This window comes from Prionailurus bengalensis, chromosome C2 (genome assembly GCF_016509475.1).
Source record: "Prionailurus bengalensis isolate Pbe53 chromosome C2, Fcat_Pben_1.1_paternal_pri, whole genome shotgun sequence".
Lineage (NCBI taxonomy): Eukaryota > Metazoa > Chordata > Mammalia > Carnivora > Felidae > Prionailurus > Prionailurus bengalensis.
In genome coordinates, this window is record NC_057350.1 from 99,657,737 (window position 1) to 99,801,915 (window position 144,179).

The window sequence follows — 144,179 nt, forward strand, 5'->3', positions numbered from 1 at the left end:
ACAGCTCAGTGCTTCCCAAAATACTGAAGAAAAATAGGCTGATATATGGTATGTATACTGAGAGGAAGAAATGCTGAAACACACTGAACTTCTCAAAATACAAGAGATCCGTGTTGAATGTAGTTTTGAATATACTTTGAATTAGACTGTTTATATTGACTCCCTTTTTGTTGCACCTGTTATGTAACAGTATCGTGCCAGCTGATAGGAATAAAAACACAAAACAAGTTGAGGCAGATATGTAAGCGAATTGCAGTGCAGCATAAGACAGAAACATGGAATATGAAAAAGATTCAGAGTCAGCTTTATGAAGGCAGTGATTAACATTGGAAAAAGTAGAAACTCAAGTCCTTGCTTTTCCATATAAGGCTTTATTCAATTGGGACTTGAAAGATAGACAGGGCTTTAGCTGATGGGTTGACGGTGAGAGCTTGCCATAACATGAAAGAACATATCTAATGATACTAAGGACTCATGAAGCAGCATGCTGTGTTCAGGAACAACACATAACTAAGCACTGAATAAACTACCATGAATTTTTTTTAAATACACTGTTTCCAAAGGCCAGCATTATAAAAGATACATTGTGTTTATTTTCTTTCAGTTGGTTTAAGTTATAATGAATTTTATTTTACCAATAAATAGTGATATTCTTTTACAGTATTGTTTTTAAAAGATTTATATGTATTTATGAAGCTGACATAATATCAAAATTGCATCATTATCCAATCAAATATAAACTAAACAATGGATGGTACTTGATTTGAGATTATAATTTAGATCATGCAGGTGATTCAGAAAGTTAAACTTCCTTTTCAGAATAAGAAATAAACTATCTCTTAGGGATAATGTTTAAAAGAACTGAAGGGATACAGTGATTGTTTTTAAATGTGGTATATAAATGTTTACAAGAAACTAATTTTTTTTTCTCATCTTACAGGTTATATAGTTGTTTGCTCTTGTGTTCCTAATGAGTCTTTTATTATCTGTAGCTGTTCTTCTGAAACATAATGTAAGGTCTGTACTGAAGGCTGTCTGTGTCTATCAACACAACTAATATTAGGAAGGGTCTACACTCTACAAAATATTTCAAGCGAGGTAGAAGACTGCAACAAAACAAAACAAAAAACACAAAAGAAAACAACTTGCTTCAAGTCCTAGGTCAGATGCGACTTCTTCTTGGTAACAATTTCTGAGGAAAACTGGTATTAGATTTTCTTAGTCTATGATCCCATATAAAATTTATATATCTATATTAGCAATAATAACAAAATTATGATGATTTATTTACGCTGCTATTTTTTCATAGCCTGAAGGACCTTAGAGGCAGCAGAGAGTTTTAATTATTTCTGATATCCCAGCATCTATTGAAGTGTGCCACAGTATTCAGGGAAATGTTATCATATATCATATTTTCCGTATGGCTGATGGATTGAATTGAGTTGAAATGTATAGGAGAATATTTATTTCAAAATGCAAAATTTGCATGTGGCAACTTGAGGAATAACTTGCAAAGTATACTTTTGGAACTTCTTAAATGTTACATAATAGTATATATTTTAATAAATACTTGAATCAAAGGTCACTTTTTCGTTAGTCTTACAGAATATACACCATACTGCATGTTAGCTATAGCGTAACCCACCAGACTTTACAAAGATGAAATAGCAAATAGATGTGGCATAGGTCTGAAAAGACAGGGATGAAGAATTGAAGTTAATTGAAGTGAATAGAAAAGTATCACTCTGCCCGCCCCCCCCCAAGTGTCATTGTCCAACATTTAAGTTACTCTGAAAGAGTAACTTTTTAAAAAATGGAAGTATTAATGAGAAATTAAATTGAAAGGCAAAGAGCTTATGGAAGTGTTAGTTTCAAAGCAGAGTTCATAAAGAATAAATTCCTTATTAGTTGATGCAAAAAATGATAGCATTAATTCATTGTAATAGATTATTCCATAAAGAGATGAACCTATTAGGCATTACCAAAGAAGAGGACCCTATAGTGTAAGATATTTAAGATGACATAATGGGATAAAATTTGAAGGTCACAGATCAATTGCTTAGAAGCTCAGTAAGAATAATTCTACTCTTTGAGATAAGAGAATTTAGAAAACATTTAAATTGCTATATTAAACATGATAAATTGCTTTTCATGATAAATTCCTTTTGTCTTAGGAATTTGAATGTCTAACTCATGCATTTTCTCACAGTGTAATTTGATTAATAAAATACCATGCTTTTGTTGATAAGCAACTAAGGCAGTATTGTATGGGATAAATAGATAGGACCAAGTCAAATATTTTCTTCCTTTATGTTCCTATTAAAAAGACAAATAGGGATAGTGTGGATGGATGAAGAGGCAGACTACAGAGGATTTTTACGGCAGTGAAATAGTCTGTATGATACCATAATGATGGATTTATGTCATTATGTAAACTATAGACTAATTATGATGTGTCCATGTAGATTCATCAATTGTAACAAATGTACCACTGTGGTCGGGAATGTTGATAGTGCACATATGGGCACAAGGAATACAGGAGAAATCTCTGTATCTTCCCCTCAATTTTGCTGTGCACTTTAAACTGTTCTAAAAAATAATAAAAAGACAAAATAATCTATGAAAACAATATAGGGTTTCATAGATTAGTCTTTACATTGTGTAGTTTGCTTAAGGACAGCACATATTTTGAAGTGAACTAAATATTGTATTTTAAAAAAAACAAAAAAAATTAAAGCAAACTGGTAATTCTTTTTTATCCATAATATTCCCAATCTAGGCTTGGGGAAGCAATGATAGTGTAATTTGCGAGCTCGTGATTACCAATGTTGTTTTTCTGATCAGTTTGACATCTGCTGGGCAGGAGCACAGGCAATGCCAGAAAAGAAAACAAACAAACAAAACAAAACAAAATAGAACAAAAGGGTAGAAGAATTAAATATGTGTGAATTTGTCTAGCTGGTAATGTTGCCCTTCCATAGTCTTAATTATGCCCTGTGTGTTCCAAGGTTTTCTTTCCCTTAAATTGAGCCTCCCAGGTTAGTATAGAAATCAACATTTTTTAGAATTTGTTCCATAGAACATTAAATTCATGAAATATTACTTACAAAACAAAACAAAATCTAGGGTTAAAAAACTTCGAGAAACTTTGAGAAAGGCTGTGTTAAGTTAAGCAGAATTTTCTACCACAGGTTTGTTTAAAGGATTTATGATGCTAATGTGCATTGTACATCTCCAAAGGGGGATCTTGTGTATATGAGGTTTTCCAAATTTATTGATGACTACTAGATTTGTCTGAATACCTAAGCACTTTAAACCAGAGATTTGGCAAAGTGAGAACTCCAGAGATGTGAGAGTCAGCTTTCTGAACTCTCATCCAAGGACAGCTAAAATTGTGTTGATGTATGCTTAAAATATAAAGAATAATGACAAAAATATGGGAAATGGGTCCCTAGGTCCATTTGGTGTATCATTCAGAGCAGGGTAGGCAGTGGCTGCTGTAAGGGCAGTATTTGACCCTAAGGTTGCCTAAACCAAATTAGGTACAAACACCCCCTCGCCAATACGCCACCACCAAAATCTTACATTCATAAAGATAGGAAAAAGGCAGAGTAAGAAGAAAAGGTTACTAATATTTATAAATGAAAAAAACAGAATACTGAAGGATATATCCCTGCTATCAAGGGCAAATGGGGACATATCAAGGTGTTTAGTGCCCTGACTTCTGTCTGTGGGCTTTTGGGACCTTCAGTAGTGTAACCTTCTTCAGGCTCCTTAAAAGGGAGCAGCTGAAGCAAGAGGAATCCAGTATTATACCTTAATGTGCCATTGACATGATGATGCTGGGCACCTACATAAAATCTTTGCATATAGGATGGAGCTCAGACTCCAGAGGAAAACGAGAGGGACATTGCTTAACTTGGGAAGCTGGAACAGTTCTAAGATACAACTGAGACAAAACCAAGCTACTATCCTTTCCCATTAGGCTGGCTACTTAAGAAAAAGGGTATTTCTGGAAGCCATTACCTGAGGAACAAATCCCACAGTATCTATTCAAAAGCTCAGACTTGCAAATTGGATTTTGGAAAGATTCAGAGAGCAGGGAAAGCCCAGTGCTGCCACTGATGAGACTTAACCTGTACCTGCTTGCTCTTGCAAAATGTTAAGTGAAACAGAAGAAGGGGAGACGTAGTCTGAAAAAGTTGCAAAGTTAGAGTTGCCACAAATCAGTGGAAACATGTAAGTGTATGATGGAACCACCATTAGTATCTGCACCTATTATGGGAAAATTGCTGAACTCTAACACCATGGGCTCATTTATAAAGACAAAGGGAAAACAAGTAAATTGAAAATAGATAGTTGAAATATAAGCAGAGGACCTGATGTCTGCTTATGAAGCCACATGTGAGCTTAATAAGAAAGTGACCAGGAGACATGAGGAAGAATTCCAGAATAGCATTGTGTATCAGAAGAAGAAAAAGAAATGATGATGATAGCCATGGACCAAGGGTTAGCATACTTTTATCTTTTCCTGTACTAGTTAAATTTCAGGATTTTCATCAATCTCAACTCAAAAAGATTTATATTTAAGGGGATAGAGAATAATACGCTTGTGAGAAAACGTAGGCCAACCTCTCTTTCTAATGTTTTGAAAATGAAAGAAAGAATAAGAGAGTTAATCATTAAAAATGTATGAAATTAAAAAAAACTATTATTTATTCATTTAAACCTAATTTTTCTGGGGCATGTTCATATCTTGAAGACTTGATTGTTCATGCTGGCATGAAATAGAATGTCACTAAAATTCTATTATTATTTCTAATAGATTAGAAGTAAAATATTTAATCTCCAAAGTTCTAAAAAGGATTTTGTGAACTTTAGCTTCTATAAAATGTGCACACTGGAGGTAAAGCATTTTAGTGTGAAATATTGATCTTTTAAATGTAGGTAAAATTTCAAGCTATTATAAGCATCCATAGCCATAGCTTCCAAAAAGGTAGCTGCTATTTTCACATTTTAATCAGTGATATTTAAACACTGATATTGGATTTCTTCAGAGTTGAAACATACAAAATTAATTTTGTGTTCATATTGTAACAACTTTTGCCCAGTTTTGATAGATTTACCTTGTTAACATTAGGAAGGAATAGACTTGCTCCAAATTAAGGGCAATCATGTTGCAACATATGTCACGGTTGTTTACCAAATATTGTTTAAGTTGTTTGGCTCTCTAGGCAGATGTTCTTCTCCCTCACGGCACCATGTTGCTTCTCCTGAATTGTAAGAGATTTGTGTTTATTTCAACTAAATTTTATAATTAGGCCTCTGTTTTTCTAATTTCTTGTCCTTTCATTAGATGTTTTTGAATGTTTATGATGCAAGCATTTCATGGTTTATTGAGGGAAGACTTTAAGGTCTAGCAAAGGAAAGTCACAAATAAAGTACCATCTAAGTTGAAACAAAAAATGAGAATGAATGAAAACACCAATATGCCTATTGACTACTGGAAAATGCCAACTAATCATAATTGAGTATTTCATGAAGACTAAGAAACTCCCTGGATGACTTCTGGAGGGCAATTTATACTGTAATATAATGTAATAGCTGGAGAATTCAAGGGAAGAGCTAGCATTGCAAGCTAGCTCAGTGGTAAAAGCCTGAGAAAGGGAATAGAAGTTTAAAAGGGAAAATGTAGATGGATTGGTAGGGAATGGACATTATTTCTATGTAAGTGGGACATAGAATGCCTAGATGAAATTTTTCACACGATACTGGCAAAATCTTATAGAAAACATCTGATGTCTCACTAAAGAGTTTTGATTGGGAAACTCTAAAGCATTCTGAGCAGAGCAGTTCAATCTTTATCTGAAGAACAGTGTGAATAGACTAGAAGCAGGGAAACCACCTCAAAGCTAGGATATGACAAGGATTGTGAAAGGGAAATGTTGAAAACTAGAGAATATTTCTATTCAGGGAAATTAAAAGGATAATGAGACCTTTAAACATGAAACAGAAACCAAGGAGGAGATCACTTTTTGACAGCCAATTACATTTGATTTTGAAAATATTGAATATGTGCTATTGTCTGAACCGCATGATATGTGCTCAGCCCAGCCTGAAATAAAGGAAGGTTTGAACCTCACTAAGTCCGAGCTGGCATCCAGAAGTGATACATAATCATGCTTTCTGAAAATTGTGGGAGATTCATCCTAACAAGAGAGCTCAGAGAAAAAAATTGGAAAAGTCTTAGAGCATAATGTTAAGGAATAAGATCTTAAGGTTGACAAGGTAAAGGAGAGTTTGTGTGGGGATTGAGAAGATGCAGTTGGACCTGTAGAAGATCAAGAAAAACAAAAACAAAAACAGAATTAAGGAAGCCAAAAGCCGAGAGGCTTGGGAAGGGAAGGAGTGGTTTAAGAGCTAAAAATACCTAAGCAAGCATGGAAAACAGACCCCTAGCAAATTCTGCAAGATGATAGGATCAAGATACAGATTTTAAGAGTTAAAGAGTCAGAATATTGTAAGGCAATGGAGGTAGATAAGCCTTGTGAACATTTTAGTAATTAAAGATTTTTTTTTTAAGTAGGATAACTCATGGGGAGAGCAGAGACTAGAGAAAACATCTTCAGAAAGAAAAAGACAGGAACACGCTTAAGAATCAAAATTAAGAAGCTAGTTGGGAGAAAAAGATAATTAAAATAGTCTCAATGGTTTGAGACCCCTCTTTGCCAGATAATCTTAGACATTTACATATGCAAATCTATCCTCACTACAATCTGTGCTGTAAATAACATTATCCCTATGGTATAGGACAGAGAATGGAGGCTCAGAAAGTTTGTGTAGCTTGCTGAAGGTCCCATGTGATGAGAAGAACCAGTCTTTCTGAATCTAGAGCCAGTGTTTTTTTCCATTTCTCCATTTTGGTTCATCAAGACTGATGCTACACAGTCAGATGGAGAGAGACAAATATATCATCTCATTTATATGTGGAGTATAAAAACACAAAACAGACAAACAAAAACGGAACTCATAGATACAGAGAACAGATTGATGTTTCCCAGAGGTAGGAGATGGTGAGTGGGGAAAACAGTTATAAAAGTGGTCAAAAGGTGCAAACTTCCAGTGATGAGGGATGAATATCTCTATATTCTAGAGATATAATGTATAGTATGTTCATTAAAGTTAACAGTATATTTGAAAGTTGCTAATAGACTAGATTTTAAGAGTTCTCAACACAAGGAAGATGTAACTATGTGACAAATGGTAACATACTGTGATTATTTTATAATATATACTTATATATAATCACATTATACACTTAAAATGAATACAGTGTTATATGTCAATTATATCTCAGTAAAACTGGGGAGGGGGTCATGCTGATTCTATAAAGTAGTGGGGAAAGAATATTTGAAGGGCTAAGGCCCCCAGTTAAGGTAAACCTTGTTCTTTGCTTCAGTAATTAGTTGAAATTTTTTCTTGCCGTAATTCTTCCATAATTTCTTCAGCCCCCTTCTTTAGCTATTAAATCCCTGTACTTTTCTGTGTCAATCCGAATGTAATTATCAGACAATTTAGTCTGGATTGTATAATTAGGTGGTGAGGGGATTTCTGAAACTGTAGCTGATACTTCTTCTGAGGCAGCTCTTGTAGAGAAAACCTATCCTTTTGAAGTTCTACAGCCATAAAACTCACTCCTTGTTTTTCTCTCCCTGGCCACTTTGACACCATCTCCCAGCAAACCATCAGATAAAGTAAGATTTCCTAAAATACAATAAAATGCTCTGCTAACACAAACACATGACATAGCAATCTTATTACATTGTTGTCCTGACTGGTGTGGGTAGATTTTATTATATATCATTTATCACTGTATTGTATCAGTCACATCAAGAGATTCGTGGTAAAGAGGTAATAAGGAAATAATTTTCTTTTTAATGTGAAATGGATGAAAATATAAGTCAACTGCTAAATGTTAAAATGTATTTTTAAAATGACTCCTGCAAAGGGTCACCTGGGTGGCTCTGTTAAGTGGCCAACTCTTGCTTTCAACTCAGGTCATGATCTCCCAGTCGTGGGAGGTCATGGGATTGAGCCTTGCATTGTGCTCAGCTTTGACAGCTGAGCCTGCTTGGGATTCTCTGTCTCCCTCTCTCTCTGCCCCTCTCCAACTCGTGAACACAGTCTTTCCCTCCCTCCCTCCCTCTCTCTCTCTCTTTATTAAAATGGATAAATAAAAACTTTTTTAAAAATTTAAAAAATGACTCCTGCAAATAAATGGTAGGCGGTAAGTACCTATCCATTACCAAATTATCCTTCAAAGTAGAACAGGAAGATGATTAAAATTCTGTGGATAGGATATTTATTCATAGTCATTATTCAACAACTGACATTTTGTGACCTCATGAAAATTCTAACACCCATTTTCTCATTCATATGTAACCCCAGAAAAAATTAAACTGGCCCCAATCATAATTTATCTGGTCGTACAATACCCTACTTACACTTTAACATTATTTCATCAAAGTGTCCTCATATTTATCACTAAATGACATACTGAAATCCACAACAGTCCTATATTGAACTTTACTTTTTACTTTTTATAATACAATTATTTGATATATATGACCCACAAAAAATAATATAGACAAAAAGGTTTTCCCAAATAATGTAATATATTATTCACCAAGTATAGTGTTTGCTCATAAAATAAAATTTGAACCAAAGTTTTTTTCTATTTTTTTAACAAATCATGCAGACCTAATGTTCTGATTAGATGTCTTTTCTCTGCTGAGTACTTCAAGGTCCACTCTGTCTACCAAATAATTACATAATTCTAAATTTGATGTAGTAGACAGAATACTTCAATCTGGGCCTATCCATTCTGACAATTTCACTGTAATCCTTAGACCCTTCCAGTCACCAGTTGCCTTGGAAATGTCACCATCAATGCTTTTTGGATGCACATTCAGGCAGCTGATCTTGAGGCTAGGGCAGATGTAATACCAAATTCCCTACTGGTGTCCCTCTGGTATACGACTTTGTTCTTCCTGGGTCAAACTTGGGCAGATTGGTGGAAGTGGTTGGTGTCGGATGAACCCAGATGCATGATAACTGAGGAAAGTTTTGCCTTGGCCTCCTCTGCAGTTTTTTTTTTCTTTTAATATTTAGAAATACTTCCTTGATGTATATTGTCCATATTTTCAATTATTTGTGGAAATAAAGTAAATCTCTAGCCTGTTACTCCATCATGGCTGGAGCCAAAATTTGGTAGATTCTTATAAACTTAATCTGTTTCTGCCCTATGATTCAGCACATCTACTCCTAATTATTGACCCAAGAGAAATGGAAACATATTTCTATTAGAATACATGACAAGAATTCTCATAGAAGCTTCATTCAGAATAGCCAAAAACAATAGTCCAATTTCATAAGTAAGTAGATAAGCAAATTTTGTCATATTGTTACCACAAGAAAAATGAACTAACTGCAGATACATGGATGAGTATGGAGGAGAGGCAAGCACAAAAGATTTCATGTGATAATATTCTATCTTTATAAAATTAAAAGTCAAGCATAATCTATGGTGATAGAGATAATAATACATAATTGCCTTAGGAATGGTTGGTATTGACTTGAAAAAGGTGTAAACTTTTTATTTTCTTTTATATTAAGTGTTTATGTATTTATTTTGAGAGAGTGTGTGAGCAGGAGAGGGGCAGAGAGAGAGGGAGAGAGAATGGAGGTGGGGCTCGAGCTCATCTCTGTGAGATCATGATCTAAGCCAAAATCAGGAGTCAGATGCTTAACCACAGCCACCCAGGCACTCTGAGGTGTAAACTTTTTAGAATCACCAATATTTTCCATATTTACACTAGCATGACTTGTTTGTAGGCATAAATTTGTCTAAACTGTTCATACTTTGTGTTTAAGATGTGTAGATTTACTTTACATAAATTTGACCCCTAAAGTATGTATATGTATTAGTGTGTTTATGTTTAATAAATAATGGATTTTGATGTAACTCATCTTTGTTTATCCGTATTCTGGAATTTGGAAATTCTGTGAAACTAGTTGTAGGAGTAAGACCATGGTTTTAGAATGAAAGAGTCACGTAGATGGCATTATAAAAGAGTAGACAGGTACAATTTGGTGTTGAGAGGTTGCATTTTGTGATTTGGTGAACTGCCTTAACCCAGAACGAAGCATTCAGCTTAATGTGGATAGATGAACTATTTGTTTCTAAAATCCAATTATGTTGTTTTGTGTATTTTTGACCAAATAGTGTTCCTTTACTAGAACAAACAAACTTTTTCAGACTCGTGGGAGATCTATGAAGCTCATTTGTTACTTGATTCAAGAAGGTGGTAAGGACTCCTAGGGGTGCCTGGGTGGCTCAGTTGCTGAAGCCTCTGACTCTTGGTTTCGGCTCAGGTCATGATCTCATGGTTCGTGGATTTAAGTCCCACATCAGGCTCTGTACTGATGACAGAGAGCCGGCTTGGGATTCTCTCTCTCTCTCTCTCTCTCTCTCTCTCACACACACACACACACACACACACACACACACAGTAAATAAATAAACTTTAAATTCCAAAGTTGGTAAGGACTTTTGCAGCAAGAACTGTTTGGACTTTTCTAGCGTAAATTTCTAAATAATCACCTGAGTAACAGGATTAAATTGAATTGTAGCATTCATGGAATGTACTGAATGTTCTAAGCTACTTCAGCCCGGCTCGAGCTGACTTTTTGGTCACAATGAGTTTCCTGCTTTTTGTTAATTGAACTTAGTCTTATATAGACATACCATGATTTAATGACAATGTTCAATGACATTTTCATGATTGCTTGCACCTTATTGCCATCTGTCCTGAAAGTACGCTCTTCTTTTTTAGCTACATCTTAAATGAATTACTAGATTCTTAGAAGTTTCCAGGATATGCATTTTTATTGATTTATATCTAAAGGACTATAGCGTTATTAATGCAATTTGGAAAATCAAAGTGTAAAGCTTGTGTATACACAGAGTGGTGTGTTTCTTTGTTTTTTTTTTTTTGAAACAACCACTTAAAAACAATATAACAAATACCAATTGTGTGAAGTTGCCAGTCATACAAAAGCTGCTTTTCAAAGTCCAAAGAATAAATATGTCCAAATAAAGATATCTGAAGCATTTAAAAATAATTAACTTTATCTGTCATGATTTACTGAGTTCTCTTGGATCTACATAACTGACTTGCCACATTCTGCTGGTGGCACTTATTATATAATATTCTGGATCTTTTTAACTACACACAGTCTACACAGTACTCCTTGTGCTTATGTCTCACTTTTTCTACAATATTGTAAATTCTGAAGTCAAGGGCTATGTCAAATTTAGCTTTGTATTACCATTATCACCCCAAACAATGTTTTGAACACTGCAAGACATCAGTTAACATGTTTAATTAAAATATGGTCCAAAAGGCGTAGTGTAGCATATATTAGAAGACAACACATAAAATAGAATGCTTCCCAGCCTTCAAGTGTTTCTAAGGTTTGAACTTGATCTTCAGCAAAATTTTTGAGCAGGGGAGGAGTAAAGTGAAGATACGGTTACTATAATTGTCTCTCCTAAAGACTGTTAATATATAAATTTATTTTGCTTTAATTTTTATCTTTTTTTTCATTTTGCATTCTTTCAGATCTATTTGTGTTTTTGACTATAAGCTAACAATGCCACAGGTTTGATTTTTTTTTTCTTGGTCATCTACACCATACTGAAATTCTGTTCAATTCTTTGACCACCTGAGTAAAGGCTCACCCAATTCAAAGCAATTTATGAATGCAAACCACACAAAGAAACATATAAATTGACAATTAGGAAAATTATCTATAAACATTCCACAATATTTTTATAACAAATAAGCATCAGTAAATACTTATCTCATTGGTTTAAACAGCTAAGTATAATTTTAATACCATCTTCAATTACTTCAATACTCAATTATTTCTGATTATATGCATTTTTAATTTAAATGTAATTACCTATATAACCTACTTATTTATTTTATGTTTATTTTCACAGTGTTTGCATGTTACTGATTATTATAAATCTGTGACTAAACGATGCCCTCAAAATTAGTTCAGTTAAGCCTATGAAGTAAGGTGATTTAAAAAAATCATTTCAAGGGCACCTGGGTGGCTCAGTCCGTTAAGCATCCGACTTCGGCTCAGCTCATGATCTTGCAGTCTGTGAGTTTGAGCCTGGCTGACAGCTCAGAGCCTGGAGTCTGCTTCCGATTCTGTGTCTCCCTCTCTCTTTGCCCCTTCCCCAATCACAGTCTGTCTCTCTTTCTCAAAAATAAATAAATAAACATTTAAAAAAATCATTTCAGAATAGGTGTTTTACCTACACCTGGATTAATGGGTTTTTTAGCCCAATAAAGACAAAGCTTTGTGAAAAAAAAGCACAAAAATATTTAATGACACAAAATTGTGCTCTTTTATTTAAAAATTTTAAATGTTTATTTATTCTGAGAGAGGGAGAGAGCGCGCGCGCGCACACACACACACACACACACGTGAGGAAGTGGGGGAGGGGCAGAGAAAGAGGGAGAAAGAGAATCCCAAATAGGCTCCTTGTCCTCAGCGTGGAGCCAGAGCCAGGCTCGATCCCATGACTTTGAGATCCATGACCTGAGCTGATATCAAGAGTCAGATGCTTAACTGATTGAGCTACCGAGGCACCCCAAAATTATGCTTTTTTAATCAACTTAAAATATGGTTTCTTAGACTATCAAGAATTCTGGCACTGATAAACATGTTATCCTTTGTATTGAGACTACAGTGGACTTCAGTGTAACTTTAAGGATGAACTAAAAGTAAACAAGTCGTTATATGGACTTCAGTTAGCCTTAAATACATGTGGGTGGCCCTAAAAAATTCAAATTCAGCCCCAATTTTTTTTTCTTCTCTTCTCTTCTCTTTTCTTTTCTTTTCTTTTCTTTTTTTTTTGGAAAAAGAACTGTGGGCATCAGCAGGTGAGTGTCAGTAGCAGATAGGCATCAAGGAAGAGTGTCAATATTACATAATGAACCTAGACCTAAGTTTATTTATACAAATGTATATATGTATATACACACATATACATATACATATACATATACATATATATATATATAATGGGTTTGTGTGTGTGTGTATATATATATATATAAATGTTATATATTGTTTACATTGTATACATATATAGTATATATATATAATATATATATAATGGGTGTGTGTGTGTGTGTGTGTGTATATATATATATATATATATATATATAAAGACAGCAAACTATAAAGTAATCAGATAATCAGAAACATTAGGACAATACTATCATAAATGACAAGCAATAGAAACATTAGAAAATAGGAGAACATCAGGGTGCCTGGGTGACTTAGTCGGTTAAACATCCGACTTTGGCTCAGGTCACTATCTCATGGCTTGTGAGTTCGGGCCCAGCATCGGGCTCTGTGCTGACAGCTCAGAGCCTGGAGCCTGCTTCGGATTCTGTGTCTCCCTCTCTCTCTGCTCCTCCCCCACTCATGCTCTGTCTCTCTCTCTCTGTCAAAAATAAATAAACATTTAAAAAATTAAAAAAAATAAAAAGTTTTGAGAGAAGAGTCACTTTTCATAGCAGTCGAAATATGTAGTTTGATGAATATATAACTCTAGTTCTTTGAGTGGAGAGCTCAATTTTATAGAGAAATAGTCAAGAAGGACGATGTTCTCGGTTAAGACAATATTTTTCAAATCTTAAGCTGGTTTTTACTAGTTCTGTCACTTCTGAAAAACTATTAACAATGCCTTTAATAGTAACAAAGGGAACATCAGCCTTCTTTGTGATACAAGATTAATAATCTACCTTTATTGAGGTATTTCTAAGGATTGAATAGTGTAATGTCCATACAATGCTTATCTTATTGCCTAACCTTGAGTAAAGGACTGGAAATGTTTGTTTTGTTTTGTTTTGTTTTGTTTTGTTTTAATTTGAATACTGTGTTTGTATAGGACAATGGAAGAACAATACAATGGGACAGTGATGCCGAGCAACTGTCACACTCTGTCACACAGCATGTGTAAGCCTCTAAGTGAACAACTTCTCTTTATTTTTGCTGTAGGATTATATGGAATTTCACATCGTAATGGTATTATAACTCTTTACAACATTCATCTTGGAAACAAAACAATGTAGGGACACCTTCGTGGCTCAGTCAGTTAAGCATCCGACTCTTGCTTTCAGTTCAGGTCATGATCTCATGGTTTGTGCTTTCAAGCCCTTGCTGGGCTCTGTGCTGACAGCGTGAAGCCTGCTTGAAATTCTCTCTTTCCCTCTGTCTCTGCCCCTCCCCCAATCATGTGCACCCTCTTTCTATCTCTCTCTCAAAATAAACATAAAAAAAGCAACACAACAGTGTGCTATGGGTCTTGGTGTAGAAATTTTGTGTAAGTAATATTTGAAGCTGGCTGAAGCATAAGTTCTAGTTAACATACAATACTATATACATGAAAATGCTGGGGGATAAAATTGAAAATAAAAGCTGGGACATAACTGAGAATTTAGTGCATTGTATAGCCCTCGCTAAAGAGCACTGTGCAGAGAAAAATTAGATTTCAGCATATTCTTTCTAGTAGTTTAGTACTAGAAAAAAGGAAATGATGCAGGTATATATGAAAATTGTCAAAAGCCCATGTGTTTTAACCTCAAATCCAAATAGAAAAATTATTAGCAGTTGTTCCATTTAGGTGGAGAAATAGGTATGTATTTTTGATAAACTACAACTTTCTATAATTAGTATGTGTTGCTTCTATATAAAATATAGAATAAAATATGTTTAGTTGCCATTGAAGGAATCATTAGGCAATTTTTATAGTACCAAAATTTTTAAGATTAATTAAATAATTAATAATGGGAAAGTAAGATGAATTGAACAATTGAAATCATGGAAGTTTGCAATTTACACAACTGTTCACGTATATGAATATATATGTATTCTGTGTACAGGTTAGTATGAAAAAGAATATAATTGAATACTGAGTTCAACTTTAAAAGATGGAAACTTTAATTATAACATAAAGGATCAACACTGTATATTTAGAGGTGTCAAATAGTATAATAAAGAGAACTTTTGCATGTTTATCCAATTGCGTATAAAAATAGAAGCATAATATTATTTGTCAGTGAATAAATATACTAAAATGCTGTGACATAGAATATTATTTCCATTTATATATCCCTTATTGACTTTTTAAGGAAGACTGAATAGAATGTTTTAAAAAAATATGATTTCAATTTGTTGCAGTTGTTATAAATAGAAAACTTGTGTTCTTTCCCAGATTTTTGAGCATCTTTTCCACTGACAATACCTTTGTAATAATACAAATATAGAATGTAATGTCTTAACAGATGTTGAGTTTTTATCAATCATTGATCGGGATGATCACTTGAGGTAAAGAGTATACAGAAGACATAATCATTTCATATCTAGACCACCTGGTTTTAAACGTGGCCTATAACATAGATACATTATAAATACAATTTTTATTAAATGTTAATTAAGGTGTTTTATACTTCAGAAATCTAAATTTTTGTGAAATTGTTTCCTATTTTTCTATTGTTATTGTTTTTCTTCTATGGAAAGGGAAATTGATGTGTTTCAAGTTTCAAAGGACTCTGCTCTTACACAATGTCTTGCATCATAAAATAATTTATACATTTAAAAATGACTCTCAGTATTATTCTCAATGATAGTTTATTTCATCTCTGGTGATATGAAGTTCTCCGTGAAATATCATGAAAAGATAAATGTTGACACTGGTAGGAAGTTTGGATGTCCCTCATTGAAATGAAAAGTATGACACAGAGTTTTTTTCTTCCAATTTGCCTCTGAATAGTTTCATAGTTTATTATAATCAATAAAATAACTTTGCAGGGAAATCCATGTGCTGCCCGTAACTGTAAAGTATGTCAACACTTAACTTCAGAAGAGCTTTATTAAGAAATAAGTTATAGTTCATGTTTTAAATAATATTACATGTTTAAGTAGCAGCATTTAAAATAAATTCATCAAAAATCTAAAATATAATTTTTTTCAAAATAACATCTAAGGGGAGTTCAAACATTGAAATATTGATTAAATAAGCTTGGCTTTCTTATTGATATAATACAATAAACTAACACATTTTAATTTCATGCATTATGTTTATTGCTTTTAATCAGACATTTTTAAAAATTATTAGTCATTAAAACATTTGAGGTGTAATGTATATTTGTTTGACTAAAGGTATAAATTGACTATGTTGGTAGCACATTTTCTGTGCTTTCTTTTTCTGGTGGATATTCTTTCAATAAAACTCAAGGTTAAATGATCAGTTCATGGCATATTTAGTCACATTATTCTTATATTCCTCACCACTCCAAATTCAAATGTGCTTGTGATACACATAGTTTATATAAATTTTTCAATTTCTGTACATGTTGAAAAGTGGAGTTAGACTCAGAAATATGGCTGAATAAAAACTTTTACCTAATGTGAATAAAAAAATTAAAATAGAATAAGAACAAAAACTGAGTTAGATTTTTTAAACATAGAGAATCAGGTAAAAAGAAAAGAATAGGACATTTAAACATTCACTTAACCAGATGTATTCATTGGGTTGATCACTTGGCAGAAACAATGTATAGAGATACTTTTGGGATCTGACTAGAAATATATCTTTCTATTAATTCAGATTCTAATTCTAATCAATTGTATTGCATTTTATTACTTTCCTTAATTTATACTTATGATACATTTGGAGTCAGAACATCCATTTAACTTGTGGGAATTTAATTATATTAGATAATATATTCACTTTTCATTATTCTATTAGTGGTTCTAACAACACAGACTCAATGGAGCTTGCAAAGGAGACAGAAGGAAAATCTCTTGATAAAAACACTGTGTTCTAAAAAAAAAAGAAAGAAACCTTATTTATCTATCTATCTCCTGAGAGAGAGAAAGAAGAGCGAGTGCATGAGTGGTAGAGGGAGAGAGAGAGAAAATCTTAAGCAGGCTTCATCCCCAGTGTGGAGCCTGATGCAGGATTTGATCTCACAATCCTGAGATCATGATCTGTGCCAAAATCAAGAGTTGGATGGTCAACTGATGGAGGCACCCAGGCACCCCTAAAAAAACTTTATAAAAAAAGGAGAAGGGGTCCCTGTGTGGCTCACTCAGTAGAGCATGTGACTCTTGATCTGAGTTGTGAGTTTGGGCTCCATGTTGGGTATAGAAATTACTCAAAATTTTTAAAAAAATATATTTAAAAAACAACAAAACAACAAACCACCATGTTCTTCTGTTCTGTTCCTGTCCCTATTTCCTTTCTTCTTTCATTACAAATGTCAGTGATACAGTAATAATTTGATAATATTTGAAGTATCATGTATCACTTACCTATATTAAAAGATAATTTTGAAGATGAAAAACATGAGATGTCATTACAGATGAACATTAACTGATGAACTTTTGGAAAAGATTTTGAGGTAGGTAACACTAACTTTGAACTCTAATTAAGTAAAGCTTATCCCCCCAAAATACTCCCATTCTTCTCATTTTACTAGATTATTATTATTGTTATTATGTACTGAATTATGTTCCTTCCAAATTGATATGTCAAAACTCTAACACCCAATGTATTTGGAGATAGTCCTGAAAGGAGGTAAAGTTAATTATGGTCATAAGTGTGGGGTTCTAATCCAATAAGACTGATATCCCTAGAAGAAGAGGAGGGGGACACCAGGGATGTGTGAGTACAGAGGAAAGACCATGTGACACATGATACTTGACATGACATAGCAAGAATATAGTCATCTGCCAGGTCAAGAGCAGAGGTCTCACGAGAAACCAAACCTGCTAGCACCTTGATGGTTTACTTCTAGCCTCCAAAACTGTGAGAAAATTATGTTTTTGTCAGTTAAGCCACCCAATCTGTGGTATTTGTTAGAGAAGCTTGAAATGACTAATACAATTATGTTTTTGAATTTCAACAGTGAAATATTCATGAACATTTGTGTTTGTATTTATATATAAATATCTGCATACTAGGCTCAATTTTGCTTCTTAACTCTGCAAGCCTAAACCTTTTACTATGTGGTCATTAACGAAATAGGTTTACAAATTCCTTCCTTAAAGTAACACTTTCCTATAAACTTTTTATAAGGGGGTCTCTTCCCTTTAAAATGACATTTACTATAATTTACGTTCTACTCTTTGCTATTTCCATATTCATTTTATTTAACAAAAAATGCCTTCTTCCACTGTAGGCCTAAAGCTGTTTGTAGCAGATACTTAATAATTGATTGTGAATTGAGGCCTCCTGGAGCTAAGGGCAGTAACTAGCTGACAGCCAACTGGAACTTGATTCCATCAACAACCTAAGTGAGTGTGGGAGCCATTCTTCCCCAGAGCCTCCTGGGAAGAGCTTAGGATGGCTGACTCCTTGATTTTGGCCTTGTGAAATCTGAAGCAGAGAAATCAGTTAAGCCAACCTGGACTTTTCACCTGCAGAATCGTATGTTAAATTTATTTAAACTTAATAGCTTTAATTTAGTTAAATTTAAGTAAATTGTTGCTAAATGTCTGGTATTTCTTATGGCGTAAACAGAAAGCTAATACAAGTGGGTGCAGGTTTTGTCAGCCTGATTCATCTACATTAAAGTCTCACCTAAAGGTTTCAGCAACCGTTGATGATTGTTGCTTACATCTATTGTTGTCATTAGGGTTTACAAAATGGTGATTTTTTTCTATTTCTATCAAACCTTCTGGATTTATTACCTGTAATTGTTCCTTAAGGAAGAACTTTTATTTGCCAATGATTTAGCCTGAAATACATTTTTCACATGAAAAGCTTGCTAAATGCCTGATTTTTTCCCCTTTGTTAGTTTTCAGAATAGTGAGGTGGTGACTTTACTACTGTATAAGGAAAACAGCTAGGTTTTTTTGTATCATTCGTTATAAAGTCAGAGATTGTTACATATTTGTGTGTTTCAACCACTTTGCTGTCTGTTCATGGTGCTTAAATGGTCTCATGTGTGGCCAGTGGAAACCCCTTCAAGTTGTAACTTTTTGTCAAGACTTTATTAGTCTATGATAGATTACTTTCTGGCACTACAGATTATCCAAGGTTTATCTTGTATGTTTTTACCCCAGACATTGCATTTTCCATTCCCCCAAGACTCTGTTGTTTCTTTGGGGTTTTAGAGACCGCATCTGGGCACTTAGGAGTGCATTTAATTACTTCAAGGCCATCTCAGTAAACAAAACCAGTTCATGTTGTTTTTTAGAAATGAAAGATAATTTATGAATTTATACTACATTTCCAATTCAAATACATGGTTTATACTTAACTGTGTTGATTTTTATACCTGAATTGGGTTTTTTTTAATGTTGATATCTAAAAACACTACTATAATTTATTACTGGTTTTATTTAGCTGACAACATAAACATTATTCCTTTTAATAAGAGGCATCAATTTTTGTGGTAGATGTGTTATCGTACAAATATCTTGTTTGTAAGCTGGGGAAATAGACCATAAATCTCATGAAAACTGTGTCTGGTAGAGTGTTGGTATGTGGAGAATTAAATATGATTAAGAGATAAAAATTTTCTCTGACTAAAGCTTATAATTTCATCAAGGTAGCTTTGGCTTCTTGTAGTTGATTTTGTTTACTAATATTTTTTACTTCTGTATAAAAGTGAATATATCAGATCTATAAGTAAGATATAGAAAATTTACTAATACAGATCTGTGAAGGCAAAATGCTTAACCAAGTACTGTTTGCCTTTCACTGTAACATTCCCACTTTTCTGACTTTATTCAGGATTTATGCATTCGAAAAATTTAAGAGCTTAGTGATGTAATTTACTAACCTAAACGATGCTTAATTTTCAAGATGTAAGTATAAACTTAGTGGAAATATATTACGTATATTATGTACTAATTAGTAGAAATAATATATAAAGATGAATAGGCAATTTGAGGCATTGTTTGTATTTTTATAGAATTTAAAGTAAGTGTTAAGTATACTAAACATTAATGAAAACTCTGACATTGCTAAGTGTTGAGTGAGTTAAATAGGAACATCAGAAGAAAAATTGGGACCTGCTCGTATGTCAGGAACAGATTTTTACTTTAAGGGATTTAAAAGGAAAAGAAAGGGAAGAGCAAGAAGGATAGAGAGGAGGAAGGAAGGAAGGAATGGAAGGAATATTAATGGAAAGAGAACACAATTTGAATATGAATGATTAAATCTAAAAAAGAAAAGGAGATTGAGGATATTATATGGTCATATTGGGTAGGGTTAAAAATTAGGTGAGTTAAAGATTTAAAAAGTTGTAACTTAGTATTCCTGGGAGAATCTAGGCTTATTTTCATTGTCCCTTTATCCTGTCTGGTTAACACTACTTTTGTCTCAAAAAGTATGTGGCAGGAACAATAAATCACATTGTCACACAAGTCACACAATACTTAAAAGACAGTAAATTGTAAACCTATCACCTATTTAGAACAAGCACAAAATGTACTGTTTCATTCTTACTAATTCTTGTAAAGATTTCCAATACATCGTTCTAAGAATAAAATTTTGAGGCAAGAAAGTTCTTCTTTCAGTGAAGTTAGTGTTTATAATTTTTCTGTAATTATATCTAATTGAAACTCAAATAACCTAAATGCATCTTCAAATTTAAATGATTGCTCACAGTTATTTTAAAAGCCTTACAGGTGATAAAACCCATTAATATTTCCATATAACAACTCTACTTTTCTGTAACTGCAAGATAGAAGTTAAGCAAAGTGGGATTAAACAGAAGTGCTGTAAATGGAAAAGATTTTGCACCTTAGCTACTATAACTACTCTGACAACTTTGGATTACAGATATTTTGAACATGGGTGGTAAAATCAATGTGTTAATTTGAGAAAAGACTATAATGTGATTAAAACACTTTAATAGGCATAAGGATTATTATAGAATATGATGAATCACAGTGGACATGACAGAGCAGAGGAAGCTTTAGACGGGTGAATTAAGACAAAAGAGTATTAAAATTTTTAGGGTTTGTCTCCCTTAGGAGCTAAGTGGATATTTAGACCCTGTCCCTCTGTAAATCTTTGGAAATACAGAATAACGTGACACAGAAAGTGACATTTTAATTGTTTAAAAAAATTTAAACTCCAGTATAATTAACACACAGTGTTATTAGTATCAGGTGTACAATATAGTGATTCAACAATTCTGTACGTTACCCAGTGCTCATCATGGTAAGTGTACTTGTAATCCCCGTGGCCGATTTCGCCCACCTTTCCACCCACCTCCCCTCTGGTAACCACCAGTTTCTTCTTTATAGTTAATAGTCTGTGTAACTTTTTGTTTGGTTTGGTTTGGTTTGTATTATTTTTCTGTGTATAATTTCTTAAATTCCACACTTGAGTGAAATCATATGGTATATGACCTTCTCTGATTTATTTCTTTTCTTTTTTCGCTTCTTTATTTTAGAGAGAGAGAGAGAGAGCATAAGCAGGGGAGAGGGGCAGAAGGGGGGGGAGAGAGAGAGAGAGAGAGCGAGAGAGAGAGCGAACGAACGAACCTTATGGGGCTCCATTCCATAACCTTAGGATCATGACCAGAGCTGAAATCAAGAGTCGAATGCTCAACCGACTTAGCCAACCAAATGTCTCCTTATTTCTTCTCTGAATCTCTTATGGTTTAATGGCTTTCTTTAGTGATATACTTGGAGTACTTTCTCTTCATTTTTGCATATCTAGCATTGGTTTTTGATTTGTGGTTACCATTAGGTTTATATATAGTATCTTATGCATATAGCAGTCCATAGTAAGTTGAAGGTCATTTAAGTTTGAACCCATTCTAAAAGCACTAAATTTTTATTCCTCCCCCCATCATGTTTGAGATAGATGGTGTCATACTTTTCACCGCTTTATTTTGTGAATGTCTTGACACATTTTAATAGAGCTACTTAATTTTACTGTTTCCTACTTTTCTTACTCCTGCTTATGATCTCTCCTTTGCACTCAAAGAATTCTCTTTAATATTTCTTCTAAGGGTGCTTTATTGGTGATGATTATTTTAACCTTTTTTGTCTAGGAAACTCTCTCTATTCTGAATGATAACTTTTCTGGATAGAGTGTTCTTGGTTGTAGGTGTTTTTCTTTCATTACTTTGAATATATCATGCTAGTCCCTTCTGGCCTCCAAAATTTTTGCTAAAACATCAGTTGATGGCCTTATGGGGTTTCTCTTGAAAGAACTGTTTTATTTTTCTCTTGCTGCTTTTAAAATTATCTTTTTATCTGTCTTTTTGCCATTTTAGTTACTATGTGTTGGTGTGGACCTTCTTGGGTTGATTTGGGGCTCTCTGTACCTCCCGGATCTGGATTTCCTTTTCCTTCCCCCATGTGGGAAGTTTCCAGCTATTATTTCTTCAAATACATATTCTGTCCTCTTTTTCTCTTCTCTTTCTGAGATCTCTACAGGGCAAATGATATTATGCTTCATTGGGTCAATGAGTTCCCTAAGTCTATTCTCATTAATTACTCTTTTTTTTCTTTATTCTGTTCAGCTTGATTGCTTTCCATTACTCCATCCTTCAGTTCAGTGATCCATTCTTCTGCTTCCTTTAGTCTACTATTTATTCCCTCTAGTGTATTTCTAATTTAAATTAATGATTTCTTCATCTCTGATTAGTTCCTTTTTATATTTAGTATCTCTTTGCTGTGGGTCTCACTGAGGTCCTCTACTTTTCTCAAGTTCAGTGAGTATCTTTCTGGCTATTTATTTATCTATTTATTTGTTTATTTGTTTGTTTGTTTGTTTGTTTGTTTGTTTGTTTATATTTACAGAATTCTCATATTGCTCCTACCCACCCCAACCTCCCCACTGTCTTCTTTTTAATCATTTTATGGTATTTCCATCGTGATAAATGTACTTTTTAATCCACATTCTTATTTCACCCATGCCCTCACTCTTCTCCCCTCTGGTCATCATTAGTTCTCTGTAGTTAAGATCTGTTTCTTGGTTTGTCTCATTTTTTTCCTTTGCTTGTTTGTTTTCTTATATTCCACATATCTGTGAAATCATATGGTATTTATCTTTCTCTTACTTATTTCACTTAGCATTATATACTATAGTTCTATTCATGTTGTTGCAAATGCCAAGATTTCATTCTTTTTTATGGCTGAACAATATTCCATTGTATGCATACGTGTGTGTGTGTGTGTGTGTGTGTGTGTGTACACACACACACATACACACACACACACACACCACATCTTCTTTATCTGTTCATCTACTGATGGACATTTGGGCTGATTCCATAGTTTGGCTATTGTAAATAATGCTGCAATAAACATATGGGTGCTTGTATCCCTTTGAATTAGTGTTTTTGTGTTTTGGGGGTAAATACCTAGTAATGCAACTACTGTATTGTAGAATAGTTCCATTTTTAATTTTTTGAGAAACCTCCATACTATTTTCTACAGTGGTTGCAGCAGTTTGCATTTCCTCCAGCATTGCAAGAGAGTTCCTTTTTCTCTACATCCTCACCAACACTTATTATTTCTTGTGGTGCTGATTTTAGCCATTCTCACAGGTGTGAGGTGATATCTTATTGTGGTTTGATTTGTATCTCCCTGATGATGAGTGATGCTGAGCATTTTTTCATGTGTCGGTTGGCCATCTGTATGTCTTCTCTGGAGAAATTCTTTTCATGTTTTCTGCTCATTTTTTAAACATTATTTTTATTTACTTTGAGAGAGAAGGAGAAAGAGAGTCCCAAACAGGCTCTTTGCTGTCTGTGCAGAGTCTAACATGGGGCTCGATCCCACAAACCATGAGATCATGACCTGAGCTGAAATCAAGAGCCAGACACTTAGTGACTGAGCTATCCAGGTGCATGTCTTCTAATCATTTTTAATTGGATTATTTGTTTTGGGGATATTGAATTGTATTAGTTATGTATATTGGATACTAATTCCTTATTGGATATATCATTTGCAAATATCTTCTCCCATTCAGTAGGCTGTCTTTTCCTTTTTATATTGTTTCCTTCACTGTGCAGAAACTTTTTATTTTGATATAGTCCCAGTAGTTTATTTTTGCTTTTGCCTGAGGAAACATATCTACAAAAACGTTGCTATGGCCAATGTAGAAGAAATTACTGCCTATGTTCTTTTCTAGGCATTTCTGGTTTCAGGTCTCATGTTTAGGTCTTTAATCCGCTTTTGAGTTTATTTTTGTGTATGGTGAAAGAAAATGGTCTAGTTTCAGTTGTTTGCATGTGGCTGTCCAGTTTTCCCAGCACCATTTATTGAAAAGACTCTTCCCAATGTGTATTCATTCCTCCTTTGTTGAAGATTTACTGACCATATAATTGTGGGCTTATTTCTTGGCTTTCTGTTCTATTCCATTGATCTATAGGTCTATTTTTATGCCAGTACCATTCTGTTTTAATTAATACCACTTTGTAATGTAACTTGAAATCTGGTATTGTGATACCTCCAGTTTTGTTTTGTTTGTTTTTTCAAGATTGCTTTGGCTCTTCAAGGTTGTTTGTAGTTCTGCACAAGTTTTAGGATTGTTTGCACTGGTTGTGCACAAAGTGCTGTGGTGTTTTATTTAGTAGGGATTGCAATAAATCTGTTGATTGATTTTGATAATATAGACATTTCAACAATATTTATTCTTTTTTTTTTTTTTTTTAATTTTTTTTTTTCAACATTTATTTATTTTGGGGACAGAGAGAGACAGAGCATGAACAGGGGAGGGGCAGAGAGAGAGGGAGACACAGAATCGGAAACAGGCTCCAGGCTCTGAGCCATCAGCCCAGAGCCTGACGCGGGGCTCGAACTCACGGACCGCGAGATCGTGACCTGGCTGAAGTCAGACGCTTAACCGACTGCGCCACCCAGGCGCCCCTCAACAATATTTATTCTTCCAACACATGAGCATGGATTGTCTTTCAGGCTTTTGTGTTGTCTTGAATTTCTTTCAACAGTGTTTTATAGTTCCAGAGTACAGGTGTTTTCCCTCTTTGGTTAACTTTATTCATAGATATTTTATTGTTTTTGGTGCAGTTGTAAATGGGATTGTTTTCTTATTCACTTTTTCCTGCTGTATTATTAGTGTATAGGAATGCAACATATTCTGTACATTGATTTTGTACCCTGCTACTTCACTGAATTAATTTATCAGTTCTAGTAGTTTTCTGGTAAAGTCTTTAGGGTTTTCTATATATAGTACTATGTCATCCACAAATAGTGAGAGTTTTACTTCTTCCTTACCATTTTGAATACCTTCTATTTCTTTATATTGTCTAATTGCTTTGGCTAAGATTTCTATTACTATGCTGAATAAGTAGTGAGAGTAGACATCCTCGTTTTGTGTCTGATCTTAGGGAAAAAGCCCTTGGTTTTTCATCATTGAGTATAATGTTGGCTGTGGGTTTTTAATAGAAAGCCTTTATTACATTGAATTATAGTCCCTCTAGACCTACTTTGCAGGGGGTTTTTATCATAAACGGATGTTGTACATTGTCAAATGCTTTTTCTGCATCTATTAATATGATGATATGGTTTTTATGCTTTCTCTTATTGATGTGGCATACCCTGTTGATTGTTTTGTGAATATTGAACAACCTTTTCATCCTGGGAATAAATCCCACTTGACCATAGTGTATGATTTTTTAAATATATTATTGAATTCAGTTTTCTAGTATTTTATTGAGAATTTTTGCACCCATGTTTATCAGGAATATTGACCTGTAGGTCTCTTTTTTAGTGGAGTCTTCATCTGGTTTTGGTATCAAGGTAATGCTGGCCTCATAGGATACATTTGGAAGTTTTCCTTCTATTTCTATATTTTGGAATAGTTTGAGAGAAGAGGTATTAGCTCTTCTTTATATGTTTGGTAGAATTCACACGTAGAGGCATCTGGTCCTAGACTTTTGTTTGTTGGGAGTTTTTTGATTAATGATTCAATTTCATTACTGGTTATTGGTCTCTTCAAATTTTCTGTTTCTCCCTGCTTCAGATTTGGTAGGTTGTATGTTTTTAGGAATTTATCCATTCCTTGTAGGTTGTCCAATTTGTTGGCATATAGGTTTTCATAATATTTTGTTACAGTAGTTTGTATTTCTATCGTGTTGTTATTTCTCCTCTTTCATTAGTGATTTTGTTTAACTGGGTCCTCTTTCTTTCTTTTTTTTTATGAGCCTTACTAGAGATTTATCAATTTTGTTGATTTTTTCAAAGAACCAGCTCCTGATTTTATTGATCTGTTCTATTGTTTTTTGTTTGTTTGTTTTGTTTTTGTTTTTGTTATTGCTTTTTTAGCTTATGTATCATATATTTATTTCTACTCTAATCTTTCATATTTCCTTTTTTATGCCTGGTTTGGGTTTCATCTGCCTTTTTTTTAGCTCCTTTGGTTGCAAGATTAGGTTGTTTATTTGATATTTTTATTGCTTCTTGATGAAGACCTCTATTGCTGTAAACTTTCCTTTTAGAACTGGTTTTAATGAACCCCAAAGATTTTGGACTGTTGTGTTTTCCTTCTCATTTGTTTCCAGGTAATTTTTTATTTTTTGATTTCTTGGTTGACCCACTCACTGTTTAGTTTAATTTAACCTCCACCTACATGTTCTTTCCAGGTATTTTCTTGTGCCAACTTGTAGTTTCATAGAGTTATGATTCAAAAAGATGCATGGTATGACTTTAATTTTTCTGAGATTTGTTTTGTGGCCTAGTATGTGGTCTGTTCTGGAGAATGTTCCCTGTATGCACTTGAAAAGAAGGTATGTTCTGCAGTTTTAGGATGGAAAGTTCTGACTATGTCTGTTAAATCCATCTGGTCCAGTGTGTCATTCAAAGCCATTGGTTCCTTACTGATTTTGTTTGGATGATCTGTATATTGGTATGAGTGGTGTGTTAAAATCCTTTCCTATTATTGTATTTCTATAAATTAGTTCCCTTATGTTTGTTATTAACTGTTTTATGTATTTGGGTGCCCCCATGTTGGGTGTGTACATATTTACAATCACTATATCTTTTTGTTGAATTATCCCCTTTATTATTCTATAGCGTCCTTCCTTGTCTCTTGTTACAGCCTTTGTTTTAAAGTCTATTTTGTCTGGTATAAGTATTGCTACTCTGGCTTTCTTTTTACATTCATTTGCACAATAAATGTTTCTCCACCCCTCACTTTCAGTCTCTAGGTGTCTTTTGATCTGAAATGTGTCCCTTATAGACGGCATATACATAGGACTTTTTTTTTAAGTTTATTTATTTATTTTGAGAGAGAGAGAGTGAGCAAGCAAGCATGAGTGGGGAAAGGGCAGAGAGAGAGAATCCCAAGCAGGCTCTATACTGTCAGCGCAGAGTATGATGCAGGGCTCAAACTCATGAACCATGAGATCATAACCTGAGCTGAAATCAAGACTTGGACACTTAACCAACGGAGTCACTCAGGGGCCCCTAGAATGAGTCTTTTTATTCACTGTGTCACACATGTCTGTTGATTGGAACATTTAGTTTGTTTACAATCAAAGTCATTATTTGTAGATATTCATTTACTGTTGACCATTACTTTAAATTCTCTATCATATATATTGTTTATCTCTGTTTAGCTCTCTTGCTGTGATTTTGTCCTGATCTTTCATTTGGAACATGTTCCTCTGTCTCCTCATTTTGTCCAACTCTCTATGTGTTTTTATATGTGTTAGGAAAGTAAGCTACATCTCCTCTTGCAAGTAGTTGCCTTGCAACTTCTCTACTATGAAGAAGAGATCCTGTAGTGCCCTGCTGTGCAGTGTCCCCTGTTCATCAGAACCCGGTGCTTCATGGGTGTCTCTAATGTGTGTTGTGTGCACCCTACTGTTGTGGTTGAGCCACGTTTGCCTTTATTCTAGTTATCTACAATGGCTGTCTTTGTCTGTTGTGGGCAGGGTTTGGTCCCTGTGTTGTGAGTGGGCTGGTCTGGGGCTGCCTTGGGCTTGAGCTGGATCAACCAGGCTTTTGCCAGAGCTACAGTCATACTGCACTACGGGGTGCTCTCCCTGTGTTGGCCCCTGAGAGGTTTTTATTAGCTTGCGGAGCCTGCTGTCAGATCAGTTGTCTGCCCTCAGCCCACTGGTGGAGCAGCAGTGAAGCTGGTATGTGTGGCTGTCACCCCTTTCCCCAGAGGTGGAGTCACTTAGGAGTATTGTGGGCCCCTTATCCGTGTTACTTACATAATACCTTTTTTGTGACTCTTCTTTGAATTCTTTTTTTTGAGGTAGACAGAGCATGAGTTGGGGAGGGGCAGAGAGAGGAGACAGAATCCAAAGCAAGCTCCAGGATCTGAGCTGTCAGCATAAAGCCCATGGCAGGGCTCAAACTCATGAACCCAGGATATCATGCTCTGAACCAAAGTCAGTCACTCAACCAACTAAGCCACCCAGGGCCTTTGTGACTCTTCTTTGGACTCCTGCTGAATGTGGGTTGGAGGAGGAAGTCTGTAGGAGATTGCAGAGGTAGGATGAGTTGTTAGCAAGCTAGATAGAGTATTCATGTAAATTCCTGCAACTGTCCATGTATCTAGGCTGAAGGTCGGAAGTAGCACTGGCCAGTTCTTGTTTTTGAAGATGTCTCCTAAAGATCCTTGTCCCCTGGCACATGTTCTGAGATTAGGAAATAAATCTCCTGACTATATATACCATGCCAAGTTTCCCCATGTATACCTATTTTTCAAACTGCTGCTTCCATGCTATATCTCAGCAGGCTGTTTGTTATATTGTCTCTTTAAGGGAAGGAACTCAGTTTCCTATTTTCCTCCAGGTTCTCCTAGAGCTGAGACCTGCTTTTTAAAGTTCCAGTTGTTGGGCGCCTGGGTGGCGCAGTCGGTTGAGCGTCCAACTTCAGCCAGGTCACGATCTCGCGGTCCGTGAGTTCGAGCCCCACGTCGGGCTCTGGGCTGATGGCTCAGAGCCTGGAGCCTGTTTCCGATTCTGTGTCTCCCTCTCTCTCTGCCCCTCCCCCGTTCATGCTCTGTCTCTCTCTGTCCCAAAAATAAATAAACGTTGAAAAAAAATTAAAAAAAATAAAGTTCCAGTTGTTAAGCTCAGTAAGAACTCATGAAATTAAGCCCCTCTCATTTTCAAAGCCAAATGTTGTAAGTATTTGTCTTCCTAGTATGGGCCCCTGTGCCCTGGGTGCCTAGGGTAACTGGTGTGGTGTCTGATTCTCTTCCTTTTCCACACTTCTGTTGTCCCTCTATCCCAAGGAAAGTCTTGGGGTTGAGTTGGTTCCTGAATGCGTCTCTGCCCTTCCTACCTTTTTTGATGTTGTGTCTTCTCTAGGATTAGCTGTGGAGAGTCTGTTCTGTCACACTTTGTGTCATTTTCTGGCTTATATACACTGATATGGATGTTATCTCAGTATATCCATGGGACAAGGAAAGCCTAAGGTCCTCCTACTCCACTCTCTTCCCTGTAAGTGTCAGCATTTTAATTTGGGTGGTCTTTAACCTCTCTCATTTTTTCTGCTTGAAGGTTTATCTAAAATTCATGTTTTTCCAATTAATTTAAGAAATAAGAGCATAGAAATAAAACACCAAAATAAATTTGAAAACTATTTTACCAGTAGTCCTATCAGTAATATTTCAGGTAAATTTTTATATACTTTTTCATCAGTTCACAATCTAATTCTGGATATACAATTCTCAGCAATAGGTCCTAGCTGGGAATGGGAGGTATGGAGAAAAAGAAATTATATTCATAGGTTTGTAATAAACCAAAGGAAGCAAGTAAATTAATAAATTAATTTTTATTAAATAAATTAATGAATTATAGGGATATTTTTCACAGTAATGGTAATGAAAATTTAAGCTATTGCCATTATTAATTATTATGGGCAATAAAATAATATAGACAGATTATGGGATAAAATAGCAAATAACTCTGATAAATAACAGTTGCAAATTTTCACATTAATATGTGATTGTAGAACATAATTATTTTGACTAAAATATTTTGTACATTAATTGGTACAACAGTTCACATATTTGAAAATAGCATTTTAAAATAAATAAAATAAATAGCATAAATAAAAAACAGGAATAGAGAAAGACAACTGTATAATTTGTGGGAAGTAAAACATTGTATAAGCATAAACTATTCCTATTTTAGTAGTAAGGGTGTATGTGTGTGACGTGTGTGTACACATAAAACATGACCAACTTGAATATATTCTCATAAAAATTAAGGTAATTTTAGCTACTTTTTGTTTTCTCCATATTCCGGAGGGAAAAACTCCTGGAAAATGAATTGTAAAATAAACCCAGGAAAAAAAGATGGAAAAAATAAAAAGCAGAAATCAATGAAAGAGAACATAGAAGAAATTTAAAAAGTCAATAAAACTGACAAATGTCTTTTTTTAAAAAAGGTTTTTTTAATGTTTATTTTTGAGAGGCAGAGAGAGCATGAGTGGGGGAGGGGTAGAGACAGAGGGAGACAGAATCTGAAGCAGCTTCCAGGCTCTGAGTGTCAGCATAGAGCCTGATATGGGGCTCAAACCCACGAACACTGAGATTGTGACCTGAGCCAAAGTCAGTTACTTACTGAACCACCCAGGTGCCTCTAAAAGTGATCTTTTAAAAATTAACAATAAAATAAAATAATCTTTATTTACTGATAAATATTAAAGTTTAAAAATGATATAAATCATTGATATTAGAATTGAAAGAAGGGGTATCACTAGCATTCCTACATACCTTAGCATGAAAATAAAGAAGTGTTATAAAATAGCTTATGACAGTTACTTGACCAAATCAGAGAGAGTACACCAATTCCTTGAAAGATATAAATTATCAAAATTAAGAAAAAACAGAAATCTTGTATAGACCTGTTTTTTAAGGAAAGTTAATTCTGGATTTACCAGTAGTACCTTTATCTTATTTTTGAGTTCTTAATTTTTTACTTTATATCTCAGATATTGTTATATCCTCACTTTACACAAAAAGTGATATATCTTCTAAGCTATTCTGTATCTTACATTCTTTTACTGTGGACTGTCATTCTTGCACTGTATGACCTTCCCATGGCAAAAACTGTACAATTAAAAAACAGAGTAAACCCTACTTATTTGAGTTAAATTTTTTTTCATTGAAAATAAATAAAAACCCTGTTTTACTTAATTAATGTAATGCCACATGTTGATAGAATTCTGGATTTAAGAGGTTGTAGATGCATAATTATAAACACTTCATTGACTTCAAGATTGCTCCATGTTTTCTTCTGTCTCTTATTTTTCTCATTCTTAAATTCATCTCAGTTTTTTTTAATGATGTGGATTTCCTCTTGGTATAAATTCAGATGAAAATATGAAGGGTAAGTAACATGATGTAGCATTAGATAAGTTTTTAAGCTCTTTTTCATGAGCTATGAGAACAATCCTAAGTCACTTATTGGTAGGAATGTTGTTTCACTGAGTCCTGGTGAATTGTGTTTCTCAAGACCATGAGTTTATTTGTTGTTCTAAGCCATTACAAGATTTCACTGGATTGTATTTTTATCCAGTCCACCTTCTTAAAGCCTCTAAAATTCAAAAAGTTACAGACTTTGTAGGCTTTTCTTGAACTTGTTTGTGAACTTGTAAATCTTTTGTTGTTCTGTTCTTTTGGGGAGATTCATCTTTTAGATAAATTTAATTGACTCGTGAATCTTTTCAATGGGTAGAATTTCAAGATGGACTTCAAGTGTGATTCATTGATCATGACTGATTTATATATGTAATATGCCAATTCTTATTTAATTACAAATACATATAATTACATATACCCAGCCACAATTCAAAAAGGAAGGAAGGGAAAGAAGAGAAGGAGGGAAGAATGGAAGGAAAGGGATGAGTAAAGAAGAGAAGAGAAAGGGAAGGAAAGGGGAGAAGGAAAGGAAGTAAGAAAAGGAAAGGAAAGGGGAAAAGGAAAGAAAAAAGAAAAGAATAAAGGTATTTTACCAGTACCAGGCATGTGAACTGGATTCAAATATATGTATATCATTAACTGGAAATTTGATCATGGGCAAGTTGCTTATTCTGTAATCAGTAATTTTCCTTTATGGAAAAATGTTGAATTAAGTATATTCTATAAGACTTGCCAATATCAACATATTGTGAATCCATGTAAAGAAAAGTAGATCACAATAAAGTATTTTGGTAAGTATGGCACCCAAAAAGAAATAGACTCTGAGTGAGAATGTAACTTACAGGAAATCAAGGGGATTCAACTGTTGATCAGGGTTTTACTATCAAATTTCTTTACTGATCCCATTTTAGGAGTGCCAACTAGAGACAAGGTAAAACAAGGTTTTATTATATATATTATTATATATATAATATATATATTATAATTATATATTATTATAATAATATATTATATATATTATTTCAGTATATCTCAGTTCATAATCTCCTGTAGTTTATATCACCAGAAGAAAAATAACTCCTTTAAACCCTGGGTGTGCATGTTTTTGGTTTTTGGGTTTTTTTTTTTCTTTTGGTTTGTTTTGTGTTCACAAAAGGGCCATAAAATTTTAGCTTGAGTGATTTTTATCCTTAGAGACTATTGCTGAATTGGATCACACTAAAGAAAAAAAAATCTATTTCCACATGCTACAGATTTATGTCGTCTAACAATTAGTAGATGAACTCTATGAAAGCCAGGGGAGGAATCAAGAATAACTAAAATAATCTGTATAAAGAACAAGAATTTGGCAGAAGAAAAGAGTAGTAAGACAGTATGGGCTGATAGAGAAATAGATTGTGATGCAGGTGACAGAGGATAAATTTGGAAAGTAAAATGCCCGGTGTTAAATAACCTGAATGATTTCAAAACTATTAGGAAAATCTGGTCCTTCTGTTGAAAATTTTACTAAAGCTGCTAAAGTGAAATATTACATAAAATAATTTAGGTTTCACAATTATATTCTCATAATATTAAAAAATAGAGATAATAGGCAAATGTATCCTTTGATCTACTTCCTTCCCCAAGGTCCACTCTCTTCCCCAAATGGAAACTCAGTTAAATATTATTCATAATTTTAGTCTGTTTTCTATAAATATATGTGCAAATATAAATATATAGTTTGGTTTTGACTAAATGTCTATTTTAAATAGCAAACTACAAAATGATTTAAATAAATGTGGGACATTTGCAATGGACACACATTATATGTAAAAACACAGAAACTTTGAAAATAATAAGATGGATGATAAAACAATATGAAAACACTAGCCAAAATGGTAAAAATTATATTAATGGAAAATATACTTTAATGAAACAGTGTTATCAGAGATAAAGAGAAATACTTCACAATGAAAAAAGATTATTCAAAAGAATATAAGAATCCTAAATTTACATGAAATTAGTAGACACCCTTTAAAATATACAAAACTTAAGTTTAAAGAATCAAAAGAAGAAAAAAATTCAAAATTGTACTAGGATATTTTCAAATCCTTTTTTCCCCCAATAAATTATAGAGCAAGCAGACAGTCAATAAATATGTGAAAATTTTTAAAAAATCAACTTAACATAACTTCTATTTTTACAGACTACTACCAAACCATTTTAATTGGGTGAATCTGGTCTGCATTCCAAAAATATACCATATTATAGGACACAAAGTAAGTCTCAAACACTTAAAAAATAGCCTTGAATTAAAATTTTTAATGTTTTTTAATGTTTGAAAACTAATCAATATGGCTTAAAATAACCTTTGGAACAATGGAAGTCGGAATAAATATTAGAAATGGGGTGGCTGGGTTGCTCAGTTGGTTAAGCATCCAACTCTCGATTTTGGCTCAGGTCATGATCTCACAGTTCATGTGTTTGAGCCCTGCCTACATCAGGTTTTGCATTGACAGTGTGGGGCCTGCTTGGGATTCTCTCTCTCCTTCTCTCTCAACCCCACTCTCAAAATAAATAAATAAAAACTTAAAAAAAAGAATAAATATTAGAAGATATTGGACTGAAAAATAATGAAAATGTGACATCGCAAAAATTAGAAAAGGTGAAAATCTGTGAGCTAACATTTATTCTCAAAATGCTACCTGACAGCATAGAAAACCCAAAGATACTGGAAACTAATTAAATTAGAAAAAAAAGAAAAGGTGAGCAATTGAATCAATGAAATCAACAACACATACACACTAGAAGAGTAAGCAGAGAATAATCAAGAAATGATGACTGAAAATAAAACTTTTTACAAATATCCAAAATGGAAAATGGACATCATTAAACATTAAAAGGGTAGCAATAATATTTGAAAAAAATATGTCAGTAAACTTGAGAACTAGGATTAATGGAAACTCACTGATTTCCAAAATGCACATTAGAGAAAAAAAATTTTTTTAATACTTATATATCTGTTCAAAAATTGAATCTCTACCTAAATTTTTCCTACTGTAAAAACTCTGGAGTTAAATTTACCAATGCTTACTAATCTTACAAACTCTTCCAATATATTGAAAAGAGGGGAAAAAAACTTCTCAGGTCATTTTATGAGAAACTAAATCATTATTATTCAGAGTTGACATAACTGGGGATATGTGAAATTGAAAAGAATCTACCAAAATAAACAATGAGAATTAAAATATGAATTTTTTAAATTTTCTATATATGTTTAAATACAAAATTAAATGTATTTCTTAAGAGGAAAAAGTTTTTAAGATATTACCTATACACATTAAATACATAGGAATCTATGTAAAAAAGTGCAAGATCTTTACAATAAAAGTCACGACTGAGAGAAATCAGTTGCGCCCTAAATCAGTCAATTGATATAACTCAATCATCATGGATTTTCAGATGGATTGGAATATTTAATATTGTTAGCATTTTATTTTTTCCCAAGAAGATCTATAAACTAAAGAAGTCCTAAATAAAATTCCATCAGATCTGTGTCCAAATTGATGTGATTTGAAAATTTATATGGAGAATACTTATGTAAATTTTGTGTATGAGCAACAAAACCTGATGATTTATTATCTACCAAATAATGAGACTTGTTATATGAAATTGATGAGATTTATACAGACAATAAAATGAGAGTTAAGATACATACTTGTACATATATAGAAACCTGATTCATGAAAGACACCAATTCAATTTGGTAGGAAAATAACTGCCTTTTCAATAGATATTTCAAGGTCAATAATATATCTACATGTAATAGAGAGGAAGTTGATTACTATCTTGCATCATAAAAAATACACAAAATACATTGTAAACCTGAATGTGAAAGCTTAAATTATGAAACTTCTAAATGATAGAGTATCTTCCGGAACTACAGGAGGGCAAAAATAACTTCATAAATCACAAGTTCCCTATAACAGAACAAATTGATAAATTATACTTAAGTATATTAAGAAGATAGTCTCAAAAATCAACATTAAAATTGAATTATATTTTAATATAAATAAATTACAAATGTCTATAATAAAATAATGTTATTATAACAAAAAATAACTCACATCCATGATGCACAAAGAAGTTTAATAAACCTGTAAGACAAATACTGCAGTAGTAAAAATGACCAAAAATTTTAATCAACTTGAAATATAGATTAATAAACCATTATATATCTCTATATATAGAGATATATAAATGATAAAACCATACTGTGATACTTCTGCATCCCTTTGACACCTGGGCAGGGCACCTGGGTGGCTCAGTCCATTAAATGACCAACTCTTGGTTTTTGCTGCAGTCATAATCTCACTGTTGGTGAGATCAAGCCCTGGGTCAGGGTCCACACTGCCAGTGCAGAACCTGCTTGGGATTCTGTCTCTTCTCTTTCTCTCTGCTCCTCCCCCAGCTTTCATACACTCTTTCTCTCTCAAATTAAATACACATTTAAAAATAAATAAACATTTAAAAATAAATATAATTGAAAGATAAAAATAAATAAAATTAAAAGTAGTGACAATACAAATGTTTGAAAGGCTTTGGAGCAACTAGTAATCTCACAGTTTGTCTTGGGAATATAGATTCATACAACTTCGGAAAATTTTGGCAATATCTAATAAAGTTAAATATTTGCATATTTTATGGCCCAGCACCTTCACACCTGTATATAACCAAGAATGATTGTGTATTTCCATGAAAAGATATGTACAATAATGCTTAGAGAAGCTTTACTCACAATAGAGTTATAACTTAACCTAAGTTGTCCATGAGTAGTAAAATTTTAAAAAATCAGTGGTAGGATATTCTACAAAATACTACAAAATACTACAAAAATACTACAGTCTTAAAAAAGAACAAACGTTCCTTGAAGCCACAACATGGGTGAATGTCATAAACATAATCCTGAATTAAAACATCAAGCACAAAAGTATATATATTATATAGTTTCATTCAAATAATGCAGGCAAAATTAATCTATGGTAAAAAGAGTAGTGACTAGGTTGAGGGGAGTGTTAAGGAGGTTTCTGAGCTGAAATTTGCTCTGTATCTTGATCTGATAATAATAGGAGTATGTGTAAGTAAAAATTCTCCAAAATAGAACTTTAAGATTATTTTATATTTTATACAAAGAAGAGCAGACTTCATAGTAAATATGAGTAAACCAGCTGTATTTTTCCAAATTAACACATATGTTGATATCCTGAAGTAGAATGTTAATATTTCAATAAAATATTAAATATGTGCCTTTGCCTTAATATTGGCAGACAATTGTTAGAATGTAGGTTACACTTGTTTTACTATGGCACATTGTGAGTACAATCTTCACTGTCAACAACCAAGGAAGTACTGTGTGTGTTTTCTTAGCTTTAGAAATAGCTTTAGGGGCGCCTGGGTGGCTTAGTCGATTGGGCATTGGACTCTGGATTTTGGCTTAGTCGTGATCTCGTGGTTGTAGGACTGAGCCCTGTTTTGGGCTCCATACTGAAAATGAAGCCTGTTTAGGATTCTCTTTATCTCTCCCATTGCATCTCCCCTGCTCATGCTTTCTCTCTCTCAAAATAAATAAATGAACATTAAAAAAAAAGTTTTGAAGCATCACAATGAATTGCGTATTAGTTACTAGTGATTGCCATTCATAAGGTATTACCAAAAAAATGGTGTAAATTCAGCAAACAATTGATCATTTAGCAAAGGAAAGAGAATACAGGGAGACCCACAATTTGGGCATAAAATGTTTGGAAATTTTGACATTTCTAGAACTAAAATTGTAAGAGATAAGCTTGAAGAAGTTTTTGAGTGGTAGAAACTCACTAAAAATTTAATGCCCTATAGCAATAATTAGATTAGTTTGTTTTCTTTATTTAAGACTTAAATTTGCAGGAAATCCTATTACCAAGGAGAATGTAAGCCTTGTCTAAAATGTTCTGTGATTCCTCAATTCATCTTAAAACAATTGCTGAATAGCCTGTAGAGGCTGCCCAGCAAGCAATGAGGGAATACCCACCACCGTTCATTTCAGATATAACCAGAGAAGTTAATACATGAGTAGCAGCCTCCAAAAGACTAGAAACAAGAACATCAGGGAAAACAGAAACAGCAGTTCCTTTCAGAGAGTAGAATCAGTGTGTAAAATGACCATTGCACAATGATGGCAAGATTTAAGAATTGTCAGTGCCCTTAGCAGGGCACTCCTCTCATCTCCTAGTTTTACTCGTATATTCTGGTTATTTTTCTGTGACTGTCTCTCCCCGCTCCATTACTATAATTTGATTGTTTAGGGGTGGTGCATAGAAAACTTTCTAGGTCTTACATTGATTTCTTAAAAAGATCCATATTGTCATCTCAAGGATATTGGTATCCATGAATTTGAATTAGATGAAGGAATTGGATGAAATTGTGTGGTGTCTTCATTAACAAACATCCTAAGTAAAAGAGTGGCAGTAAAACATACATTTGGTAACCAAAATGTTAGATTTTTTTAAAGAGCACTCTGTGCTCATTAAATGTAGTATTTTCTCTTTCTTCTAGGAATACAGTTAGAATATGTTTCCTGTGCCCTTTTGGAGTGAGTTTGAGCCACAGTCCTAAGTTATAACCAATGGGACGTAGAAGAAAATGATATACAAATACTTTTGTGATGGGGCTATATGTACTTCTCTCACAACATTCTATATTTCCTTTCTTTATCCATTTGTATATCTTATAAAGAGGATACACAAAAAACTCCAGTGCCCTACGTAATAGTATTTAGTCACTGAATGGTTGCATGGAGATACGTGTCCTACAAATATACACACATAATCTCTGACCCTCATGGAATGTTTATTAGAGACACAAAAAAGCTTTGCAGTAATAAGCCATCGTGTTTAGGCTTTTTTTGTTTTTTAATTATAGCAACTAGTGTTATTTTTCTTGACTAATAACATCCATGGGAACAACCAATATAAGTTGTACTTTGGAACATCAGAGAATTAATTTAATTAATTATCTTAAGGTTTACTTGCTTTTGAAAAAAATTGAAACCTTTTTTTTTTTATCACTTACAAAATCCTATTGTTATAAGGTGTAGGTATTTGAGATATTTAATTCCTCTCATTTTTAAAAAAAATTTAAAATGCTTATTTTTGAGAGAGAGAGAGAGAGAGAGAGAGAGAGAGAGAGAAACAGTGCACAGCTGGGGAGGGGCAGAGAAAGAGGGAGACAGAATCTGAAGCAGGCTCCAGGCTCTGAGCTGTCAGCCCACGTGGGGCTCGAACTCGCAAACTTTGAAATCATGAGCTGAGCCAAAATCAGAAGCTCAACTGACTGAGCCACCCAGGTACCCCTCCTCTCTTATTTTATTCCAATGTCCTTGTCTTTTTTTTTTTTTTTTTTTTGCGGAGCATTATACATTTTGTACAATTGTGGAATTTGAGGTAAAGGTTTGCAATACATTTCTTTTTATTTCCTGTCCTGTATTTCTAAAAGAGATGATTTTCCATTCTCTCCTTCCAACTAGAATGAAGTGGACAAGATTGATTTTTCCACCATAAGTAGAAATGGAAGCTTGTTAACTAAGTTAACTTTATTATACACCTGGGAAGAAAGTTACATTTTCTGCATATTAGATATATTATAAATTTTAAACTTACATTATTTTTGACTACAGTTGCTTGCTTTTGAATAGGTTTTATCTGGTGCCTTTCTGTGAATTCTATTATTTTTCCTCTTTTTGTGATAGCTTTAAGTATGTATAATTTAAGTAGATATACATAAATATTTTAATTATTCATCATTTATGTGCTTTATATAGAAAGATAGGACTTTCTACTTTGAATCTTGTAATTTAACATATTCACATGTTTTGTGAGTTTTATGTCATTATATTTATTCTATTTTATGCTTGAAACTTACCATGCATTCTAATTTTTCTTTTCTAAATTGTATTGGATTAATTGAATTTTCTTTGTTATGTAATATTTAAAGTTAAAACTTATATCTCTGATTTACTGATTTGAATGTTGGAAGAAAATAATAACACAAGTTTTTGTATATTTTTTGGAATACAAAATTAATAACTGTTACACTGCAAATATTCAGAATTCATAAAATAAATTAATTATAAACTAATTTAAATAAAGCTAAATATTTAAATATTTCAAAAATTAGGAACATAAATACCAAATAAAGAATAATCTAAATATAAATGTTGAACACATGCAGTTATTCTAACATACTTATTAGCAGATGAAATCCATCCAAAATTATAGAAAAAAATACAAAATGAAAAAATAAAAAGTTTATAGAAAAATTAAAATGATATGATAGTATTACTTAGAAGGCAAGATTGCCAAACAATATTAAGAAAAGTTAGATACAAGTTCAGATCTATGTATAGTTTGATTCCAATTACACTGATAAATGCTGTCTCACACACACAGACTGTAAAGAACCACACCAAAATAGTAGTAGGGATTATACTGTGCTGTAGATTATGAGTAATGCCTCTTTTGCCTTTTTTATTTTTTTGCTTCAACATTTTCCATGTATTCTAATTATTTTCAACTAAAGCCTAGAACTGTAGGAAGAGGAAAAGCAATGACAAGACAAATATGGCATATGCATCCACTAATAATAGAAAGGGACTTCCGAGGACTTTATCCCATGCCCCAATCTGGGAAGCACAAAACACCATCTCTGCACACCCTGGAAGAGTTTCGGATGCCAGTGGACTCTCTCCCCAGCTAGCCTCACCTCTCAGCTTTCTGAAGGTGACCTGTGGAAAGATACTATTCCATAATCTGTTCGAAGTCTTCCTCAAAAAGCTTCTTTTGCTAGGTTTGCTGCATTCCAGGACCTTCTTGGTATGCTCTGCATCTAGTTCAGCTCTGAAGCTTTAAAGTTCCTTCCTTTTATTTTTCTTATACTTATGTATCGTTGTAATTCACACTGCCCACATAAATCCTCCAGATTCAGCAGGCAGTTCTCTATCTTCTCAAAACTAGCCTCTAAATAAAAGTCTGATTTGCTGTCATGGGTTCTAAGTCTGTTATGAACGCTGGAAGCTGCTGAAGTTACTCCTGTAATTCGATTAGGGCTCATCTTCTTTTTCTCCCAGTGTGTTGAAAGCGTAGCCACCTCACTATCCACCAACCCTCCAGCACGTGCACATTGCTTGGCTCTTCTGTGACATGTAGCTCATGTATCTTCATATCTGCTAAGTGGTTCTAGTCTAACAGAGTACTTTGGCAAATATGGACTACTCTGGGGTCAATTTTTCCCATTGCTGAAAAGCTTTGTGAATTTTATTAGCTAGGGGAATTATATAAAGACTCGTATAACCTAACTCTAAATATTTTTATCTGATTTCTTTAATCCTTGAATAGTATCTCTTTTCAGTAGTACATTTAAAATTGTTTTTTTAAAGCAATGAGACATTTTAATTCGTATGAGTTCTGCCTTTTGAGAAAATGAAACATTCTCAGTTCTTTGTCTTCTTTAGTTTCACCATGCTTACACTTCAGTGCAGTATTGCCTATATCACTTAGAACATTCTTATTTTCATACCCTTCCTATTCAAAGACCTTTGAATGAGTGAAAGTTATTCTAGCAATAAAGCTTTGCTTTGTAAATTATAATTGTCTTCCTTCTCTGGAGGAGTTTGTGATTTAGAATTCTTTCTAAACTATGGTATCTTTGTTCCATTCAAAATATTAATGTAGAGTTTCAAAGTACGTCAAGGATAATGAGAACTTTTAAATTTTGAATTTCTGCATATCCTTCAAGGGAAAAAATTACAGATCAGTAAAGTTAGATAATAAAATCATCCATAGTTAATACCAACAGCATAACTAGGACAAAGAGAATGCCATACATTTTAATTTACCTAATGGTAAATAACTACCTAAGACCACAGGTTGTGTTTAATGCCTGTACTTAAATGGAGCCAGTACCTGAATGGAGAGTCACAGGCAGTGACTCATCAGAGTCACTGATGAGGCATCGCATCCCTTGTGATGAACATAAGGGACTGCTGTTGGGTCCTATTGGGAATGACTACAGATAACACCTAATAATATTCATTTTCTATAGTAGAAAAGTAAAACCAAGACAGGGGGCCTGGGTGGCTTAGTTGGTTAAGCGTCCGACTTCATTCCGGGTCATGATCTCATGGTTAGTGGGCTCAAGTGCCCCATCGGGCTCTGTCTGTACTGACAGCACAGAGCCTGTGTCCACTTGGGATTCTCTGTCTCCCTCTCTCTCTGCGCCTCCGCTGATAATGCCCTGTCTCTCTCTCTCACATTAAATTAAAAAAAAAAGAATGAAAGAAAAAGTAGAACCAGGGTAAGAAAGCACAGAAAACATTAACAGAGAACATTAATTGCACTTCAAAATGTGTGCTACCGGGGCGGTTAAGCGTCCGACTTCAGCCAGGTCACGATCTCGCGGTCCGGGAGTTCGAGCCCCACGTCAGGCTCTGGGCTGATGGCTCAGAGCCTTGAGCCTGTTTCCGATTCTGTGTCTCCCTCTCTCTCTGCCCCTCCCCCGTTCATGCTCTCTCTCTGTCCCAAAAATAAATAAAAACGTTGAAAAAAAATTAAAAAAAAAATGTGTGCTACCGAAGATGGTGGTGTCATGCAGGCATCAAGTCTGCAGACAATGGAAAATCTTTATAAAGGGACTCCTTGGAGGCCTGATGGTGAAGAGATATAAAGAAGTGCCTGAAAATTAAAGCCTTGTTGGAATTAGAAAATAGCAAAAAATATAAAATGTTGGACCAGAAGAGATTCCGTTAATTTCCATTTGTTAGAGACATCACTGTAGCAACAGGATAGCTTGGTATTGAGCTAAGAAGTGAAGGAAGTCACCAAACCTCACCTTTATAGGCTCTTTGTGCTGTTAGTCCCAGAAAATTCAACACACTAATCAAAACAGCAAAATGTGAACCCTGAACGCATTAAAGTTACCGTAAGAATAAAAGAAAACATGAGCATTCTATTTCTTAACCAAAAAGTTCTCCAAATTAAAAAACAAAAACTGTAACACCATTCTGATATGAATTAAATGTAATTCAACAAGCATTTTCGGAATCAAAATAGCACTAAAACTCAGAAATACAAAGAGTCTGGCTACAAATGGACACATGAAAGCATATAAAATAAGAGCTGACTGAAGAAATTAAATAAAAGACAATAGTCTCTGAGATGAAGACTAAATTGCAAGGTCTCCAACAAAGAATAGATACAGTCAAAAGCATAAAGGGGATTTAGACAATAAAAGTGAAAAAAAAGGCAAGAACAATATTTAAAAAGGCAAAAGTGAAAAGAAATGTGTATGTGTGTATGTATAAAGATCTAAGGTATATAGCAAATTAGATGAAGTTTTATAGAAATGTTCTAGTTAATAAATGAAAAAAGTGATGGGTACAGATCTACTTAGGTATATAGTATATACTCTCTATAGATCATATACTATAGATATAGATAGATGTATTATATATCTGTATATCTACATATATAAAAGCTTCAGAGTTTACTTTTCTAGTGACCTAGAATACAATGGTGAAGAAAACAATGGCTCTACTCTCACTGTGGTGGAACAGGGCAAATGAAATTTTGGGTTTTATAGTCCAGTGAAAGTTCTAGTGCATGTTAGGTGTGAACTAAGATGAAACCCCTATCTTTTTGATCTTCAGCAATACCACATGAAGAGGAGGAACTCCTATTTGATGTAACAGAATTGTCTTGTTGATAAAATAATATTTGATAAAGGCCATTTTCACAACAAAAAGCAAGATTTCCGCTTGAACAAGTTATTTGAGTTTTCCAATAGTTTACCAAAGTTAAATCCCAGTAAAAAGAAATCTATACAAAAATCTGTATATAACTTTAATGAAATTCAAGAAGAGTTCACCTCAAATGCAAGCAGCAATAAACATTATAGTTTGTATATTCTATACAAATGTGCAAATGCATATGCACACATATACTTACATGTTTTGTTTATAATACCCTTAGTATTAAAATTAATTACAGTATTTGTTATTAATGGAGGCAGTATACTTTATAAACATGCATTAAAATGTTTTTTCCCTAAAATGTAATCACCATTATGCTATAATTTATACTTTGTATGATGATTCAGAAAGGATTATGAAGTGGGGTGTATACATCGTATTTTTTTTCAAAACTGAAGTTATTATATTGATGATAAAGCACACTGTTAGAAAGGGTAAAGAAAGAGACACCTTAAAAACTGCAGTTGGGTGTGAAAATTAGTTAAAATATCTAGAGGGCAATTATGGCACTCGTATTTGGGGAAAAATAGAAATATCAATTTCATTTTTAGGAATAATTACCTTTACGGAAAGGTATTACAAAATTAAGTAAAATGAAAATTAACTTAAAATTCATAAATTCTAATTTTATAACTTAAAATATATTTCTAGAGAGACATAAATGTTGATATTCAACATATAAAATTAATATAAATATTTTAGAAAATACTGAACAATTAGGGAAAAGAAAAAATCACTAAAATTGATTATTTTATCTCATGTGTTTTGGGATAATAGCCACATAGTTAGAATGCCTTTTTTTTTTTTTCAACGTTTATTTATTTTTGGGACAGAGAGAGACAGAGCATGAACGAGGGAGGGGCAGAGAGAGAGGGAGACACAGAATCGGAAACAGGCTCCAGGCTCTGAGCCGTCAGCCCAGAGCCTGACGTGGGGCTCGAACTCATGGACTGGGAGATCGTGACCTGGCTGAAGTCGGACGCTTAACCGACTGCGCCACCCAGGCGCCCCCTAGAATGCTTTTTAATGTTGTTTTGCTTCATGTTATTTTTCTAAAAAAACGTGTATTTCTCATAAAAATATGGAATGTTGCCAAGATCCAAATAAACAACAATTCCAATATTTATAATGCTATATTGTTGATGTTAATGCTACATTTATTACCGTATAAAAATACAAAGTGCATATCAAAAAATACTTATTTTTCCTCACAATTATTGTTGTAGTAAGACATACCTTTGAAGTTTTCATCAATGGTTAAGAGTAAATGAATGTATGTTTTAATAATTCAAAAGATCTTATTACCTTCTGCTGCAAGCTAGAACCATCATTGCAAGAATGACTAGGGATAGGGGTGCCCAGGTGGCTCAGTCAGTTAAGCCTCTGACCTCAGGTCATAATCTCACAGTTCATGAGTTAAAGTTCAGTTGGGCTCTGTGCTGACAGCTCAGAGCTTGGAGCTGGAGCCTGCTTTGGCTTCTGTGTCTCCCTTTCTCTCTGCTCCTTCCCTGCTTGTGCTCTTTCTCTCTCAAAAATAAATAAATAAACATTAAAAAAAAAAAGAATGACTAGGGAGAGATAAGCCTTAAGATCAGTTGAATATTTCTTTATAGTTGCCTAACTTATTAATATCTTTAAGAAAAATTAACTCATTTCACTTAGCATAATACCTTCCAGTTCCTTCCACATTGTTGCAAATGGCAATATTTCCACATTGTTGCAAATGGCATATTGATGGCTGAGTAATATTCCAGTGTATGAGAGACAAATCGGTAAACTCTTTTTTTTTTTTTTAAATTTTTTTAACGTTTATTTATTTTTGAGACAGAGAGAGACAGAGCATGAACGGGGGAGGGGCAGAGAGAGGGAGACACAGAATCTGAAACAGGCTCCAGGCTCTGAGCTGTCAGCACAGAGCCCGACGCGGGGCTTGAACTCACGGACCGCAAGATCGTGACCTGAGCCGAAGTCGGCCGCTTAACCGACTGAGCCACCCAGGCGCCCCGACAAATCGGTAAACTCTTAACCACAGAGAGCACATAAATGGTTACCACAGGGGAGGTGGGTGGTATGGGTGAAACAGGTGATGGGATTAGGGAACACACCTGTTGCGATGAGCACTGGGTGTTGTATGGAAGTGTCGAATCACGATATTATACACCTGAAACTAATATTACATTGTATACTAACTGGAATTTAAATAAAAAAATTTTTAAACAAAAAAGGAAAGAAAAAGAAAAATTAACTCTCCTTGTCCTAAAATACATAGGAAATTTATGTTATAGAATCTGGAAAAGCAGATTCCTCACAGTTATTAAATGATTTATATCTAGTGACTTGTTTATCAAATGGTAAAGTAGAATATCAAAAGCAGCAAATGTTCATTACACAATTAAGGCACTCAGGAAGCACATTATGATCCATTACAAATTATTTGTCAATTTTAACATTTTGTCAAGAAATCCTTACATTTTACTACAGTGGACATGGGAAACAAATTAACAACAACGAAAAAGGGATGATGATATATGTTATTTAACATATGTGTTTACTCCACATTGTGCCTGTCTGAAAAAATGTTTAAACAGTCAAGTGATTTCATCTGTTTAGTCAAGCAAGACTACAATAGGCATTTTTTCCCACAATACCATAATAACTGTGTTACAGAGCTTCTATAAATTATAATCTATAAAATAATTATAAAAAGCATGAGCCCTAGAGGTGAAAATTTCTGGATTCAAATCCTGGTTCCACTAGTAATCAGAAATGTGATTTGGAGAAAGTCGTATTCATTAGCTTCTTCATCTTTAAAATAAGGTTATTATGAAAATAAAAATGATTAGTATCAGACACGAAAAAGCACTATATAAAATTTAGTCATGACTATTATTATAATTGTTATCATCTTTGCTGACAATACTATACTACCAACTACTGCTAGTGTTAGTAATACTGAAGGTAGTTATCATTTGAATTTTATCTGCCATAAAAGCGCAATAACCTCTTCTGACAGCCTTTGGTAGAATATAAATTTCAACTTCCTGATAATGAAGCCATTCTTAATGTACAACTGAAATCTTAGTGTTTTTTTGGAAGACAAACAACACAGTAGCGGGAGAAGCATTCATTATCTGCAGATTATGATGTGCAAACTTTTAAGCATGTGATTGAATTTTTACAACAATCTTGAAATAATTATTTGTATTCACATTTTGCAGATGCTGAAACTAAGTTCTGGTCTATAAATATGTGGCAGAGCCACCACTGCTTTCTATGGACAAAGGAATAAGTCAGTCTTTGACCCACAGTATTACAATTAAGCCATTCTTTAGGTTCAACACAAAGTAGCCCCATGTGTTTATTTTTCTAATGTTGGAGTGATACTATTATCAGATTATCTACCTAGAGAAGATGTAGGACTATAGATAGAATGTTGCTCCAGAGATTGAGAGACTTAATGTTGCCTAAATCACAGGGTTCTTGAGAGGGTGCAAGGAAAGGTTTACAGAAATAAATTTGTGAACTGTGAGAATATATGTCACTGGAATACTACATAGCTTTGAGAGTGTTGTGATGGTTTTTTGATAAAAATTGAGTATTCTGTAAAGTTTTTTTAATGTTTATTTTTGAGAGAGAGAGAGAGAGTGGGGGGGAGAGAGCAAGCGGGCGAGGGGAGGAGCAGAGAGAGAGAGAGACAGAAGATCTGAAGCGGGCTTGCACTGACAGCCAAGAGCCCAATGGGGGGCTTTAACTCATGAACTTGTGAGATCATGACCTAAGCTGAAGTTGGACACTCAACTGACTGAGCCACCCAGGTGCCCCTAGTTTGTATAATTTTTAAGAACTCGGGAGTCTCACATATCCAAGCAGAAATGCAGTTAACTTTTTTCATTTTGCTTTTTTATAATATCATAATCCACACATGATTTCTCTCTTTTTGGAATACTGTTAGCTAAATGTTGTTTTACTTCTATTCCTTTCTTTTTTTAAATATATTATAAACATTCAGTAATGGTCCTTGAGGAGCGCCTGGGTGACTCTCTCAGTTAAGCGTCCGACTTCAGCTCAAGTCAGGATCTCCTGGCTGGTGGGTCCGAGCCCCACATTGGGCTCTGTGCTGACAGTTTAGGGCCTGGATCCTGCTTTGGATTCTGTCTCCCTCTCTCTCTCTCTGCCCCTCCCTCACTCATGCTCGCTCTCTCTGTCTCTCTCTCTCTCAAAAATAAAACTAGAAAAATAAAAAAAAAAATAATGGTCCTTGAGAATTTACTTGCCTCTTGGAATTTGTGGGTACAGATAATCCCAAAACTTTAATTTTGGAATTATGAAACCTGTTACTAACTTCTTCAAGAATAATTATTTTAAAAAGAAATATATGCTGGGGCTCCTGAGTGGCTCAGTCAGTTAGGCGGCCGACTACGGCTCAGGTCATCATCTCACGGTTCACGAGTTCGAGCCCATCGTTGGGCTCTGTGCTGACAGCTCGGGGGGCCTGGAGCCTGTTAGGATTGTGTCTCCTCTCTCTCTCTCTGTGTCCATCCCTCCCTCAAGCTCTGTCTCTCTCTGTCTCAAAAGTAAATAAACATTAAACAAATTTAAAAAAGGGGCGCCTGGGTGGCTTGGTCAGTTAAGCGTCCGACTTTGGCTCAGGTCATGATCTCACGGTCAGTGGGTTCGAGCCCTGCGTAGGGCTCTGTGCTGACCGCTCAGAGCCTGGAGCCTGTTTCAGATTCTGTGTCTCCCTCTCTCTCTGCCCCTCCCGTGTTCATGCTCTGTCTCTCTCTGTCTCAAAAATAAATAAACGTTAAAAAAAATTTTTAAAAAGAAATATATGCTAATTTTGATTGAACGCAATTTTAGATGGTACTTCCTTTTGCTATCCTATATTATAAATAATGTTTGCAATGAAACTAGAAAATTTCAAAGTAATGATATCTTCATAGAATTGGTAATCACAATAGCTAATAATTCTGAATACTTGTATATCTGTCTCTTTTATGCCATTTCATCTTCATAACACTCCTAACTAAGAGTTTTGTTATTTTCTATGTTTAAAGATAATCAAATTGAGGTCTCAAAAGGTTAGTTAATTTTCCCAAGATAGGGAAGTAAGAAATAAAAACTTAAGGTCTGAAGTATGATCCAGGATTCAAATGAAATTGTCTGACTTCAAGAAAAATGTACTACTATGAGACGTAGGGTCTTGATGAATCATGATTGCTATGTGAAATATGTAATTAGAACTATTAGTGTTCTCCTTATTCATGTATCTTCAGTTTACACCTACATTTTACCTATTGAAATTGTGAATCCTTAACCACTGTATCCTAGTTTCTTTCTATTCCCCCTCCTCCCCTTCCTCATTAAACATTTAAATAATGCTTACTATATCTAGGCACTGTTGCAAGTGCATCATATAACTTCCATATCCTCAAAATTCCATTCATTTTTATTTTGTGATTAAACTGCACTCTATTAGATCCAGTTTTGTTGAATTCAATTTTTAGGTCTAAAAATGCACCATATCAAGACATAGGTAGTTGCTTTGATTTGATTTGGATTTCTTTAAAAGTTACATTAAAATTGTAAATTAGGTGGCTGCATATTTTACATGTGAACTGAAACAATTTTGAGAATGAAATGGACAGTGAAAATAAATGTGTCAGAACAAGAGGAAAAATGTGGGACTCTCCTAGCATACCAGTCAACCCACTCATAATGAATAAATTAGAGTTCTCAATAGTAGGAAACAATTAGGCTAAGTGAACAACTTTTTTAATTTTTTTGTAGGATGATCTTTTGAAAATATATATGCTAATGGTCAGCACTTCAAATGTTGAATTATTAATTCACACCTACTGTTACTACATTTGGTCATATCCTTAAAGTCCCAAAGTTTGCACTTTCAGTTGTAGAATTACACATAAAAGAATCACTAAAGCATTAAATTTCAGCCTGTATAGACTCAAGAAACAGGTTATTCAGTGAGTTTGTTTACAGATGATATCTCAATATAATATTGCTTGAGGCAGATCCTGGACCTCCTCAGTACATCTCATTGCCTTCTAAGGATTTAGAGTGTGGAGATGGGGGGATTCTGTCACAAGAAAGCAACTAAAAGTGGCCCTATCTGCTTCCATTTTGATTTAGCCTGCAAGTCACTAAAGGAAGCTTAAGTTGATTTGTAGACTTTATAAATTAAATTTCAGAAATACCATGGGTTTCATTAACAGAATTTCAGCATTGCAATTTTGAGCTTTTATATCTCTCCAAGTTACTTACTGAAATAAATGATTGTGAGATCTTCAGCACTATCAGTGTCTGGCACATCATTATACATTGTATACATGTATACATGTATACATCAACATACATTCTCACTGTATGTTAGGCACAGTTCAAAGAGCGTTAGGTAGAGTATTTCCTCTTACCCATAAGATCAAACTAGTATTGTCGGACTTATTTTGCAGATAACTAAACTAAGGCACAAAGAGACTAAGTTACCTGCTAACCGTACATAGCTGGAAGGTGGCAAAATCAGAGTTGGTTCTTCAGTCTGCACTCTTTAACCATTATACCATGTTGCTCCTAATATATATTCTATTAATGATACATCTGTTATCTCATCTGAATTTTAGCATAAACCAGTGAAGTAGTCAAGATAGCTATTGTATTCTCAAATTATGGATAAAAATAATCAAGCTGGAAATTACAAATAAAAATAATTCAAGCGTCTTGCGCAAGCTTATGCAACAAGAGGTACAAATGGCATCTGGAAAGGGAAAATCTAAATATAATTCCAGTCCTCTTTCAACTACATCATCCTAAATTAAAAGGCTAGAATACATCTGAAGAAAAGTGGGGTATACTGAAAGAATGATTCTAAACTTAAATTCACTTTTTTTTCTAAGACTAAATATATATCAGAATATGTTTAATGTTAAATCATAACTGGGAGGGCACAAGCAGGAATACAGACACAAGAGCAAGGCAAAGAATGATGTGCAAATGCCTCTAATAAACTAATTGCACAGAATATTTCAAAGACTCAGCAAGCACCTTCATCCATGGTGAACATGATTCATCATCCATGCCCACCTCCATATGTAACTCCTTCATAGTCTTCTTTCCTGCATATCTTTTGTGTTTCCTGCTTTAAATGCCCCATTTTTAAAGAATCATTAAGCTAATAGGAATATGTACTGGGAAATTCATGAGAAGCTGAATACTAATCTATCTTTTGCTTACTCTTCTCCTTAAACTTGAATTAATTGGGAGTCTATATTAGTAATGTCTATAGCCTTATTGTTCTTATATAATCTTCAAACATTGAACTCTAGAATAATAATCTTAATCAACTCCCTGGAGTCTCTGAAACCTTAATTTCTTCACCTAAAACAAAATAAAGCAAAACAAAGTGATATTCTAACTACTTAGTTGTCATTAGCACAAATGAAATAGTATATAAGGAAAGCTATGTAAAATGTAAAAAAAATATTGAAATATAAAAACAGTAAATCCATGTGAATCATATAATAAACTCTTACCAAATATTAGGGGCTTTGTATATGGTTATCTTTCCCACTTTTTATGAAACCTATTTTCTGGGACTTGTTTTTAACCTACCTGCTTATTTCCAATTCAGTTCTTGTGTTTATTGTTGTTTTGTCATCCTTCACTACCTCTCTGAGTGGAGAACTGATCCTGAAACCAGATAAACTGACTCCGATTCCATTCAAGCAGTTCCTACTAAATAGAATGAAAAATGTGGTCATTTGATTTGTGTACTTAGTGAAGATAAATACCTAGTGCTGAATAAATATTGGATGTTTATGAACTTAAAATTAAGCTACCAGATAAGTAAAATTTCTGGTCTGTCCTCTGGACCAGTTTCTTACTATGATTTATTTCCCCCTCCCCTCTTTTCTTCTTTGTATCTCAGCATCAAACAGGATTAAGGCAAACTAAATATCTTGGTCACATACTTTCTAATTAGTATCCAGCCTACTTTAATCTGGCATATTTCGCCACTGAAAATTGTCTATTCTAGCGATTTAGTTCAGTCTTTTTCATTTGTTCTTTGAACATTTGAAACTATTCATAACCTTTTTTCTTGAAATTTTTTACTATTTTGCTTCTACAAAGCCATTTTGCTCACTTATGAACATTTCTTCTCAATCCATACGTCTGTTTTCTTTCCTTCCCCTGCAATCTGACACTCCTCCCTTGATTGTTTCATCCATTTCCTGATTGGTTAGTCGTACTCTGAAGGCTTCTAAATCTGTATCTCTAGTCCAGGTAACTACCCTGGGTTCCAGAAAAATATATAACTAAATATACATTTTCTCCTAGTGCTCCCATAGATATGTAAACCAAGCAAGCCAAATGTGAAACATGCTATTTCTTACTATTTCCTATAGTAACTAACAAGTGGCTAAAGCCAGAATTATGGAAGCAGTTTAGACTACTTAAAACATTTTATCCCTTTTTCAGAGCTGTCATTAGATTCTGTATATTGAACTTAATATGACTGTCTCCACCTCTGCAGTTTTTGGTCTCATAGTATCTTGGATATTGTTATCTAATGTTGCAATATCTAGCATTATAATATAAAATCACACAGTCTGGAGTGCCCCATCAAATGTCCCTTCGCAACTGCAAACTATACACTTGTACTAAAGTCATAATTGAGTTATTTTCCTGTTTAAAAATATTTAATGACCTCTGTCATGTACAAAATAGATCTCAAACTTCAAAAAATGGACTGAGAGACTTTTTATGATATACTTCTTCTTATCTTTGCAATCTTTAACCTGTTATTTTCTTTCTCACTTAAACTACTGTTGAGTCTTAACACGTATTTAAACTTTCTGGTTCAATTTATATGTGTTTTTTTTCAAGAAATGTACATACACTACTGTAAATGTAGTTTCTCCTCCTCATGATTTTTTTCTTGTAATTTTGTTAATAACATTTTCTTTTCTCTAGCCTAGTTTATTGTAAGAATACAGAATGTAATACATATAACATACAACATGTGTGTTAATTGACTATTTAAGTTATCAATAAGACTCTGGTGAACAGTAGGTTATTTGTTAATTTGGGGGGAGTCAAAAGTTATATGCAGATTTTCCACAGTTAGAGGGGTCACTGTTCCTAATGCTTGCATTGTTCAAGGGTCAGATGTATAGTGATTGGCTACATCTACTTCCAGAACATACTATAATGTGGTTTGCCTTCAGATCTATACTCACCTGAAGATGAGTATATTCCTGAAATGGAACATCCTGTATATCTTAACACGTGTACCAAGGTTTAGTTAAAATATCATTCTAAAGTAAAATGTTCATTCTATAACTAACCTAGGATTTTCTCGCATATTTTTTTCATCAATCAGATTCGATTTTGTTTTTGTTTTTGCCAGGTCCACATGCAGTCATGGTTTAGATGCCCTTTACTTATTTTGCGATTATTCTTTGCTGCTAACTCCATTGAAGTAACCCTTTTCTTCTTACCACTTAGACCTAGTTCTCATTTCTCATTCTAGGCATGCCATTTGCATTTGGTTACAGACATTGTTTTCACTCTGCTTTTCCTTGAATAAGATGACACTTATTCAGTGTCTATATTCATCTATTCTCAGGTTACATAATTCCTTGCATAAGCAGCCTAGGCTCTTAGCCACATTGCAGAGAACATTACTGATCTTTACTGTGAGCCGTTTTCGTATCGTATGTGGTGCTGCAGCAAGATAAATTGCCAGTGGATTTGTGCAGTCCTTTTGTTGGGAAAACACAGCACTTGTAATTAAACACTTAAATTGAGTCTTTTGGGTCAAAGACCTAGTTATTTCATCGCAATAACAGTGAGATTCTCAATGAGATGCATGGTGTCCTCCGTTACCTCTTGTTTTGCTAAGTGAAAAGTTTCAAGAAAATAGAAAACTTCAGGCTTGTAATGTAGGTCACAGATGTCAGATTTCAGGTTTACCTAAGTTCTTTAATGCTTTTAAAGCTTTAATGAGGTTTAGTTTATGTACAATAAATGGCATATATTTAAATTCTGCATTTTTGATATAACATTTTAAGCCATCATCATATTCAAGGTACTAAATATTTCTATCAAATCCTACAGATTCTTGTGGCCCTATTAATACACACCCTTCACTATCCCATTCTCAAGCCAAAACTGATCAGATTTGTGCCACCATTAAATTGATGGCATATTCCAAAATTTTATAAAAATATAATAACATATGCAATCTTTTCTTTATGTCCTCTTTTATTCTAGAAAAGGATTTTGAAATTTTTTCATGTTGTATATAGCAATAGTTTGTTCCTATTACTGATGAGTAGTATTCCATTGTATAGATTGTATAGATTCAATTGTAGAGATATACCATAACTTGTTTTTCCATTTTCCTACTGATGACGTTTAGTTATTATACATAGTTTCTCTGTATGTGCACATACAAGTCTCTTAAACATGTTTTAATTTCTCATGGTAGTGAATTACCAAACTTGTTTCCAGATTGGCTTATGATGTATATTGGCTTATGTTACATTACAAAGTGGTCTTTTTATGTTTTAATTTTAATTTATTAGAATTTTTTTAAATTCAAGGATAATCAACATACAGTGTTATATTAGTTTCAGATGTGCAATATAATGATTCAACAATTCTATGTTTCTCAGTGCTCGTCAAGATAAGAATACTTTATTTTTAAGATAAAGATACTCTTATTATCCTTTATTTCACCCATTCCCCTCACCCACCTCACCTCTGACAGCCATCAGTTCTCCATTTTTAAGTTGTTTTTTAGTTTCCCCTTTTTTTTGCTTCATTTGTTTTTTTTTTAATTCCACATATGAGTGAGATAATATGGCATTTGTCTTTTCTTGACTGACTTATTTTACTTAGCATTATAACCTTTAGGTCCATGTTGTTGCAAATTGCAAGATCTCATTCTTTTTTATGACTGAATCATATTTCATTTTGTGTGTGTGTGTGTGTGTGTGTATGTTTGTGCATACCACTCTTCTTTATTCATCTATCAGTGGACTCTTGAGTTGTTTCCATGTATTGGCTATTGTAAATAATGCTGCAATAAACATGGAGGAGCATATATCTTTTCAAATTAGTGTTTTGATTTTCTTTGGGTAAATAGCCAGTAGTGGAATTAATAAGTCATATGGTAATTCTGTTGTTTTTTTTTGAGACACCTTTATACTGTTTTCTATAGTGGTTTTGTCAGTTTGCATTCCAGCTAACCATGCACAATTTTTCCTTTATTTCTTGTTTTTGTTTTGTTTTGTTTTTTACTTTAACCATTTAACAGGCATGAAATAATATCTCATTGTGGCTTTGATTTGTATTTTCCTAATGATTAGAGACATTGGGTATATTTTCATGAGTCTGTTGACCATCTGTATGTCTTCCTTGGAAAATGTCTTTTCATATTCTCTGCCTGTTTTTAATTGGATTGTTTGCTTTTTTTGTGTTAAGTTATATGCTCTTTATATATTTTGGATACTAACCCTTTATCAGATATATCATTTACAAATATCTTCTCCCATTTAGTGCGTTCCTTTTGTGTTTTGTTAATAGTTTGCTTCACTGTGCAAAAGCGTTTTATTTTAGTATAGTCCCAATAGTTTACTTTTGTTTTTGCTTCCCTTGCCAGAGGAGACATAGCTAGAAAAAATGTTTCTATGGCCAGTGTCAAAGAAATGATCACCTTTGTTCTCTTCTAGGTTTTTATTATTTTGAAGGCTCGCATTTAGGTCTTTAATTCATTTTGAGTTTATTTTTGTGTATGGTATAAAGTGGTCTAGTTTTTGCTTTTGCATGTAGCTGTCTAGTTTTCCCAGCACCATTTGTTGAAAAGATTGTCTTTGCCACAAGATGGTATTTTTAAATGTCCAGGATTCAAATCTTAATTTACTGAAATCATCTCCATAACAATGAGTGAGACAAGGTCTTCATCCCACTTAACCCATCTGTAAAATGGGGACAAAATATAACCCCATTTAAAGGTTGTATGACTAAAACTAATAATAAACATTAAGCATAAAACAGAGTGATTAGAAACATATTCAAAATTGCATTATCAATATGATTGGTTTCATGGCATGACCTAATTGGTAGATTGTGGAAAATAAAACTTTATGAACTATCTTTTTTTTAAAGTTTATTTATTTATTTTTGAGAGAGAAGGAGAGAGCAGGGGAGGGGCAGAGAGAGAAAGAGAGGGAATCTCAAGCAGTCTCTGCACTGTCAGCACAGAGCCTGATGTGGAGCTTGATCCCATGAACAGTGAGATCATGACCTGACTTTGGTATCATGGTAATGCAGGCCTCATAGAGGGAATTTGGAAGCTTTCCTTACTCTTATTTTTTTTGGAATAGTTTGAGAAGAATAGGTATTAAACGTTTGGTAGAATTCACCTGTGAAGCCATCTGGTCCTGGAGTTTTGGTTGTTGGGAGTGTTTTGATTACTGATTCAGTTTTATTGCTGGAGGTCCATCTGTCCAAAGTTTCTGTTTCTTCTTAATTATGTTTTAGGAGAAAATATGTTTCTAGGAATTTATCCTTTCTTCTGGTTGTCCAGTTTGTTAGCATACAATTCTTCATAATATTCTCTTATAATTCTTTGTATTTCTGTTGCATTGTTTTTAATTCTCCTCTTTCTTTTGCATTTTGTTCGTTTGCATACCCTCTCGTTTTTTATGAGTCTGGCCAAGGATTATTAATTTTGTTGATATTTTCAAAGTGCCAGCTCCTGCTCTCATTGACCCATTCTATTTTATTTTTCTTTTTAGTTTCTGTTTATTTCTGATCTAGTCTGTATTATTTCCTTCCTTTTACTACTTTTGGGTTCTGTTCTTTTTTTAGTTCCTTCAAAATTTCTTTTTCCAATGTTTATTCATTTTTTGAGAGGGGGGGAGGGGCAGAGAAAGAGGGTGACACAGAATCCGAAGCAAGCTCCAGGCTCTGAACTGTCAGCAAAAAGCCTGACGTGGGGCTTGAACCCACAAACCGCAAGATTATGACCTGAGCCGAAGCCAGATGCTTAACCAACTGAGCCACTCAAGCACCTCTCTAGTTCCTATAAATGTAAGTTAGATTGTTTATTTGACATCTTCTTGCTTTTTGAGATAGGTCTATGTTGCTTTAAACTTCCCTCTTAGAACAACTTTTGTCGAATCCCAATGATTTTGTACCATTGTGTTTTCATTTCCATTTGTGTGTATTTTTTTAATTCTCCCTTGATTTCTTGTTTGACTCATTCATTGTTTACTAGTATGTTATTTAACCTCTCTATATTTGTGTTCTTTCCAGATATTTTTCTGGTGGTTGATTTCTAGTTTTATAGCATTGTGGTTGGAAAGCAAGCATGTGTCATATGACTTCATTCTTTTTTAATTTGTTGAGGCTTTTTTGTTGCCTAACATGTGATCTATTCTGGAATGTATTTCATGTGAACTTGAAGACAGTGTGTGTTCCACTGTTTTGGCATTGAATGTTCTGAATATATGTGTTGAATCCATCTGTTCCAATGTGTCGTTCAAAGGCATTGGGGTTTTTTTTGTTGATTTTCTGTTTAGATGATCTATCCAATAATTTAAGTGGGGTGTTAAAGTCCCCTACTATTATTTCATTACTATTGATTACTTTGCTTATGTTTGTTAATAGCTGCTGTATGCATTTGGGTGTTTCATGTTGGGTGCATAAATATTTACAAATATCATATTTTCTTAGACTATTCCTTTTATGATTATGTAGTGTCCTTTATTTTTTGTTGCAGTTTTTGTTTTAAAATCTATTTTTTCTCCAATGTAATTATCCTGCCCGGCTTTTTTTTTTTCTTCATTTGTGTGATAAATGCTTTTCCATCACTTTATTTTCATTCTGCTTGTGTCGTTAGATCTGAGATAAGTCTCTTGTAGGCAGAATACAGATGGGTCTGCATTTTTATCCATTTCACTACCCTATGTATTTTGATTGGAGCATTAGTCCATTTGCATTCAAAGTAATTATTGATGGGTATGTACTTATTGTTTTGTGTTTGTTTTTGTAGTTCTCTTTTCCTATCTTACTCTTTTCTTTCAGGGTTCTCTGGATTTCTTTAGTGATATACTTAGATTCCTTTATCTTTACTTTTTTGCATATTTATTAGTGGTTTGTGATCTGTGGTTACATTATGTTTGTACATAACATTTTAAGCATTTAGCAGTCTGTGTGAAGTTGATGGTCACTTAAATTCAAACCCCATTCTAAAAACACTACATTTTACTCCCCCCCCCCCATTATGTCTTAGGTATATGGGGTCAGACTTTACATTCTTTTATTTTGTGTATCCCTTGACTGATTTTTATAGATATTTTTAATTTTACTGCTTTTGTGCTTCCTACTTTTCTTACTTCTTATGGTCTTTCCTTTCCATGAAAAGAATCCCCTTTAACATTTCTTCTAAGTCTGGTCTACTAGTGATGATGCCTTTAATCTTTGTCTAGGAAACTCTTTATCTTTCCTTCTATTCTGAATGATTGCTTTTCTGGATAGAGTATTCTTGATTACAGATTTTTTTTCCCCCTCTAATCATCTTGAATACATAATGTCACTCCCTTCTGGCCTGCAGAGTTTCTGCTGAAAAACAGCTGATAGCCTTATGGAATTTCCCTTGTGTGTAATTTTTTTTTTCTGGCTGCTTTTATAATTCTCTATAATTCGTTTTGTCATTTAGTTAGTGTGTGTCTTGGTGTGGACCTCTTTAGGTTGATTTGGCAGGGTGGAGTGTGGTGCTTTTCTGTGCCTCCTTGATCCAGACTTCTGTTTTTGTTTGTTTGTTTGTTTTTGTTTTTGTTTTCCCCAGATTTGGGAAGTTTCTAGCTATTATTTCTTCAGATACATTTTCTGCCACCTCTTCTCTCTCTTCTCCTTCTGCATATCTATAGTTCTTTTGCTTCCTCTAATCTATTTAGTCTAAAGGGACTAGTATATTTTTATTTTCAGTTATTGAATTCTTCTTCTCTCGTTCATTCTTTTTGCTTTCTCTTTGTTGAGGATCTCACGGAGGTCTTCCACTCTTTTCTCAATTCCAGTATCTTTATGACCATTGCCTGAAGTTCTACAACAGGCATGTTGCTTCTCTTGGTTGCATTTAGCTCTCTTGCTATGATTTTGTCCTTTTCTTTAATTTGGGGCATATCCTCTGTCTCCTCATATGTACACTTATGTAAGTACTTGCTCTGGCAAGTAGTGGCCTTTGAAGAGGAAATGCAGTATTCCTGTTCATCAGAACCTGGAGCTACAGGGATTTCTCTTATGTTTGTGTGTGCACCCTACTCTTGCAGCTGAGTTGTTTTTGCCTTCATTTCAGTCATTTTCAATGGCTCTCTTTGCCAGTTTTGTGAAAGGTTTGGTCCCTGTGTCAATGTGCCAGTCTGGGGCTGACTTGGACTTGAGTTTGGTTAGACCAGGTGTTTGCCAGAGCTGCAGTCACACCCAACTGCAGGGCACTCTCCCTATGAGGTCCTCTAAGATTTTTCTGTTGGGCAGTGACTTCAGTCAGACAAGATGTCTTTCCCCAGTGCAGTGCTGGGGCTGCAGTCAGACTGGTGTGTGTCATCCTTTCAGGACAAGAGTCACTTTGGAGAGGTGCCAGCCACTGTCAGGGCTGTTTGCATACTGCCATGCTTTGTATGGACTCCCACCAAGTCTGTGTTGGAAGGAGCAGACTGCAAGATAATACAGGGGAAGGGTGAGTGGTATTAGCAAAGTTGGCACAGGTTTGCTGTAGGAGGGGACCTGGAGTAGCTTTGGAGAACCACCAAGGGTTGGCCACAGGAGAATGCAGAGACAGAACTGCTATTAGAGGGGAATTGGAGCTGTTTTAGAGAACTGCTAAGGGGGTAGAACTGTTAGAGGGGGTAGGTACACAGGTGAGTATCCAGATTGGATGCACTGTTAGCAGGTTAGATGGAGAATGTTCATGATCTTCTGGTTTCCGCAGGTATCCCTGTATTTAGGCTGGGGCAGGGGAGATATCATGACTGCCATCTCTTTTGTTCCTGGATAAGTCTCTTAAAGATCACTGCTCTTCCTGCACACTTTCTGAGATTAGTAAATGCATTTCCTTTATTTATATTCTAGGTGGTTTTCAAATTACTGCCTGAATGCCGTATCTTAGGAGGGCTGTTTGTTATGTCATCTCTTTAAGGGCAGGGAGTCCTTTTTTTTTTTTTTTTTTTTTTTTTAAATCATCCCTGATTTTTTAAATTCCAGATATTTAGCACCACTGATTGTAAGAACTCAAGAAGTTAAGCTCCTCTGGTTGTCAAGCCCAAATATTGTAGGGCTTCATCTTCCCCGTGTGGGGTTTCTGTGCCTGGGTTGCCTCATGTGGGCACCCTTCTCTTTGCCTGTAGTGTCCCTGTCTCTCTCTCAATAGTCTCCTGGGCCAGCTTGGTTCCTGGTCACGTCCCTCCCATTCCTTCCATTTTTGATTTGGCCTCTTCTCTACATTTTGCTGTGGAGAATCTGTTATGCCAGTCTTTAGGTCATTTTCCAGGTTATTTACACCGATGTGAGTGTTATCTAGGTGTGTCCCTGGGATGAGGTGAGCCTAGGATCTTTCTACTCTATCATCTTCCCCAGAAGTCCTCCTATGTTATTTTCAAAAGCTGCTTAGATTAGTTACTATTAGAAATCCCTGACAAATAATTACTCCCCTAGGTGATACTGAAATTACAGTACACTTCATTAGGTATTAGATGCTTTGTATAGTTTTTTAATGGAAAAAAATAACTTTTATATTAACTAGATGTTTGCAAGGTATTTTTATTTCTCTTGGGAAATGCTTGTGCTGTTACCCTATGTGTAGGGCAACTTCTATTTAATTCATACATTTATGTGAATAGATTTTACTAATTGGATTCTAGTTCACAATTGATTTATTGTGAAATATTTATTCAGAAAGTCTAGTGAATGTGATGTATTGGGAAGATTTTATAAACAAATTGTGTTCATTGCCTGTATCTTGGCAGAAGTCCTCTTGACTAGTAATCCAACATCTATTATGTAACTGACTCACTTTTGATTTTCAGTTACTTCAATAAAGGCATTGAATAACTTCTGAATTGTATGTGATTTTGATCTCCATATGAAAGAGGTAATTTTAAAGAATGCAACGTGCCAGATGGGTAAGAGAGATGAAAGTGAAGAAATGAAGCAAGAGAGGTATGCGAAGGAAGAAAAGGAGAAATTTAAGTTATTAGTGGAGAACAGTTGAGGAGAATAAAAATATTTACAAACTCAAGTCCACAAATAACATTTAATAATATAGTAAATATGCAGTGAGAAGAGGAAAGCAGTTGTCTACTTAGACTCTTTAATTTCTCAAAATATTATTGGAATGTATTTCTCTGATCTCTTCCTTTTATACACATATATACACATAGTAGAAAATACTTTTAAATACAGAAGTATATATACAGTTAAATACAATAATGTTTTTGGGGAAAATGACAAATTCCTAGAATGCGTTACAGGCTACACATTATTCCTTTTACACTGATTTTTAAAAAGAAGAAAAATAAGTAACAAGAAAAACTAAAATGTGTTGATCTTTCAAGATAGCTATTAACTGTTTCTAGATGGCTTCCAACTCCTCCTAACCACAGCAGTGCTAGAAGGAACAGCTTCACATATGCCCCCTTATGAACATATGCATGCCTTTCTCTCAGGACTTTGGAATCATCAGTTATATTTAATTTGAGTAAGCACTCACAGGTTTGTCTTCAGACGACTGCACCGAACCCTTACCAATAGTGTGTGTTTCTGCATCACATTACCTGCCAAATTTTGCATTATTCAGCTTTAATTATTCAACACCTACATATCTAGTTCCAATCACTCTTTCAGTTGCTAGGCATGAACAAAATATTATTTCTAATTTCTATACTACTAGTCAGGTGAGTGAACAAAGATTTATTTTTTGTGATATAATTTGCATTTTTCTAGTTACCAGTCCATTTGAACATCACTTTTTTGTGGTATTTATTGGATTTCCTCTTCTGTAAATTGTTGGTATATTTCGCCCATTTCTTTATTGTATTTTCTCTCTTTATATTTTAGATATTAGTTTCCTGTCTGTTTTAGATGTAAACATATTGTCATATTCTGCAAATTGTCTATTATCTTCAATGAAATGTGAAAATCATGACATAACTATTACGATCTTTTGTGTGGTTTATTGCACTTGTGACTTAGCTTCAGAAATTCTTCTCTCTAGGGTGCCTGGGTGGCTCAGTTGTTTAAACGTCTGACTCTTGACTTTGGCACAGGTCATGAGGTCATGGTTTGTGGATTTGAGCCCACATCGGGCTTTGTGCTGACAGTGGCAGCCCTACTTGGGATTCTCTCCCTCTCCCTCTCTTTCTGTCCCTCTCCTGCTTGCATGTTGTCTCTCTCTCAAAATAAACACATTTAAAAAAAAATTATTTTCTCTAGAACAATATATTGTTTTATATATATTTTTTCATTTTATCTTTAACATTTATGTCTTTAATCCATGCAGATTCCACTATGGAATATTATACTACCAATCTCTTTAATTTTCTCTCCACATTCGGAATCAGTACCAGGATGAGATAAATTATGCTGAAATAACAAAAATCTCAAAATCTGAATGACTAAACATACACTACAAATATCTATTTCTTATTCACACTACATACACAGCATGGTTCAGAGAGGAATTCTGTCCATTGTAATAACTCAGTGAGGCTAGGATGATGAAAGTATTACTACCTTAGCGACATGGAAAGTTGAAAATACAAAATTGGCTTCTTAAGCCTCACAAAAGAAGTTGGAAAGTGTCCTGTATTCTGGAAGAGTTTGTATAAGATTGTTGTGTGTGTATGTATGTTTTTTTTTCCATTAGGGTTTAATTGAAATTGAATTTGACAAAATAGTGATCTGCGAATTTTATTTCTTATGTGAGAGTTTTCATACTCAGTTTCTTTAAATAGATATCAACCTATTATAAATATTTTATTTCACCTTATGTCAGAATGGGGTGAAGATGTAGGTTTTTTTAAAAAAAAAGAATTTGACCATTTTGACCATTCAAGTTTGTTAAAATAAAGGTTTTTTTTAAAAATAATATTTACATTTACTTTTCATGTGTATAAAATATGGTGAAGATATAGGTTATTTTTGAAGAATTTGACCATTTTAACCACTCAAATTTGTTAAAGGGGTTTTTAAACTAATATTTACAACAATGCATGAGGGTTCCTTTTTCTCCACATCCTAGCCAATATTTGTCATGTCTTGTGTTTTGTTTTAATTCTGACAGGTGTGAGATGATATCCAATTATAGTTTTGATTTGCATTTCCCTGCTGATGATTGATGTTGGTCGTCTTTTCATGTGTCTTTTGGCCAACTGTTTGTCTTCTTTGGAGAAATGTCTGTTCACATCTTCACATTTATTAATTGGATTATCTGGTTTTTGGTATTCAGTTGTATAAGTTCTTTATATATTTTGTATATCAAATATATCATTTGCAAATATCATTTCAGTACATTGCCTTTTTTTGACTGTTTCCTTTGCTGTGCAGAAGCTTTTTATTTTGATATAGTCTCAATAGTTTATTTTTGCTTTTGTTTTTTTATTCCCCTTGCTTGAGGGGACATATTCAGAAAAAAGTTGCTATGGCCCATGTCAGAGAAATTACTGCCTGTGCTGTCTCTTCTAGGATTTTTATGGTTTCAGATCTCTCATTTAGGTTCATAATCCATTTTGAGTTTGTGTGTGTGTGTGTGTGTGTGTGTGTGTGTGTGTGTGTGGTGTAACAAAGGGGTCCGGTTTCCTTCTTTTTGCATGTAGGTGTTCAGTTTTCCCAGCATCATTTGTTGAAGAGACTGCCTTTTTCCCAATGCATATTCTTGCCTTCTTTGTCATAGATTAATTGACCATGTAATTGTGGGTTTATTTCTGGGGGCTCTATTCTGTTTCGTTGATCTATGTGTCTGCTTTTGTGTCATTATCTTACTTTTGATTACTCCAGCTTTGTAGTATAACTTCAAATCTGAGATTGTGATATCTCCAGTTTCGTTCTTTTTTCAAGATTGCTTTAGCTATTTGGTGGTTTTTTTGCAATTCCATACAAGTTTTAGGATTATTTGTTCTAGTTCTATAAAAAGTGCTGTTGGTATTTTGACAGGGATTACATATAATCTGTAGATTGCTTTGGGTAGTATGACCATTTAAATAATATTTGTTCTCCCAATCCATGAGCAAGGAATATCTGTCCATTTGTCATCTTTAATTTCCTTCCTCACTGTTTTATACTTTTCAGAATACAGGTCTTTCACTTCCTTTGTTAAGTTTATCACTGGGTATTTTATTATTTTAGGTCCAGTTGTAAATAGGCTTGCTTTCTTAATTTCTTTTCCTGCTATGTCAGTATTAGTGTGTAGAAATGCAACAGATTTCTGAATATTGATTTTGTGTCCTGCAACCTTACTAAATTCATGTGTAAATTCTAGGAGATTTCGGTGGAATCTTTAGGATTTTCTATGTATAGTAGTATCATGTCAGCTGCAAATAGTGAAAGTTTAAATTCTTCCTTACCAATTTGGATGCTTTTTATTTTTTTTTCTTGTCTGTTTTGGCTAGGATGTCCAATGCTATGTTGAATAAAAGCATTGATAGTACAGGTACCTGGGTGGCTTAATCAGTTAAGCACTACTCTGGATTTTGGCTCAGGTTACTATCTCGTGGTTGATGAAATCAAGCCCCGTGTTGGTCTCTGTGCTGACAGGATGGAGCCTGCTTGGGATTCTCTCTCTCTGTCTCTCTCTGCCCTTACCCTGCTTATGCTCACTCTCTCTCTGTCTCAAAATAAATAAATTAATTTTTTAAGTTGTCAGTGGATATCTTTGCCTTGTGCCTGAACTTAGGGGAAAAGCTCTCAGTTTTTCACCATTGAAATGATGTTAGCTGTGGGTTTTTCATATACAGCCTTTATTATGTTGAGGTATATTCCCTCTAAACTTACCTTGTTGCAGTTTTTTTTTTATCATAATGGATGTTTTACTTTGTCACATGCTTTTTCTGCATGTATTAAAATGATCATGTAGTTTTATCCTTTCTCTTGTTGATATATCACATTGATTTGCAAACATTGAGCCACCTTTGCAACCCAGGAATAAATCCCACTTCATTATGGTGAATGACTTTTTACTGTAGTATTGGATTCAATTTGCTAATATTTTGTTGAGAGTTTTCCATCTATACATATCAGATATATTGGTCTGTAGTCCCCCCCTCCCACCTTTTTGTTTCTTTGTAATGTCTTTATCTTGTTTTGGTATCAAGGTAATTCTAGCCTCATAGAATGAATTTGGAAGTCCCCTTCCTCTTCTATTTTTGGAGATAGTTTAGGAAGAAAAAGTAATAGTCATGATCCCAGAGTTGAGGGATCAAGCCCTGCATTGGGCTCTACACTGAGCACAGAGCCTACTTAAGATTCGCTCTCTCTCCCACTCCCCACTCACACTATCTCTCTCTTTAAAAAACAAACACAAACAAAAAAACAAAACAAAACAAAAACCTGATACAATTCACCTGTGAAGCCATCTGGTCCTAGACTTTTGTTTGTTGCCAGTTTTCTATTTCTGATTCAATTTTATTGGTGGTAAACAATCTGTTCCAATTTTCTATTTCTTCCTGATTTATTTTTGGAAGTTGTATGATTCTAAGAATTTGTCCATTTCTTCTAAGTTGTCCAGTTTGTTGGCATATGATTTTTCACAATATTCTCTTTGTATTTATGTTATGTTGGTTTTTATTTCTCTTCTTTCTTTTCTGATTTTGTTTGTTTTTGTCCTCTGTCTCTTTTTGATAAGCCTGGCAAAGGGTTATGAATTGTGTCAAACTTTTCAAAGAACTAGCTCCTGCTTTCATTGATCTGTTCTCCTGTGTGGTGGTGGTGTTTTAGTTTAGATGTCATTTAGTTCTGCTCTAATCTTCATTATTTCCTTCCTTTCACTGCTTTTGTGTTTTGTTTTTTTCTTTTTCTAGTGTCTTTAAATGTAAGGTTAGGTTGTTTGAGATCTTTCTTGCTTCTTGACATAGGCCTGTGTTATAAATTTCCCTCTTAGAACATCTTTTGTTGCATACCAAAGATTTTGGATGATTGTGTTTCTATTTACATTTGTCTCTGTGTATGTCTAACTTTCTCTTTGATTTCTTGGTTGACTCATTCATTGTTTGGTAGCATGTTATTTAGTCTCCATGTATTTGTGTTCTTTCCAGATTTTTTCTTGTGGTTGATTTCTAGTTTTATAGCATTGTTGTCAGAAATGATGCATTGTACGACTTTAATCGTTTTTATTTGTTGAGGCTTGTTACCTAACATGTGATCAATTATGAAGTATATTCCATGTGCACTTGAAGACAATGTGTATTACACTGTTTTAGCATTGAATGTTCTAAATACATTTGTTAGATCCATCTGTTCCAATATGTCATTCCAAGGCACTGTTTTGTTGATTTCTGTTTGGATCATCTATACAATGATTTAAGTAGGATTTTAAAGTCCCCTACTATTGTACTATTGATTACTTTGTTTATGTTTGTTAATAGCTGCTTTATGTATTTGGGTTCTTTCACTGTTGGGTGCATAAATATTTATAAATGTTATATCTTGTTGGATTGTTCCTTTTATGATTATATAGTCCTTTATCTTTTGTTATAGTCTTTGTTTTAAAGTCTATTTTCTCCAATGTAATTATTGCCATCCTGGCTTTTATTTTTCACTTCCATTTGCATGATGAATGCTTTCCCATCACTTTAGTTTCATTCTGCATGTGTCTTTAGATTTGAAATGAGTCTCTTGTAGGCAACATCTAGATGGGTCTTACGTTTTTATCCATTTCATCACCCTATGCCTTTTGATTGGAGCATTTAGTCCATTTATGTTCAAAGTAATTATTGATAGGTAGATGCTCATTGCCATTTTGCTACTTGTTTTATAGTTGTTTCTGTAGTTCTTCTCTTGCTCCCTTCTCTCACAGTTTGCTGGCTTTGTTTATTGATATACTTGAATTCCTTTCTCTTCATTTTTTTGCAAATATTAATTTTTGATTTATGGTTACCATTAAGTTTGTATATAACATCTTGAGCATATTAAGTTGATGGTCACTTAAGTTTGAACCCATTCTAAAAGCACTAAATTTTTACTCCTTTCCCTGCCATGTTTTAGGTATATGGTATCATAATTTACATCCTTTTATTTTGTGAATCCCTTGACTGATTTTTATAGATATACTTAATTTTACTGCTTTTGTGTTTCCTACTTTTCTTACTCCTGTTTATGGTCTTTCCTTCCCAAAGAATCCTCTTTTGCATTTCTTCTAAGGCTGCTTTATTGGTGATGATTCCTTTAATCTTTGTCTAGGAAACTATTTCTTTTATTCTGAATGATAACCTTACTTGTTAGAGTATTCTTGGTTGCAGGTTTTTTCTTTAATCACTTTGAATACATCATGACACTCCCTTCTGGTCTGCAATGTTGATGATGAAAAACAGCTGATAGGCCTTATGGGGTTCTGCTTCTATGTAACTGTTTTCCTTGCCCCTTTTAAAATTCTCCCTTTGTCAGTCTTTTAGCCATTTTAATTACTATACATCGGTGTGGACCTCCTGTAGTTGATTTTGTTAGGGGCACTCTGTGCCTCCTGGATCTGGATTTCTGTTTCCTTTCCCAGACTCAGGAAGTTGCCAGCTATTATTTCTTTAAATACATTTTCTGCCCAATTTTCTCTCTTCTCCTTATGCAATTCCTATAATGCAAATGTTATTATGGTTGGTGGTGTTGCTGAGTTCCCTTAATCTATTCTCATTTTTTTATTCTTTATTTCTTTCTCCTTCTTCAGGTTCGTTCTTTTTCATTACTCTGTCCTTCAAGTCATTCATGTATCTTCTGCTTCCTCTAATCTGCTATTTATTCCCTCTAGTGTATTTGTAATTTCAATTATTGAATTCTTCATCTCTGATTGGTTCTTTTTTTTATATTTTCTCTTTATTGTGGGTTTCACAGAGATCCTCCAGTCTTTTCTCCAGTCCAGTGAGTATCTTTAAGACAATTAAGTTCTCTCTCATATGTATCACTTATCTTTGTTTACCTCTCCTGCTATGATTTTGTCCTGTCTTTCATTTGGGACATATAGAACAGACAAAATGATGAGACAGAGGAATGTTTTAAGAAAGTCAGCTAAGTCTCCTATTCTTGTAAGTAGTGTCCTTTTGAGTATGATGTCCTATAATGCCCCGTAGTAAAATGTTTCCTATCAACCAGAACCTGGCACTTCAGAGTTATCTCCGATGTGTGTTGTGTGCTTTGTGGCTGAGCTGTTTGTCTTTAGTCCAGTCATGTACAATTGTGCTTGTTGCCTGTTGTGGGGAAGGTTTTAGTCTCTGTATTTTTAAAACAATTTTTTATTTATTTTGAGAGGGGCTGCTGAAGGGGCAGGGAGGGAAAGAGAGAATCACAAGCAGGCTCCACACCATCAGCATGGAGCCTGATGCTGGGCTCACTCATGAACCATGAGATCATGGCCTGGGCTGAAATTGACAGTTGGACGATTAATCACCTGAGCCACTCAGGCACCCCTAGTCCCTTTATTGTTAATGACTAGTAGTCTAGAGTAACCTCGGGCCAGAGTTGATTCAGACAAGGCATTTGCCAAAGCTACCATTGTATAGAACTGTAGGACATAATCCCTATGTTGTCCTCTGAGAATCCTTTTTTTTTTTTGTAGGCAGGGCCTGCTCTCAGAACAGATGTCTACTTCCTGTCCAGTGTTGGGGCTACAGTAAGAGTGGTTTAGGTGGGTATCTTCCCTACTCCCCAGGGAAAGGGTTACTTCAAAGTCATATTTGCCTCTGGGCTGCTTGTACACTGTCATGTCTGTGGTATGGCTTTCGATGGACTCTTGCCAAGGTCATGTTTGTGGTGGCCGGTCATGGTGTTAGTAAAGTTTGGACTGGTATGCTTGGAGGATGCCTGTACCATCTTTGGAAAACTGGTGAGAGCTGGTTAGAAGGGATGGACCCACAGAAGAGCACAGGGATGAAGCATGCTATTAGCAAGTTAGGTGGAGAGTGTTCAAGGTAGTTTCTGCAAGTGTCCTTGTATGTGTAAACTGGCACATATTTTCTTTACAAATAACCATAAAACGTATTTAACATGGAAAAATGCATAAATCATATTTAAATATTTCCTAAAATATAATTGAAAAATAAAAATTATAAATTCTGCAGATTATAAGCTTTTATATCACTGCATAATATCTGTCATTCATATTGTCTTCACTACCCACACACACAAAATTGTGGTTGTATTAGAATATATTTAGTTCAAGTTTATAAAATTAAGTCTTATAAACTCGGCTACACAAAGGAACAACAGCAAAATATGTATAAAATCTACAACTGATTAACATTTTCAAAATTTCCCACTGTACAGATTTTCTATTACATTTAGTTGCTTAATAACTACACTCATAAATTTCTATTCTCCAATCTCTTTACCTACATAAAGGTATATGTGAATGTTGAAAAATCCTAATCCACACCTCCATTTCTTCAAGTTCACATATACGGAGTTTGTTTTCTCAGGCAAGTTCTTGTGTCTTTGCAGATATGGATTCCTGTTCTCAGAAATTCTTGAAAATTTCCAAATCTTCTAGAGGCCCAGGAAAGGCCTTGTTCTAGTCATTCGCGTGGGCTGGCTAAGGCAAAGTTAGAGATATTGCCAATCTTTTAACACAGTGAGTACTTTCAATTTTCTATGAAGGACACTTTAACAGTCCACAGATCAAAACTTTAACATTTTTAACAACATCTCTGTCTATAAGCAGTGTCCTAATGAAGTCTTTTACATGGAAATTCAAATGTCTGAGATACTTACCTATAAAAGAAATGTTTGGCAGACTTTTATCTTTAATCAGAGGATATGGCCCTAATGTCCTTGTGCCTATGGTGGCTGAAGTGTGGAAGCCTTATAATCCCTATTTATATGTGTAGAATATCACAAGGGTATTTGTTTACTGGGACAGTGGGAAAAATGCTTCATTTTGGATGCTAATGTGGATAAATTTTCAGTTTTAGTGCCAAAATGTTGATCTTTTCCATCAACAAAATTGCCTCTTCTCTTTTTAAATTATTTTTAAACTTTTGGAAGTATTTTATCTCTTTTAAATATCATGATTTTACTTTAGAATCAGTTCTCAGATACTGAATCCAAAGAAAGCCTATAAAACATTAAAATTTAATGATCATCTCCTTATAGAAGGCCAAAGGATCTACATATTTGTATGTTCCTCCTATGTTTTGACACAATCTTTAGCACTTTGGTCTTTGCAGAAAATAGTGAACTACTTATTTGAAAATACCAATTATAAAACAATCTCAGGAGGCCTGAACTAAGGAACCTAAGTGCATTACTCAAATGCATCATATCCCCTGTGTTTTATCACTAGATAAGTTTACTCAACCTGGCAAAATTTATAATCATCCACAAAATAGAATACATTCTCTCTGTGTGTCCTCTGAGGTATTTTTTCTTTCATTATTTACTTTACATGTAAGGGATCAGTTTTCTTCTCTATTCAACTAAGTACTTATCCCTTGCTTTAATGTAAGATTTTGGTAATGATTTGCAGCAAAATCGTTGAAGTCCCTTTCATTTTGTTTATTTAGCAGTAATTATCAAATTGTTCTTAACTTTGAAATGTGCCTATCAATTCCAGTTATATTACAACTTCAAGTTCCTGTTATTTGCCAAAAGAATAGACACCAAATCAGAGAAAAAAATTTGCAATGTAATCACAAACCTTAATCTAGATTGATTTATATCTGTATTTCATAAATATAGACTAATTTATATTTCTGATCATTAGTATGAATGGAATATTCCTGATACAAAGCTGTATCTAGTATTGATAATGTTTTCCTAGTATGATCATGAAATAAAACCTAATAGTATTTTAGCAACATATGTATATTCAAAAACATTCAGATGATGTCACTTTTTAATGATAGCAATTGTCACATTTTTTCCCTTTAGTTATTTAAATTGCATGGACTGTCACTTAAGAAATAATCCATATTTTTCCAAGGTTGTTTTGACATTAATAGCATTTTACTGCAGTTATTCTTTAACATGGTTCAATTACCGTACTTGAGAAATGTTATATCCTTTTCTGTTTAACAGTTTCTTATGATTCACTGAAGTCTGTGACTGAAATGAAATAGAAAGAAATAGACTACCAAAATTGACAATGTTAAGATTGACAGGTGTGCTAAGAAAGCAAGTCACAGTTGGACCTAGAAGTCATCAGCCAAAGAAAGTCATTGAATCCAAAAAATGCTGCTAACATCAAATTGAACAGCTTTCTTATGTTAGCAACTGTGCTGGAAAATAACAAGGTAAATGCATACAAATTTTATTTTTATTAAAATAGTAAATAGATATAGATATGTAAATATACATAATTATGTAATTATATATACATATATAATTATAATTCAGAGATATACAATTAGCAGTATAAGTCTTAACAATAATCTCATCTCATCCTTCTACGTTATCAGTTCTACTATGACAAGGTAAAATTTCTAATAGTGTAATCATTTATTCTGGTACTTACCTTGATATTTCCAGATAATTTTATATCTCTGTTTTGATCAATTAGAGATGAACATTTAGCTTTTTTACCCCAACACAATACACTTCTGTCTCTGTTTACTCCTTAGTTATATCACACTTTCTGATTGAATCCGTAATTTCATGGGTGTGTTATCTATGTAGTTCACTATGATTCTTTTTTCTTGTGTGCAATGTTGCAAGGTTTGGTTATAATACTGCTTTATGTTTCACCTACAAATTTGCAAACACCAATTGTTATTTTGACCTATTAGTACTGTCATAGTTTAAATACATATACTTTTTGTTTGTCTTATTTGCCCAAAAGGCAGACTTACTATTTTGTTTCTCAGTCTCACTGTTTCACTTGGGTCTGGTTGCACTCTTCCAGGAGCTTATGAAGAAAAGGTGCTAGGAATATTAAACCTTTTTTTTTAATTGCAGTTAACATACAGTGTTAAATTAGTTTCATTGTACAGCTTAGTGATTTGATACTTACATACAACACCCGGTGTTCATCACAAGAACACTCCTCAATCCCCATCACGCCACTCACTTCCCCTCTGGTAACCATCAGTTCTCTAGAGTTAACAGTCTGTTTCCTGGTTCACCCTCTCTTTTTCCCCCTATACTCATTTGCCTTGTTCCTTTAATTTCACATATGAGTGAAATCATATGGCAAATGTCTTTCTCTGACTTAAACTTCGCAAAGCATTAGACTCTCTAGCTCCATCCATATCCTTGCAAATGGCAAGATTTCATTCTTTTTATGGATGAGTAATACTCCACCATGCATATATGCACCACATCTTTTGTTCACCAGCTGATGGACATTTGGACTGTTTCCATAATTTGGTTATTGTAGATAATGCTGCTATAAACATAGGGGTGCATGTAGCCCTTTGATTTAGTATTTTTGTATTCTTTCGGTAAATACCTAGTGGTACAATTGATGGGTCATAGGATAGTTCTATTTTTAACTTTTTAAGGAATCTCCACACCATTTCCCATGGTGGCTGCACCAGTTTGCATTCCCTACAACAGTGCAAGAGAGTCCCCTTTCTCCACATCTGTTGCTTCTTTTGTTGATTTTAGCTATTCTGACAGGTGTGAGGTAATATCTCATTTAGTTTTGATTTGTATTTTGCTTATGAAGGACGAGGAGCATTTTTTTATGTTCCTGTTGGCCATCTGTAGGTCTTCTTTGGAAAAATGTCTATTCATGTCTTCAGCCCATTTTTACTTGTATTATGTTTCACTAGATGCTGTGTTTTGTAGAAGTTCTTTATATGTTTTAGACACTAACCTTTTACCAGATATATCATTTCCAAATAGTTTCTCCCATTCCATAGGTTGCCTTTTAGTTGTGTTGATTTTTTTCCTTCGCTGTGCAGGACCCACAATTATATGATCAATTAATCTTTGACAACGTGGGAAAGACAGTCACTTCAACAAATAGTGTTGGGAAAATTGGACGACTTTCTTATACCATACACAAAAATAAATCCAAAATGGATTAAAGACCTAAATATGAGACATGAAACCATTAGAATCCTAGGGGAGAACACAGGCAGTAACCTCTTTGACATTGGCCATAGCACCTTCTTAATAGGTATGTCTTCTGAGGAAAGAGAAACAAAAGCAAAAATAAACTATTGGGACTTCATAAAAATTAAAATCTTCTGCACAGCAAAGGAAATAATCAACAAAACTAAAATGGAATATTAATCACTTAATCATTTATAAGAAAATACTTTTCTTATTATCTTTCTTATAATCTAATAAATTTATATGTATATAATTACATATATATTAAATATATATATATGCTAGAAAATATAACAGGTTTTTTTTCCTTCACTCCCTGATAGAAAAATGTTTTTAGATTATTCTGTGTATTCTAACAACTAGTATTTGGGAGACCAACGATACTATGATTGTAATTCTTGGTATGCCTAAATCCTGTGTCTTACTCTAAGTCTTTAGGACTTCTCTAAATGTTTTAAATTTAGATATTTGGATTATGCTTTCAAACTGATAATTCCTATCCTTCAGTTCTGGGAAAAAAATTTTTTTTCAGGACTTCGTTGATAAGTCCCTCTATCAACTGTCCATGTTCATTTTTTCTTTGACAGAGTGTGTATCTATTTGAAGTTTCCTTTAATTATCTTTCATTGCCTGCTGTCTGGTCTTTTGCCCTAAAGTATTTTGTTCTTTGACTATATGTTATTCAGAAAAATACTGCTCTTCTCTGCATGGATATAATACATGCAATATGTTGCATTGTTTTTCTTGATTTAAATTTTCTTGTATGCTCTGAATTGTCAGTGTTTCTCCAGACACCTTTATCTGCCTACTGTGCTTTCTGATATTTCCATTAGAAATTTCCTCAAGTGGAATAAATTCATGGCCATCCTTTCAAATTTCAAAATAAGTCATTAAGAAAAACCTTGGAAAGTGTATTTCAATCAGAAGATTTGTTCACTGTAAGGCTTTATTCTAGGGTGATTGAACAAGGGACCTGACATTTTTGAGTGACCTCTAAAATATAGATAGCTTAAGACTTTGTGTCTGGGATAGTTCAGCTTTTTAAATAAATATTGCAAAAAATTCTGCTTAAGGGAATATGCTGAACTGAAGAATTTGGATAAGAGGAATTGGATAGCCAGTCCATATGGAGAATCTTATAATACCTTATATTTTTTCCTTTGGCCCACTGCTACTCTCCATTGTACTTCTGACTTTCTTCAATTTCATATATCTGACCCCTTTTACCAATCCAATTCAGGTCTATCAGAATAAATGATGATTTTTATGTCAAACACTTTGCTTGGAACTATATGCATTACAATACATTACCTTCATTTTAACAGGGAGAATAAATGCATTTTCACGTGCCATATTTAGCTAAATGTTCTTACTGCATACACATTTGGTATTCTCTTTTTTTTTAGAAGCCTCATTATTATTGATAACTCTGACGTTTACTGTAATTAAAATAGTTACATTCTCTTTTTCCTATTTTCTTTTTGCCACGGGTAGATTAAGAAAATTAAACTTGAATTTTATTTTAATGTAACTTATACTAAATTATTATATATAGAAACTATCCTTCCACTGATTTTCCTTTTAAAGAAATAGCTATATTGTGGTAGGATATACATGCAATAAAATCACCGTTTAAAATGTACACTATATTTGGGGCACCTGGGTGGCTCAGTTGGTTAAGCGTCTGACTGGCTCACGTCATGATCTCATGGTCCATGAATTTGAGCCCCGCGCCGGACTCTGTGCTGACAGCCTCGGAGCCTGCTTCAGATTCTGTGTCTCCCTGTGTCTCAAAAATGAACATTATAAAAATGTTTTAAATAAAAAAAGTAAATGTACAGTATATTTTAGTTTATTCAGAATTGCACTACTATCACCACTATTATAAAACACTTATAACACCCCAAAAGGAAACACTGTACACATAAGCACTTATTACCCACATCCCTCTACCCTCCTAGCTCTAGACCAACACTATTTTATTTTTATTCTCTATGAATTTCCCTATTCTGGACCCTTCATATAAATGGAGTAGTTTGTGGTATTTGTTATGGACTTCTTTCATATACCATAACGTTTTCTTTTTTCCTTTTTGAGATGTAAATGATATACAACATTGTGTAAGTTTAAGCACTTGATAAAGCATATATAAACTTTGACAGGTAACACCTTCACTACCTCACATAATTTCCTATTTTGCATACGTAGTGGTGCCATTTAAGATCTTCTTCTTAACACTATTGTATCACCATGCTATACATTATATCACCAGAACTTATTCATTACAACAGAAATTTGTACCCTTTCACCAATATCTCACCACTTCTGACCTTAATTTTCAAAGTATCATTTTTACATTATAATCAAAGTTTGTATGTGTTCCATAAAATGATATATAGATACACATACAAACACACACAGCAGGTATGGTTATTCCATCAAGGCATTCATAATATTTAAGTATAAAAATTTATATTAAAAATGGGAATACAGGACTTTAAGAGAAAAAGTACAACTTTGAAGTATTAACAGTAAATTTTAAATAATTATACATTTCTGTTTGTAGATCAAAATAGATCATATGACAAAGAATATATTTCTCCATTTAATTTCCAAAAGAAAAACAACCTTATGTTGAATAAAAATCACTTGTATGTTCAATATCAGATGTAATTGGCCAATGGTATCATTAAAACCTACAAACATCAAACATTTTCTACAAGTATAGTTCCATGTGAAAATGATATTAAGAGAAATGCTCTGACAAAGCCTGTTCATGTAATAGCAAGTGAGTATGGCAACTAAGCTCAGTAAAACTAGTAATTCCCATCTTTTAAAACCTTGTTTAGAGATACTTTTGTTTTTCAGTGAACAGCCATTCATGGAGTTGAACAGTTTCCATAGGAAACATAGGAAGGCCCTGAACTCACCTCCTGGATGAAACACACCACATTATAACTATACAATAATTCCTCCTGAAGAAGAATTGAGGGCACATTAAACATCTTCTACACAACTAAAGATAGAATAGCAAAAGAGAACAAGAGACACTGTAACAAAGGAAACTCCAAAGCAGTGGAATGGTCATAGGGAGGGATAGCATTGAGCAACCAGGCATAGATTCCTCTGTCTCTGGAAATAGGAAAATAGCCACAGTTTAAAAGAGCAACTAGCACAAGAAAGACAAAACTAGAACTACACCAAGCAATGCAAAGTGCTACAAGAACACGCTCCAGGTATCAGGGAGTGGAGTGGGTGGGAAACTGTTACTACCCCACCTTAAAAGCCTAGACTAGGGGCGCCTGGGTGGCTCAGTCGGTTGAGCATCTGACTTCGGCTCAGGTCGCGATCTCGCGGTCCGCGAGTTCGAGCCCCGCGTCGGGCGCTGGGCTGATAGCTCGGAGCCTGAAGCCTGCTTCCGATTCTGTGTCTCCCTCTCTCTCTGTCCCTCCCCCGTTCATGCTGTGTCTCTCTCTGTCTCAAAAATAAATAAACGTTTAAAAAAAAAAAAAAAAAAAAAAGCCTAGACTAGAGTGGGGTCCAGATGCTATTATCAACAGATCTGGTGCTCAGGGTGAGTTGGCAAACACCGTGAGCACAGAGTTCTCAAGCCCACACCATCCTGTGTGGTGCTGGAACATAGAAAATAAACCATGGGTTGTTTTATCTTTTGTATTATGTATGAATTAAAAATTATAAATTTTTTTTTTTTACTTTGTGGTTTTCATTTTTGTACTTTCTATTTTTTTTGTCATCTTCTTATTTTCTTCATTCAGGAAAAAGCCAGAATTCAAAAGAATAACTAACATAAAAACATAGCTCCTGCCAGATACCAAAGAAAGGATACATAAGAACACTGCAGCAAGTTTAAGAGGAACCATTCTGCCTAAATTAGAATAAGTCAAGACATCTCTTAGATAACATCAAGTGAACAAACATTCATATTATAGGGGTCCCAGTAGAATAGAGAAAGGGGTAGAAAATTGATTTGAAGAAATAATAGCTGAAAACTTCACTAACCTACCTCAAGGTCCAAGAAGTACTGAGAGTTCCAAACAAGATATATGCAAGGAGGTCCACAGCACATCACATCATAATTAAAACATCAAAGACAAAGAAATTGTAAAATCACAAAAAAAGAAGCAAAAAGTGACCTACGTGGGAAAACCTGATTTTTCAGCAGAAACCTTGTAAGCCACAAGGGAAAGACATGATTAATTTAACATGTAGAAAAGGGGGTGGGGGTAGGAAACATACACCTACCAATGAGAATAGTCTACCCAAGGAGGCTCCATGCTGCCAGTGAAGGGCTCAACACAAGGCTCAATCTCATGAACCGTGAGATCATGACCTCAGCCAAAATCAAGAGGCAGATGCTCAACTGAGCCACCCAGGTGCCCCTATACACATTCTTTTCAGGTATACATGGAACATTCTCCAGAATAGATTACGTGTTAGGGCACAAAACAAGCCTGAATAAATTTAAAAGAGGAAATTAAAAAAATATATATATGGAGACAAATGAAAATCAAACCAGTCCAAAATCTTTGGGAGGCAGCAAAAGCCATTCTAAGCGAAAAAACATATAATAATACAGGCCTACCTCAAGGAACAAGAAAAAGCTCAAATAAACCATGTAACCTTATACAGAAAGGAACTAGTTTCCTCTTTGATTGCTTTGTTGACACATTGGTTGTTTAGTATCCCATTGTTTAGCCTCCAAGTGTGTGTGTTATTTCCAGGCTTTTTCTTGTGATTTCTAGTTTCATACTACTGTGATTGGTAAAGATGCATAGTAGGATTTCAATTTTTTTTAATTGATTTACTGTTCCATTTTCCAAGGTAGAAAGCTCAGTAATTGAAAATTACCTCAACCCTCTCCCTCTTTATGACTGACTGACTGAAAATTCCTGTTGATTATACCTCAGAAAAGTGTTTCAAGTACAACTTATCCTTACCAGGCCCATTGTCTTGGACTTTGTTCAGAAATTGAAGACAACACAAAGAAATGGGAAAACATTCCATGATCATGGATTGGAAGGACAAATATTGTTAAAATGTCTATACTACCCAAAGCAATCTACACATTTAATGAAATCATTATCAAATTATCACCAGCATTTTTCATAGAGCTAGAACAAACAATACTAAAACTTGTATTAATCACAAAAGACCCCAAATAGCCAAAGAAATCTTGAAGTCCAAAATTGTGATGCCTCCAGCTTTGCTTTTCTTTTTCAAGTTATATTACAACATTGTAGTGATCAAGACAGTATGGTACTGCCACAAAAATAGACATGTAGATCAGTGGAACAGAATAGAAAACCCAGAAGTGGACCCACAGTTAATGGTGAACTCATCTTTGACAAAGTAGGAAAAATATCCAATAGAAAACAGTCTATTCAACAAATGGTGTTGGGAAAACTGGGCCACTTTCTTACACCATACACACAAAAAAAAATTCAAAATGTATGAAAGAACTAAATGTGAGACAGGAAACCATCAAAATCCTAGAGGAGAACACAGGCAGCAACCTGTGCTTTCTGACCTCAGGCATAGCAACTTCTTACTAGGTGTATCTCCTGAGGCAAGGGAAACAGAAGCAAAAATGGACTATTGGGACTGAATCAAATAAAAACTTCTTCACAGTAAAGGAAATAATCAACAAAACTGAAAGGCAGTCCATGGAATGTAAGAAGATATTTGAAAATGACATATTGGAAAAAGGGTTAGTATCCAAAATCTATAAAGAACTTACCAAACTCAACAACCAAAATCAAATAATTCAGTTAAGAAATGGGCAGAACACATGAATAGACATTTTTCCAAAGAAGACATCCAGATGGCTAACAGACACATGAAGAGATGTTCAACATCACTCATCAGGGAAATATAAGTAAAAACTACAATGAGATATCACTTCACACTTGTTGTAATGGCTAAAATTAACAACTCAGGAAATAGATGTTGGTGAAGATGCAGAGAAAGGGGAACGTTTTTGCACTGCTGGTAGGAATGCAAGCTGGTATAGTCACTCTGGAAAACAGTATAGAGGTTCCTCAAAAAGTTAAAAATAGGGGCAACTGGGTGGTTCAGTCGGTTAAAGTCTGTCTCAGTTTTTGGCTCAGGTAATGTTGTTGTGGTTTTGTGAGTTTGAGCCCTGGGTTCATCTGGAAGTGCAGAGACTGCTTGGGATGCTCTCTTTCCATCTCTGCCCCTCCCTCATATGTATGTTCTCTCTCTTAAAATAAATAAACTTTAAAAAATTTTAAGTTAAAAATAGAACTATCCTACAACCCAGCACTTGCACTACTCGGTATTTACACAAAGGATACAAAAATACTCATTTGAAGGGGAACATGCACCTCAATATTTATAGCAACATTATCAACAATAACCAAATTATGCAAAGGGGCCAAAGCCTCATTGATGAATGGATATGTATGTGTACATACACCACATCTTCTATATCCATTCATCAAATATATATATATATATACACACACACACACACACACATACACATATATACATACATATATACATATATATTTGATATATATATGACTAATATATATATATATATATATATAATGGACTATTACTCAGCCATCAAAAAATGAAATCTTGCCATTTGTAATGACATGGATGGAGCTAGAGTCTATTATGCTAAGCAACATAAGTCAGAGAAAGAAAATACCATATGATTTCACTCGTATATGGAATTTAAGCAATGAACATGGGCAGGGGGAGAGAGAAGCAAACTGTAAAAACAGATTCTCAACTATAGAGAATAAACAGGGTTGCTGGAGAAAAGGTGGGCAGTGGGGTGGGTTAAATGGGTGATGGGCATCAAGGAGGGCACTTGTAATGAGTGCTAGGTGTTATAAGTAAGTGAAAAATCACTAAATTCTACTTCTGAACTATCACACTGTATGTTAATCAACTAGAATCTAAGTAAAAACTTGAAACTGCAAAAGAAAGAAAAGGAAAAGCGGCATGGTGATTGGTGGCTGTGGGCTCTGCCTCTCTCTGCCTGTAGCAATGCCCTGTTCTTGGCTAGGATTTTCTCATGATTCCACATCTCTCAGCACAGATTTCTTATGGTTCTCTGAAATGTGGCTGCTCAAACTCCCCCTTCCTCAAGGTAAATACCTAGGAGTGGAATTGCTAACATGGGCTACCTCAACAAACAAATCAAAGCTCACCTGGTGCAGGGTCCAAAACATCATTACAAGTAGGGAGATAAAGTAACCAAACTCACAACAAGAGACAGCAAGTAACATTCTCCAAAAACCTCCTGAAGGGTCAGGCCCTGGACAGTGTATAACTACCCTCTTTAAAATAATAGTGCTTGCAGGTGCAGGGCACATAACAAGCTTTTAAAACACAGAAGGGACAGAAAACTAGCCAAAATGATGAAAAAGAATTCTCCTCAAGAAAGATTCCAGGAAGAAATGACAGCTAAAGAATTGCTCAAAACAGTTATAAACAATATAACTGAACAAGAATTTGGAATAATAGTCATAATAATTGCTGTGCTTGAGAAAAAGCATAGAAGACAGCAGAGAGTCTATTGCTGCAGAGATAAAGGAACTAAAAATAGTAATGATGAATTTAAAAATGCTATCAGTGAGGTGCAAAATAAAACAGAGGCGGTCACAGCAAGGATTAAAGAGGCAGAGGGGAGAATAAGTGAAATAGAAGATAAAATTATGGAAAAATAGGAAGCTGAGTAAAAGAAAAAATTCTGGATCATGAGGGGAGAATTAGAGAACTAAATGATTCAGTGAAATGGAAAAATATCTGTACCATAGGAGTTCCAGAAGAAGAAGAAGAGAGAGAAAGGGGCTGAAGGTGTACTTGAACAAATCATAGCTGAGAACTTCTCCAATCTGGTGAAGGAAATAGACATTGAAATCCAGGAGGCGCAGAGAACTCCCTTCAGATATAACTTGAATCAATCTTCTGCATGACGTATCATAGTGAAACTGGCAAAAGATATAAAGATAAAGATGCAAAAACAAAGAGATAAAAGATAAAAAGATAAAGAGAATTCTGAAAATAGCTAGGGGTAAACAGGGCTTAACATGTAAGGGCAGACACATAAGTGTAGGAGACCTATCTACTGAAAGTTGGCAGGCCAGAAAGGACTGGCAAGATCTTCAATGTGATGAACAGGAAAAATATGCAGCCAAAAATCCTTTATCCAGCAAGCCTGCCATCCAGAATAGAAAGAGAAATAAAGGTTTTCCCAAAAAACAAACAAAACAACTTAAGGAATTAATCACCACTAAACCATATCTATAAGAGATCCTAAGGGGGACTCTGTGAGTGAAATGTTTCAAGGACCACAAAGGACCAGAGACATCACTACAAACATGAAACCTACAGGTAGCACAATGGCTCTAAACCCATATCTTTCAATAATAACACCGAATGTAAATGGACTAAATGCTCCAATCAAAAGACATAAGGCATAAGAATGGATTAAAAAACAAGAACCATCTATTTGCTGTCTATAAGAGACCCGTTTTAGACCTGAGGACACCTTCAGATTGAAATTGAGGGGATGGAGAACTATCTATCATGCTACTGGATAGATAAAAGAAAGCTGGAGTAGCCATACTTACATCAGGCGAACTAGACTTTTAACTAAAGGCTGTAACAAGAGATGAAGAAGGGCATTATATCATAGTTATGTGGTCTATCCATCAAAAAGAGCTAAAAATTCTAAATGTGTATACATTGAATTCAGGAGCACCCAAATATATAAAACAATCACAAACATAAGCAATCTTATTGGTAAGAATGTGGTAATTGCAGGGGACTTTAATACTCCACTTACAACAATGGACATATCATATAGACAGAAAATCAGTAAAGAAACAATGGCCCTGAATGATACCCTGGACCAGATGGACTTGACAGATATATTTAGAACTTTTCATCCTAAAGCAGCAGAATATACATTCTTCTCTAGTGTACCTGAGACATTCTCCAAGATAGATCACATACTGAGTCACAAAACAACCCTCAATAAATATAAAAGAATTGAGATCATACCATGCACACTTTCAGATCACAATGCTATGAAACTTGAAATCAACCACGGGAAAATGTTTGGAAAACCTCCAAATTCATGGACGTTAAAGAACATCCTACTAAGGAATGAATGGGTCAGCCAGTAAATTAAAGAAGAAATTAAAAAATATATGGATACAAATGAAAATGAAAATGCAACAATACAAACCCTTTGGGATGCAGCAAAGGCAGTCCTAAGAGGAAAATACAATGTAATACAATACATTGTAATCCAGGCCTATCTCAAGAAACAAGAAAAATCCCCAATACAAAATCTAACAGCACACCTAAAAGAACTAGAAGCAGAACAAAAATAACAAAAAACTGAAACCCAGCAGAAGAGAAATAATGAATATCAGAGCAGAAATAAACAATATAGACTCAAAAAAAAGTAGAACAGATTAATGAAACTAAGAGTTAGTTTTTTGAAAAAAAAATGACAAACTTTAGCCAGCCTTCTCAAAAAGAAAACAGAGAGGACCCCAATAGGTAAGATCACGAATAAAAATGGATTTATCACAACCAATCCCTCATAGTACAAGCAGTTATCTGAGAACACTATGAAACATTCTATACGAAAAAACTGGACAACCTGAAAGAAATGGAAAAATTCCTAAACACCTACACACTACCAAAACTCAAGCAGGAAGAAATAGAAAATTTGAACAGACCCATAACTAGTGAAGAAATTGAATCAGTTATCAAAAATCTCCCAACAAATAAGAGTCCTGGACCAGATGGCTTCCCTGGGGAATTATACCAGACATTTAAAGCAGAGTTAATACCTATTCTTCTCGAGCTGTTCCAAAAAAATAGAAATGGAAGGAATACTTCCGGACTCATTCTATTGAAGCCTACATTACTTAGATTCCCAAACCAGAGACCCCACTATAAAAGAGGATTTCAGGCCAATATCCCTGATGAACATGGCTGCAAAAGTTCTCAACAAGATACTAGTAAATCGAATTCAACATCATGTAAGTGAATTATTCATCATGATCAAGTGGGATTCATTCCTGGGCTGCAGGACTGGTTCAATATTCACAAATCAATCAATGTGATACATCACATTAATAAAAGAATAAGAACCATATTATCCTGTCAATAGATGCAGAAAAAGCATTTAACAAAATACAACATCCTTTCTTAATTAAATCCTCAAGATAGGCAGAATAGAAAGAACATACTTAAACATAAAAGCCACATATGAAAAGCCCATAGCTAATATCATCCTCAATGGGGAAAAACTGAGCTTTCCCCCTGAGATCAGAAACATGACAGTGATGTTCACTCTCACTACTGTTGTTTAACATAGTGTTGGAAGTCCTAGAATCAGAAATCAGACACAATGAAATAAAAGGCATCAAAATTGGTAAAGAAGAAGTCAAACTTTCACTTTTCGCAGACATCATGATACTCTACATAGAAAACCCAAAAGACTCCACCAGAAGACTGCTAGCACTGATAACATGAATTCAGCATGGTAACAGGATACAATATCAATGCACAGAAAGTGGTTGCATTTTTATACACCAATAATGAAGCAACAGGAAGAGAAAGCAAGAAATATCCCATTTACAATTGCAGCAAGCACCATAAAATACCTAGGAATAAACCTAACCAAAGATGTAAAAGATCTGTATGCTGAAAACTATAGAAATCTCCTGAAGGAAATTGAAGGCGGAAAAAAAAATGGAAAAACATTCCATGCTCATGGATTAGAAGAATAAATATTGTTAAAATGTCAATACTACCCAAAGCAATCTACACATTCAATGCAACCCCAATCAAAATTGCACTGGCATTCTTCTCAAAGCTAGAACAAACAATCCTAAAACTTGTATGGAACCACAAAAAGACCCCGAATAGCCAATGTAATATTGAAGAAGAAAACCAAAGCAGGAGGCATCACATTCCCAGACTTTAGCCTCTACTACAAAGCTGTAATCATCAATACAGTATGGTATTGGTACAAAAACACATAGACCAATGGAATAGAATAGAGAACCCAGAACCCACAAATGTATGGCCAACTAATCTTTGACAAAGCTGGAAAGAGTATCCAATGGAAAAAAAGACAGTCTCTTTATCAAGTGGTGCTGGGAGAGCTGGACAGCAATGTGCAGAAGAATGAAACTAGACAACTTTCTTACACCATTCACAAATATAAACTCAAAATGGATGAAGGACCTAAACATGAGACATGAAACAATCAAAACTTTAGAGGAGAAAGCAGGCAACAACCTCTTTGACCTCAGCTGTGGCAATTTCTTACTCAAAACATCTCCAAAGTCAAGGGAATTAAAAGCATAAATGAAATATTGGGACCTTATCAAGATAAAAAGCTACTGCACTGCAAAGGAAACAATCAACAAAAGTAAAAGGCAACCGATGGAATGGGAAAAGATATTTGCAAATGACATATCGGATAAAGGGCTAGTATCCAAAATTGGTAAAGGGCTAGTTACCAAAATTGGTAACTCACCAACCTCCATACCCAAAAAACAAATAATCCAGTGAAGAAATGGGCGAAGACACGAATAGGCACTTCTCCAAAGAAGACATCCAGATGGCCAACTGACACATGAAATTATGCTCAACGTCACTCATCATCAAGGAAATACAAATCAAAGCCACATTGAGATATCACCTCACACAAGTCAGAGTGGCTAAAATGAATAACTAAGGAAACTACAGATGCTGGCGAGCATATGGAGAAACAGGAACCTTCTTGCACTATTGGTGGGAATGCAAACGGGTGCAGTCCCTCTGGAAAACAGTGTGGAGGTTCCTCAAAAAGTTAAAAATAGAACTACCCTACAACACAGCAATAGCACTAGTAGGAATTTACTCAAGGGATACAGGAGTGCTGATGCATAGGGGCACATGTACCCCAATGTTTATAGCAGCGCTATCAGCAGTAGCCAAATTATGGAAGGAGCCTAAATGTCCATCAACTGATGAATAGATAAAGAAGTGGTGGTTTATATATGCAATAGAATACTACTTGACAATGAGAAAGAATGAAATCATGCCATTTGCAGCAACATAGATGGAACTAGAGGATATTATGCTAAGTGAAACAAGTCAGTCAGAGAAAGACAGATATCCTATGTTGTCACTCATATGTGGATCTTGATAAACTTAACAGAAGACCGGGGGTTGGGGGGAGAAGGGGAAAAAATAGAGACAGAGGGAAGCAAACTGTAAGAGATTATTAAATACAGAGAAAATAATGAGGGCTGATGGGGAGTATGGGAGGGGGGAAATGGGTGATGGGCATTGAGAGGGCACTGGTTGGGATGAACACTGGGTGTTGTGTGTAACCCAATTTGACAATAAATTATATCAAAAACTTTTTTTAAATAAAAGATATAATGCAGGAAAAAAAAGAAACTGCAAAAAAAGTATTCAATCCTCTGTATCTGTAAATTTGTACAATGTGCTTTGATATTCATGTACTGTATTTCTCACCAAAAACTTTTTCCCCAACATCTTACGCTGATGAAGCCCAACCCTTCGATGTTAACAAGCATTAAATATCATTAGGCTTAGCCCTTCAGTAGGCAGATGAGAAAACCTGAATTCAGAGGAACTAAATCCCTACAACTGAATGGTACGATTTTCCAAAGACAGGTAGCTTGTTACTATAGGGCTGGGACTAGAACCCAGATCTGCTGATTCCCCCATCCTGAGGTCTAAATGACAAGGTACCTTAGTAAAGTTATCCAAAAGAATGCCATAGAATTTTTAGCCCAAATCCGAGTTTTAAAGTAAGAGTGTAAGTTATTTCATCTCTGAGCAAGCAGTTTGACAAGGCTCATTAAGCTGAAACTATTATTGAAGTTATTCATCTTTTGAAATGTTAGATTTCTTTTGAGACATTAAAGACAGTTCTAAATTACTCCTGTGATGTAATTTTATATTGTATCACTCTAAGTAACTTCACTTTACCAGTTCTAAAACTTTGTCTTAATGTTTTTCTGATCACAATACTCTTTAAAATTATCTATCGATTGTTTTACTTTGTTCTTGTCTCTTTCCACTAAGTATACTATAGATTTCATAAAAGCAAGAACTTGTCTGCTTTGTTTGTTGCAGTAACTCAAGAATGCAGAATACTGGATACTGTTGACACTTAATACATATTTTTCAATAAATTGCTTCAGTGGTTTATTGAAAATTTTTTGAAATGCATTCTAATTACTGAAATAGAAATGACTAGCTTCAAGACCATGACTGTGAGTCATCTTTAAAAATTATTACATTTAAAAGACATTTTAAAGCAAATAAAATTGTCACTCAAAAATATACTAACAATATCAGTACTAACAATATTAAACAATCTTATTCCTTACACCAGGTTCAAAGTACTTGTAACGGAACCAAAGTTTATCTGCCCAGTGTCCAGAAAAGCCAATTACTGAGGCATAAGTATGCAACAAGGAAAGGGGTTATTTGAGAGGCAGCCAAACAGGAGAAAGACAAGGCAAGCCTCAAACCACATCCCAGAAAGGAGGAGAGTGAGGGCAACTGGAAGGCAAACAAAAAAAGGTCTGGGTAAAAAGTTGCAGTTGCCCTTCTTAATCCAAATAACCCTTTGGTTAGGCTTCCAACCCCCACTTTCTTTTCATCATTTCTCATTCTTGAGGCAATTGGGATGATGACCTCTCTAGTTACTTCCTGCTGAAATGGGGTGAAGATCACGATTATAGGAATTGAATCCTTCTTCACTCATTTATACATATTCTTTAGCTCAAGGTTGAATCCCAACATTCCGAATTAACAAGATTTTTTGTACTTTGGTTAATAGTGCTTATACTATGTTTTATCTAGAGCCTTAGCGAAGATTTGTTGCAACTAAATAGCTTGTTGTACTTACGGATGGATTTCTTTGGATCACTTCTCCCAAATAGTTCTAGGTCCCTCAGAGGCTTGTTGGTCCAACCAGTGTTCTTGTTGATGTTCTCCTTGCTGACAAGGTATAGGGAACCTGTGGATTCTTTGTAACTTCAGTGTGATGAATCCACAGCTTAAATCCCTTATGATTTCACTGAAGAATTGGTAGTTAACAGCACCTCATAAAAGTATTGTCCAACAAAGTTGGATTTGGTTCTCTGGGTGCTTGCTCTTCCAAGTCTTTAATAAGTCTCCAGGATTCAGGTGGTATAAAAGCACATCTGTGGGGTACATAAACCTGATGAAGTAAATTTATGTACTTAATGTACCTGATAGTATCTAATTCTCTAATGTGAGCCCCACCAAGTCATGAAAGGAGTGTCAAAAAAAGTCTTCCATATAACATTTCACAGGGGCTTAAACCAAGCCTACTTCTAGAGGCTACTCTTACCTTACCTCAGGGTAATTAGTAAGGCTTTTTCCCAAGTTAAGTTGGTTTCTCGGCATATCTTTGCCAAACTTCATTTTTTCTGTTTTTCCGAATTGTTGAGGGCATTCAGGAAGGGTAACTTCCATTGAACGCCCAAGGATTGGACACTACTTGTGTGATTTTTGCCATAAATACTGCTCCATTGTTTTTCTGCATGGTTAGAGGTAATCCAAACCTAAAAATTATTTTGCTTAAAAATTTTACAACTTCTAAAGTTTTCTCTGAATAGTATGGAAAAGCTTCAACTCAGCTTGTAAAGGTGTCCACAAATGCCAGCAAATATCTGAGTGAAATCATATGGTACTTATCTTTCTCATTCTGACTTACTTCATTTGCTATAATACCCTCTAATTCCATCCATGCTGTCACAAGTGGCAAAATCCCATACTTTTTTTTATGGCTAACAAAACAGACAAAAAACATAAGACAAAATAGAATCAGACAAAAATATACAGATAACTGTTGCCAGAGGGAAGGGGTAGTGGGAGGATGGGAAAAATGGTTGAAAGAAAGTAGAAAGTAGAGGCTTCCAGATGTATAATGAGTAAGTTATGGGGATAAAAGGTATAGCATAGGAAATACAGTCAATAATATTGTAATAGCATTGTACGGAGACAGAATGTAGCTACACTAGTCATAAGCATAAGGTATAGAGATGTTGAATCACTATGTTGTAGACTTAAACTCATATAACATTACATGTCAACTGTACTCCGATTAAAAATGTTAAAAAATAGATCAGCAAATATTGAAAATTACCTGTTTTCGGCACCATGGTAAAGTCTGCCAGGTAAAGATGCCTCTAAGTTGTATAGCTTTTAGAACTGCTGGGGCTGCTGTTTAAGATTGTTTTTAGCAAAAATGTCACATTTTTAAAACAGGTCTCTGAAGATTGGGACCTTTATATATTTCTGGATCTACTGGAGTAGCACCTCACCCATAATGGGTGCTTTGGTGAATATGGTTAATTATTTCTTCCATAAGAAGTTCTGGGATAAGGATTTCTTATATTTTTAGCCATATTTAGTGCAAACACGGTGTCTAAGTCCCATTTTTTGCTCATCTTAGGACCTCCAGGGAATTCTAGAGTTGCTATTTAGTGAAGTCTGTGTCTGGTACTGAAATCATTATAGAGTTTTGGAATCTTGTATAGGCTGCCATCTTGGCAGCTTAATCTGCCCAATTGTTCTGGGGTCCTCCGCAATGGACAAGAGCTGAGTCATCACTGTATCTAGCTCTTCATTGTCCTTGATCCAGAAGACTGTTCCCTACCATGAACATCTCAGTCTGGATTTTACAATTGCTGATCTATCAAATCAGGACAGCTGGAATAAACATATTCAATTACCTGTAGGTATCTGGTGATCTTTCTGAATAGCCCATACAGCTGCAGGCATGAAGATTGTCTAAGGCCATTGTGGCAATTTTTCTCTGAATATTACCTCCAGTTGCCTAGCTTCAGGTGGCAGGGCTACAGGAAAAAATAGTACTTTTAGTTCTCAATGATTATAAATAAAGAGAATGGGACAAAATTGGAAACCTTAGTTTGAATAGTCATATCCAGACCTAGAGGAAATCAGAATTTAGGATCCAGTCCAGTTTTATAGGCAAACAAACATTCAAAGACAGTTAATCAGAAGTAGGATCTAACATACACAAAGGTGTGTTACTGAAAGGTAGTTCTCTAAAATCAGCTTCATTTCCACCAAAGATAGTCAAATTAAGACTAATTTTTAAAATAAGTCCACTTTTCAGCAACATGCAGGTTGAAACTAGACCACTTTCTCACACCATTCACAAAAATAAACTCAAAATGGATAAAGGACCTGAATGTGAGACAGGAAACCATCAAAACCCTAGAGGAGAAAGCAAGAAAAGACCTCTCTGACCTCAGCCGTAGCAATCTCTTACTCGACACATCCCCAAAGGCAAGGGAATTAAAAGCAAAAATGAATTACTGGGACCTTATGAAGATAAAAAGCTTCTGCACAGCAAAGGAAACAACCAACAAAACTAAAAGGCAACCAACGGAATGGGAAAAGATATTTGCAAATGACATATCGGACAAAGGGCTAGTATCCAAAATCTATAAAGAGCTCACCAAACTCCACACCGGGAAAATCAAATAACCCAGTGAAGAAATGGGCAGAAAACATGAATAGACACTTCTCTAAAGAAGACATCCGGATGGCCAACACGCACATGAAAAGATGCTCAACGTCGCTCCTCATCAAGGAAATACAAATCAAAACCGCACTCACATATCACCTCACGCTAGAGTGGCCAAAATGAACAAATCAGGAGACTATAGATGCTGGAGAGGATGTGGAGAAACGGGAACCCTCTTGCACTGTTGGTGGGAATGCAAATTGGTGCAGCCACTCTGGAAAACAGTGTGAAGGTTCCTCAGAAAATTAAAAATAGACCTACCCTATGACCCAGCAATAGCACTGCTAGGAATTTACCAAAGGGATACAGGAGTACTGATGCATAGGGGCACTTGTACTCCAATGTTTATAGCAGGACTCTCAAGAATAGCCAAATTATGGAAAGAGCCTAAATGTCCATCAACTGATGGATAAAAAAATTGTGGTTTATATACACAATGGAGTACTACGTGGCAATGAGAAAGAATGAAATATGGCCCTTTGTAGCAACGTGGATGGAACTGGAGAGTGTGATGCTAAGTGAAATAAGCCATACAGAGAAAGACAGATACCATATGGTTTCACTCTTATGTGGATCCTGAGAAACTTAACAGAAACCCATGGGGGAGGGGAAGGAAAAAAAAAAGAGGTTAGAGTGGGAGAGAGCCAAAGCATAAGAGACTCTTAAAAACTGAGAACAAACTGAAGGTTGATGGGGGGTGGGAGGGAGGGGAGGGTGGGTGATGGGTATTGAGGAGGGCACCTTTTGGGATGAGCACTGGGTGTTGTATGGAAACCAATTTGACAATAAATTTCATATATTGAAAAATAAAAAAAAAGAATAAGTCCACTTTTAACAAACTTGGCCTAAGCACAGAAAGAATAATGATTGGCCACATTGTTGTTTAATTTGTTTTGTTACAACTTTTCATTCCTTTAAGAGGAATTTCAAATTACTTTTAAGAGACTTTTGGGGCTAAAAAGCCAAACCAAATATTTGCCATCAGAGTTTTGCCTGTAATACCTATACGTTTTGATGGATTCCTCTCTTCTCAAGGTCCTCAAAACATCCTGAGGATCTGGCACCTGCCAGGAAGTGACCCTCTTTACTCACCTGGCAAGGCTGTTGGAAACCATGTAATAAACAAGGTAACAGGCTGATTTTTCCAAGAGATTTCATTGGCTCCATAATACCAACCTTAGTTCCTTAAAGCTGTAAGGTCATATCTGAGTCTATGCATTTCTCCCTAAATATTACATTCCAGTCAAATCTTTGGTAATATGACCAACATTTCCAATGGTGTCCTATCATAAGGAGAACAGATCCTTGTAGAACTTCTGCAAATAAATGCAGTGCCATGAAAATATAAGAATACTCAGTTTCTGAATTCTGGAGGGAGGAAAAGGTATTTGTTACCAAATTTCTTTAAGTTATACATAGCTTACAAGAAACAGTTTCCTTAAATCTGGAAGAGTAAACAGACAATCAGCAGTGTTTTTAATGAGAGTCATAGTATTTTTTTTTTCATATTCTCTAGTAATCCCTGGAGGTATTGAGTTGGTAGTTCTTTTAAATCAGGAACCTCAATGTATAGCTCTTTGACAGTCTTCCAAAGTTGACAAAATTGAAATCTTTAGAATCTTTGGCTGTTTTTGCTCTCATTTCTAACCTTGCTCCTGCCTTCATTAGATAAATCAGATAATCCAGCTCCCTAGCAGTGATTGGTGAGCTATTTAACCATTGGCTTTGTTTCCAGAGCTGAAGGTAAAGATCTTTAGGAATCTGGGAAGCTTCTGTGGATAGCCTTGGATAGACATATTGCTGAACATAACAGTGTACTTTCTCAATAGCTGGAGGGAAATTTGATCTATTGTTTTTTCCAGGAACCACCTTTAATCTTTCTGATAATGATTTCAGAAACCACTTCAAGTACATAAATATTTGAATCTGGGCAGTTACTATGGCATTGCTAACAGTTCTTTGCCTTCCTGCTCTTATTGCAATCACATGTTCAGAGAATAAGTCATGATCCTTATTTGGGTTGTCACCTGCATATTTTGGGCTTCCTTCAAAGAGTGCTGATGCCAAATCAGCCCTAACAAATTCATGATAAAAAATGATAGGACAAGTTGACAATGAATCTAAACAGGTTTTATTCATCTTGGATCTCTTAGATAGCATAAAATGATAAATCTATCAGTGTTTCATACTTACATGCATACTTGGAAGCCTTTTTTTTCTGTCCTTTGCTATTGCTAATAGAATTTGCTTCAATGTACAAAAGGACTCTATAGCATCTGAGACTGACAACTCTTCTTCCTCAATTCATTCAATCCCATGTCTGTTTGAATGCTGTTTTCCAATTCTAGAAATTATCACAGACCTGTAGTTGTCAAAATATTTCTATGAAGATTTTTATGAATTTCCTTAAAGAAGATATACATTTGCAAAAGCATGAGAGTAAAACTATAACTGTAAATGGCAAGACTCAAAGAGGGCCGTGGTTTATCAATGCAATTGACAAGGAGATTTGATTATTTCTGTGATTATACTAGCACATATCAAAACTTTAGGAAAGTTTCTGGAACAGTGATCACATTCACCCATACAATATAACCTAAGAAGATTTACCATCATCTATTTGACAATGCTTCCCTTGTAATTTGATATACCAGATCAACAAGCCTAATTACTCAAAAAGACTTTATTTAGATTTCGAATTTTGAGAGGTTCTTGGGTGGCTCAATTGGGTAGGCAACTGACTTGATTTTGGCTGTCATGATCTCACGGTTTGACAGTTTGAGCCCACATTGGGCTCTGTGCTGACAGTGTAGCCTGCTAAACATTCTCTCTCTCTCCCCTCTCTCTGCCCCTCTTGTGCTCTCTCTCACTCTCTTTCTCCAAATAAGTAAAATAAACTTAAAAAATTAAAAACATAAGTTGAATTTTGAGAATTTTGTCTGAAATATAGATCATTAGAAAACTTAATTATGTATTTATAGAAGGTGGCTATAAGAGATTCTAAAGGCAAATGCAGAGGGTTATATAGTTGTTAACAAATAGATTTTTTATTTATTTTTTATTTTAAAATTTTTAAAAATGTTTTTATTTATTTTTGAGACAGCGGGAGACAGAGCGTGAGCAGGGGAGGGGCAGAGAGAGAGGGAGACACAGAATCTGAAGCAGGCTGCAGGCTCTGAGCTGTCAGCACAGAGCCCAATGCGGGGCTGGAACTCACGGACTACGAGATCATGACCTGAGCCAAAGTCGGACGCTTAATCGACTGAGCCATCCAGGTGCCCCAAAACAGCTTTTTTGATATTGAGAAGATTCAACTTTCTGAAGTAATCAAAGATCTATAACGACAGAACAGAGATTTCGTTTTCTAGACTGATTAGATTGATTTTTAGACTTATTAAAGATAAATAAAAATACTTGTTTACAATTTAGAGCAATAGTATTAATAACACTGTCATTTTAGCAAGGAGAAAAACCAAATGGCAATCTTATGTACTTCCGAATTAAAACTCATTCATTTCTACTAGATGGATATTTAAAAAAATTTTTTTTCCACGTTTTTATTTATTTTTGGGACAGAGAGAGACAGAGCATGAACGGGGGAGGGGCAGAGAGAGAGGGAGACACAGAATTGGAAACAGGCTCCAGGCTCTGAGCCATCAGCCCAGAGCCTGACGCGGGGCTCGAACTCACGGACCGCGAGATCGTGACCTGGCTGAAGTCGGACGCTTAACCGACTGCGCCACCCAGGCGCCCCTAGTTGGATATTTTAAACACTTTATGTAATCCCTCCTTTTTCCTCCTGTCACTCCCATGTTGATATATACTTATTGGGACTAGGACATTCAGAGCACTGTGTGGATCTGAGTTCTTGTGGTAAATGCTGAAATGTTCAGAGTCTCCAACAGGAATGAAGGGCCTCCAGCTGTAGGGAGGCCACCAAAACTCTCAACTCTCAGATGTTATTGGGGATTGCCTTGATGAAAGACAGCTGTGTTGCTAAGGTTATCTCCTTTTCCCAGGTAGTCACATCCAATGACCATTATAGAAGTGTAGCCCTTTGCTCCAATTTAAGATGGTTCTCAAGGGCAATCCAACTTTTAGAACTTAGAAAATCAACTAAGTGTTCTGTTAATATTGTATCACCTCTCAACTTTCTGCCTAAACTTGCTTCTTTATTCTCCCTTCTCTTCTCCATGTGTTGATCAGTCCCTAATAAGCTTTTTTATATACTAATTCTCTTTAATCTTACTGTTGACTATGCCCAAAATTCTTTTCTAGATGTTTCCTTCTCACAAACCTCTACAACATACATTTTTACATTCATTCAGATTTTGTCCTAAGTTTTCCCTCTTAAACAACTGGTCTCTTTCCTTGCATATTGTTTCCCTTATTTTCAGTAGTCTTTATTACACTTATTAAAATCACTTGCCTCGGGGCACCTGGGTGGCTCAGTAGGTTGAATATCTGACTTCAGCTCAGGTCATGATATCACAGTTTGTGAGTTCAAGCCCCACACCAGACTCTGTCATGACAGCTCAGCGCCTAGAGCCTGCTTCCGATTCTGTGTGTCCCTCTCTCTCTCTGGGCCTCTTCCATTCATGCTCTGTCTCTCAAAAATAAATAAACGTCAAAAAAATTTATATATATATATATATATATATATATATATATATCACTTACCTCTGCTTCTGTTCTTAGATTGCCCATAAAGCTTGCCCATGGAACTAAATAAGGCATTAGACAAAGTTCAAGGTTTTTTTTTTCCTTACAAACTTTGCAGTAGAGATAACATGAACTTACTTGACTTTCAGTAACCATAGGCAGAATAAAAGTTTTATATGTAATACTGATGATTCTTGAGACAAGCCTATCTTAATTAAGATAACCTTAAATTACCTTTAATACCAACTATTTTTCCCAGATCATGTTGACTTGTAAATCATTTGAGTTAGTGTCTATCTTTCTGAGATTTAAAGTACGCAATTCTTACAAGCACTTACCTTTAAACCAACTAAATAAAGCCTTTTTACAAATTAATTTTATCAGTACCATCCAGGGGTAGATAAAATCTTTCACATTTACAAACATACATGGACACACATACAAATATACAAACAAAATGAAAACAAATCTTAAAGACACAGTTTCCAGGTATCTCCATTTTACAACACTAATCTAATTGCAAGATGGTATTATAATTTATGGATGCATTAACTGGTCGTTTTTCTCTGATGTCTAATATTGTGGCCAAGCAGTGTTGCAAAATTGACAACTTTGGAGAATACAGTCTGAAGGCCTGCATGTGGGGATCAAATTCTCATTTTCCATTTTTCAATTAGAACATGGCTGGTATGGAAACCAATTTGTCAATAAATTTCATAAAAAAATAAAAAAAATAAAAAAAAAAGAAAGAGATGACAAAAAAAAAAAAAAAAAGAACATGGCTGGTTTTATTCAAAGATACTAAAATCTGCTACAACAAACCAACCAAATGAAGTCCTGAGTGCCGCTGTGAGCATTGGTTCCTCCCCAAAAGTCAGGGCTTTAGTAACTGAAGCAAATGGCTTCCCAATTTCTAGTTTCTCCCTAAAAGTCAGTGTTTCACTGAACTAAACAGCTTCCTAGTTAGCCTTTTCTTAAGCAGGAAAAGAACACAAATCCTCTATTTGGAGGCAACTGAATGGAAAAATTCTAAGTCAAACCAAATGGGAGGAATAAGTTCATGTGCTATTACGAAATACTCACCAAGAGATGTCTGTCCAAACCAAACCCAAAAACTTTCCTTGTCACAAGATTTAAGTTAAGCACTGAGGCTAGAGCTCCCAGCTGGAGGTGGGGGGGGCAGGATGGCCCAAGAACAAAGAGCCTAGGCAGCTGCTTGGACTTGTCACCAGTCTCTGGTTACTGGCTGGGGCCTAACAAATCATGGGCGAAGATCTCCTGGTTGGCTGGCCAAATCTGTAACCAAACCCAAGTTTGTCTGATGATGTCCAGCAAAGCCAGTTACTGAGACATCAAGTATGCAACAAGAGAAGGGTATACTTGAGAGGCAGCCAAATAAGGAAGTGGGAGAGCAAGCCTTAAATCCACCTACTCAGAGGAGGAGAGTCAGGGAAATTTAAAGGCAAATAAAAAAGCCTGGGCAAAAAGTTGCAGCTGTGCTTATTAGTCCCATTAACCCGTTGGTCACTGGTTTACCTGTGCTATTATTATGTAGAGTATGTACTCAGTAAATTCTTATCAAATAATAGAAAATATTGTTAAAATAATGACTGATAGAAAACTATTACCTCTTGGTCTCCTATTATAAAACATACTTAGAAACACACAGACATAATTCAAAACCATTAGTCCCTTGAAAATAAAATAGACCAATATTTTTAGGAAACCATATCATTGGGAATGTTTTCATTGCAAGTAAACAGATGACTAATAATAACTTAAAAATAAAGCTTTATTTTGCTAATATAACAAAATCTATAATTAATCCTTTCTTTTGGAATTTTATCAGTGACTTAAATATCACACATATTTATAATTCTCTGGGCCTTTTTCTCATGATCACAAGATGGCTATTTCATTTCAAACCACCATACCTACATTCAGTGATTAAGAATGTGAAAGTAGGAAGGATAAAGGACTGAGGAAAACCACATCTATCCCCTTTATCACCAAAAAAGAAACCCTTTCCTCTCATCAGGTTTTGTCTTACTGGCAAGAACTTAATCACTTGACCACATTTATCTGCAAAAGAGGACACTAAGTTATGCAATGTTACAGTTAATTTGGACCAATCACACACCATGGCTTGGAGTTGGCCCCATTATTGCTTCAAAACAGAATGTGTTACAGATCTATATCTCTCATGAATATAGATTTAACAATTCTCAATATAATATTGACAAATGAAGTCAAACAACCTATAAAAAGAATTATACATAATGGCCAAGTGAGACTTATTCCAGGTGTTCAAAGCTGGTTTAATATTTGAAAATCAATTAGTATAATCCATATATTAACAGATTAAAGAAGAAATATCAAATTATTATATTGATGCAGAAAAGGCATGTAATAAAATTCACCCATTAATGATAAAAACTAAAAAAAAAGAGGAATGGGGGGAACTTCATCAAATTGATAAAGAACATCTACAAAAATACCCTAAAGATAATGTTATATTTAATGTAAGATATTAGAAAAAATTTCCACTAATGTCAGGAAGAAAGCAAGAATGTCCCCTCTTACAATTCATTTTCAACATTGTGTGGGAAGTCCTACCTAATGCAGTAAGGCAAGAAATCATAGCAAGTTATTTTATGTATGTAGAAACCTGATTCTAAAGCTTATATATAAAAGCAAAAGATTAAGAATAGTCAATAACACAACTGTTGAAGGAAAAAATAAAGTCAAAGGACACACACCATGCAACTTCAGGATTTACTATAAAGTTCCAGTTATCAGGTAAGCAAATTATTGGTGAAAGAATAATTAAATAGATCAATAGAACAGAAGAGAACCCAGAAATACGCCCACACAAATATAGGTAACAGATTTTTGAGAAAGAAGCAAAGGGAATACAATGGAGAAAGGATAGTCTTTTCAGCAAATGGTGTTGAACAGCTTTGTATCCATGTGCAAAAATAAATCTCAACACAAATCTTACATATTTTCACAACAATTAATCCAAAATCAATCACAGACTAAATGTAAAATGCAAAACTAAAAACTCCAAGAAGACAGTATTGGAGAAAAGATAGATGAATGTGGTTTCATGATGACTTTCTTTATACAACTCCAAAGGTATTATTCATGAAGGAAAAAATTGATAAGCTGGACTTCATTAAAAACAAAAACAAAACTTATCCATGAAGGACACAGTCAATAGAATGAGAAGAAATAAACTAGGAGAAAACATCTGCAAAAGACATATCTGAGAAAAGACTATTATCCCAAATATACAAAGAACTCTTAAAACTCTATAATAAGAGAAACACAATTTAAAAATGGACAACATATCTGAATACCTTAAGAGACGACACAGAGATAGCAAATAAGCATATGAAAGAATGACCAATATCAGATGTTATTTGGAAACTGCAAATTAAAACAGATACCACTACACACCTTTTAGAATGGCCAAAATCCCAAACACCTAAAACATCAAATACTGGTAAGGATGTAGAGATATAGGAACTCTCATTCATTGCTGGTGGGAATACATAATGTACAGCTACTTGGGAAGACAGTTTGGTAGTTTCTTGCAAAACTAAGCATATGATCCAGCCAACTGTGATCTTTGGTATTTATCCAAAGGAGTTGAAAACATGTCTGTACAAAAACCTGCTTTCTTCATAATTGCCAAAACTTGGAAGCAACTAAGATGTCTTTCTTGGTTGACAAGTGAAAAATTAATAGACAAATATACTGTGGTACATACATAAAATGAAGTATTATTCAGTAGAAAAAATGAATGAGCTAATACACCATGAAAAGACATGGAAGAAACTTAAATATCTATTACTAACTGAAAAAAGACAATCTGAACAATCATATAAGTTCCAAATATAAGACATTCTGGGATAAGTAAAACTATGGAGATAGTAAAAAAGATAGTCATTGCCAGTGGTTTGTGGGAGAGAAAGGAATAAATTGGTGGAGCACAGAGGATTTTTAGGACAGTAAAAAACTTGGTGTGACACTATAATGGTGGAGGTATGCCATTATACATTTGGCAAAAACCCATTGAATGTACAACACCAAGAGCAAACTCTAATGCAAACTATGGATTTGGGGTGATAATGATGTGCAAATGTTGACTCATCAATTGTAATAAACATATCACTCTGGCTTGGGATATTGATGGTGAGGGAGGCTATGTGTTTATATTGGGAAGGAAAAAATTTGTGTATATGCATATATAATATACATTACACACACACACACACACACACACATCCCCTTATAATAAAAAGAAATCAGAATGTGTTGACAAAGAGGAAAGGAAAAACTAACATGTAAACATCTAAGAGTACCTACCTTAGATTCAGTGGCTAAGACAGCAATAGAATACTTTGTGTCAAAAAGGAATAAATGTGCAAATGCCTTTTACTCACCTTTTTATATTATAATCTGGGCTATGTATCAATTGCATTCATATAACTATAATTATATAATTATGATTAATCTCATTTTATCTAATATTATGCTTCAGGGTAACACTAATGTTGATTAGTGCAAATTTCTAATTTATAGAGGTATTCCAGCTTATAAGTGAAATAGGAATGAGAGAAGTATCTTTTGATCATATTACAATCTTTATGTGATTAATGAATCAAGGTCACATGATCACCAATATCTACTAACATAACCAAAAGAAAGATGACCAAACATTATTGTGCCTCCTCCTGGAAGGCATATTAATTAAAAACAAAAATCACACTTAATTGGATCAAACCTCTAGATGTAACTAATAAAAAAAATACACGTTACAGAATAACATGTGCAACCTTACCACTTGGATGAAATAAGCAAATTTTATTTGGGGAAAATTGTATAGTATAAACAACTGTTTCTTCAATAAATAATTTTAAGTAATATAGTACATAAACCTATAAATTAAAAATATTCATTAATTATATTTTCTAAGTTTTAAATACATACATTTCAAAGACTTCACATTAATAAGAGTTCTCAGACAATACTAAATTACAATGTGTGGACTTTTTTGTATCCTAACTCAAAAAAAAAAAAATAGTGTAAAAAAGCTTGTCACAAAGAATCACAACACAATCATGCCTAAAATTTTTCAGTAATTACAAATACCAACAAAATCAAGTATGTTGTCCTATTTCTCCAACTGATTCTTTGTTGTTTAGAGAGACACTAAAATATTAACGGATGAAGTCAAATTGTGTCTGATAATCAGGTTCAAATAACCTTGCTGGTGGTTGAAGTTGGGAGTTAAGTCTGGATTCAGAGGAAACAAGACTGACTATGATGAGATCATTGCTGAAACAGGGTAATGGATAGAGATTTTTGTGGATATTTTTGTGTATGTCTGACATTTGCCAGAGATTGGTTGATTTTTTTCTGAGGTCCAAATTCTCCTCTGAAGTCATGTTATGTTTAATTTGTATTTTTGGAAATGATTGCTGGTGGTGGGAAATAAATTCTTAATTAGACCTTCACTGATTTGAAGGCAAAATGAGGATTGTTTTCTGGAATAAGGACATACAATGGCTTGATTAAAAAATATCTAATCTATTTTAAGTTTTTAATTTTCTAATTTTTTTTCTAATTATACCATAATCTTTGGTAATATCTTTGATCCTATTGCTACTTTGACACAATGGCCTTTCTAAAGAAACATCAGGGGCGCCTGGGTGGCGCAGTCGGTTAAGCGTCCGACTTCAGCCAGATCACGATCTCGCGGTCCGGGAGTTCGAGCCCCGCGTCGGGCTCTGGGCTGATGATGGCTCAGAGCCTGGAGCCTGTTTCCGATTCTGTGTCTCCCTCTCTCTCTGCCCCTCCCCCGTTCATGCTCTGTCTCTCTCTGTCCCAAAAATAAATAAACGTTGAAAAAAAAAATTAAAAAAAAAAAAAAAGAAACATCACAGGAACCCATGGGGGAGGGGAAGGAAAAAAAAAAAAAAAAGAGGTTAGAATGGGAGAGAGCCAAAGCATAAGAGACTGTTAAAAACTGAGAACAAACTGAGGGTTGATGGGGGGTGGGAGGGAGGAGAGGGTGGGTGATGGGTATTGAGGAGGGCACCTTTTGGGATGAGCACTGGGTGTTGTATGGAAACCAATTTGTCAATAAATTTCATAAAAAAAAAAAAGAAACATCAGTTTGTGGAGACAGTTATGAGTTGGCAAAATGTGATCTGCAGTAAAAACTAGTGATTGTCTAAGGTTAGATGACTGGGTAAGGTGACAAGGGGAAATCAGGACATATTTGTAGGATATGTAAATATCTCTTGGGAACTTCCAGAACTACATGGTGAGAAACAATTTTGTAAACCCCTCAACTCTCAGAGGTGAAGCAAATTGTAGATTCATTTTTTTAAATTTGTTTTTTAATTGTTTTTTTTTTTAACGTTTATTTATTTTTGAGACAGAGAGAGGCAGAGCATGAACAGGGGAGGGGCAGAGAGAGAGGGAGACACAGAATCGGAAGCAGGCTCCAGGCTCTGGGCCATCATCAGCCCAGAGCCCGACGCGGGGCTCGAACTCACGGACCGTGAGATCGTGACCTGAGCTGAAGTCGTACACTTAACCGACTGAGCCACCCAGGCGCCCCTAAATTTGTTTTTTAATGGGCCACTAAAGAAATGTGCGACTGTGGAAGGGGCAGACTAGATAACTGGTGATATAGCATTAATTTTTAATTTATTATTGAGGGTGAGCCCTCCAAAGATAAATCAGGAGCATTCTCTCAAAGTAACTTGTTATTTTCAAAATGTAATTACTTCTTCCTAAAAAACAAAAAAACAAACAAAAAAACAAACAAAAAAACCCAAAAAATTTGATAAGTCAAAACTATGAGCATTTGGTGGTTTTATAGCTCAGCTTGTAAGGTGATACATATTAATTAAATTTTATAAAATTATAAAGGAATATATCTCAAAGATTCCATATGAATAATTTTCTCTGGAAACTAAATGGCAAGGCAACAAATTATTACTCTGGAATTTAAGTATTCCTCCAAATAGCGCTTGAGAATTCTTTCTATGAACTAGCAGTTTAAATCATGCCTGGAATGAGATATAATTTGTAGTAGTTAAATGGAAAACATTAGTTTTATTACTCAACTGAAGTTATACATGCTAGAAGAAAAACTGGTAAAATATTTTTAATTTGATAATACAAACCTTAAAGAAAGATTTACAATGCTACCTGCAGGATTAGTGGTCTTCTGGATAGAACATGAGTTTTAGCAAACTCCTGTTATCAGTGGGGTTTGAATACCATGATAAACTGAACTCTAATATTAACAGTAAACAAATATTTTAACTAGCATATTATGGGTCCTTATTCAATATAAAATGTGAATACATAACAGTATCTTTAATTTCTTTAATCATGCTTTTACTTTTAAGTTCACTTTGGCTGTATTAGCCATGAAGTAGTTCCTGGTCACAGGTCATAATAATTCAAAAAGATTGTGGCTAGCAGCATTTACGTCCACGAAATAACTTACCCTGAGTTTGAAGATAGTTAATAAACTTCATATCTGAGGAAAATCATTGAATTTCATTTCTAACATTTTAAATATAGATCAAAATAAAGTTGGATGAAAGTCAGTATAAATCACAGTAGAATCTTAAATTATATACTTTGTATGTCAGTGCTAGCATTTCTGTCAGAAATCTCTTTAAATATCAGAAAAATCCCTTTGTAGTTTTGTATATGGAAGAAGGAAATATATGATCCTTTTTTTAATTTTTTTTTTTTACATTTATTTATTTTTGAGAAATAGAGTGAGACAAAGCGTGAGCGGGGGAAGAGCAGAGACAGAAGGAGACACAGAATCTGAAGCAGGCTCCAGGCTCTGAGCAAGCAGTCAGCACAGAGCCTGATGCGGGGCTCGAACCCATGAACTGTGAGATCATGACCTGAGTCAAAGTCAGACGCTCAACCGACTGAGCCACCCAGGTGTCCCCCTACCCACTTTTTAAAAAATTTTTTTTGTCTCAATGTATTTTATTTTATTTTTTTCCAATATATGAAATTTATTTTCAAATTGGTTTCCATACAACACCCAGTGCTCATCCCAAAAGGTGCCCTTCTCAATACCCATCACCCACCTTCCCCTCCCCCCCTACTTTTTTTTAAATGGTGAGTGCTTTATGGATCATGTCATGACAAAGTTGAAAAAAGCTTAGTAGTGGGTTAGTATGAGACGAGAGGTAAAACTAATAAAATTAGCTTTTCTTTTTAATTTCTAGCCTGCATATATATAAATGGGATTCTTTATAGTCTATACTTTTATGAATTGAAATAACTATGTACATTCTATATATTTTGTTGTACATATTTGGTTGTTACTTTCGAGTACTATTTCATTTACATTTTTACTTATGTTGCCTTTAACACCCATGTTGGTGGGTGAGATAGAGAGCAAGCAGGGGAGGGGCAGAGAGAGAGAGAGAGAGAGAGGGAGACAGAGAATCCCAAGCAGGCTCTGCAGCTATGAGCACAGAAGCAGATGTGGGGCTCAAACTCAAACTGTGAGATCATGACCTGAATCAGAATCAAGAGTTGGATGCTTAACCGACTGAGCCACCAAGGCATCCCAATTCAACAACTATTCTTTTTTTAAAAAAAGTTTTTTAATGTTTATTTATTATTGAGAGATAGAGAGAGACAGAGCACGAGCATGGGAAGGGCAGAGAGAGGAGGAGACACAGAATCTGAAGCAGGCTCTAGATTCTGAGCTGTTAGACCCTGACGCAGGGCTCAAACTCACAAACTGTGAGATCATGACCTGAGCTGAAGTCGGATGCTCATCCAACTGAGCCACCCAGACGCCCCTCAACAACTATTCCTAAGCATTATCTTATACAAGAACCGCACTAGACCCTAGAGTCAAAGTAGTGCACACAGAGAAAAGAATTCTCTCATGAATTACATGTGCTGGTGGGAGAGACAGATATTAAACACACACAAACACATATGCATACACATACATACATACATAGCAGGTGGAAATAAGTATTAGGAAAAGAAATAAAGTAAAATTATGGGAATAACAATGAGGTCTATTTGGTATCAGGAACACAAGAAGTATCTCTCTGATAAGTGATATCTGGCAGTTCTTAGGGTAGTTTTCCAATAAGAATAAAAAGCAAATGGAAAGGCCTTGAGGCAGTAATATACTAAGCATATCTAAGGAACAACCAATAGGCCAGTATGGAATCAGTTGGTGGATCCTCCAGATAGTAGAGAGCTAGGGCTTGTCAGCAGTGGTAAGATTTGCTTTCATTCTGAAAAAGATAGGATGCTTTTGAAATATTGTGAGAGGATAAGATAGATTAGATATAGATATAGATATTTACTTGGAGAGAAGTATTAGAAGCTTAGATCTGGAAGATAGGTGAGTTCCTAGCTACTGGGTGTCAATGCTTCTAGGCCCTCTCAGCGGGATCAGGTACAATATATGTATATCCATGAATAGTGCTATGTGTACCCATATGTATCTGTATTAGGGTAATATGAGTTCATACTGATGTTTTCAAGCCAAACTATTACCACATAGAATATTGTGGCCTACTCTCTTTGCTCATCTGTAACCTCCTACTCCAACTATAAGAAAGCTGGCTGCAATCATCCATCTTCATGTACTTAACTGTTCAATTCCAGTATACACGTACAGTGGTTTCAGATATTAACTGATAGGAAACAACTTTATTAACTAGAGTACAGTGTTGTACACAGTTACTTTGCCTTTATTCTTAAGGTTGCGACTCACTCCCAACAGCATTTGGACCAGCAATAGTTCCTCCCATTCTCTTCAGTGAGATTGTTTTCATACATTTAAAATAAAGTTAATTTCTTTTGTCACATTAAGCATATCATTCTGAGATCTCCTGGTCTAGTAAATGATTTCTTAGATATTTTCATACACTAGGTTCCCTCTTCTTTCAACAAAATTCTATGAGTTTTGACAAAAACATAGGATAATATGTGTATCATTACAGAATTATACAGGAGAGTTTCATCCCCTAAAAATTCCCTGAGCTTCATCCAATCAACACTTCCTCCCCACTCACCCTGGAAAACCTGATAAATTTCTCATATCTTTAGTTTTCCCTTTTCCAGAATGTCATATAAATGGAATCATGTATTATGTAGCCTCCTAAAGCTAACTTTTTTCACTTAGTGTTACCATGGAATATGTTTTCCTATCATGTCAGTTTTAAACTATCTTAGAGTTGGGGGTGCCTGGGTGGCTCAGTAGGTTAAGTGTCCAACTTTGGCTCAGGTCATGATCTTGAGGTTCGTGGGTTCTAGCCTTGTGTTGGGCTCTGTGCTGACAGCTCAGAGCCTGGAGCCTGCTTCAGATTCTGTGTCTCCCTCCCTCTGCCCCTCCCCTGCTTGTGCTGTCTTTCTCTTTCTCTCTCTCAAAAATAAGTAAACATTAGAAAAAAAATAAACTATCTTACAGTTGATAAAGTTTTTCTTCCCAAAAAAACACTTACCTCTAGAGAATAAACAGATGGTTATCAGAGGGGAAGTGGGTGGAGGGATGGGTGAAATAGGTAAAGGGTATTAATAGTACACTTACCTTGGGCCACCTGGGTGGCTTGGTCGATTGAGCATCTGACTTCAGCTCATGTCATGATCTCACGGTCCGTGGGTTCAAGCCCCGTGTCCGGCTCTGTGCTGTTCTCACGGTACGTGGGTTCGAGCCCTGAGTCCAGCTCTATGCTGATAGCTCAGAGCCTGGAGCCTCCTTCAGATCTGTGTCTCCCTCTCTCTCTGCCCCTCCCCGCTTTCACTCTATGTCTCAAAAATAAACATTAAAAAGTTGAAAAAAGAAAAGAGTACACTTACCTTGATGAGCACTGAGTAATATATGGAACTGCTGAATCACTATATTGTACCCCTGAAACTAATATTACCCTATATGTTAGTTGCACTGGAATTAAAATTTTTTAAAAAGTTAAAGTTGTTTTTTTATAAATAACAATTTGAGTTGGGTGGGTGTGTTTTTCTAATCCAGTCGGAAGCTTCATCTTTTAATTATATCTAGACTATTAACCTTAAAACTGACTATCAATATGGTTAGATTAATATTTGCTACCTGTGTGGCTATTGTTCTATCTATTGCATTTTGTTTCTTTTTTCTTTTATTTCTCTGCTTTCTCTTGTTTTAATTGTGCATTTCTATGATTCCATTCTTTCTCCTTTCTCAGCACAGTATTCCTTAACATTTTTTTTCTTAATGGTTTCCTTAAATTTATAATATGTTTTTCAATAATCTAAATCCACCTTCACATAACCTTATACCATTTCATATTTAGTGCATGTATCGTATGAGAGAATATTCCCATTTCCTGCTATTCCTTGTGGCATTGCTGTGATTCATCTTATTTTGCCATATGCTGTCATCACGTTGCTATTATTGTTACTTCGAATATTTACATATTAGGTAATTATGAATAAAAGAGTTAAAATATTTAATTTTATCTTCAATTATTCTTTCTCTGATTCTTTTTTTTCTTTTTGTAGATCTGAGTTTCTGATGCATATCGTTGTTATTCTCCCCAAGAACGTCTTTAACCATTTTTTTCAGAGAAAGTCTGCTGGTGACAAATTCCTTGATGATAATTTTTTGTTTGTCTGAAAAGCTCTTCATTTATCTTTCACATTTAAAGGATAATTTCTCTGAACATAGAATTCTCGGATTTTTTAACATCAAATATTTCACTCTAGTTTATTTTTAGTTTCATAGTTTCCTACTAGTCTATTTTAATTTGCATCCTTATTTCTCTTATGATAAAGTATAGTGTTCTTCTTGACTTTTTTCTTTTGCTCTATTCTCTATATTTTTCCTTCTGGTATTCCAATTATGTGTATATTTACTGTTAAAAATTATCACATAGTTTTTCGTAAAATATATATATATTTTCTCTTTTCATTTCAGTTTGTAACATTTCTCTTGATCTGTCTTTAAGGTCACTGATTCTTACTTTGGCTGCCTTGAGTCTACTGATGACTGCACTGAAGGAACTCTTCACATATGTTACAACATTTTTTATTTCTAGTTGTTCCTTTTGATTCTTAAGTTTTTGTCTTTCTTATACATTTATTTTCACATGTTATCTATTATTTTAATTACATCTTTCTCTCTCAAAAATCAATAATAAGGAGGCTCCTGGGTGGCTCAGTCAGTTAAGCATCCAACTTCAGCTGAGGTCATGATCTCATGGATTGTGAGTTTGAGCCCTACATCGGGCTCTGTCCTGGCAGTTCAGAGCCTGGGGCCTGCTTCAGATTCTGTGTCTCCCTTCTCTCTGCCCCACCGCTGTTCACACTCTGTCTCTGTCTCTCTCAAAAATAAACAAACATTAAGAATTTTTTTTAATTAAATAAATAAGTAAATAAACTTAAAAACAGTGATGATTTTCAAGTTCTTTACATTTTTAACTGAAAATGGAAGGTTGCATTTTAAGGGCTAATAGGTAAAAAAAAAAGATTATAAGGGACTGGTATGGAAGCAAATGTGATTTTAAGAGGCAGTTGCATTTTGGCTATATTTCAAAGAAAGCCTCAAAAGGTTGCATAAGTGAGTGAGTGAGAGAGAAAGAGAAACAGAGAGAGAGAAAGAGAGAGAGAGAGAGATGTATCAAAGATGACACCATAGTTTTAAATCAGAGCAATAGAAAAATTGAGTTCCCATTTACTCACATTAGGGAAAGACAGGAGGAAGCAAGGAAACAAAAGTTTTGTGGGTTGGCAAAAAAAAAGAGTCAAAGATGTTTTTATTGACAAAACAGTGATTATTAAAAGTTGAAACTACTATTAAGGAAATGTTTAAAATAAAGTACATAATCAGGAACAATAAGGTAATTGTGTTGGAGCATAAAGGGAAATTTGGAAAGAGAAATACTTTATTAGAATTTAGGGTTTGCTTGTTGGGGAATGTCATGGAAAAGACATGACCACCAATTGACCTGTCAACTGGACCCAGGCACTCAGAGGCTCCTCACCCTCTCCTCTGTCCTTGGAATGTGGGTTCTGCTGATCTTTTCCACTCCCAGGGGCTGCTCCAGAAACATAATCCTGAGAACCTGCATGGTATACATGACTGAGCCCAGTTAAGTTCTCTTCATAACTTTTAAGATTTGGTGGGCAGGAGTGGGGATCCATTCGTCTTGCTGCTGCCCAAGACCAGCCTCCTGTGTAATTTTCTTTGCTCATTAAAAGTCCCACTTACCGAATTGGAGTGGCTTACTTCTTTCTTTGGTTTCTTTGGTTTCTGCCTTCTGAGTACAGGGGACAGTTTCAGATTACAAGGAGGCTCCAGGGAGGGTTACGAACCAATGTTGTTGAGAGCTAAAAATCCTTTCAAATACTGTATTCATCATAGCTTCATTTTATGTATGAAGAAAAGTAAAAGTAAATTAAATTTGAACAGAGAAATATCTTGTAAACCAGGGTCATTCTCACAGCTCCTTAGCTCAGCAAATTATCACTTAAGATATATTTCCTCTTTAAATTCCTCTACAGCTATAAGTGATAAAATAACTACTTCTCACTACACACTGATTATGTTAAATACTACTTACAAATTTATGTTTCTTTTTCCATCACCAAATTTTTAATTATATTGCAATAAACTTAGTTTGTATTGTGATCTAATGTTTTCTATAAGTTTGATTATGATGGTATATGTCTTTTAGAGGTTTCTAAAAGTTCATCTGTAAATTTGAAAGCAAATGGGAAGAGTATATTATAAAAAATAATCCCAGTTTAATGAAGCTGACACTTTCTTCCAGTCTTATTCTGAGATCTTCAGCAGCAGAAATACACTCCTTTAATTATTTAACTACATCATTTTCTGGTGTTATTTAGAGGATGGAGACTCTGTGTATTCTTAAACTTAACACATATATTTAGTTTAATACTGAATTTAATATGCATAGATGATTATGACTCTTATGGAAATTATTAGTTACATATTAAAATGTAAAAAAACTTTAAATAATCTTCCAGGATACATGTTGAAACATTTACATTATTTTGTAAAATTCTAATTCATTGTGTTTACATTTCGTATTTTTTAATATGTAACTTTAGCAACTAGAAAATGCTCTATTTCTTTTTCCAAGTATTTTCTCTCATACTGTGTGCTCAGTTGGGAATACATTTAGATTAGTTTAAAGGCCTAACTATGAAGAGAAAAGAGGAATGAAGGGCCTGGAATAGACAATAGCAGTGAAATGGAACCAGTAAGTTAAATGTTGTGTGTTTTTTCACTTTCTCCTTTTTTCCTTCCTTTCCCTGTCTTCCCTGGTGTTTTCAATAAATCTCACCCATCCTTATTAAAATGTTTTCAATCCCCTAGTTTCATTGGTAAAGCAGTTCAATTAATATGACCAAGCCTTACCCTCCTACATTTAAGAAACTGGCCTCAGAGAGGGTATAATCCCTGAACCAAAGAGTATATTTCTACAATCGAAGAGCATATTTCTCTTTTAGGGAAAAAAATAATCTCACCCAAGCTGGACTGTTTGGCATCCCAATATCAACTGTGCCATAACTTGATAATGTTGAGTCTGAGTAGCACTAATCTTCTTTTAGATGTTACCTTGGAAAGGAGCCTATAGAATTATTTCTAAGATGGTCTGGATAATGATATTTCTAAAATGATATGGGTTATTAAAGATAAATATGTGGAATAGCCTGGACTAGCAAAGGGTTCATTGTGATATTCATCTCTACTTAAAACTAAAATTAAAGCCAAATTCCTTTAAAATAAAATTAAAACAGGGGTGCCTGGGTGGCTCAGTCGGTTCGGCATCTGACTCAGTTTCAGCTCAGGTCATGATCTCATAGTTTGTGATTTCGAACCCCACATCAGGCCCTGTGCTGACAGCTTGATGCCTGCTTGAGATTCTTTCTCTCTCTCTCCCCCTCTCTCTGCCCCTCCCCGACTTGTGTGCACACTCTCTCTCAAAATAAAGAAATAGAATTAAAAAAATAATAATTGAAACAATCACTGGTTTCAATTTTTTTCCAGGAAATTATCAGAGCAAACTAAAATATAAATTACTTCCAAGATGAGAGGAGAATGGGTACATGGCCTATTTCCAATTGACCAGGTATAGACCAGAAGAGACAAGATGAACAAGAGTTCATGTGATGATATCTTAATTTTTTCCCTTGATAGTTACTTGATGGGTTACTTAAATAGTTACTTACATACTCTGATAGAGTCTGTGTGGAATGGACTACTGTGTGTTCTGGAATTCAATATAAAAGCCGTAAGTGATCAAGTGGAGATGAATGCATCAAAATATTGCAGTGTGAAAATATCTGGAAAAGAACTAATACTTTTCCACTAAGTGCATAAATGAATCCCTCTCCTTCTTATGGACATTTACTAAATAATAAGTTGTAACATTTTGAGTATGTGTGGAAATGTGCACACCCCTCACCCTGCACTTACAGGAGGCTTCACTCATAGCATTCATTCATCCACCTGCCTAAAGTGCTTGGGTTTAGAGACAGTTTCTTTTTAAATATGGTAATTTCAACATGATAATTATTTGACTTTGGCTATGCTCCTCAACTTATCTGTGCCTCACTATTCTCGTCTACAAAAAGAAGATAACAGTATCCACTTAGGAGGTGTATTCTTGGAATTATATAAAATAATGTTTTCAAAATTTCTGCCACTCAATATATGATCAAATAAATGCAACCATTGTGATTAGCTTTATCATTAATCATCATCATCAATTATTAAGTAATCACTATGAGGAAGGAGTGATAAGTGATACAGGGACATAATGATAAATCATATAATTTTCTATGTTTAAGCTATTCATGCAGAAACTTTAATCTTTTAAGTAAGAGCTGATGACAGAACTGAACTACAGAATTCTCATGGATGACCCTTTATAAGGAGTATTGGTTTTATACTGCATTTATATGCCGGAAAGTTAGAACAAGTGCTGACAATTGTGATGTGCCCACAGTCAAGTCTTCCATTACTGACTCTGATCTTTACAAATTTCCACCTTCATTAATTTGTTCTAGGTCCCTTTGCCTATTCCCCATTTGTCCACAGAGCACACTCAATGCTTTAACAGACTTTCACACCAAACACTGAAGTTATAAGTGAAAGGTATATTTCTCATAATTTGGATGAGAATATTTCTTATACCACAGGTGTTTAAAAATGTTTCTCTGCCTGGGGACCAAGCAACTGTTTCAAACTACCATTTGATTTTTGCAGTTCCGTTGCAAGCAGTTTTAAAGTGCAATTAACTATTCTTGGAAAGTCCTTGTTTTCTGCTATCATAATAACCTACCTGTAATGAACCATGACTTGTAGTTATGAAAAGTCATCAGCCCTAGTGGCTTCATTGGCATTTCTGTCTGCCAGAGAAAGCAACATAAGAAATAATAAGACAAAACAAAACTGCAATAAAAAAACTCACAAAATATTATTACTAAAATCTTTTTCACCCCCTGGACAGAACATAATCAAATATAATAAGGAAAGGTTAACATAATATTATAAATCCTTATCTGTCCTGATATATCAATCCATTAGAAGTTAATGCATAATATTTTCTTCTTTCTTGCAGTTGTAACAATATGTTAGAAATAGATAGATTTGTCTTTATATATATTTTATATATACCTAATTTAATATCCTTTATAATATTTATGTTATATATCCACTTAATTCTAAACACATGCAACTACTTTGTACTTTGCAGTTTTTTGTCACATACAATTGCAATGCATTTATGATTGATTACAAAATATATTAGTATTATTTCTAAGAAGTGATATACTCTAATGGATGTTAGTTGATCAAAACGACTCTAAATTAGAGATGAAAATTATTTTCTGTATCTCTTTCCTCATAAGGAAACAGAGGAAAATAATATAAAACTTTAATATTGGTATTGGTAGAACTTATACTTTCTATTTCCAGTGATTATTTTTATGTTCACTCCAAGATGTACATATGAAGTTTATTCTTATAAAAATAAGAGTAAACAGTTTATTTGCTTAAAAAATTAAGTTAACATGTTCATTGATAACTATTGTAATGTTTAGTTGCTTTGAGTTCTGAACAAAATCACTCAGTGTGATTTCTTTTCTTTCCCAATTGATGAGAGGCCTCCAGGAAGGACTTTGTATCTAGATTAATAAACTGGTTACCTCTCCAATTAGTTGTGTTTGGTCAAGGCTTCACATATACTGCAGGGACTTAATAATTTAACTAGTATAAAAATCCATGCCATTTTGGCTATGTCATCAACCATTCCTATGCTCTACTTATTATTTTTATATATATCCCCATGAAATATCCATAGCATTCTTATTCTCTGCATTGGCCTTTGCAGACTTCCTGAGGTGTCCTCAACACATTGATCTTTCCCTCTACTGGAGCTCAGCTTAGACTCTTAACTACACCTGGAGTGCAAAGTTATCACCTCTATCTAAAAAGAAATCACTGCCTTTTCTTCCAGCGCAACTGAGAGACACATCCACATAAAACTTTTTCCTGTGGGAATAAAGCTTTTCCTCTACCATTTATCTGCAGTATTACTCTTATTTACAATGTGAAACATTTTGTCTTCTACAATAGGCAGTGTGTACACGTTTGCCTTCAATATTCTGTGTAATCTCCATAAATTCAATTTTTAAATTTGCAAAGATTAGCATTCAATAAGTGTCTTTGGAAAAAAAACATGTAAATACCATTTTTGTATAAATGTGGAAACTTGGGTTAGGAGCATTATTTTAAGTAACAATATTTTTCTAATAAATGGCTAGAAACAAAATTGCCTGGAATCAATCATTTCCCCCATCTGGAATCAACTTCATCCAGTATCTCTTTTTCCACACCCTCTGCCTATTTAGATTCTGCTTCCTGCTAAATTATTTGTAGCAATCCTCACCTTAAAACTAAGGAGGTCAGTTTGTAAAGGATGTGTGTGAAAAGTTGGATTTTATATGTGGGTCATTGTTCATTTGTGCAGCACTCTTAGCCATGACTACTGGGGTCTTGTTTTTAGAATTATCATGTAAGTTAAAAATCTAGGTGACAGAATCACAAGTCTGCAGAAAAAAAATGACCAGGAAAAATTGAACAAAATAAGTTTAGTGTGGCATTATGAAATTTGTAAGAAAAAAATGTAATTATTGTACAATTTGGCTAATCTGAGTCTTGACTTCATCCTGGGAACATTCCATTAATTCTTGCTAATAATATCCCTTTAAAGAGATAGTTATCTATGAAAATGAATACAAGGAGATATACCTTGTTTTCTACCCTGAAGTTTTCTACACTGATAATTACAAGCACGTGAGGAATCTATTGGCAAACAATTTGAGAGAGGGTTATTATTTGAATAGATAGATAGATAGATTCCATTTAGTCAACCTGTAAAGTAGGTAAAGTAGATATTCTTGTTGATAAGTGAAGAAATAAGATAAAAGAAAAATGACTTGCCCAAGTTCAATGGCTAATAACTGGTTGATCTGGGGGTCAGTTATTCCTACTACTAGTCCATTTCCCCCCATTCTCTTATCTTGCATTCACTTAAGAAACAGTTGCTTTGGATAATGAAACACCGTTTTCATTATCTGGACTTTCCTGACAGCCTGTTTGAAACGTTTTTCATATAATTTTTAATATGTAGTGAAAGTTTACTCACTCCCAGTATTTGTCCTAAGTGTGTTAATTCTATTAACTAATTCAGTTCTCTCAACAATAGTATAAGAGGATAAATATGCTGCTTAAATTTAGATTCTTACCAAGCTCCCATTCTTTGCATCAGTACTTTGAGGTAGATTATTATTTTCTCCATTTTAGGCATGAGTAAACTAAGACAGAGGATAAAACAGCCTTTGAAATCAGGCTGACTACAGAATCTGCACTCTCATGTTAGTTTGATAAGACTAAGTTATGTGATCTTGCATGTGTTATTTTCTTTTCTGGGTTTCCATTTTCTGATCTATAAGATGAATAGGATAATAGTTCTTATGTTAAAAAAATGACTGATAATTAAAACATTTAATGTGCTTAGAAGAGTGACTGGTATAGGATTAGTTCTTTTAAAAATGATAGCTTTCGGGGCGCCTGGGTGGCACAGTCGGTTAAGCGTCCGACTTCAGCCAGGTCACGATCTCGCGGTCCGTGAGTTCGAGCCCCACGTTGGGCTCTGGGCTGATGGCTCGGAGCCTGGAGCCTGTTTCCGATTCTGTGTCTCCCTCTCTCTCTGCCCCTCCCCCATTCATGCTCTGTCTCTCTCTGTCCCAAAAATAAATAAAAAACGTTGAAAAAAAAATTTAAAAATGATAGCTTTCATTTGACTGCCTTTTAAATCAGTGTCTCTGATTTAATCCAGCAATTAATATTAAGCAGTAAAATTAGACATGAATTTAATTTTTTAATCAAGGATATGTCAACACTAGAACCTTAACCAATCACTGACAGTAGCTCATGGCGATGGAGGTGAAGTTATATCAGAATTGAGTTATGTCAGATATGATGAGACCAGCTGGCTATACATAAAACTGACATAGAATAAGCATGGCAGAGGTACAACTAAAAACCTAAATGAGGCAATATTATACTGTAACCATCAACTGTTAAGTCTACTCTACAGAGATATTATAAATAGTTTTTAATTTTTATTAGTAAATAACACCTTTTATTTGTGAGAATTTAGAAATAACTAGTTTTAAAGAGAAAATAAAAACCAAGAGGCCACCACTATTCCAGTTATCTACTGTTATATAACAAGCCACAGTAAAACTTCAAGATTTAAAGCAATAATTTATCATTATTCCTCACAGGCCAGAGGGTTGATTATACTCTGGGGCCCCTCATACAGTTGCAATTACATAGTAGATGGGTCTAGAGTCATCCAAAGGCTACTTCACTCATATATCTTGTTCCTGATGAGACATCTAAAGAATCAAAGATTTTTCAAGCCCCTGTGTGTGTATGTATATTTCTCAGTCTCTCTCTCTCTCCATAAAGACTATCCCCATGGTTTGCTTAAATTTCCTCACAGCGTGGTGATCAGGGTAGCTGGACTACTGATATGGCATCTGGATTCCCCAGAGCAAGCATTCTAAAGAAAGTAAAAGCTGTTAATCCTTTAAAGTTTGGGGTGGCTGTCATATAATATCTCAAGAATCAGAATTACTGAATTTTAATGTGAACTGAAAAATATTTTAAAATGTGAAATTCAAACATGAATCCCAAAAGACGTGTTTCTTCTATCTAAATCAAAAGATTTCTACAAACTCATCTCATTGCCACTGCAAATGAAATTTTGTAGTACCTTTACCAAGGATTTTGCAGAGATCGTATATTTAACATGTCCACATTCAAGCAGTGTTAAAACTCCAATTCTTTCAATATTTTATGTATTTCTGTGACTTATGCAATGGCTGTATTAATGGAATCATTGAGGAAGAAATCCTGGATATTTTAGGTAAAATGTGTCATAGCTTAGACACTAAAATTCTGGACAATAGCTAAAAGAATTATCTACAGAAGAATATGAGTTGAGATATCCATATACTGATCTAGATCTAGATCTATATAATCGATAAATTCTTAATTAGATCTGAATATAAAAGTGAACAATGCCAGAAACAGCATAAAGAAAGCTGAAATAATTCTAGCCAAACAAAAAATAAAGCTATACAATAATCCTTGTTCCTCATTGTAAGTATAGCTTCCCACCCAAAATGGTAGTAATATGAAAACATAACTCCAGATATAATTGAAGATGATAGGCAGTTTATGTTTTGTCAAAAGGCTAAACTATTTGGCCCTGTTTCATGGCTACTTTTGTTGTTCCCAATGTAAGTTTTAGGTCTCTGCTATACTCCTTAAAATTATGTGCTATACAGAAAACCAAGAGTATTTAAAGAAATTTTGTGAAATTGGAGTCAGTAGCTTTCTAACTAGGTGAGCGATAATAAATGCTTTATTTGAAGCTTGAAACAACTGTTACAATGGGAGGCATATTGAGTTGTGCCAGGTATCTGGGCATCTTCATCCTGACTTCAGAGAGACAAGACTTTCTACTGTTCTAAAGTCTGATGTGGAAATTGGGTTGCATAAAAGACCAAGGTTCAGAGAATGATACAATCTGAGATGTTACTATTAGGATTTATAATTTTTTAAATTATTCACAAAGAAGAAAAGTATGTAATATTTTAAATATTTTAAAACTAGGCATTTTCCAGGGATCCTGATTGACTCAGTCAGTTAAGCGTCCAACTCTTGGTTTTTGCTCAGGTCCTGATCTCACGGTTTGTGAAACCGAGCCCCACATCGGGTTCTGTGCTGACAGTGTGGAGCCTGCTTGGGATTCTCTCTCTCTCCCTCTTTCTCTGGCCCTCCCCTGCTTGTTCTCTCCCTCTCTCTCAAAATAAATAAAAAATAAGCATTTTCACATGTAAAATTTAACTATAATTAATGTAAGTAAATCTCTCAGAGGGTTAAGATGGCAGAGGAGTAAGGTGACCCTAAGTTTGCGTCCTCCCTCAAACACAGCTAGATAAATATCAAATCATTCTGAACACCCAAGCCGCATGTCTATATGCAGAAAAAGTGACCCATGGAAGGTAAGAGGTGCAGAAAATTGATTTGGGGGAGAAAAGAGCTGCGGTTGTGGTGGAAGGAAGGGAGCCCTGATTGTGGAGAGAGAAGAAAGAGAGAATGAGACAGAGAAAGACTGAAAAAAAAAATCAGAACATGCACAGGGGACACTTTCTCAAAACCATTGACTGGGAAAAAGGAGAGGACTTAAATACCGCCAGTTCTCTATAAATAGTGAGCGTAGACTCTGAAGTTTCAGAGGTCAGTGCCATCACTAAGGCAGCACCTGGTGGTGCTCCAGAGGGGAAGGAGGTTGGAGTCTCAGGAGTGGGCAGGATGGTGTGAGGATCCCCTGGGTCATGCAGGGAAAAGCAGTTCTCCTGCTTGGAGTGCATTTGGTAGAGGTGATACAGCCTTTCTTCAGACAAAGGACCCTGTAGGCACCACTGAGCTCCCCTGTTCGCCAGCATAGGAACAGAAATGCCAACTTAGGGCAGCAAATCCTGGCACTGACTGTGTGCTGTGATGTACCATAAACTCTGAACCACTGCACAGTCCTGTGACTATTTTCTGGGACAAGTCAGAAATAACCAAAGTGCAGCAAGACCCTCTCCCAGATGATCAGCATGGGCCCCTGCCATGGGGGGATCTCTAAATTGTGGGATTTTGAAACCTAGCTACACCTGAGATAAAACACAGGAGTACTGTACCATCTGACAGGTGGACAGCTTGGAAAAAAACAGGGTGAGGGAAGGGATATAATGGAGACCAGGGACACAGGAGTAGCAATTGTTTGCTTATCTGTGAGGGCTTCCTGAGGAGTGGTAAGCATGAGCTCCCTGTTCCACAGACAAGAGAAGGAGGTAAACACAATTTCACCTTGTCCACCACCAGTGACCAACCTCAGTGAAAGAAAAACAGCACCACCAACTAGAGACTGGCCTGGCATATACCAGGTCCCACCCCCTTGTGCCCTGGAGGCACATCTCCACTAGGGCAAGTCCTTCTGAGAATCAGTGAAACGGGCCTCTTCCCCAGAAGACCAGGACGAACACCTCACAGGCACTAAATCTACCGATCATAGAGTGCTGCAATCTTTAGCTCTAGGGGAAACAGGAACTAGCTCCATTTGGGTCCTTTTGTTTGTTTATTTGTTTTGTTTCTTTGTTGGTTTTTATTTTTGGATACATAAACAACAATTTGAAATAAATATTTATTTGAATTATTTTTAATTTTTTATCTTTTGTTTCTATCAAACTTCTCTTAACAAGCACACCAAAACAAACCTAGGATTTTATTATTTAAAAAAATTCGTTTTATATTTTTCTGCCAAAATAATAAAATGGTTGGATTCATCGTAAAAGGAAGAACATGAAGACATGATGGTTAGGGATTTAGTCAATACATATATAAGTAAGATGTTTGAACTAGAATCTAAAACAACAATTATAAGGATACCAGCTGGCCTGGTAAAAAGCATCAAAGACACTAGAGAATCCCTTACTACAGAGATAAAAGAACTAACATTTAGTCAGGCCCAAATTTAAAATGCTATCACTGAGATGCAAAACCAAATGTATAACATAACAATGATGATGGACGAAATAGAGGGAAGAATCAGTGATATAGAAGATAAAATTATGGAAAATGATGAAGCTGAAATGAAGAAGGAAACAAAGGTAATGGATCATGAGGGCAGATTCAGGGACCTCAGCGACTTAATACAAGATAATAACATTCATATATCATAGGAGTCCCAGAAGATAGAGAAAAGGGGACAGAGGGTTTATTTGAAAAAATTATAGCTGAAAATGTTCCTAATCTGGGGAAGGACACAGACATCAAAATCCAAGCAGCACAGAGAGCTACAAAATTCAACAACAGCCAGACATCACCAGTACATATACTAATCAAATTCACAAAATACAGACAAGGAAAGAATCCTGAAAGCTGCAAGGGAAAAAGGTTCTTAAGATACAATGGAAGGAAAATCAGATTTGCAGCATATTCATCCACAGAAATTTAGCAAGCCAGAGGGAATAACAGAATATATTCAATGTGCTGAATGGGAAAAATATGCTTCCAAGAATACTTTATCCAGCAAGGCTGTCATTCAGAAAAGAAAGAGAGAGAACAAGTTTGATAGAAAAACAAAAACGAAAAGAGTTTGTGACTACTAAATTGGCCCTACAATAAAAAGTAATGGGTACTCTTTGGGGAAAAGAAGGACCAAAAGCAACAAACTAGAAAGGAACAGAGAACATTACCAAAAATACCAACATTACAGGTAACACAATGATACTAAATTAAGTTAGCATAGGTGGTTCAGCTGGTTAAGCATCTGATTCTTGATTTTGGCTCAAGTCATGATCTTACAGTTTGTGAGTTCAAGCCCCACATCAGGCTTGGTGCTGACAGCCTGGAGCCCGCTTGGGATTCTGTCTCTCCCTCTCTCTGCCACTCCAATGTTTGCACTCACTCCCTCTTTCTCAATATAAACAAACAAACAAACAAACAAATAAAGAAAGAAAGAAAATTTTAAAAAGTAGAATTTTAAGAAATTTAAAAATGTCACTGAATATAAATGGACTAAATGCTGCAATCAAAGACATTGGGTACCAGAATGAATAAACAAACAAGACACATCTATATGCTACCTACAAGAGACTCATTTTAGACTTAAAGACACTCCCAGGTGGAAAGTGAGGGGATAGAGAACCATCTATCATACTAATGGACATCAAAAGAAAGCCAGAGTAGCCACACTTCTATCAGACAAACTAGATTTTAAAAGAAAGACTGTAACAAGAGATAAAGAAGGATATTACATCATAATTAAAGTGTCTATCCATCAAGAAGATCAAACAATGCTAAATATTTATGCTTCCAACGTGGAAGCACCCAAATATATAAATCTATTAAAAGCAAACAAAAAAAGTCATTACTAGTAATACAATAATATTAGAGGATATTCACACTCCACTTACAGCAGGACAGATTATCTAAGCAGGAAAACAAGGAAACAATGGCTTTGAATGACACACTAGACTGGATGGACTTAACAGATATATTAAGAACATTTTATCCTAAAGCAGAATATACATTCTTCTGAATGCACATGGAAAATACTCCTAATAGATCAAACACTGGTCACAAATCAACATTGAACCAGGACAAAAAGATTGAGATCATATCATGCATATTTTCAGACCACAACACTATGAAACTTGACATCAACCATAAGAAAAAAATTGGAAAGACCAAATATACATGGAGGGTAAAGAACATCTACTAAATAATATATGGCTTAACCAGGTAATTAAAGAAACAAATTAAAAAGTACAAGGAAGCAAATGAAAATGAAAACACGACAGTTCAAAAGTTTTGGGATGCAGCAAAGGCAGTCCCAAGATGGAAGTATATTGCAATACAGATCTAAATCAAATGGCAAGGAAAGTCTCAAATGCACAACCTAACCTTACTCCTAAAGGACCTAGAAAAGGAACAGCAAATAAAGCTTAAATCCAGCAGAAAAAGGGAAATAATAAAGATTAGAGCAGAAATAAACAATAGGGAAATAGCAATAACAACAAAACAGTTGAACAGACATAAAACTAAGAGCTGTTTCTTTGCAATAATTAATAAAATTTATAAAACCCTAGCCAGACTTATCAAAAAGAGAAAGGACCCACATAAACAAAATCATGAATGAAAGAGGAGAGATCACAACCAGCACCACAGAAATACAAACAATTATGAGATTATGAAAAATGAGATACCAAAAAACTGAGCAATCTGGAAGAAATTGACAAATTCCTAGAAACATGCAAACTACCAAAACTGAAACAAGAATAAATAGAAAGCTTTGAACAGACCCATAACCAGCAAAGAAATTGAATCAGTAATCAAAAATCTCCTAACAAACAAGAGTCCTGGGCCAATGGCTTTCCAGGGGGAATTCTAGTAGAAATTTCAAGAAGAGTTAATACCTATTCTTCTGAAATGTTTCCAAAAAGGTAGAAATGGAAGTAAAACTTCCAAACTTATTCTACTAGGCCAGCATTACCTTGAGTCCAAAACCGGACAAAGACGCCACTAAAAATGGAATTACAGGTCAATATCCCTGATGAACTTGGATGCAAAAGTTCTCAGCAAGATACTAGAAACACAAATCTAACAGTATATTAAAAGAGTTATTAACCACAATCAGTGGGATTTAATCCTGGGCTACAGGGGTGGTTCAATTTCCACAAATCAATCAATGTGATACACCAATAAAAGAAAGGATAAGAACCATATGATTCTCTCAATAGGTGCAGAAAAAGCATGTGACAAAATACAGCATCCATTCTTGGTAAAAACCTTCAACACAGTAGGGATAGATGAAACATACCTCAGTATCATAAAGGCCATATATGAAAGACCCACAGATAATATCCTTAATTGGGAAAAACTGAGAGTATTTTCCCAACTGTCAGGAATAAGACAAGGATACCTACTCTTCCCATTACTATTTAACATAGTACTGGACATCTTAGCCTCAGTAATCAGACAACAAAAAGAAATAAAAGGCATCTGAATCAGTAAGGAAGAAGTCAAACTCTCACTATTTAGAGATTATGTGATACTATATGTAGAAAACCCAAAAGATTCCACCAAAAATTGCTAGAGCTAATACATGCATTCAGCAAAGTTGCAGGATATAAAATCAAAGTGCAGAAATCTGTTGCATTTCTATACACCAATAATGAAGCAGCAGAAAGAGAAATCAAGGAATCGATCCCATGCACAATTGCACCAAAAACCATAAGACACCTAGGAATAAGTCTAACCAAAGAAATAAAATATCTATAAACTATATAACACTTATAAAATAAATTGAAGAGGACACAAAGAAATGGAAAAACATTCCATGTTCATGGATTGGAACAAACATTGTTAAAATATCCGTACTATACAAAGCAATCTACACATTTAATGCAATCCTTATCAAAATACCACTGGAAGTTTTCACAGCACTGACATAAAAAATCCTAAAATTTGTACAGAGCCACAAATGACCCAAATAGCCAAAACAATCCTGAAAAGAAAAAACAAAACAAAACAAAACTGGAGGCATCATGATTCCAGATTTCAATTGTATTACAAAGCTGTAGTGATCAAGACAGTGTGGTACTGACACAAAAACAGTCATATAGATCAATGGAACAGAATAGAAAACTCAGAAATGGACCCACAATTATATGGCCAATTAATCCTCATAAAAGGAAGAATGAATATCTAATGAAAAAAAGACACTTTTTTCAACAAATGGTTTTTGAAAAACTGGACAGCAACATGCATAAATACACACATACATACATAAATGAAACTGAATCAATTTCTTACACTGTACACAAAAATTCAAATTGATTAAAGACCTAAATATGAGACAGGAAACCATTAAAATCCTAGGGAAGAACACTGGAAGCAACCTCTTTGACCTTGGCCATAAGCAACTTCTAATAGACACATCTCTGAAAGCAAGGGAAACAAAAGAGAAAATGAATTATTGGGCTTTCATCAAAATAAAAATCTTCCCTTGTGAAAGAAACAATCAACAAAACTAAAAGTCAGCGTATGGAATTAGAGAATATATTTTCAAATGCGATGTTTGATAAAGGGTTAGTATCCAAAATCTATAAAGAAATTATCAAACTCAACACCCAAAAAACAAATAATCCTGTTAGTAAATGGGCAGAAGAGATGAATAGAAATTTTTCCAAAGAAGATATACAGATGGCTAACAGAGACATGAAAAGATGTTCAACATCATTCATCATCAGGGAAATGCAAATCCAAATCATACACCTGTCAAAATGGCTATAATTAATAACACAAGAAACAAGTGTTGGTGAGGATGCGGAGAAAGGGGAACCCTCTCACACTGTTGGTGGGAGTGCAAACTGGTGCAGCCCTCTGGATAATACTATGGATATTCCTAAAAAAGTTAAAAATAGAACTACCCGATGACCCAGCAATTGCAATACTAGGTATTTATCCAAAAGATACAAAAATACAGATTTGAAGGGGGTCCATGCACTCCGATGTTTATAGCAGCATTATCAACAATACCAAACTATGGAGAGAGCCCAAATGTCCATCTACTGATGAATGGATAAAGAAGTCATATATATATATGTGTGTGTGTGTGTGTGTGTGTGTGTGTGTGTGTATACACATACACACATACGTATATATACGTATATATATATATATGTATACATATATATGTATATGTATGTTAACTAAATAGAATTTAAATCTAAAACTATTATATATATATATGGATATATATATAAAATCAAGAAGTCTTATCTCTTAATTTGTATCTGATTTTGTTACTTTTATGTCCCATACAATTTCTTTGCACTTGAATAATTGAGCAAGGGGAAAACTGGATGCTAAACAATTTTCAAGTGTGTTTTGCAGACTGTCTTTCAGACCCTATATTGTCCATCTGTCTATAATCAAATAATTTCAAAGCTTTGATCATTTTTTTCTCTAGAAGTATTTATTACTTTTGTACATTTGCCTAGTTATTAACTTCCCAATTAGGGTTGCATAAAATATAAAGCACCCAGAGATGCTGTTCGCTGTATACAATATAAATCTATTTCCATTGTACAAGTGACTCTATTGTTTTTTAAAGATCACAGTATTTAAGACAATTGAATCTTGCAGGCAGAATGATTAATGGATACCTGCCAAGTTCGAAAGGCTGGGTTAATCTATATGACTTAGAATCAAGTCAGTTCTCTCGACTCCAAAATTAAAAGACAGAAAGCATCATCCCAAGTCATATTTTTAACATAGTGTTTGATTTCATGTTTACATCATGCCTCTGGCAAGATGCACCATTGGAATGCACAACAAAAATATAGTATAGAGAAAGAAAGAATAGATGAAGTCAAGAAGGTATTGAAAGTTCTCTTCTGACACTTGCAAAGCCCTTTTGTTTATTTAAAGATTAAAATATTAGAAGGGAAGAAACTGGTAAAGGATTCTTCCTCTCTTATAGTAAAACAAATACTTTTAAAAATAAATCAAAGTTCTGTTAGTGGCTGGTAAAGAGGATAGATCTTTTTTTTTTTTTTCCTATTTTTCCCACTAAGGTAATTCTAGCTTGAAATAGATGTTGACTCGCTATATTATACAATTGGAGACTAGACTTAAAACAATTTTTGTTAGACTAGAAATCCATATGGGCTTTTCCCAAACTACTTGGGAATAAAAATTTTGATACTTAGTGATTTATACATATAGAAACAAACAAAATTTTAAATAACTTCAATTTCTGTTTACTAAAATTTTCCCCCTGGAGAAGTGGGTAATATTAGGTGCTTATATTTATACATTTACATTTTAAAGTGATTTTTATTTTGTAACCCTAAGACTTTTACAATTAGAGAAAGTTATAATGAGAAGGGATAAGATGATGCACTATGCCAAATCAACTTCCCAACGAAGATGAACATATTTTAGGAATTGAGTCACTCTTGGATGTCCTCTATTCCAACTCTTTCATTTTGCCAATTTGAAAACTGAGGTCCCAAACAAAGACAAAGAAAGAACTTTTTAGGACCACATATAGACAAAACAAGATCAAGATCCTTGCTCTCCTGATTCTTCATCTAGAATTCTTCAAGTGCTATATAATAGCAATTTAGAGTATCTCAAACTAGAAAATGCCTGTCAGTAATTATTTTTTCTAAACAGGCACAACATTTACTAGCTATTCTGCATAAACCTTAGATTTCAAAAGTGTGTGTGTGTGTGTGTGTGTGTGTGTGTGTGTGTGTGTGTAAAGCTCAAATGCAAATATAGAAAGTTTCCTGTAACCTGTAATGGCAGAAAATACAAAGCTATCCTTTCAAAATTTAGGCAATGGAGAATTTTAAGGAAAACATACCAGATTTAAATAAATTGCAAGTCAACAGTTGTATTTCAAACAATTAGATTTTAATTGTATTTTAAAAATCTGCTGAGAACTGAAACATTAAACAAACAAACAAACAAAAAACTATAGTTTTCTGGAGGGGAAAATGCCCCAATGAAGATGGGGGAAAATTATGAATTAAAGAGGGAATTTGTGCTGTAGCATATAGAATACCTTCTGCTAAATTCTCTGAACTGTTTGCACTGGCCCTCCAGCCCAATAAATGAATTACTATCATACAATTAAGGTCAGTTTCTCATACTGACAGTTCCTACAGAAGCCACCCACTAATAGTACCTTTGTTCTAAAGCCACGTTGTCGGTTTAATGGAATAAATGGTATTATCACACAAAGGAATGTGAAGTAACATATGCATCAGTATTATCTATGAATTATTGCACTGCAACTTCTCTACGCCAAAGTTGGAAAAATGTTTGTGGATCATTTGCTACAGATCTCACAACAGTGGAAAACTCTGTCAATGTATTATTAAAAATTTATGCTGGCATTACAAGAAGGCCCTGTGTGGCTTTCAGTATGAGAGCTAATACATTTTATATTAGCATTTCTGCTTAGAAAATCTCTAACTAGGCTGCCAAAGGGGTTAATAAATTTGAGTGAGAAAACACATTTGTTATTTTTTTCATATGCAGTCTCATGATTATACTGTTTAATATTTATTAACAGAGTCAATAAAATTTTTTGAAATTGTTTGATTGTACCATGACCTAAAAAGTTACTCTCGCAAATGTTTTGACAATGCAGATGCTGAATGCCTTGAGCAATTAAATTTTCAAGTTTCTGGATATATACTTTGATGAATATCTTACATTAATAAACCAGAAAGTCTACCTAGATCTCTCTTTCAGGCTTTAACATAGATTTCCCCCTTTTAAATACATAATTAACCAGATCAATAGTCTCGGAAGGATACAATTTTGAAATACATAGTTTGATAAAAAATAGAACACCATGACTTTTCACATAAAGAACTCATTATTTCCATATAATTTGAATTAGGTCATAAAGAACAGGTATGGGATTTAAAAAGGACTAATGATATAAAATATTAAATACATTTTATGTACCAGGTAATATTATAAATACTATTAAGCTTTAGTATGATTTTCTTTGAGATAGATATTATAGTCATTTTTTTAGATGAAGAAACAGTTTGAGTAAATTGTCTAAGCTAACATAGTTTCTATATCAGTAAAATGTTGTTTATATTTCAGAATACATCACTGATCATCACTCTAGACTGGGGCAGGAACTCTGCATTGGTAGGAACTCTGCATAATTGGCCCAGGATCTACTCTCCTAAAAGAAACTGAGTCCTCCACATTAATTATTCTGCTTTTACTAGTTAATAGTAATATGAGGATTAAGCAGTATACTTGCTGTGATGAGCACAGGGTGATGTATGGAAGTGTTGAATTACTATATTTTGTACACCTAAAACTAATATAATACTGTATGTTAACTGAAATTAAAATGCAAAAAAAAATTAAGTAAAGTGCATGTGGCCTGGACCATCTATCTTCTATCACCCTTAGGTGTTCTGAACTTTCTTATTACCTGAATCCCAAACTTTTCCATTGTACTTTCAAGAATTATGCATGCTACGAAACCCGCCCCCCAATATTTTTAATCTCCTAGCTAGAAGTTCTTTCCACTTCCATGTTTCTTTGCATGACTCACTATTGAGAACACCACCCTAGTTATAGATGTTGAGTCATATTTTTGGGTAATTAATTATTGCAGATTTTTGGATCTTTTGTCAATGTTGCCCATTATCTTGTATAGATAGTTCAGAGATTGTTGCTAATCCCCCAAGTAAAAACACAAGCAAACAAACAAACAAGCAAACAAAAAACCTTACTGCCATTGGTTTGAATGTCTATGTTTCCCAAAATTAAATGTTGAAATCTTAACCTCCAAAGGTGATGGGTGGTGGTATTAGTAGGTGGAGTCTTTGGGAGATGATTAGGTAATGAGATTAATGCTGTTAAAAAAGAGATCTCACAGAACTACCCAGTCACTTCCACCATGTGAGTATACAGAGAGAAGTCTATAGCCCAAAAGAGGGCCTTCACCAGAATATGACCATTCTAGTACCCTTTTTCTGACCTTTTAGCTTTCAGTTAGTGAAAAAGAAATTTCTGGTGTTTCTAAGCTATCCAGTCTGTGTTATTTTGTTATGGCAGCCTGAACAGACTAAAACACGCAATGTTCTCCCTCACATCCTTGTGGTTGTCCTTCATTGATTCCTGCTACCAACAATTCATCTTATGTTGGCATATAACTTATTCTGTCTTTAAACTCCAAGTCCTGCTGCGTTACTGTGCAACTTCTACGAAAAGCCGAACATTTCATGAATCACTCTGTCCAGTGAAGTCCTTAGCCTGTTCATAACCACTTCTCTACTTCACTTAAATCAGCCACTCCCACACTGATACCTACAGCTGTGTTGACACATTAAATCAATCCAAATTCAAAATCATTCATTCAATTATCTTCCTCTGAGTGTATCTTTGACCACTCTGTTTATTCATTTCACTGTGATCTCTTTTCAGTCTTTTCAAAATATGCAATCCATTTCTCTACCTTTTCTTTACATTCCATTAATATTATTTTAAATTATCCTGTTATTTTTAATTTTCTCATGATCCAGCTTAGATTGCTAATTCACAAAGATACTTTATTGACCTAAGTTTTATCAAATCGTGTTGGAAAAATCACAGTATTGAATGAATCTAATTCTGAATATTATCTACACTGGCCCTTTAGCAGTTCTGAAAAAAACATACCAAGACAAATTGTTTCCACCATAAATTCACAACAAACAATAGGGGGGGATTAGAAATACTAAGCAGACTTATGTTTCTAACTGTTCTCCAACTCTCTATGAATCAAATTTAACATTTTCTTTCAGTCTGAAATTTCTAACTCTCCCCATTATTCTCAGAAAATTACCTTGCTTTACAGAGACAAGAGTATTTATCAGATGAGAACTCCTTTATTATATAATTACTCAACACAAGGTACTAACTGCATCTACTGAGCAGCATCAGTAGCTTTGTGCAGGGGCTAGTAGGAAGATGTTACCAAGTTTTGAGAGCTTTCGAATTATGGACCCTCCAACAAATAGGCTCAAAGGAAAAGACTTCTCATGAGGGAGAACACACGAAATTGAATTTGTAAATGATTTGAACTACTAGGAAAATAAGTTACAGGCTTTGAGTTGTGGGTAAGTGTAAAAACAAAATACCTGTTGGGTCGGCAGTAATCAAATAGCAGTGTGGTGGCCAGAGCATGTAAAGATCTCAGGGATATACTTTAAATACTCATTTTCAAAAGAACAGAAATCTACCCTGCATGCAACATTCAAATTTAGCAAGCCAGACAACCTGAGATAAAAGAAAAGAGATTAATTTAGAAGATGGAGGGGTAGAAAGAAAGCAGATGGTAGAAAGTACAGTGATAGTAAAATACCACATCATAAACACTTGAGAGCACCTTCTAGAAAGGCAGCACCTATAGAGCTTTAGAAAGATCTGGAAATGAGGAAACACACAGAGAACAACAAAAACGTTCTTAATGAGAATACAGCTAATAGATCTTGAGGCTACACAAAGGTCACATTTTGAGTGGATTGTGGTAATAATACATGAAGAACCATTGAAACATTGAAATTGTGAAATTTTGGAAAATTCCTTGACTTCACCACTCTATTCACAAAGAATTAATAGTATTCAAATATGGAGAACAAAAAGGATTTATTCAGAGTTATCCTGAGAAAATATAAAATTGAATCAAAAAATTTTCAAGATAAAATAGATACATTAGAAAAGTAGGGACTACAAATCTTATGAAACAATTATCTAATATTTTTAACTTAAATACAATAAATTAATAAAGCTATACAGGCCTCAAAAGAATGAAAAAGTCAGAAATAGGGTAACTTGGAAATGAGATATCCAGATAATAAGAAATAAAAAAAAAATGAGAAGTGACAATAATAAGGAAATATAAACAAAAATTAAAAACCATTTCTGGAAATGAAGGCTAAATTAGGGGGAATAAATAAGAACGCAATAGACACCACAAAAAAAACCCACAGTAAATAAACTAGAGAATGGAAACCAAAAAAAATCCAAATTTAAAAGGGAAAAATGATTAGAAAGGAAGTGATAAATGCGGAGCATAATTAAAGAAGATGCAATGTATATATCTGGGATCCCTGAAAAATAAAAACAGCTTAAGAGTTTATTAAGTGTCTTGAATTATTTGATTGAATTAAAAATTTCAATTTAGTGGCTGGTCTCTTCACACATGGACTGATCCCACATTAATGATAACTGGTTTATAGTGAAGCATAGAATTTTCTTAGAATATGTATTTGTCTGAGTGATATTTTCTCAATTTTTAGTAGCTATCATCTCTATGGAAACTGCAATAACATTTGGTTATGTCTAAGTGTATAAGAACCAATTTCTTCTTGAGAATGAGATCAGCTTTCTCCAAAATAGACAGTTAAAATCTGAGATCATATGTTTAGTTTTGAACAATCTGTTGTCTTATACTTTCATGTTCTTATTCAAACAGTTGCACTTTTTAAAAATTAATTTATTTTTTTTAATTTACATCCGCAGCAACTGCACTACTAGCTATTTATCCAAGGGTACAAACAGTTGCACTTTTTAAAGGAACTTGGTCATTTCACATGGATGGGGAAAAATCATCTCAATGCTTGCTTTTTATTTAATTAGTTTGTTCAATTTGCTGAGTCTGCTCTTTCTTTGTTTTCTAATTATGACAGAGAATCTGAAACAGATGCAGAAGAAGCATGACCTACTTGAAAAATCAGCAGCCAGGCCTGTAAGCTTTGTGGAGTGATGTTAACACTAAGGAATTATCAATTCAAGTGAATTCCAATATGCAATTGAAGTCATTAGTATGGATTGGTGTCAAATTTTCAAGCATTTACCTTATTTATTGAATGGCCTAATACTTATAAATGGTAATGAGGAGAGGGTGGAGTAGGAAGATAAGGATAGACTCTAATACTATGGTCCTTAGGGCTTCTATCTGAATTTCAGGATTACTGTCAAATAAATATTTATTAGTGTCCTTTCTCTATATGTAGACACTAACTATAAATATAGATGACTGGCTAAAAATTAAGTGTTAAGCTGGAATTAGATATTGAAACTGAGTACCGATATTCTCCTTAGTAAATCTCCCTTGGGATATTATTCTGTGCATAAAATGTATTTTTCTGCACATATTAATTAAAACTTTTTAAATGATCACTGAAACTGTATCTCCTGACCTACAGAATATATCAAATGTATGTTCTTAGATCCTTGTGGCAGATGCAAATTAAATATGAGAAATGCACATTGAAATTCCTATGAATGCATCATTTTGCAAAATGAGCTTTACAAATTCCATATTTTATGCAACCCCCCCAAAACAAAAACGAAAACAAAAACAAAAACAAATTCTTACCAAGCTAAATGATGCTGAAACAGTTTATCAGCTGAATGATGTCATTCAGCAGTTAGGAACGGTTAAGCTTTGCAGAAAGCAACCAGATATTTAAATGAAAAGTACTTTACAAATATTATAAGAGGAAAATGTCTATGACTCTTCTATATTTGTTAGAATGGAAAAATAAGAAAATAAAAATTTTAAAGTAAAAATATCACAACACATTTTAAATTTCATAACAGTAAAGTAGTATAATGCATCCTTAAATTTTGCATTTTATTTTATTATTTTATATTACTTTATTTATTATTTTTAGAGAGAGAATGTGTGCATGAGCCAGGGAAGGGTAGAGAGAGAGGGAGAGAGAGAATTCCAAGCAGGGCTAGATTTCACGAACTGTGAGATCACCACGTGAGTCAAAATCAAGAGTCATATGCTTAACTGACTGAGCCACCCAGGTGCCCCAATTTTGCATTTTTAAATATTAGAATAATAATAGTATATAGGACTAATTCCAGTTCCAACACATCCATTTACAATTTGCTTTATGTGTCTGAACCTCAGTTTCTTCATATGTAAGAGGATTCCTATGAGAATGAAATGAAGTAATCGATGTAAAATAACAAGCAAATCAAATGGCACATTGTAGCTACATATAATAGGTGCTCAGTAAATATTGGTTTGCTTTTCTTGTGTTTCTGTATTATAATCCATTTTTTCAAAATTTGAGGAAAATAAAAATCATAACTACACCTACCTCTCCAACAATGATTATCTTCACAGTCAACTCTGTTTCTTCTATCTCTGTTTTTATTAGGTCATAATAATTTAATAAAATAATGTCCATTAAACCATAAAATACCAAAGGAACACAGATACAAACAAGGTAACACTAACTAGAATTTGTACTAGTTATGTTAACAGAAGTCGCTATGGCAGGTACCCCCAAAATAACAGTTTAACACAACAGAATTTTATTTCTTTTTCACTATTCCAACTGTCAGTGGTAAGAGAGTTGGCACTATGCTTCATAGTCTTTTAGGAATTTGCTAACTCAGGAGATAGAGACTGCTTGTTTTATATCTGGCTACTAAGATTTACCTGAGAGCAACACTCAGTTCAACAAGGAGCAGGCACTACAAAGAAAGTAGGGATGAGGTAATAAGGCAATTTTGTTAGAATTGGCATGGGAAAAGCATACATTATTCCCTTCATAATTCACTGGCCAAAGTTTAATCATTTGGCTATAACTAAGCTCAAGGGAGACCAGAAGAAAAGGCAAACTTTTTTCTGAATATGCTAGTTAATTTGTGCCTAAGAAAATAGTAAGAATTGACTACATAGATATTAGAAACAATATTTTTATATGGTTATGTGTGTAACATAATTATTAAAATCTTATATGTGCAATAGAAAATGTATTCAGAAATGCATATATTCACCACAAAATGAGGAGTATTTGTCAATGCATATTAATCATAGTGAGTATGCAGTGTTGGACCTAAAAGCAAGACAGATACATATTCTGCATGGCACGTATGTATATAACAGGTGTAGAAGAAAATTAATGACCTCTATAATCTGTGTTAGAGATAAATTCAGTAACTTGTATCATCAGTGACACTTGCTGGGTGGGTGAGAGGGAATAGAAATATTAGACCCCAAATAGGAATTTTACAAGTCTTAGAATCAGATGTCTTAATTCAACTATAAGCACATTTTTAATATTCCCAGATTTGACATACTTAGCTAAAAAATGAAAGGAATACTTTCAAGTAAGAAAAAAGTTACTCTATTTTGAAAAGAAAATCCATCTTCATCGACTTTATCTGATATACTTAAACATTTCACGTATCAACTTAAGCTGGTAAAAAAGATGGTAAGATTGTTTTCTGAATATAATAATTTGACTCCAAGAAGAATTTATTTGAACATAGAACACAAAATTAATGTTTCCAATGAGCCAGTACTCTCTATTAATCTAGTATTAATAAGATTCATTTGAGATCTTCTATTTGTTAATGTTAGAACTCCCAAAATGGAAGATAAGAATAAAATAAGGCAAGCCAATAAAGAGGCATAACATGACTCAAGGCTTAAAAAGACTTAAGGAAATGACAGGCATTATTTAAAACAGAGAAAAAATATGGGTTGTTCTAGTGAATATTTTTAGATTCTTTAATGAATGTAAAAAGAAACAATGTTATATCTATTAAATTTCATTATTATATTAGCTTATTTACTTGCATTTCCCCCAGTTTTATCCAGTGTCTTGGTGCCTGATAGATTTTCAAATTGGAATTTATACGGCAATAGGTTTTGACTTTTGGTCATTAAAGTCAATGATGACCACTACTGCCAAAAGTTAGTTTTTGTCATAAATAACTAGAACATTATGGAATTGTTTAGTAGGTTAAAATTAAGAAGCTATATTTTCAAAATGTGAATTATATTCAGTCAGTGAATACATCAGAAACAGTAATTTTTTTCTGAACATAAGTTTAAATTATATTATGGAATATATTAATAAAATATACTTTTAGACAATATATATTATAAAAATCCTCCAATTAAAGATTCTCAGTGGAGGGCATTTTATTTCCTAAAGGGAGCTTCAAATGTCAAAAAGATGGGAGTCTGTTAGAGAAAGGTTAAATTACTATATTGGATTTCAGAAAAGTTTATAGCTTTATTCTCTTAACTTTACTAAAGTGGTTTGTGATATTTGCAGTCAAGCCTTGTCAAGTGAAAGTTTATGCTGATCAATATGGGTGTTTTTAAATCAAATTTTAGTGCATAAGTTAAATGTCTTGACAATGTGATGCTGCCATTATTATTTCATCTGGGTTTTTAAAAATATTAATGAATTATAGAATTTTGTAATACATTTTGGAAGATAATTTTTGATCAAATACATAAAAATTCTGTTCAGGTTTAACTTTTCAAATCTGATGATCTGACACCTAGTGTTAATTTTGAGTACTGCTAAATATTTTACAAGTCTATTAAGAGAAACTCCATTTTAAAATTCCATTTAGTTTCTTTATTTACCTTGTAAGATTTATTCAGGTTACAATACAGTTGCAGGTTAGATAGAGCTTACTCTTTGGTATTCAAATTGTAAAATAAGACTTGAAATCATGAAGCTGGGTTCTAGCTGTGCCACTGACTAGCTCCTGTGACCTTGTGCAAGTAATTTTCCTCTTTGAGTCTGTCTGAGTACCCTTATTGGTAAAAATGAGAGTGATAGAATATTTTATTGATTTCTAGATTCTTTCTAATTCTAGCACCTTCTGAGATATATTTTTAAAGCAATGGATATGTATGACAACTCTATTATGAAGCTTGGAATATGTTCAATCAGTAAACTAGCAAATAAAACATTTAATTGGAAAAAATTAATGAATGATGGTTTTCATAGGCCATGATACAGTCACGAATACTTTTTTGGTATTAATGTGGTTTCAGTCCAAGTTTGGGAGATTCATCAACATGCATTCTTGGTTCAAATCACCTGATACCAAATGTTATCTTGTTTCATAAACTGCCTGAATCTCAATCTGCATCCTTCTGGTAGATTCTGTTAGTGATTCCAAATCCCCAATCTTTAAGATAGATAGATGATAGATGATAGATAGACGATGGATAGATAGATAGATAGATAGATAGATAATTATGTATGTATGCTTAATAAATGTATGTTTCTTTCTATTTATCTAAATAAAGTTACTATTTGAAGAAATTTAAAAAAATAACAAACCATTACCTTAACTAACCAGGAAAAAAAAGAGTAGCCTCAAATAATTAAAATCTGGACCGAAAAAGGGTATGTTATTACTGATGTTACAAAAATAAAAAGGATTATATGGAAATGTTATGAACAATATGTGTGTGTGCATGTACAAATATCACATGCACATATTTGCAGTCAATCATTGTCATGTCATGTGAAAAATATATACATATATTTATTTCTGATTCAGTTATCAAGAGTCTATTCCTGTGCCTTGGTACCACAAAACAAAACAAAACAAAACAAAACAAAAAACAAAACAAAACAAAACAACAAAAAAGATACTGTATCCTGGTCAGCAAGACGAAGATAAAATAGTTCCATATTTTTAGAGGGACAGCAAGTGCTAACTCTGGTTGGCCAATTTTTTTTTTTATGTTCCCCAAACTGAAATACACATCAGAATCCCTTGGATTTGAGGAACAAAATAATAACAAATTTAGAGAAACTTTCATATTTATTGTCAGAATTTGTGGGAGGGAGGACCTAGATATTGTAATTTAATGTTAAATGCAGGTATTTGTTATATAGTCAGAGAGATATATTCCTGAAAGAGAAGTCTTTGAATTACTGCTTAAGTATAAGGTGACTGATAACAGAGTTTTAATTCTGAGTTTCAGTTTCCAGACTTTGATACTATAAAGCACTAATCACAGAGTACCCATTCAATTAAACATATCTATCATCTACCTACTGAAAATGTACCAAATGCATATAAACAGAAGCAAATTATATATTAAATATGGTTCATTTTACATACATACATATACAATTAATTCATGAAGCTTTAAATTTAAAATTAGAAACTAAAAGTTATGTTGAGCACAAATCTCTAATTCTATAGGCAGAGAGAGGCAGAATGAGGGGAGGGGAGTGGAGAGAAGAGAAAGGGAAAAGAAAATGAATGATATTAGAAAAAATATGCACTTCATCTTCATTGTCACCATTTTTCTCACATGAGTCATCAGGCAATGTGGATGCCATTATAATCTATGTTTTGTTTATTTTGATGCTTATATTCTAGTAGCTTAATACAAAATTTCTTCTCTCCCAAAAAACTTTTATTTTTAAGCTATTGCTTTTATCTGCATAATTTTCAATATAGCTACATTCTTATATTAAATTTATTTTCTTCTGTAGCATATATATATATATATATATATGTAATTATGGCTACCTTTCTCTCTCTGAATAAACTTATATCATTGAGAATTAAATAATAAGATCATATATAGAGCCTCATGAAAATTTATGGTCATAAATGCAAAGTTTTTTATTTTTATAATTTTCAAATATATCAGATAATTGATATGGTCCTCTAGTTTTACATGCTGAGAAATCAACTTTTTGTCATTTTAAAGTAGAATATTTTTGGCATTTTTGTGAGTGAAAAGAAGCAACAAAGCAAGCGAGAAACTGAGGCTATTGTATATAGAGGTTGATTTCATGGTATAGTCCCCCAATGCAATTATTCAGATTACAAAAATTTGTCCCCACTTAAAGCAGGAGACTGCTCAGATTGAGAATCACAACTTTTGTGAAACTCTGTAAAAGAATTCTAGTCTATCGTTACATTACTGTAATGAAAAAAGTTTCAAGACCCTTTGATTTATGGAGATATTAATTTTAAAATATTACTCCCAAAATTATATTATGTTCCTTACCCCCCCCCATATTCTCTTTTCCAATCTGTCCCTTTCCCTTTCTTACTCTGTGCTCATAATGCCCCACTCCCAATTAAAAATAACCATAATTTGTAGTACGCATAAGCTTCTTTTTAAAATATCTATTTATTGAGTAGTTATAAAATATTAATGAGATTTATTTTTGTTGTTGGAAGGGGGTCAGGATTCTCTAGAATAATTATATTTTGCTGGAAATCTGATTAAATTTTATTACATATTTTCAGTGACAATTTTTCAAACATTTTTTATAATTTGTATTATATCCCCTTCCTACAGTTTGGAATTTGGTAAATTATATTTTGGACATCACAGTAATTTTTCATTAAAATGAAATGCTAACTGGGAAAATGATGGATATTAGTCTCAGAGCCAAGTCAGTATTCTGGGAATATGACTTGAATAACCAAAGTATGTGGTATGAGACTGATAAATTTGTTTGGGTTTGGCATGCCCTTGGCCCGATAATGACCTTAATTTTTTTGAAAAATGAAGATATGTTGACATATGCAAAATAGTTGTTGCTTATGAAAGTTAAAAATTAACATTTTATATAATTATAAATTTCATAGGTTTTCTAAGGGTTAATTTATAATATCTTTAAGTCATTATTTAAGCAAATTTCCCTATTACTTATATCATAGTTTTCTGATAACATAATTTTATAAATTCAATACAACTTGATTCTTTACCATAATGGATAGACCTCATATTTATTTAATATGCAAATTATTATATGTAAAATATTATAATCTTGAGATAGCATATTTCCCTGTCCTTTTGAGATCAATAATGGATCATTAAATTTTATATCAAATAAATAAGATGCCATTTCATGAATTATGGCATAATACATAACATAAAAAATACATGAACATTGTTTACTTATTAAGAACCCAATAAAGTATAATGATTACATAGTAAAAAATATTAAATGAAGTAAAACATTTGTTCTTTTTTTCCCCAATATTTGTCTTAATTCATGTCATATTAATGAATAATTTATAAGGAAATAATTATTGTACATCTACTTTATAAAATTCTGGTAATTTGAAATGTATTTACATTGACTTTCAATTAAAAGCCAGCTTGAGGGTGTACATTTAAATAAGAGAGAAAGAAGTGTGAGCTCACTAATATTTTTTTGTCATAGGATTTGACCCAAGCTTCCTTACATTTTCCTCTTTTGGAATTCACCTTCATTTTCCTCTTCTATGCCACCTTAACAAAAAGGTTAATCAGAGGAAGAGTTAAGATGGCAGAGGAGTTGGGAGACCCTAGGCTTGCCTTGTCCCTTGAACACAGCTAGATAAATATCAAATCATTTCAAACACCCAAGAAATTGATCTGAGGACCAAGAGAGCAAAAATTCACAACTAGAAGTGAAAAAAAAGCCACATTATGGAAGGTAGGAGCTGTGGAGAGTTGATTTGATGAGAGAAGAGCTGAAGGTACTTGTGATAGTCAGGGAGCCCTGAACACACAGAGAAGAGTGAGAGAAAAAGAAAAAGAGTGAAAGTGCTCATTGGGGATTTCACAAGAAAAAAACTTCCCCCAAATCACTGACTGGGTAAAATAGAGGGCCTGAATTCCACAAGGTTTTATAAATGGTGGAGCACAGGGTCTGAAATTTTGGAGGTCCATATAATCACCAGGGTTGCATCTGGAGGGCTTAGCAGTGTTCCTTTGGGAAAGGAAGGCTGAGGTGCGGGAGCAGGCAGCATGCACCGGGTCACACAGGAAGAAGCAGTTCCTCTGCTTGGAGGTGACATAGCCTCTCCAGGGGCAAAAGACCTGGTAGGCACCATTTAGCTGCCCCACTCACTAAAACAGCAATAGGTATACTGCCAGTGAGTCTTGGTGTCAGTTTTCTGCTGTGCTTTACCATAAACTCTGAAATGCTGTGTGGTCACACAACCGAGTTCTGGAGCAAGCCAGCAAAGCCACAGTGCAGTGAGACCCTCCCCCAGAGAAACAGTGCAGATCGACACAACACATATCTCTAAAACTTAGAGTTCTGAAACCAAGCTGTGTACCTGAGATAAAACACAGGAATGCTGTGCTGCCTAGAAGGTGTACAACACAGATATAGGCACAGTGAAGGCGAGTTTCTGGCAGAAGCCAGGGACATAAGAGAGGTGATTGTTTGCTCTTCTGTAAGGGCTTCCTGAAGAGTGGCAGAGATAAGCTCCCCATTCCAGGAACAAGAGAGTGGGGCAACACTCTCCATCAGCACTGATTGCCTCTAGTGAGGAAAATAGTACCACCAAGTGGAGGTCAGAGCTGCTTACACCAAACTCCACCACCCTGAACCCTGCATGTGCATCGACACTAGGGCAAGTCTACCTGAGAATCAGTGCAGCAGGTTCCACCCCCAAAAGACCAGCACAAACCTCTCGCACACACCAAGTTTACTGAACATAGAGTGGTACAAAGCTTCAGCTGTAGGAGAAATAGAATCTAGCTTCCTTTGTTTTCCTTTTTCCACTTAGGATACAGAAAAAAAGTTTGTAAACATTAAAACAATGCTAATTTATTTTATTATTTTTTTGGCCTTGACAATAGGACAAGATGAAGGAGTTCACCCCAAAAGAAAGAACAGGAAGAAATGACAGCCAGGGATTTAAATCAATACAAATATAAGTAAGATGTCTAAACTAGAATTTGGAACAACAATTATAAGGGTACTAGCTAGGCTTAAAAAAAGCATAGAAGACACTACAGAATCTTATTGCAGAAATAAAAGAACTAAAAACTAGTCAGGCCAAAATTAAAAATGGTATAACTGAGATGCAAATCCAAATAATGCCATGACAAGCAGTATGGATGAAGCAGAGGAATGAATCAGTGATGTAGAAAATAAAATTATGGAAACTAAATGAAGCTGAAAAGTAGGGGGAAAAAAGGTTTTGGATCACAAATGTAGTTTAGGGAATTCAGGAAAGCCTTAAAACATCATAACATTCATTCCTAGAAGTCCCAGAAGATGAAGACAGAGGAAAAGGGGTAGAACTTTTATTTGAGCAAATGATAACTGAAAACTTCCTTAACCTGAAGAAGAAAGCCAACATCAAAATCTAAGAAGCACAGAGAACTCCCGTTAAATTCAACAAAAGCCAGATATTACCAAGACATATTATAGTCAAATTCACAAAATACACAGACAAGGACAGAATCTTGAAAGCACCAAGGGAAAAAAGTCCTTAAGGAAGTCAGATCAGGTTTGCAGCAGATCTATCCACAGAAACATGACAGACCAGAAGAGAGTGGCATGATATATTCTGTGCTAAATGGGAAACATATTGAGCCAAGAATACTTTATCCAACAAGGCTGACATTCAAAATAGGAGAGATATAGAGTTTCCCAGACAAACAAAAACTAATGGAGTTTGTAACACTAAATCAGCTCTGCAAGATATATTAACGGAGACTCTTTGAGTGGGGAAAAAGGACCAAAAGCAACAAAGTCTAGGAAAAAAAAAAAAACAACACAGAAAACATCACCAGAAACACCAACATTATAGGTAAAACAATGGCACTAAATTGATATCTTATCAATAATCACTCTGAATGTAAATGGACTAAATGATCCAAAGACATAGGGTACCAGAATGGAGTAAAAGAAAAAAAAAAACAAAAAAAAAAACAAAAAAACAAGACCCATCTGTATGTCGCCTACAAGAGACTCATTTTAGATTTAAAGAAATCTGCAGCTGGAAAGTGAAGGGAAGGAAAATGATCTATCATGCTACTGGACATGAAAACAAAGCCAGAATAGCCATGCTTATATAAGACATAGATTTTTAAATCAAAGACTGTATCAAGAGATGGAGAAAGGCATTATATGATAATTAAAGGGTATATCCCTCAAGATGTAACAATTTTAAATATGTATGCCCCAACTTGAAAGAACTGAAATATAGAAATCAATTAATACCAAATATAAAAAAACTCAGTGCTAATAATAAAATAGTAGTATGGGACATTAACAACCCACTTACAACAAAGGACAGACCCTCTAAGCAGACAATCGACAAGAAAATGATGGCTCTGAATGACACACTGGACCAGATGGACTTAAAATATATATTCAGAACATTTCACCCTAAAGCAGAATATACATTCTTTTCAAGTGCACATGGAACATTTTCCAGAATAGATTACATACTGGTTCACAAATCAGCCCTCGACCAGTACAAAAAGACTGAGATTATACCATGCATATTTTTAGACCACAATGCTCTGAAACTTGATGTCAACCACAAGAAAATTTGGAAAGACCACAAATACATGGAGGGTGAAGAACATCCTACTAAATAATGTATATATTAACCAGGAATGTAAATACAAAATTAAAAATACATGGAAGCAAATGAAAATAAAAACACAACAGTCCAAAAGCTTTGGGATGCAGCAAAGGCAGTCCCAAGATGGAAGTATATTGCAATGCAGGCCTAAATCAAGTAGGCCTAACCTGACACCTAAAGGACCTAGAAAAGGAACAGCAAATAAAGCCTAAAGCCAGTAGAAGAAGGGAAATAATAAAGATTAGAGCAGAAATAAATGATAGGGAAACAAGAACAAATATAATAGATCAATGAAACTAAGAACTGGTTCTTTGGAAGAATTAATAAAATTGATAAACCCTTAGCTAGACTTATCAAAAAGAAAAGAGAAAGGAACCAAATAGATAAAATCATGAATGAACGAGGAGAGATCACAACCAACACCACAGAAATATAAACAATTCTGAGACTATTATGAAAAATTATATGGCAACAAACAGGAAGAAATAAGAAATAGAGAATTTGAACAGACCCATAACCAGCAAAGAAACTGAACCAGTAATCAAAAATCTCCCAACAAACAGAAGTCCAGAGCCAGATGGCTTCCCAGGGGAATTCTAGTAGAAATTTAAAGAAGAGTTAATACCTATTCTTCTGAAATGGTTCCACAAAATAGAAATGGAAGAAAAACTTCCAAACTCATTCTATGAGGCTGGCATTAACTTGATTCCAAAACCAGATAAACACTTCAGATCCTTTGACCACCCCTCCCCCGCCCTTCCCCTGCTCATGCTCTCTCTCACTCTCAAAAATAAATACACATTAAAAAATAATTTTAAAAAGGAGTACCTGGGTGACTCAAGTCATGATCTCACAGTTTCTGATTCAAGCCATGCATTGGACTCACTGCTGTAGGCATTGAGCCCTCTTTGGATCCTATGACCCCTTTTTCTCTGCCCCTCCTCCACTCATATGCGCGCTCTCTCTCTCTCTCTCTCTCTCTCTCTCTCTCTCTCTCTCTGTCTCTCTTTCTCCCTTTCAAAAATAAATAAGCATTGGGGCGCCTGGGTGGCTCAGTTGGTTGAATGTCCAACTTTGGCTCAGGTCATGATCTCATGACCTGTGAGTTTGAGCCCTATGTCAGGCTCTGTGCTAACAGCTCAGAGCCTGGAGCCTGCTTCAGATTCTGTGTCTCCCTCTCTCTCTGCCCCTCCCCTGCTCATGCTCTGTCTTTCTCCCTCAAAAAATAAACATTTAAAATATTTAAAATAAATAAATAAATAAATAAATAAATAAACAAACAAGCAAGCATTAAAATCCCAAACAAATAAAAAATAAAAACCAAACCAGACAAAAACCTCACTAAAAAGGAGAATTACTCTCCAATATCCCTGATGATCATGGCTGCAAAAATTGTCAGCAAGGTGCTAGCAATGCAAATAAAACAGTACATAAAAATAATTATTCACCATGATAAGGTGGGACTTATTCCTGGGCTGCAATGGTGTCCAATATTCACAAATCAATCAACATCATACACCACATTAATATAAAAAAAGATAAGAACCTTATTCTCTCAATAGATGCAGAAAAAGCGTTTGACAAAATACAGCATCCTTTCTTGATAAAAACCCTCAACAAAGTAGGGATATATGGAATATACCTCAACATCATAAATGCCATATATGAAAGACCCACAGCTAATATCACCCTCAATGGGGAAAAACTGAGAGCTTTTCCTCTGTGGTAAGGAACAAGACAGGGATCTCCACCCTCACCGTTACTATTTAACTTAGTACTGGAAATCTTAGCCTCTCAGCAATCAGACAACAAAAAGAAATAAAAGACATCCAAGTTGGTAAGGAAGAAGTCAAACTTTCACTATTTGCAGACAACAAAATATTCTATGTGGAAAACCTGGAGACTTCACCAAAAAATTACTAGAACTAATACATGAATTCAATAAAGTCACAATGTATAAAATCAACATGCAAAAATCTGTTGCATTTCTATACACCAATAATGAAGCTGAAGAAAAAGAAATCAAGGAATCTATTCCATTTACAATTGTACCTAGTAATAAACCTAAACAAAGATGTAAAAGATCTATACTCTGAAAACTGTAGAATACTTATAAAACAAATTGAAGATGACACAAACAAATTGAAAAATATTTCATGCTCATGGGCTGGAAGAATAAATATTGATAAAATGTGTATACTACCCAATGCAATCTATACATTTAATGTAATCCCTATCAAAATGCCACTGGCATTTTTCATAGAATTAGAGCAAACAATCCCAAAATTTGTATGGAACCACAAAAGATGCTGAAGAGCCAAAGCAATCCTGAAAAAGAAAAGAAAAGCTGGAGGCATCACAATTCCAGACTTCAACCTCCAATACAGAGTTGTACTCATCAAGACAGTATGGTACTAGCATAAACATTGACACATAGATCAATGGAACAAAATAGAAAGCCCAGAAATGGACCCACAACTTTATGGTCTACTAAACTTTGATGAAGCAGGAACGAATATCTACTGGAGAAAAGACAGTCTACTCAATAAATAGTGTTGGGAAAACTGAACAGTAACATGCAGAAGAATGAAACTGGACCACTTTCTTATACCATACATAAAAATAAATTCAAAATGGATTAAAGACATAAATGTGAGACAGGAAACTATCACAATTCTAGAGGATAATACAGACAGCAACCTCTTTGACCTCAGCCTTAGCAACTTCTTACTAAACACATGTCCAGAGAGAAGGGAAACAAAAGCAAAAATGAATTATTGGGACTTCATCAAAATAAAAAGCTTCCACACAGAGAAGGAAACAATCAATAAAACTAAAAGGCAGCTTATGGAATGGGATATTTGCAAATGACATATCTGATAAAAGGTTAGTATCTAAAATCTATAAAGAACTTATCAAATTCAACACCCCAAAAATAAATAATCCAGTTAAGAAACAGGCAGAAGAGATGAATAGACATTTTTCAAAAGACATCCAGATGGCTAGTAGACATATGAAAATATGCTCAACATTACTCATCATTAGGGAAATGCAAATCAAAATCATGATGAGATATCACCTCACAACTATCAGCATGGCTAAAATTAAAAACACACACACAAAACACAAAAAAACAATAAGTTTTGGTGAGGATGTGGAGAAAAGGGAACTCTCTTACACTGTTGGTGGGAATACAAACTTGTGCAGCCACTCTGGAGAATAATATGGAGGTTCCTCAAAAAAATTAAAAATAGAACTATTCTATGGGCCAGCAATTGCACTACTAGGTACTTACCCAAAGGATACAAAATACAGATTCAAAGGGGTACATGTACCCCAAAGTTTATAGCATTATCAACAACAGACAAACTATGGAAAGAGCCCAAATGTCCATTGACTAATGAATGAATGGATAAAGAAGATGTGGTATGTATGTATGTATGTATGTATGTATGTATGTATGTATACACACGTATACACACAATGGAATATTACTCAGTCATCAAAAAATGAAATCTTGCCATTTTCCACAATGTGGATGGATCTAGAGTGCATTATGCTGAGCGAAATAAGTCAGGCATAGAAATACACAAATACCATATTATTTAATATGTGGATTTTTAGAAACAAAAAGATGAACATAAGGGAAGGGAGAAAAAAGGGGAAAACAAACCATAAGAGACTCTATTACAGAGACCAAACTGAGGCCTAGTGGGGGGTGATGTTCTAAAGGGGGGATGGGTATTAAGAACAGCACTCACTGTTAAGCACTGAGTGTTATACGTAAGTGATGAATCACTGAATCCTACAACCAAAAACAATATTACACTATATGTTATCTAACTAGAATTTAAAGAAAAATTTGAAGAAAAAACCCAAACAAACAATAGGACTAAATCATGCAAGCTGTATAGCCCAAGACTTAATATACACAGCTTCTCTGCCACTCTAGACCTTTAGCTATGTGGAAAGGGGGAGTGAGAGAGAATAGAAGCCAAATAGGAGGAGCATAAAGCCAAAACAAGGGACACCTGGGCTAGAGTTCCTGTTATAATTCTAGAAACTCACCAACATCATGGTATTTTGGTATTGTAAAGATGAAAGGAGGGTACAAGTAGGCATAGATTGGTTCAGATTATGGCACCTCAGCTTTCCTCATTTCTTTTTTTTTTTTTAATTTTTTTTTAAATTTTTTTTTCAACGTTTATTTATTTTTGGGACAGAGAGAGACAGAGCATGAACGGGGGAGGGGCAGAGAGAGAGGGAGACACAGAATCGGAAACAGGCTCCAGGCTCCGAGCCATCAGCCCAGAGCCCCACGCGGGGCTCGAACTCACGGACCGCGAGATCGTGACCTGGCTGAAGTCGGACGCTCAACCGACTGCGCCACCCAGGCACCCCAGCTTTCCTCATTTCTTATGTGGCATGTAAGAGATCCAGAGGTTCTTGAGCAGAAAGTAAACATAGTGGAGATGTGGGAATGAGAGCTGACTTTCAAAGAATAAGGCATAGTACAGTGAAAAGAACTTGAATTGGAATCTTTGGAGTGTATAATTTAGCCAAGGACCATATAGAGGACTTAGATAAGAATTCCGTATTTACAGAACCAGAGAGAAATGGAGGGGACAGATTGGATAATAGTGGGCCTTGACTACATCCAGATGTGAGACCATAAATGAGATGTAAGCAACTTTCATTAGAAGAAACAATGATAGAAAACATCGACAGGAGTTCAGGAAAAAGGAGTTACTGCACAGTGGAGTGAGCAAGCAACAGAAAAGGACTGTACAAATGATTTATCACTCTTTCCATCATGAGGGTATATACACTTTCCTTTATTCCTAGATGCCAATGTGGTATGCCTTAGGTTCTCAGGAAGTCTGTGTATTTGGGGACTTTTGTCTTTTAACAAAAAGTTTAAAATTTCCAGCCATTATATTGTTGACATTTCTTTTCCATTCTATACTGCTGTTTAAATTTTATTAGATATATATTCAACTATCTCATGCTATTCTTCATATGATTTAACCTTCTTTCATACTTTTTATCTCTCTCCCTAAACTGCATTCTATATAACTCATTTTACCTTACCGTTTGTTTAGTATTTCTGTAGCTGTGTTTAATCTGCTAGCTAATTCATCAATGGAATTTAAATTTGAACTGCCTCATTATATTTTTATATCATTATGCTTTGTTTCAAATATTCTTGTCCCAATCTCACAATTTTAACTTCTAATGTATCAAATACACTAAACACATTTTATAATTTTGTCTGATAATTTCAGTATCTGAAGTTATTTTGGGTCTGTTTCTGCTGTTTCAGTGAATTAGTTCTCTAAAAGGTTTAGGATATAAAATTAATACTTAAGTTTGTCCAACATGCTGTAAGTATAGT

The 144,179-nt window shown here is 34.5% G+C and overlaps 1 non-coding gene and 1 pseudogene across 1 annotated transcript; one reads left to right on the forward strand and one right to left on the reverse strand.

The window, feature by feature from the left end:
- Positions 1-40,248: 40,248 nt before the first annotated feature.
- Positions 40,249-115,998, reverse strand: LOC122491010 (annotated as a pseudogene).
- On the forward strand, positions 75,867-75,951 carry TRNAR-UCG. Its single transcript has one exon. It is a non-coding gene; the product is annotated as a tRNA-Arg (tRNA).
- Positions 115,999-144,179: the final 28,181 nt, after the last annotated feature.